We start from the raw sequence: 109,466 nt of genomic DNA on the forward strand, positions 1-109,466 counted from the left end.
TCAAAATCGTACTATTCCTCCAATAGTAAACGTACACGTCACTAAACGAACACCACGTAGGAAAGGATAGTGGATAAGAAATATGTTGTTTTTGTTATATATAGAAAAGTGTTAGAGTCGTCTTCCATTAAGCATTGCCCAGTAGTGTTGGAGAAATTTGTCGCTACTCGTGGCGTAACAACCTACGTGGAGTATTTCATTACATAACGGATATAAATAAATGTCTTCCTAATTGGAGTTATCTAACCGCTACAAAAACATATAAATACACCTCTCCGCCTGAAACAAAAGGTAATTCGTATGTTAAGTTTTTTACATGAATGTAACAGTAGATAGACTTGCATTCTGAACAATTATATCTCACCATAATCGAGCCAAGATTTTAGACTTTTAGTAGAGAGTGACAACCCCATCTTTCAGTTTATACTTACGCTTATAAGCCGGAATTTAATTTTAAAAACATTTTTGTTAGTCAATTTTGTGATTTTTAATCATGCCTTATTTTTATAGCATTTGCCTTTAAATCGCTAAGATACATATATAAAAGTTATACCGATAAATTATTACTCCCTCCGTTTCAAAATGTTTGATGCCGTTGACTTTTTAGTACGTGTTTGACCATTCGTTTTATTCAAAAAATTTAAGTAATTATTTATTCTTTTCATATCATTTGATTCATCGTTAAATAAAATTTCATGTACACATATAGTTTTACATACACAAATTTTTTTGAATAAGACGAACGGTCAAACATATGCTAAAAAATCAACGGTGTCAAACATTTTGAAACGGAGGGAGTATTTGGTTACTAATAAGCGGTATGAATATCATAAGTACAAGCCAAATGATAACTTCGTAAAAGAACTTAATGAAGATGGAAGGGTTAACGTAGAAATGTGCAGCCACACCTTGAACCTGGAGACTCACGCGTCATAGGGAGTGATAGATGCCGCTAAACGAGCACCCAAGTGGGACCCTGTCAGAGTGAACACATACCGGTTTGTCGTAGGCTCATCAAGCCAATTAGGACGTCCTCTAATGCTGTAGAGATGAGACATGATAAGCGATTGGAGATTTGAGGAGAATAGACTTAAAATAGGTAGCAATAAAGAGGGAGACGTAGAATATAGAGGGTTTGATACTTAATTGAATTTGGCAATTGTTTAGTTTTTGTTTCAATCGGGTTTAGCCCCCTTGTATTCATAGTAGGGATGGACTTGCTTTCTAGGATCTTTCCATGTCCGATAAGACTTAGAAATCAATTAGGACTCGAGAAATCTCAGTCTAAAATAAGGAAGCACGAGAAATAATTAAATTGGACTCAAACTCTGTATTGAAGGTCTGACCGCCCGGATGCATATTCATCATGCTATTAATACTCCTAAAATTTCCATCTAAACGAAACATATTTCTGAAATTATCCGGATGACATTATCACATCGCTAGAAGTAGATCTGAAGAACCCGGTCACATACTCAGTTACTCACATTCAGGCACTCAGGGCACAAACGGCTACGGGCCGTGTTGCTGTTATTCCTAATTTTAACGTCACTCTTTTCTCACTAACTTTTTTATTTTGAGTTGCATGAAAGAAGTAAAAATAACTTGTGACATTCAATCTTCAGGCTTTCACCATTCAGGTCGAATTATGTTAGCGAAACATCTGTTCAACTCCACAGAAGCAAGCAACAATGACAACAGAGTTCTGTCTAATTGCTTGAAATCATAAAGCTCCTACAAATCCACACGTACTGAACGTGTGGAGCCCTTTTTTCTTAACTCCCTAATGCAAGTTCGATTCCGAGAACATGACGAAAACCAAGCACAGCTCAGCGCATGGTAAGTTGGTAACTATAGCCGCATGAAGATATTCACTTCTTCCTCTTCTTTGGGGGCTGAAGTGAGTCTTCATCATCATCTTCCTCATCATCCTCATTGTCCTGATCTTCCTCTTCCTCATCTACTCCATCATCATCTTCACCACCATCATCGTCGTCGTCCTCATCCTCATTGTCATCATCATCGTCATCGTCATCGTCACCTCCACCACCCTCCTGGCCTTCAGGCTCTTCCTCATCCTCCTCACCATTTTCCTCAGGCTCACCTCTTTTCTTGTTGTTATCGATGCCTTTTGGATTATCATATCCCTCACCTTCTGAAACGTCCTCTTCGCCTTCCCCAAAGTCACCATCCTCGTCCCCGTCATCATCACCACCATCTTCATCCCCGGCATCAGTGGGAGCAGCATCATCACTCTTCTTCCCACCCATCTTGAAGTCAGGCATATCAAATACAGGACCCTGTACAATGGATCAAGCAAACATAAATTAGTGGTGGTGAACTGGTCACAACATCCAGGACAAAGCCAAAAAGCTGAAAAAGGTATAATCCTAGGATAAAATGGAGCCCTTTTCTTTTCCATGATCAACTGTTGGGTAATCACACACCTTCAAATACCCAAAGTCCCAAATATACCAGATTTCTACATCTACTCAGCAGATATTCTACATACTACATCACACGCTTATTAGTTCAATTCTTACCAGGTTTCTCTAGGATCTGATTCCGAAAACTAGAAAGATCAAATGTGACAGCTCCTGATGTACCTGTCCAGTAATTCAAGGATAAAAGAACTACCCTGCTTCAGACCGTGTTACTCTAGCCTTGTGCTGTTCTTATTACTACACACTCAGAGCTGCCTTGGCGCAGGCAAGGAAAACCATGTACTCCTAGTGATACAGTATCATCCAACATGGCTGGAGAAACACAGACAGCAGATAACCGGCTCTCAGCAACGAAGGCCCCACTTTTCATGTAGCTCAACAGTTGTATTGCTGCCCCTTCCATTGTAGTTCAACAGTGTGTCTACCACCATGCCCTTGGGGGCAGAAGCAAGAAGAGTGAAAGGACCACATGTCATCGATTGGGACACAATTTTTTTCAGGTTAGCAAGTCGGCCTTGACTCAGAGAGTTTTGTCCCAGGTCGTCCCACCCCAACCAACTAGCCGTATTTGCAGTTTAGTCCTCTGTTTATATGGCCTTTATACGTATATACAAGATAGAAGGCCAACTACTTGGACAGTGATATGTAAAGCGACCTAACCAAGATACTAGTACAATAGTACAGGCATATACAGCTAAAACGACACACTTGGAGAAAAAAAAGTACAACCATATACACCGACGCAAGCAGGTGAGACGACACCCTTCGCGCTCAAGTCTTTCCCAAGCTTAAAAAAAAAAGTTATGTGAAAAAAAAAACTAGATGCGTACCATCCATCGCTAGACTAACCAAATCACCTACTAATCATGCTGCTTACTCCATCCGTCCCAATATATTAAAACCTAGTCCAGGATGGGTCCGGAGTGAGTACAAGTTAAGCAACTCAAATCACACTTACTTTTGTTCACCAGATTTTTTTTTACAAAGAAATATCTAAAGAGGGGAATATTCGCTCTATGTCCTTGAGAAGAAGCGAATATTCGGGCTGGAATGGTAAGCAAGAAACAAAGGGGCGCTTTTTTACACTATGCCCCCCCGGGCCCACCTCCACGGAACTCAAATCCCGAGCTGAAAACCGCACCCTAAAACCCACCCCACGAATCCGCACCCGGCAAGTCCTTCAAAACCAAAAGAGACAATATCTCACCCAAAAAAAAATAAAAAAATCTCGCTCAACGGTGCAGAGCAGCGTCGAGCTAGTACTAGTACTTTTTTTTTCTTTTTGCCTATAGTAAACAAACGAGCACACAGAATGACAAAGGAAAAAAAAACTAATCACAAATGAGTAGTAAAACGACAAGGAAGAGATCATCAGTACGGAGCTGTGGGCTTTGAGCTGGACAGATTTACTCACCTCGGTGGCTACGGCGGCGGCGAGCAGATTCGCGGCGGCGACGTCGTCGCCGGCGGCGAGCAGGGCTCCTCCTCCGGGAGCTTCAGCTTCGGGTGTCAGGGACGCCATCTGGACGGCTGCAAAGGTGAACACGTGGACAGGCACGAGAAAGGGAGACCGTCAGTTTGGGTTTATTACCGTTGGAAGCAGCAGCAGCAAGGAAACCTTAAAACCTTCGTCAGAACAGTTTTTTTTTTCTTTTCCTTTTTTTCCTTCCCAAGGTCAAGCAAAAAAAGCGCTCGCCTCCGATATTTCATGAAACTAATTTTAGCAAAGATCCACTCTCGGGACGAACAACTACAACTGTCAGAGATAACAGAAAGGTCGGAACTCAAGGCATACTGACGAGACAAACGAACAACTACCTGTCACTCTGTCAGGTAACAGCAGGATAAAAAAAAAACAGAACGAGAAGAAGAGAGTTATCCCAGTTCTCACAAGAGAAGAAAAGTTTTCAGAGTTTTTCAGGCATATGAACTCTGAACACGACATACGTATGGTAAAGTGTGTTAAGAGAGACAACGGGCATGATTAACTGATTGTGCTTACCGGCAAGAACAAAGAACAAGGAGGTAATCCTCCCAGATGTGCAGGAGTAAGGAGGTTTCAAGAGAGGGAGAGAGGGGGAGGAGAAGGGGGTACCTGTGTTGAGGAAGCTGAGAAAGGCTAGGAACCACAGATCTGAAGGCTTCTTCAAGGAGGAGCAGAGCACACAACTAGGCGAACTCCATGAGAGGAGAGGTGAGGTGCAGAGGAGGAAGGGAGGAGCAGAGAAAGGAGAAGACTTTTCACACTCTAGAGAGAGAGAGAGGAGGATAGAGAGGCGGGCAGCGCGGGCAGGACGGGCAGGGCAGGTGGTGGGCGCAGGATAGACCGGGCCGCGCCGCGGTGTGGTGATCGGTGAGGCTAGTGATGGGTGGAGGTGTGGAGCCGTGGAGGGCAAATGCGTACATTTACTACTAGTGCCTTTGCATGCTTCCCAGGATTAAATGGAGACTGAGACTTCGGAGGTGCTGGTGTACTCGACAGTCTCGCCTACTACAAAATCCCCCCCAAATAATATCTACTCCATCCTCAATATCTGTTTGTAATATTAAAAAAGGAGATCTGGTGAGTGAGGGAAAAAAAATAAAGGACTAATATCAAATAGAAATTTATGAATCCATCAACAGGGTACAGCAAACTGTTTTGGATGAAAATGATCACGGTTACCGTGAAAACTGTACGGTTACCTTAAGGACGTGTTAACCGCTTAGTTTTACAAAACCTGCTACTGAATCAGTTGACTACCCTTCACTGGACACACCCAAAGCAAAGCAAATCTCCTGCGCCTGTCAGCATAATCCCTCTACACGTAAGAGTAGAGACTTCCGTTAATACTAATAGCAGTACTACGTTTGCCCACGACACGTACTACGTTTGCCCACGACACGTACATACTCGAGGGAAAATTCAATGCGAAAAACATTGAATACTAGCAGCCTTTTCTCAGCCTTTTCTCCTGAGATGAAACATACTCTCTACAGTATCTCTACAGTAGCAGCTGAGACACAGGACCGTTAAGCTTTCACCGAGGAAAAGCAGAGTAAAGAGTACTTGCAAAAGAAAAATAATCTGAAAAATCTATGTAACGTCATTGTGGGCACCCACCTGTTTTCTCAGGAGCACCACCAGTTCCAGTATCAACTCTCAAGCTGTGACAAAACTGAAGTCTCATCTTCGCCCGCTCCGCTCGTTCAGACTTCAGAGTTAGACGATTGCAGTTAGCCGAGGAAACCACCAAAATATACGCATCGCTCACCAATGGAACTTGAAAAGAAAACAAATAAGAGAGGAGGGTTGGATATAATTGACAAAGGGGAGGAAACAAGGTTCACTGGTGACATAAGGTGAACAGCAAGAAAGAAAATAAAAGTGCAGATTAGCATCAAGAAGAAAGCTTCAATCAGAGAGTATGAGACTACTTGCATTTCTTCAATCAGAGAGTATGAGGCTACTTGCATGCTGGATGCTTGGACAAAAAGGAGGGCAAATTAGTGGAGCAACTGAGAATAGGATTCTTTGTTCTACCAGGCTAAGAACTTTCAGCAGCAGTTGATAAACGTTCAAGTCCGGAACATTTTATGCTTAAGAGAGTCCCTACCTCTCTAGTTTTGTCTGGTCCTTCAATAGAAGGCGCATCGAGCCCATACCACTGCATGTTTAATATGTTACGGCATATACAGCTCCTTCGCCTGTCATCACCCGAGTTACAGCAGCTTTCAGAGCATTAATATGCTGTGCATGGTAAGTGACAAACAAATTCCCCATGATCACCACAAAAAATAATTCGCATGAACGCTCTAGAAAAGGTGCCTCGTCCAATTGGAGTCTTTTAGTGAAAAGGTGCTTCAATAAGCAGAACAGCAGCTTAAAAACCAAACATATAGTGACAAAATCAGACGGTGTAGAAACTCGTCTGGCCCCAAAAGGTGATTAAGTTCACTAGCCATTTTTGCAGCGCAAACGAATTAATAAAGAATCCAAACCTCCCACATAGCTACTATACCCAAATCCACTAATATTACAAGTGTGAGAATTGTGTGGAAAAAGGTTAAAGAACTGCTAAATTGCATCCAAGAAAAAGTTTCATAATCACGGACCCCTATGAATTAACAGTTTCCAGATTCCACAATGCAGTCTTTATACTGAAATGGTCCCATGGAAAATATGAAAAGTTCGCTTAAGAACTCAAATTAGCAAGACATCACGTTCAAAGATAAGAATGCAAACGCAGTGATATGATAAAGAGAACTGGAGATAGAACATGATGGCAAATAGACACAAGACTGTAATAATCATAGTGACTGCCAGATATAAAGCAATATACCCATTGGATACATGAAGTATGTAATCATCATCAAATAATAACTGGTCGTCTCTGCTGCCAGTATACACAACTAGAAGAAACAAAAAAAAATCCATTTCAAGAAAGATGATACTAAGGAAATCCAACAATATAAACAACAATTCAGCAGTAATGATTATATTGTAAAGATTTTTACCACCACATATGAAAGATTATGTTCATTTGTAACAAGAATGATGCCTATAATTGACTAATCGAGTTCTCACAACAAAAATTTAGTTGTACCAGACAAAACGTGAAAGTCGATCAATTAGATGGAGATTTCTTCCATGACATGGAAAATAACAGGGAAATGATATGTAGCAAACTTACGGAGACCTCAATAGTCTCTGTAACTTCATCATGCGCAAATTCTAGCTAGTGACAATAACTTCAGGACATTTAGCAATGTAAAGCCATTTGGTGTGCTTGATCTACTGTTGTAAGCCTTGAAACTAGATGGTTTTGTGACAAATTTGGAAAGGGGGGCAACTTTGAAAATCAGATCTACATCTGATGGATGGGCATAGTTGTTGCGACTCTATAGACAATAGGATAAGAACTCTAAAGCAAAGGTTTCAACTGCCGTACTTAATGATTGCGCTTATGGTGCATATAAGAAATAGAACACATATGGTTATGGGCTGTATGAATGTTTTGAATGCTATCCTTCCTCAGCACAAAGCAAAGATCACTGTCAGCAGACCATAACCTTCTGCTAAAACAGCTCATATTTAGAGGGACCACATTCTGACAGCAAGCACAAGCTAAAAAGTCCGCATGAGTTTATGACAGGATGAACATTACCTACACCCTAGTATGCACTTTTCAATCAGCACATCGCACTAGAAAGAGTCAAGCCTATGCAGTGTCCACAGGGCGCCAGTACCATTACTATGCTTGAATCCTATAGAAATGTTCTAGATACTTACTTTATCAGAAAAACAAAAGCACATTCCAAAATCTCCAATGGAGATGCAGTGTTTGCTGATGAGGCATTATCCACTAATTTATACTCTTTCAAGAGATTATAAACGCAAAGTGAACTTTCACCTATTTCCCATGGCTAGTTGGCTACAGGAGATCACTATGCAGATTTAGAAATAAAGCTCAATGGCAATCAAGGTCTTAAGGTCATAGCAGCTGAACTCAGCCTCAAACCAGAAATTTCCAAGGTGAACGCAAAAGCTATGAATATCACATTCTTCCAAATCCCACTGCAAGTGCAAAAAAGAAAAAGCCTTCAAGTGCCCAGAAACCATTTGACATAATCAATAAGACCGGATAACATCCCAACAAGTCAAAATACAGATATTTCAGTACATTAAACCCCATTACAGAAACCATAACGTACATGATGAAGTTGCAAGGACAAAGCTACATAGTAGGCAATAAAAACAACATAAATTCTTCAAGAAAGCGCCTTCTGTAAATACTGCCACAAAGTTGCCTGATTCAAAAGCCATCTGATTGTAAAAGCCAACAGCAGGAACCCTTTCGCAATACTTTGGCACCAACATAGATTCAAAATCCATCCGAATGCAAAACCACACGAACGAATCACGACCAGCAGATGCCAAACTAAGATATAGAGAAACAATCAGAAATTTTTAGCCCAAATCACCAAGTTGCGAATAATATTTGGAGGATAAGCTAACTCAAATCATTAGTGGTAAATGAGGACTTGAAGCGATTAAGCAGGATGTGAATTGTTATACCTAGTGATTTCAAAATCCACCCTGAAAACCAGCACCCCCAATTTGCGTTCCGGGCACTTGGCCCTGCCCAGCAGCAGCAGCCTGATAACCAGCAGCACTGGCGGCAGCAGCCGCAGCAGTACCCGCTTGTGAAGCTGCTTGGCCAACCTGAAACCCAGCAGAAGTCTGGAACCCAGGCGGACCCTGAAAACCAGGAGGAGCTTGAACACCCGCTGCATTTGGAAAAGCGGCAGCACCTGCTGCAAAGCCCTGTGTCCCAAAACCCTGAGCTCCAAAACCTGGAATACCAGCAGCGTGCACCTGCTGGCCCCCAGCACCCAATGCAGCAGCAGCAAAAGCAGGGTTCAGCGTTGCGAGCATAGCTGGGTTTTGCATAGCTGCTGCCATCATGGCAAGCATTGCAGCATTGGGTTGTGCAAACGCCTGCTGCTGTGCACCCAATCCCAACATAGCCGCTTGCTGCGCATAACCCAAGTCAGGAACGGCAGTAGCACCATAAGCTGATGCATCATACGGTGTAATTGCAGCAGTAGCAGGAGAAGTCATCTGTGCAGCTGCAGCAGCAGCTGCTGCCGAGGCAGCGGTACCACTAGGGTTAGAATTTGCATTCATCCCAGGTGTGTTCTTGGTCCTGCCATCTATAGCCTTCTGCACATTGAGCATTTTGCCATCGAAGTTCCTTGTTGGCTCCTCCAGCGCACGGCGGGCGCTCTCCACTGACTTGTAGACGAACAGCGCAAACCCCTTAGGCTTGCCAGTGGTCTTGTCAAATCCCAATGGCCCCTCCTCAATCTCACCAAATTGCGAGAAGTACTCATACAGGCGGTCAACATCGACATCAGCATGCACGTTACCAACAAAGATTTTGCGTTGCATGTTGTCAGGTTGTGAAGACGACGCAGAACCAGCGTTATTGGCCGCACCGGAGTTGGCGTTGGTGTTGGAGCTAGGGTTCTGGGACTGGGAGGTCGGAGGGGCAGGACCCGAGGCAGCGAGATGGCAGAAAGCAAGGCGGCCGCCGATTTGGAGCTGGGGGCGGCGGAGGGCGCGGAGCGCGGAGCGGCGGGAGCGGAAGAGGACGAAGCCGTAGCCCTTAGATCTGCCAGATTGCTTGTCGGAGATGACACGGCAGTCCTCGAGCTCGCCGAAGCGGGAGAACGCGGAGCGGAGGTCGTCGGCTCCGGCGCCCCAGCCGAGGCCGTGGACGAAGAGCTTCCTGCTCGCGGGGTCGGCCTCCGCCGCGCGCCGCACGGCCGCCATCGTCGCGGGGGTAGTCTCCGCGGCCGTGCGGAGCAGCGCCACCAGCTGCTCCCGCGACAGGGGCTCGAGCAGCTTCGCGATGTCCTCCTCATCGTCGTCCCCTCCGGCGCCGTCCTCCCCCTCGGCGCCGCCCTCTGCGCTCGGCTCCGGGGGGTCGTCGGTGATGGGGAAGTAGATGGTCCCCCGGGGCTTGAGCTCCGAGGAGGGCGTCTCCTGGTGGTGGTTGGTGCCGGCGCCGGCCTCCGACGCGGCTACCGGGGACTCCGCCGGATCCGCCTTTCGCTTCTTCGGAGCCATGGGTGAGCGAGCTAGGGTTTTAGGTGAGACCAAATGGGGATTTGCGGTTGCGGACACGGGAGAGGGAGAGAGAGAGAGAGAGACTCGAGCCGGAGGCGAGGAGATGTGGCTGAATTAATAGTAGGGCTGGATTAGCGGCGGCGCGTGGTCCATGAGAAACTGGGCCGTTTTGCAACTGAAGGCCCATGGATAAAAAGCAATGCTGGGCTTGTTGATTGGTGACGGCCTGCATATTCTGCTAGCCCAACAGCCCACAATTCCACGATGTTTCTGGCTCTCTTCATATCTGCTTTGCGGGTTGGATTGAGATCAATTTTTACCATACCAGAATGTTGGCAACTTCATTAGTATAAAGTAATGTTTGATTTGGTACTAACTTTTACCCACGCTAGTTTAAATTCTATACTATCAAATCTGGTAGTGCCAAAACTCGTTAAAATTTTGGTACTACCAAAGTTTTGGGACGTAACTACACAGCTAGCTACCACTCTATCTATAAGAGACACCATTCACCTATACTTCAAATACAATTTTCTCTTAAAATACTCATCCGATCTACGATCCGATTACACCGTTGTGTTCGTAACAATTAAATCTTTACAACAAGATCTCACATCATTATATTTTGATAAAAGAAATCACAAATTACTTTTATATTATGTCTAAATTACTTTTAGATTTCACTAAGTTACTTCTTAGATATATAAAATTAAATTCAGTAAAGTCAAAAAGTAATTTACATATATTATAGAAGTAACTTAGAACAAAACAAAAGTAACTTTGGCATGTCATTTGAAGTAAATCCGTTGTAGAGATAAAAACATGACTCTATCTAGAAATTAAATTAATCAGCACAAATTATAGAATTAACTAAAAACAATAATAAAAGTAATCCCCTCAGAGCATTATGAATGTATAGGAAGTATTTTAATCAAATCTAAAAGTAATTTATATATATGATAATTTGTTCAATGAAAAAAGACATTAATTAAAGTTACTTTCTTTTTGTTATAAGTTACTTCTATAATATATGTAAATTACTTTTAGGCTTTACTAAATTTACTTTTATATGTCTAAGAAGTAAATCAGTGAAATCTAAAAGTAATTTAGACATATCATAAAAGTAATTTGTGATTTTTCATCAAAATATAATCATGTGAGATCTTGTCGTAAAGATTTAATTATTACGAACACAACGGTGTAATTGAATTGTAAGTCGGATGAGTAATTTGAGAGAAAATTTTATTTGAAGCATAGATGATAGGAATATTTCTCCTACTTACTTAATGGATTAGTACTATAGTAAAGTAAGATTATTCCAGCTAACACATATCTGGATTCTGGATAGGCGTCGCTAGTTATGACTAAATCGAGAGTGCTCTCGAATTAGATTTTGCGAAAGTTTTGGTAGGGCAAAATATGATACCAAATCAAGCAGACACTAACGTAGTTGAGTTAGTAGTATAAGAATGGAGTCAGGAGATATATGGTCATATAAATTTAGTGTTGAAGACTCAGAATTCAGTTATCAGAAATGCAGACAATATATGGCCTGTCAGAAATTCAGAACATCCCAGTCGGCCAGTCTATAGCGGTCTATATGCCTTTTCTGTTTGTCTTAGTTCTCATAGTTACTTTCACTTTACTGAATTTTTAAAAAAGGTGAAAGGTATCTAACCTGCAAGTGTAAAATAATACAAAGCTAAGCTTATACCAAACTTCAGCTAAGCACCTGGTCAAAGCACCTCTAAGACACAAGAGAATAATGTGCATCCCTGCATAGTCAAAAGCACAGAGAATCTACTCGTGGACTGCGTTGGTCGTCAGCCACAGCTACAGCCAGCCTAAAGGGCTTGAACAATTGAAGGCCAGCCATGGTGACGCACATAGTGTTCCTCTCCACAAGTTGAGGTTCTCTTCTCTGTCCCAGCTTCTGAAAACAGCGCCTACTTCCTCTACCTTGCCTTGTGCTTGTCCAAATAAAGATTAAAGAACAAGTGAGGCTGAGATGACATTGACTGCTCCATTTGTTGCATAGGTTATCCAAATTATTGTCTTGGCACCTCATATTTTTTTAGGGCATTATTGTCTTAGCTGTTGAGTGGAAATGTGGAACAAAAAGCTCTCTCATACTTGGAGGAAGGTTGCCCCCACCAATTCACACTTTGTTGGACATAGAACCTCCCTCTTCTGTCATCCTTTCTTTCTTTCTTTTTTTCTTTTATCCTTCAGAATATATGTTATCTTTCATGATTCCTCGACGTATCGACCACGAAGAACCATGTAAATTTAGAGAGGAAAAATGGGACTGAACAAACCGATAGACAGTCTTTTATTCAGACAAAAGGTTGAACTTGTGAGAAAAAAATGTTTAACACGAAAGTTTGCTAATATAAGAAGACTTGGTACAACTAATTTATCTCAAGCCACTAGCTGGCTAGCTGCTGCTATCCCGATAATTGTTGGCACAGCCCATATTGATATGTCAGTGTCAAGACCATTTTGTATGTATAACCAAAGGTATGGCTATTAACCTGGATTGATCATACTGGACCTTGCATATTGTCAGTGTCATCCATAAATATTTTGTAGGCATACCTAACTGATTTCAACATCCAAGAGGTTCATGCACCATATTGGATTCTCTTAATCTTTTTATTTAAATAACCTGAAAATTTCTTAACTAATTGATAACCTTGTCTATTCAAGAGAGGCTCCAGCACAGTTCAGAACTCCAGATGCACCACTCACATAAGCAACAGCGAAGTCAAAAGATATGCATTCTTATGTCGACACGAAGCGTGTATCGATCAACTCTGTAGCTAGCAAAGATACAGTATACATATATACTCTTTAGTATAAAGAAGATACGTGCAATGGATTATAGCTTTTTCCTTTAACAAATGGGTTAAAGGCAATGAACTTCCGTCTCCTTCTTGAGGTCTGAATTCTTATAGCATCCCTTCTGAGTAGACTTACGTGCTTGACTGAAGTGTATCGACCAGCTATCAGCTTGGCACATAGTGCAAAGGCGTTTCGGTGCTCTGTAAAACACGACTAAATTATCTGAAAGTCTGAAAGAGAGATAGTGGCAAGCACGTTTTTCATACTTCGCCAGGGAATGGTTATCTGAAATCGGTACGGTGTATTATATTGCTGTAAGTTGCCGGGGTGAAGTAAAGTTCTTCAGATCAGATACAAGGCACTGAACATATGATGTTTCTTCCATGTTGATCAAACTGTTTTAAGCATCTGAATTTCACTGGCTAGGAGTTTACATGCAAATTTTGAACAAAATGTACAGGTATGCATTGGGTAAGAGACATATCAACACTATACTGCCCTTTCAACTTTCAGGTTTAGGAATATGAATGGATTGCTCATGCCGGCCGTATGGAATATTTTTTTCCTTGCAAAAAGAGGTACAAAAGCATTTTCTAAAGAAAAAATAGAGGTGAAAAAAAAATAATGAGCAAAAGCACAAGCATTGGGGATCATCTCTGGCTAGCCTGTTTATTGTTCACCTAGTTCAGAAGATGTCATGCATGACTTAATCTAATGTTGAGCAACTTTGAGAGTATCGAGGAATCGTCCCATGGTACAAACCAATAGTCGGGTTCCATTATATTCTATTATCTCCTTAACCCCTGCACTTTCCCTACACAAAGATCATATCAAGTGGAAGTAAAGGCATCACTATCCATCAGCTCAAGCCACTGGATTTTTAACCTTTCAACCATTTCAAACGTATATTTTACAAATAGAACCTATCAAATTTATTGCAGATATAAACCCTAACTCCACGCCAAGGCCTAATGTGTCAGTGCCAAGGAAGTTGGAGCTGACCCCTTGCCACCCGTGGCAGCCCAGCCATGACGGCGCCTGGTGTGGCAGGAGGTACCATGGATATTAGCGTCGATACGTTATATCTTAGTGTCAATTACTTTGGCACCAATCCTTGGTAGGATTAAATGTAAGAAGTTACAAGTCTTCGATTTGATATAGGTACAACATAGTAAAATTATCGAGCTAACAAAAAAACTAAGTATTTATAAGTAAATTCTAATGTTTAGGACTTACATGGACCGTCGAGGTCAACGCTTGGAAACATCGGCCGCCAATGCAGATGCTCCAGGTGCTTGGGTCTCGATGCCATGGTGTCTGGTTCTAACACATTAGATCTCGACACCAATTGGCGCGAGTTAAGGATCCGTATTTGCAATAAGTTTTCGTGATGGTCTATTTGTAAAATATGTTATCTAAAGGGTCCAAAGTATAAAAAAAATCCACGTTTAAGCCACATCTACTCATCTAGAAATACTCAATGACGCAAAAAGCAAATTAGATCAATCCTTATTTTGAGACCCAAATACTATTTTTTAACCACTAACTTTGTAATTGAATATCTTATCACCATGCGCCTGCCCAGCCCCTCATTCCACATGAATCTTCTGATCCTTAGAGAAAAAAATGAATTTGTTCATGCACTGCTCACGTGAGAGTCTTGGTCATACACCACTAATTCCTTCTGCTCACTTGGTAAATTAAAAAGTTGAAACGGAATGCCTCATGCATGGAGACCCAACCTCTCCTTTTCGTCTGCCTTTAGTAGTGGTCTAGCAACTTTAGTTGTTTTTTCCTTGGTTCCGAGCGAGAGCGAGTTAGCTAACGTCACAAGCTAAGCTACTGATCAAGATTATTATTGCACGCTTGCCCCCCTAAGTTCCTAACACTAACTCATGCTAGCTAAAGAAGTAAGATTTGCTGTGATCGGGAGATGCTACCGGACAAGTGATTTGTTTCTTGGTTAGCTTATAATTTTGGCGATTTCTGATACTACATCCGGGATGGATCCACGAAGGGTTAACTAGAGATTCTGAAAAAACTATACAAAACTATAACACCTCTTTTAATGGACGTATGACAAAATTTTAGTGAGGCTCTATGGGGGCTCCTATGGTTGCAACACCAGTAATTGGGGCTCGAGACCTCAGAGCCCTATGGTGGATCCGCCAACATCCATTTGCAGATATTTAGCAATATTTTTTTTTACTGTTTTCACTTTGACCATTAATATTTTTAAACTACAATGTCTCTATTAAGATCTTTATTTTTTTTATCCGACGTTGGTTAGTTCAAACATCAAATAAAAAATAGAGGGAGTATTTAATATGATTTCAAACCGTCATTTCATCCCGTGGACAAATATAACTTTCGGTCATAATACACTAGCAAAAACAATAAAAAGTTGTACTACTAGATTCCAAAACCACTTTGCAAATTAATTCAAGGAACAAGAATTTTTTTTCCCATGAGTAACCAATCCCTGTAACTTTTGTTAGAGCAAGTTTAATAGTATAGCCAACTACTAGTTCCAATTTATCTATAGCCAATCTAGCAACTCATTCATACAATAGTTACATACTACACTATTAATACATGGTTCATCTGTCATATACACACCGTGTCTTGGAGTCCGTACTACAGCTGGCTATAAATCTGTAACCCGCTAATTTTCTCTCACCTTATTTATCTTCTTAAAATATGTTTGCAGCTGACTTATAACCTGCTATTGTACCTGCTCTCAGACGGTTGACCTTTTTCTTGTTTGTGAATCGTGAGGCAGATGGTGGAGAGATCTGCCGTTTACTTTGATCCCAAGGTCAAAACACACACACAAGCTTGGCCCACCACTCCACCACCTGGGTGGTAGCCAGTGTTCGTCTCGGCCCAGAATCGATGCAGCCAGCAAGTGCAATGCAAGCTCCCCCACAATTATTGCTCCGATACTCCAATCGCCATCTGCGAAATGCTGTCGCTGTTCCTGCCTACGAGCGAGAGAGAGAATCTCATCTCGATGCTGAACAAGTAATTTTCCCGGTTCCGAATCCGTTCAATCATCAAGGAAAAATGTCCGGAATTCCAGGTAAGTAATTTTCTCTAATTTCTTATCCTGATCAGATTTATAGTGAGATTCAGGGGAATAGAGATCTGCTGGCTTTTTCATCGGAAAATTTCGCTGAATTGCGTTCGCGAAAAAAAAATTCGCTGAATTTCGTACAGCGGATGATGAGGATTGAAAAGGTTGGGTGCTGCAAAAGCGAGAGGGGGTGGGGAAAGAAGGGCGCAAGACCAATCAAGCCAAAAGGAAGGCAATGCCACGAAGGAATCGGCTAGGGTTAGCCATCCGCAGCCACAGCCGAGGGGTTAGCGGGTTTAGCCCTAGCCCACCATGACTGTTGCGGCGCATTTCCTCTCCTCCTCGCCGAGGGGAAGAAAAAACCGCATCGCGACGGCGACATCGGGGGGGCCTCTTTAATAATGCTTCCATCAGCGAGCATGGCCATGGCCATGGCCACGACCTTGATCTTGAGGTTTGGGGGTTTGCGAATTTGCAACATTAACAATAACGCATCATTGCTGCCCCTGCCTGATTACCACACTAATTAATTTCTCTTATAGTGCTTTATCTTATCTCTTCTTCTAACTTTAGGTTAGCCGGGGTCGAAAGGTTCTTCTTCTTTTGCGCCTTTATGGCAAAGGGGAATTCTTCGTCGTCACGCACCAAGCGTTACGCAATTCGCAAAAGAGGAGGTGCCCCACTGCACTCATACTTCTATTATATATTCCTCGGTGTTTTATTTAATTTGTGTTAGTTCAGAGTATTATATGTGTGGTGTAATTTCTTGCTGCTTTTGGGAAAGATATGGATCATGGACAATGATTGCCAAATAGTGTAACGACTTAGACCTAGTAGTTAGTTGTCAGACACTGTTATGCGAAAATCGATTGTTTCTTTGAGGTGTATACTTTGATATTGACTGAATTTCATGGTACTTCACCTCCATGTTTACTTGTGTAAGTTCTTGCTAGGCGTGTCTACTTACTTGTGTTGAGAAATGAAATAGCTAGATGCTTAGCATGATCTGTTCCTCTTGAGAACAGAAACCCTCAAGATCATATAGCTAATTAAAGAAACATGATATGGGCACACCACCAAAAAAGCAACCAGGAAGGAAGACAAGTAGCATAGGATGAGGGAAAAAAAAGAAAGGTGTAAAGGGGGCATCTTTTTGGGAAGGTTGAGGAGGTTTAGTGATCAAGGAGGGATACCCCAGAAATGGGAAGTTCCACCGAGCAGCCAAGTTGCTGAATCTAGTGATGTCCCCTAATTGCATCATGGAATCTAACATGAGCCCCATTATAGGGTCATCGTATTACCTCGCTCTTAATAAAATTGGTTGGATGATCTTTTCGGCTGCCTAGCTAACAATCTGAATATTAGTTAAATCCTGCTTGCCTTCATGAGGCAACAGGGGCACTCTAGCAATAGGATTAAGTCCTGATAAGTTCAGTTTACTTGTGTGGTATTTGTACTGTGCCTGTAATAACTGGAGTACTAACTAGTAGTGTTTACAACTTTATTATGTCCCCTTGGGTGAAAAACTAAATCTCTTAACTATGCTCAGTTATGGCATATGAGTTAGTGTTGCCTTGTCTGACGAGACTTCCTTTTCTGAAACCAAATCTCCTTGCATGCAGCTTTCTGCCTAATCAGTATTTGACAGTGGATGTGGTGTATCTAACCATCTTTGCTTGGCGGTTTCGTAATAAAAATGTATGTGGAAACTGCTTCCTGGCATGCTTTTGTAGGGCACTGTCAATCACCTGGGTTATCTGAAACTATCGATTTTTGCTAGTGTGTCGATCTATCGAAGTAACCAAGGCTGTGCCTCAGACTTAAAAGCGTGCTACTTTTTTACACCTGAAAGTTACCATCTTTCTTCTCTGTCAGAATCATGTGCAGACTTTTTCTGGCTCTACTAGTTAGGTGGTGAGGGATGTGTGTATGTATTCCTGTGTGCAAGCAACTTCTCACATATCCAACTAGTTTACGAAAAGAATAATTAGTGCATCCTAAGCATGAGGCCCAGGTGATAATATTAGATACTAAAAGCTCTTTATACTTGGCTTCTTCTTTTGAAGGGAGGGCAGCTGTGGCTCTTTATATAACCCTGCATCACTTCTTCTGGCTAACTGGTGTCCTTTGGAGCTGAGCTACATAGCACATCCGTGGAGTCTCTTGTGCTAAGCAATTTACCGTTCCAGTGCTCTACTTTGTAGGCCATCCATATTAGACGGAAGAACTTTATCAGGTACTAAGTTTCTCTGGATATTTGATTCACTGATTCTGTTTTTATTATGTGTGTCATCTTGGTGAAGAACAAGTTAAGTCCTACTCTTTGGCTTTCACTATATGTGCTGTTGTGCTAGAATTAATGATAACTTGCATTTCTATAGGGTTTATTACCTGATTGACAAAGAAAAAACATCAAACCACAGCTTGCCTTTCATATCTTGTTTATCTTTTCATTCCTAGTAGAGAGGAAGTAGGAAAATATGTTTCCTGTTAACCTAACCAGCAGAGTCATCAGGTGGGATTTTCTCCTTTGGTGATGACTCGTTTAGTGAAAGAAGGACATGATTTTTCTTGGGGACTCTGAAAAATTTTAGCTTCTGAATAAGTGGGCTATCTGATAATTCTTTAGTTCTTCCAAGACATCATAGCTAAGGGTTTTTGATTTTGTCTCGTCATGTCTATCGTTGTTTCTTTTCTTATTTGAATGGGACTGCAAAGTGCTGGAGTGGTACTAAAACTGATCATATTCGCTTCTCCAGTAAGTCTGGAATAGCACTCGTAAACCATATGTTCATTATAATCTTTACACTGTTGGAATAAAGTTCCTTGAGCGAAAACTTTTTATTTCCCTGAGAACATATCTTTCTTAGAGTATTTTCTAAGACCATATCTTCTTCCATGTTCATGCGACACTGGACACTCTAGAGCAACTGCATAACTTTCAGTATTGTTTATGAATTATGCAGCTAATATTCCCACTCTGGCACATGAATTTATGCAGTATTATTATTGGAGGAGACCAATTCAAGAATGATATAATGGAGCTTTACCCTGGCTATCTTGAAGACCATTTTAACATCCACAAGCTTAGGTGTGTATTCCTATAACCGAATTCCTTATTATTTCTGAATTTTCTCTATTTAATATTTAGCAAATGGAAAATGACAATTAGAATTGCTGCATTTTTACGTTGAAGTTGAACAAGCTGTCAAACGAAAGAGAGTTAGCACCTATGATGCCATTTACGCATTCTAGTATTGCAATTTGCATTAGATTTTCATTAGTTGTGGCACAACATGATGTAAACCAAATAGATATTTATTACAGCAAGTGGACTAGTGCTGTGGTGCAGCGAAAGTGAGATCATGTCAGCTAGGACAGACAAAGGTGAAGCCTACAATAATAATACGCTGGCTACCAGATTTCAGAATCACCAATTAAGATAGAAGTGCGACATCAACTGATACCTTGTGCTAATTCTCTGAAAGTATAACATAGATGCTCTGCTTTGTTCTCTTGTTTAGACAACCACATCCACCCATTTGGAACAAATCAAAAGGTTTCCTCATAGCCCGTAGGTTACTGCGAATTTACACTGCACATAGCTGTTTCTAAATAGGGCACGGCAATAGCCGTGAACTCTGCGTCTTGCACATAGCTGTTTCTAAATAGGGCACGGCAATAGCCATGAACTATGCGTCAGATCCTTGTTGTAGAGGATCCTGATAGTTGACTCCTCAACGGAAAAATAAAAGACGAGGTCCTAATTTGGCAAAATAGTGCAGGGGCACTAGAGAAAAAAAAGGCATTTTGCATCATCTCCAACCCAGTTTAGGGCAAAGGAGAGGCTACTGCTCGGCCCTCCCCAAGTGATGTTGCGGGTCTGAAGAAAGTGGTGAGCGATGACCAATGCATCACCATTCACCACTAACTAACCAATCAAAGTTTCAGAAGAAAAAGAAAAAAAGATTAGCCAATCTAGCATTCCTTTTTTCTTCCTTGACATCATCTGTCTTTTCATGTTCCCCAGCAGTGCACTGTGCACTACTGTCTACAGCAAACACAGTTTCCTTAAATTCCTCTAAAAAAAATGTTACATAGTTATTTCAGGCTTCAGTCTAACCAGAAACTTGAGCTTATTTCTGTGCCATTAGAGATTAGAGCCAATCCCTCCAAATTGGTTAGAATAAACATATAGGTAGTAAATACATATATGATGCCCATATATGCGGGAGTGAATGCGACAAAATGAGGCGACCATTATACAGCAATGCACACTGCTATTCCTGATAAGTTGGGACATACACATAGTGGGGTTTGAGCTATCCACGGTGGTCGGAGGTGTTGCAGGGTGAGCAGACAAAACGAAGCCCACCGGTTTTGCATTTTCGTGGGCGCTGGATAGGCCAACCTCACTCGCTTTTAGCGCAAAAGCAAAGTGGAGCCGCCAATAATTGAGCGACACATTACCAAGGTCCCTCCAGTGTGCTGGCCCGGCAAATCCCCCGCTACGTGTGGGAGTGAGTGAGCTTCTTCTCCTGCTGCTGCTGCTTTGCCCGTTCGTGCAGCACGTAACATCATCCTCACAAAGACAAAGATGGGTTCCATGGACGATGGATCATGATCGATTGATCATAGATGCTGCGTCATCATGCTTTCTGTGCTTGGGATTAGATCACCAGAATCTTAGTTACAATTACAGACATCCCATGGAGTTCAGTTCAGGTTCACTGGTTCAGGACTTGGTTGACATCGAAGGCACAGGATTGACTATACTTCATCCGTTTCACAATGTAAGTCATTGTAGCATTTACCACATTTATAATGATATTAATGAATCTAGAATGATATATATGTCTAGATTCATTAACATCAATATGAATATGGAAAATGCTATAATGACTTACACTATGAAACAGAAGGAATAGCTTAGTAGTAGTATATGAGGATGATGATTGAGACACTGACAGCCGACCCCACAAAAAAAGAGTGGGACCCACGAAGCAAATCTGAGTCACTGAGCAGAAGCAGCAGCTACCAGGTGGCAACTTGTCCGTGGAGCAGCAAGGGAAGCGAGCGAGTCACTCTCAGCGTCACGCACCGCGCCTTTGCAAAAGCTGAAGCTCGCAGCGGCAGCGCCGCCACCACTCGCACTCTGCTTTGCTTCCTTCGTCACACTGCCGGCACTGCACTGCCTGGGAGGCTGGGATTCCAGATTCCAGGTTCCACTCGAACTCAAGCAAGCATCCAGCCACTCGCGGGCAGGCACACGCAGTCCAGGCTGCTAGCTAGTACTCAGATTCTTCTCGTCTCTACTAGGACTAGGCACAGGTTCCCGCATCATTTCTAACAATCTAGCTGCAACTAGCTTGAAGCTGGCAACTGATTCGTACTCCCTCCGTCTCAAAAAAAAAACTAAACCTAGAAGAGAATGTGACATTTTCTAGTATAACGAATCTGGATAAATGGCTGTCCAGATTTATTGTACTAAGAAATGTTAGATGTCACATCCTTGCCTAGGTTAAGTTTTTTTGGGATAGAGGGAGTATTAATTATCCCTCTGATCACAGCCTCTTTGTAGTGAGAGAGACTGTTACTGTTACTGTTGGGCTGAAGATGACTGTGCTACTGATCGGACCTGGGCTGTTGAGTTAGTGATCATTCTGACAATTAGACTCGTACACATGATAAGAATTTTTTTTTCTTCCCTGATGGAAGTGCGCTCGCAAAGTGAACGTCATCTCAGCCTTCAGATCAAGCTTGATTCATCATCATTTGTTGCGCATGTTGTCAGCCTCTGCATGCCACTTTGGCAAAGTGCTCTAATCCCCAGTGAAAATGGCGCCTTTTGATCCCCCAAGCTTTTGTGGAGATGCATGCGGCCGCACTTGGGGAGAGCATATTTGCCTTTGCATACAGCTAGCTATCTCTAACCTTTGTGCTGTGCTGAGCACATTCCATTTCCCAGTTTAAAAGAATCACCTTTTTTTTCTTCTTCCTTTCCTCCCTAGCTTGTTGCAGCTGCTGCTCCAAGTAGTGTGCGGCGATCCTTAGTTTTTTGCACTTAGGGAGGGTGCACTTTGCTGATCCTCTTTTACTTGGTTCAGTATCAGCAGCGCCTCTCCTCCGGAGTACATGACCTCGGCGTCGACGCAGTTCGCGGCACCGGTCAGAATGGGGGCGTACGACCGGCCTCCGCCAGTTGGCATGTGGAGTCACGAGCAGTTCAAGGTTGACAACGGCCAGGCCACGAGTGCATCCACGATCATGGAGGCAGAGATGAAATTTGAGAATAGGGTGAGGAACACATCCGCTTTGATTTAATTTTGTTTCCTCTAGTATTTTGAGTAGCTATGAGCTGTGGCTTCTACTAATTGCCTGTTGAATGATCGGGTGTTTAATACTCATTTTGATGAGATTTGCAGCTAGAAGAAATTCCCCAAGTAGTTCTGGAGGAAGGGAGAAATGTTGATCAGGAGGCAAGCAAGCCGCCAGACAAGGTGAGCATCACACAGTACAATCCAACCATCTCTGCTCTGCTCCATTATATGAAACCGTGTAATTATTACTCTTTTCCATTTCTTAAAAGATGCAGTAGAGAAATTCCCAAAACTCACAGTCCATTTCATATGTTAAATTCAGTTTGGTCTTGCGAGATAAAATAATTTTCTGCTTATTTATTCAGGTCCTCAGAAGACTTGCACAAAACAGAGAGGCTGCACGGAAAAGCCGCCTGCGGAAAAAGGTAAAATGACAAGTACTTAACTACTAACATGCTGTCACCATGCTAGATTGTAGCTTTCCCATTTTTGAAAAACAAAATCCTCATTATCGGCATGATTATGGTGTTCCATAGGCTTATATCCAACAGCTGGAGACAAGCCGGTTGAAACTAGCGCAGTTAGAGCAAGAGCTTCAACGGGCCAGGCAGCAGGTACACGGATAACAATTTGTTGTGCAGCCACTTCAGCTTACACTTGTATCACTGACTCCATTGCAAATTTGCAACTGCTCTGATGCAGGCTGTGTATGCAAATGGGAGCCTTCGAGAACCAAATCTTGGATTTACAGGACCGATCGATCCAGGTTAGGTTTTTTGTTGTGCCGCTCTTTCTGATCACAATGTTCAGCACAGATTTAACATTTTTGTTCATTCTAATTACCAGCTTATGTGGTTTCATCATATTACGTACATGCAGGTGCCTTAGGTTTTGAGATTAAGTACAGCCATTGGGTGGACGAGCAGAATCGCAACACTGGTGAGCTGAGGAATGCGCTGCTGCAGGGGCAGACGACGGACCAGGACCTGGAGCTCAAGTTGCTCGTCGAGGCTGGGCTCGACAACTACAACCGCCTCTTCGAGATGAAAGAGGAAGCCGCCAACTCCGACGTGTTCTACATCATGTCGGGCATGTGGAAGACCCCCACCGAGCGGTTCTTCCTGTGGATCGGTGGGTTCCGGCCATCGGAGGTTCTCAAGGTAGCTAATCGATCTGCACTGCACACATGTACTCCAGAGCTTCAAAACCACTAGTGCCAGTTGATTTTTTTTACATGACATGATGGCAACTCTCTCTCTCTCTCTCTCTCGTTGTTTCTTCTGCTATCAGAATTTGAGACCGCAGCTGGAGCCTCTGACGGACAAGCAGGTCGTGGAAGTGGGCGGCCTGCAGCAAACGTCGATGCAGGTCGAGGACGCCCTCTCGCAGGGCATGGACAAGCTGAAGCAGACGATCGCGGACTCCCTGACGGCGGCCGACCCGTTCGACTCCCCCGAGGCCTACATGGTGCACATGGCCAACGCCGTGGAGCAGCTCAGATCCCTCGTCCAGTTCGTTACCCAGGTAACCAAACCAAACCAAAACCAACCGCCAAAAACTCCGATCGCCTCATTGTCTCATTCATCATGGCATCTGGGACTTGTGTGTGCAGGCAGATCATCTCCGGCAGCAGACGCTGCAGGAGATGCACAGGATCCTGACGACGCGGCAGGCGGCGAGGGGGCTCCTCGCGCTGGGGGACTACTTCCAGCGCTTCCGAGCGCTGAGCTCGCTATGGGCAGCTCGCCCGCGCGATTCAGGGATAAGCTAAACACCGTAATATGGTCACGGTAGAAGCTACAGATATCAGTAGCAATTCGTCGTGTTAGTTCGCTACTTCAGTGTCAGGTCAATGGCCAGTGAAGGATGAAGAGATCTTTCTACCTGTGCTTCGTCGAAGAAGAACAACTCGTGATCGACTTTCTGCAGCGCCGCTGCAACTGCAATCCAAGGAATGGTGTATGTTAGCCTGCTGAGATGAAGAAATAACCAAAATTAACTTTGGTCTTTCTGATGTGGGCACAAGAGAAGATGTAATATAATATGTAAATATATACATGTTTTGGGTATCATTGCCAGAGGCCTCTACAGCTGGTTTTATAGACATGTGATGTAATTATCTGTAACTAGTGTTGCTCGGTTCCTCCTCCCTAGTACGGCAGACATAGGTGACATACTGCCATTGTATTGTATGGGAGAACAAATTAGTTCACTTGAGAACTAGAAAAACATGCAGTGATGTTTTGCTGAAGTTGAAGTAGTTTCTGCCACCACAAAACTTACCTTGAGATTTGGTCTCTGCTAACATGGCTAACCGTATTACGTAGCATGGCTTACTAGTGCGTGGGTGAACACATGGCGTCCTGCGCAAGTGCTCCAAGAGATTTATATTAATACTGGTAAAGTGAGAAAAAGAGAGAGGATGGTAAAAGTAGCTAAACAATTGAGATGATGATAAACTATGGTACAATTGAGGTGATGATAAACTATGGTACATGTTAGTTCTAATATTATCTTTTTAGATAGTTTGTATATACCCCTCCCGTCTTAAAATATAAGCATTTTAGCTATGATTTCGGACAAACAGTTGTTTAGATTCATTGCTAAAAGTATTTATATTTTGAGACTAAGGGAGTAGTACATAGAAGAAAATATAAAAAATGAAAAGGAGACTTTCATACTTATAGGATAATATAAGGAAATAGAAAAAATAAAAATAAGGGTTTCACACTTATAGGTAATACAAGGAAATATAGAAAATGAAAAGGAAATTTTTGAAAGAGTAAAGTCCATCACCGGTCTCTAAACTTGTACCGCTATGTCATCCCGGTCTCTAAACTCGCAAATCGACTGTTCATGTCCTCAAACTTGTTCGATTGTGTCATCCCAGTCCCTAAACTTGCAGATCACTCGTTTAGGTCCTCCAACTTGTTCAGTTGTGTCACCTCGGTCCTAAACAGGACGGTCTAAAAATTTTATATTAAAAAATAATTCATACTTTTTTCATGTGAACTCTAATGAAGACAAACTTTATATCAAAATTGTAGCCTTTTTTATTTTAAGTCATTTTTTGTCCCAAAATGTAATTTAAAATTTAAAATTTCAAAATCTTTAAGTCATTTTTTGTCCTAAAATGTAATTTTAAATTTTAAATTTCAAAATCTATAAACATGCAACAATATTTTGGGACCCTAAACAGTTTTAATTCAAAAACTTTTCAACTACAAAGTTGTAGGTCACATCGAGGGCTACAATTTTGATATAAAGTTTGTCTTCATTAGAGTTCACATGAAAAATTTATGAATTATTTTTAAATATAAAGTCTTTAGACCGTCCTATTTGACCAAGATGATATTCAAATCCAAGTTTAGGGACCGGGGTGACACAACTGAACAAGTTGGAGGATCTAAACGAGTGATCCACAAGTTTAGAGACCAGGATGACACAGTTGAACAAGTTTGAGGATCTGAACGGTCGATTTAAGAGTTTAGGGACCGGGATGACACAGCGGTTCAAGTTTAGGGACCGGTGATGGACTTTACTCTTTTTGAAACTTCTAGGGTAATGCGATGAAGGAAATGTAGAAAACTTTAGAAACGCAGGGAACATAGAAATATAGAAAATGGAAAGAAATTTTGAAACTTATAGGGTATATGATTTTGAAACTTCTAGGGTAATACGATGAAGGAAATGTAGAAAACTTTAGAAACGCAGGGAACATAGAAATATAGCAAATGGAAAAGAAACTTTGAAACTTATAGGGTATATGATTTTGAAACTTATAGGGTAATACGATGAAGAAAATGTAGAAAACTTTAGAAACGCAGGGAACATAGAAATATAGCAAATGGAAAAGAAACTCTGAAACTTATAGGGTATACGATTTTGAAACTTATAGCGTAATACGATGAAGGAAATGTAGAAAACTTTAGAAACGCAGGGAACATAGAAATATAGAAAATGGAAAAGAAATTTTGAAACTTACACGAGGAAGGAAATATAGAAAATTTTAGAAACGCAGGGAACATATAGAAAAAAAAATAAAAAAGGAGATCCGCTTGGATCGGGATATTGAACCCGACGTGAATCGAACACGCAACCTTCTGATCTGGAGTCAGACGCGCTACCATTGCGCCACGGATCCAATGGTGATATGGTTCAAAACAATTTTCAAAATATGCTTTAGGTCCTCCGATTAACGCAAACCAATACTAGGCAACAACCTTTGCTAATTGATTAGCTCGGGCCTACGTGAGTTCGTTGGTTCGTCACGGTCGATGGAACCAGCTCCCCAACTCACCTAGGAATAGATTAGGAAAAGCGAAACTTCAGTCCACCGAATGGTCCGAAATCCTGGCCCTACAACGTCACACTTGTAGTCACCCCCCACTTCCTCCGCAGAAGCCAGCGCGAGACCAGACGGCAGAAGACTGCCGCAGAATTTGCCGCCCGGCCGCGCGCAGCGGGCAGGCAGCGGCGCACAGGCAGCTGGTCTCGTCTGCGTCTCACGCTGATCTCATGCCGTGACGAGCTGACTAGAGCTGAGCTACACGACAGGCGGAGCTCTCATGCGTCGGCAGTGAGTACTCCAACTCACCAACTGTAGCACTAGCTCGCATCACGTACTCGCACGATGCAGTACGTAGAAAGAATAAATGACCTACTTCATTCATGGCAACAGCATATGCTCCCGCTCCCCCGCACTCCACACCGCCCCACCGCCCGATCCGCTCGATCACGAACCGCCTGTCTGCACGACGCATACGCATGCATGCGCGCGCAGTGTCACCGTTCCGTCGGTCCCGCAGGTGTGCGATTCGAACTCCCGCGCGCTGCGCCCCCCACCGCCATGCGCCGTGCCCGCGGATAAACTAGCGAGGGGTCGCGCACGTCGCGGCGCCGTACGCGCGCGTGTATCTGGTTTGCTGGGCGAGTGGGCGCGCACTGGTCCCGTGCATGCAGAGCGAGCGGGCGCAGGCGAGGCGAACCCGATGGTGTTAATTAGTCTCGAGGCCTCGAGCTGCCGCTAGTCGCCTGCGAACCCGGCAGCGGCAGGGGGCATATGCAGGAGGCGGCCGGGCGCGTCACGCTCACGCAGGGGGCCCGTCATTGAATCCATGTGATCCGTGCCGGGGATCATGTGAAGCACAATCAAAGACGCGCGCTGCCGCCGCTGCGTCGCTCATCAATGGCTGCACACACATATACTCGATCGCGTTCGTTCGTGTGTATATATATGCGTGTGTTCTTGCGTCCTCCTCTGATTCCTTCGAGCCTTCAGCTTGCATGCCCTTTGTGCGTAGCTGTTCTAGCTAGCTCGATCTTCTGCTTGAGAAGCCGAGATGAGGAGGCACGCTACTCTTGCTGACGCCCGAGGTCACCACCGCATCCTTCTCATACTCGCAGTCGTCCTGCTTCTTGCTGCCACCGGCGATGGCATCAGATCGCCCCCCTGTAAGTTGAGATATCTAGTAGTATGCGACTCAGTGACTGTATGTTTATAAGCACAATTGGTTAATTTGCACTTACCGAATGTGCTTACTTGATATCTCCTAAATTAGTTTCCACAGATGATGTAGTAACACCGGTGCATGGTGCACAAGACGAAAAGATCAGCGCTACTGCGACACTTGTGATCTCACCACAGGTATATATGCATGTCGTCGATTGCCCATATCACCCATGTATATAAAAACTAACCAATATATTCATCTTCTCTTTGATCCATGTCTCGTGCATGCGCAGCAGGCCACAGCTGGGAACAACGTCGGCCGCGGCGTCCTGCAGGAGGAGGTGCGCGCGACGGGGTCGAGCCTGCCGGACTGCTCGCACGCGTGCGGCGCCTGCTCGCCGTGCAACCGCGTCATGGTGAGCTTCAAGTGCTCCATCGCGGAGCCGTGCCCGATGGTGTACCGCTGCATGTGCAAGGGCAAGTGCTACCCTGTGCCCTCCAGCTAGCTACCTCGATCAATCTCATGAGAGACACCAACGAGCAGTGTCGTGCCATGCATTTCAGCTGATACCTCGATCGCTTGCATGCAAAGCCGTGACGCTGGTGTTATTTACGAGCTAGCTAGGCTACGTGTTTGTAAATTAAGAGTCGTCGTCGTCGTCGTTAATTAGCTAGCTTAGCTAGTACTTATGTGTACTGCAGAAGTGCAGGGTTCATTAGCTAGAGAATTTTGGGATGTCAGGTCAGATTTTTTTTTTCTTTTTCAGTAGGAATGTATCGGAGACGCGCGCGCTCTAACAAAAGCTGTGTGCTTCTAGATTGATTTAGTAAGAGTTCCTTTTTCTTCTACGCATGTATTGCACGGATAAATCAGCTTTCGAAGGATTGTTCAGGTTAAATTATAAGCCTGCAATTTTATTTTACTTTCAATCAGCATCTCAATTTGTTCAAGGGTCACTTTCTTCGTACGAATTGAATTAGGGATTGAGATGCCACCCTCTTCCTATAAAATTGGAGATCGCCAAGTAAAAATGCATCGTGTTTTTTTTTCTTTTCCGGGTCAGCTGAAGAAGGATCGATCAAATTTCATTTTAGATAAGAAGCTTTGTGAATTTCGATAAGAAACTGTCAAGCTGAAAAGAATATCCTAGGTGGTTCATACCTTGAATCGTGGATAGACTCCATATGTATTTTTGGGACAGATGGTGTACGAACAAAAGCACAAGCTTCCAAAAAAAATTACACTCCTATAATTCCTTGCGCCCTTTGTTGTTGAATAATCTTTCAGCACATGCATGCATGTTGAAGACATGAAGAAACTGATCGACCAATCAGCTAAGCTTGACTCCGACTCCAGCGAAAGACAGTCCACAAAACTAAACTAACGCTCCAACATCTTTCGTTGAGCCCACCAAAAAACCAGTAACGCCCACGCTTGCCGGGATTGAGATACTCTCTGCTTTAAAAGACATCGTGCCTTTGTCACTGACAAGTGGGTCCATGATTCGTCGGACCCACATGTCAGTGACAGAGGCACCTACCTCTGCCTGCCGACGTGTACCACTCACAGACACGCAAAACAACAAGATTGTGAAACGTTTTGGTGGCCGCCACCGTGTGCGCGTAGCGAAAAAGAACGAAAATCCCCTTCCACTTCCGCTTTCCAGCCGCGCCGTTGCTGCCGTAAACCCTTCCTCTATCCCCCTCCCACTCCTCTCCAAACTCTGCGAACCCGAGCTCTCCTCGCTTCGTCTCCCTCCTCTCGCCGCGCCGCGCCGCCCGCCTCCTCCTCGTCGAGTCGAGTGGCCCTGATGCCCGCGTGCGCCGCCGCCGCCGCCTGCTGCTGCTCCGAGCGGTAGCCGCGTCGGAGTCGCCCAAGACGGCGCCCGGTGGCTTCGGGTGTGGGTGCGGTGGGCTAGCGGGAGGGGGAGGGGGAGGAGGGAGGGGAGGGGGGAGGCTGAGGCGGCTGGTGAGCTCCATAGCGATGGCCGCTCCGGCCCCGGCGCCGGCGCCCGCGCAGCTGCGGCGGTGCCCGTGCTCCGCGCCTCTCTGGGCCGCGCCGTCGCCCTTCCGCTGCCGCGGCGGCCGCCGCGGCCGCTCGCCGTTCATCGGAGGCGGAAGGTAGCTGTGTTCCTGTGTTGGTTGGTTGCTGATTTTGTGATTTGTTCGGTGAGTTTCGTGCGTATTGGATGCGTGGTTGAGTGTTGGTAGTGGTACTACTCATTCGATTCGAGGTTCACGCGCGATGGTTTGGATGCCGGTTTAGGTTCAGCCCAATGCTCCTGGTCGTTGTGCTGTTGATACTATTTGTTTTTCAAACCTTGTGCTGTGTTCTGGATTAATAATGAACTAATCCAGGGATGAGTGAGTAAGTATTCCTTGCTGTGAACGTCCTATGCCTTTTAGGAACTTGAACAATTGCACCTAGTAGTGTTTGGCTAAACTTTGCTACTTCCTGTCAAATGATAGTGTGTTCATAAAATGTTCATAGTAGTCAAATGGTTATTAAGCATGTGGCATTCTGGTTCCATCTCTCACATTAGGAATGTTCTTATTGTTAGGCAGGACTACTCGCATAGTAGCTCGGGCCTTGGAGTTACCGACAACAGTGCTTTCAAAATTGGAGTGTATACCAACTTCAATGTGCAAAGTAATGCACAAGAATGGGTTGAGGAGAGCAAGAGGATATCCTCGATCAAAACCAGGAATAACGTGGGAAACACTATTTATAAAGGTTCTACTCATCTACGAGCAGGAATTCTTCATCACGAACCTTTGGAAGATCACAAAAGTTCCAACTATTCTTCATTGTACAATGTAAGAGAAAGAATGACTCCTAATTCTCTTGCAAATAGGCATGCTAACATGGAGTTGGCAAAGCATAACACGAGGAATCAAGCTGCAAGTGCTGTGTCAGCACTGACCAGTGTTGTTAACGATGACATTAAACCACTCAACAGGTCTAGTGGCTCTGAACTGAAGACTCAATGGCAACCAGATTCTAAGATTGATGCTTCCGTTCTGAAGATCTCTAAAGTCGAGACAAGCCTGCAGTTTGATGACAAAGCTAGGGATGGTTATGATGGAGATGAACATGAATGCACAGCCAAGAATACAGTACAAGATTCTCCAGCTAAGGCACCCATGTCCAAGGAGTCTAAAGATGCGAGGAAGGCACTTGCTACTGTGTACGACAAAGTTCTGGTGGTTGACAATGTGAAGTCAGCTAGGAGTGTTGTTCAATTGCTTACTTCAAAGTACAAAAACTTTATTCATGCATGTGACACAGAGGTATGGAATGAAAACCCCTCATTGATTGATTTTTTTATGTCTGTATAAAGTGGCTAATTCGCATCACCTGTCATCGTATGATGTGTACTAACATTTTCAGTTAGGCACTAACTCTAAAAAGTTTACCTGTATCTACCTGTCTACCCGCTTTTCTGTGAGATGATCAACACATGGCTCCACAACCCCACATCCCATCTTTCATAGTTGAAATAGTACTACTTATGCTTCTCTTTGAGAAATCTAGTTCTGTTTAGTGCAAGTTTGTTTTGCTTTTTCTGCAAGTTTGCCAATCTTAGGTCTTAAGCTGTGAAGCATTGTGTTGCATGCCTGTTTGTTTTGCTGCTCTTACTCTTTGTTATGAGTGAATACAATATCAATGACAACTTAAGGGCAAAATAGGTCTCACAAATAATGAAATCGCAATGATGATCTCTTTTACCATCTTGATTCAATAGTTACCTGGCAATCAAATTATGTAAAATGTTCTGTATTTTGTGCCAATTGACTTCTTGTTAGTTTATTATAATTCAGGAGAGCACACTGTTATGCAGGTAGCTAATATTGATGTTAAACAAGAGACACCAGTTAGCCATGGAGAGGTCATTTGCTTTAGCATCTACTCTGGCAACTCTGATGCAGAAGCTGATTTTGGAAATGGAAAAACATGCATTTGGGTGGACGTGCTGGATGGTGGGCGAGATGTCCTCATGGAGTTTGCTCCATTTTTCGAGGATCCCTCAATCAGGAAGGTGTGGCTTTGTGTCCTTGTTTTTCTTATGTGGGAAGTAGCGAATCTACTATCTAGGGTTGTCTGCTTTCCCTTCTTTTGTGTTACTAATACAGACAAACAATATAAATGGAACTGTGAACTAGAATATTGTTTACAATACAGTGAAATGTTTATATTACACATTTAATGCAGACTTGCATGTTAATTTTCTACTACAGCTTAGGTTGATGCTATGTTTTTTTCTGAATCCCTGACTAAAGTTTTGATACTTCTTTGAACTTCTAGGAATTATAGGATTGCATCTCTACTACCGCTAGCATCTTTGCAAGTTTTCTAAACAGATGTCCTGATTTTCTCATGTAGGTTTGGCACAACTATAGTTTTGATAGCCATGTCATAGAGAACTATGGAATCAAAGTTGCTGGGTTTCATGCTGATACGATGCATCTTGCACGACTTTGGGACTCTTCAAGAAGAATGGATGGAGGATATTCACTTGAAGGACTTACAAATGATCACAGGGTCATGGGTGTTGTACCAAAGGAATTACAAAAGATTGGAAAGAGATCAATGAAAACCATCTTTGGTTGGAAAAAGATTAAAAAGGATGGATCTGCAGGGAAAATTATCTCTATGGAGCCTGTCGAAGTATTACAAAGGGATGACAGAGAAATGTGGATCTGTTATTCTTCATTAGATTCAATGAGTACCTTACGACTTTATGAAAGTTTGAAAAGCAAGCTGGAAAAAAAGCACTGGACTTTTGATGGTTGCCCTAGAGGTTCAATGTATGATTTCTACGAGGAGTATTGGCGTCCTTTTGGTGCCCTTCTTGTCAAGATGGAAACAGCTGGAATGCTAGTCGACCGTGGTTACCTTTCAGAAATTGAAAAGGTTGCTGTTGCACAGCGAAAACTAGCTGCGGATAAATTTCGGAAATGGGCATCTAAATATTGTCCTGATGCAAAATACATGAACGTGAACAGTGATACTCAGATTCGCCAACTGTTCTTTGGTGGTATAGAGAATAGGTACAACCCTCAGTCTGCTGCAGTCTCTTACTAAATACATGTTTTTGGTCCTTGTATACATAATTCTATGCATTCTTATCCAGGACATCCACTAGGTTAGATGGTAATTATGATAGCAAACTCTAAATATGTCTATATTGTAGAAGGTGACCTTGCTTAGCAAATCAACTTCATATATTGAGCTTGCATGAATAATTCCTTCTATTTTAAAATAAAACAGTACCCTGTGTTGTGTTTACTGAATGCAGAACAAAAAAAAAAAAAAAAGGGAGCAGATTTCAGTTTACCTACTATTCTAGAAAGTAGAAACTTTTGTAGTTCATATGTTTTGGGTCTTGGATTGTAACTAGGTATAATATGTGTTTCCATGTATCAATGAAACAAAAGAGTTAAATGGAACCTTCTGTCCTTTTCTTTTTTATCTCTTGTAGACATTTCTTGCACAGAAGTTTTGATGCTCTTAATATATGTGCAGATGCAAACCTGGTGAAACTTTGCCAAAGAGTAGAACTATTAAAGTACCAAATGATGGAAGCCTTATTGCAGAGGGCAAGAAAACTCCAAAGTATCGTACTATTGAACTTTTCAGCATTGTGGAAGATCTGAAAACTGATCTATTTACTGCAAGTGGCTGGCCTTCAGTAAGTGGAGATGCATTGAGAAGTTTGGCTGGTAAACTGCCAACTGATCTTGTTTACACAACAGATGATGTAGAGGATGATGACAGTGGTGATTCAGAAATTTCTGAGCATGATCTAAACGACACTGCCTCTTATGGAACTGCATATGAAGCATTTGGAGGAGGAAAGAAAGGAAAGGAAGCATGCCATGCCATTGCGGCTCTCTGTGAGATTTGTTCTATTGACTCGTTGATATCCAACTTTATTCTTCCCTTACAGGTGAGCAGTGAGCTGACCCCATCTGTAGCAGTTAGGCTTGAGTGGCTACCATCAACTACCATAACCTTAAGCTATATGTCCAGTTCTTAATGTTATTTATCTCCTATTACTTTTTGATAGGGGAATCATATATCATGTGACGAGGGGCGGATCCACTGTTCATTAAATATAAATACAGAAACAGGGCGTCTGTCAGCAAGAACACCAAATTTACAGGTGACTTTTCATTTATGTTTTTTTAAATAAATAAATAAATAAGGGTATTATGAAGCTGAGAAACTAATAGTTATCAAAGAATTTTCTTCCTAACTTCAATCATAATTCACTCTTGTATAAACAAATCAATGGGTTCATGTATGGATTTTAAAATCTGCTAATGCCAGGCTGTGGATTATTTTCACAGTCCAATATACGTGAATTGGGTCAACTTAGTGAAAACTAACCGAAATTTTGATCTGTCTAAAATGGTTATTAAAGCACTGGTCTACACATGTGCACCATGCGTGTTTTATTTGTTTGTGTGTCTTAACACGCATACATACTGTAACTGCTGAGAGCGAAGTACTGTGATGGTTTCTTAGACATTGATGCATTCATCAGTTAACATAATTTACTTAATGAATAAAATGAGACAAGCTAAGCTACCAGTGGTCATTGATCCATTTTTGCTACTAAGTCGATGAATGGGTGTACCAAATATTAATTTTGAAACTAAGGACAGATTTTTCAATGAATTTAATGTTAACGATGAATAATCTAATCTTTTTTTCTTGCATTATTTGACATTTTCTAGATGGGAATCGTTTGTTCTAAATGCTGTAAAATATGGACCAGTTTATTTAGGTGGTGTAGTAATCACCATATTGTATCATATTGTGAGTTGTGATATCATCGCCCAAATAATATGTTGAACTCTGGATCTAATTTCTGCATTGTAGAATCAACCTGCACTGGAAAAGGATCGGTATAAAATCCGTCAAGCTTTTGTTGCAGCTCCAGGGAACTCTCTCATCGTTGCTGATTATGGTCAGGTATGTTGTATGTTGGCTGATGCTCAACAAAGTTCCAGAATAATTTTGCACTAGCACAAGTGAATAAAGGGTTTTTTTTTTTCTGTTTAGCTGGAGCTCAGGATCTTGGCACATCTTGCTAGTTGTAAAAGCATGTTAGATGCTTTCAAAGCTGGTGGTGACTTCCATTCCAGGACAGCTATGAACATGTACCAGCATATCCGTGATGCTGTTGAAGAAAAGAAAGTACTTCTTGAATGGCATCCTCAACCTGGCCAAGAGAAACCTCCTGTGCCCTTGTTGAAGGTACCACAGCTCCAATAGTATTTTTAAGAGTCATGTATTTATGCAGAATCAAATAAAGTTATATGTTCTATTTGTGATTTAGGATGCCTTTGGCGCTGAGAGGCGGAAAGCTAAAATGCTTAATTTCTCCATTGCATATGGAAAAACACCTGTTGGGCTTGCTCGAGATTGGAAGGTATGAACTTGTTATGAACATACCTGATTCTTTACTAGCTTAAGTACGCACTTCACTTGTTACCCGCTTTGACTGACCATCTGGGAACCATAAACAGCTTGCACAGACCATTAGTCATACTTGTTATATTTACTGTTGAAGCATTGTACAACTGCTCTCCTATTAATGTAAAAAGATGCAGTCCCCTGTACTTTCCGTCGCTGTTTTCAAAGATCACTGCACATCTATAATTTCTTCCCTTGGCAGGTCTCTGTCAAGGAAGCAAAGGATACCCTGAAACTCTGGTACAGGGATAGAAAAGAGGTTTTAGCTTGGCAAATGAAACAAAAAGAATTAGCGCAGGAGAAGTGTGAAGTTTACACTTTGCTCGGGCGGTCGCGCCGCTTTCCTAACATGGCTCATGCAACTTCTGGTCAAAGGGGTCACATTGAGCGAGCTGCTATCAATGCACCAGTACAGGTCATTACCGTCTATGACAACTCAAAAGTTGTGCTTGGTAGTGTCTCTTCTATGCTGAAATTGTAGTGTTTTGTAACTTCACAGGGCAGCGCAGCAGATGTTGCTATGTGTGCTATGCTCGAGATAGATCGGAATGCTCGTCTTAAGGAACTCGGTTGGAGGCTTCTCTTGCAGGTACAAAACAATTGGGCATGATTAATGGCTAGATGCTGGTAGCCTTTAGTTGTGGATCTTAATTGTTTCTTGATAGGTTCGCAGTATTATCTGGTTTCCCTCTATCCGTTAGGTGTAACACCATGCAGAACTGATAGCTCCGTCTTTCAGGTGCACGATGAAGTGATACTGGAAGGGCCTACGGAATCTGCCGATCTGGCCAAGTCGATTGTGGTTGAATGCATGTCCAAGCCCTTCTACGGCACCAACATCTTGAATGTTGAACTGGCTGTTGATGCCAAGTGTGCGCAGAATTGGTATGCAGCCAAGTAGGTTGCCATATCGTCTCTTCCCCAATTAACTCCAAAGGCTGCATAGTTGCATCTCGGGAGTGCTTCAAACTCAACGATGAAATATGTTCTCAGCTGGTATGAGCTGCCAGAACAGAGGTTTGCCCTGGTGTCCGGGAGGCATGCATAACCATTCGGCTAACCAGGGCAATGAGCAGTCTGCAGCGAAGGCACTGTACAATGTAGGTTGAATAGCTTGACTTCCACATTCTTCCAAGTAGGAATGTCATTTTTGTGTCACGTGTAGTAATCTGGAGACTGGACTCTTGGAGGGAAGTAGGAAAAACTAGGCATGCGTTGTTTATAAGATTTGTTTAGCATGCTGATGTAGTATTAGGTTAGCTGACCAATTCTGCTTATGTCTGACTCTGCTACTACACACCGCAGCTTGTTTGATGAACGTTCCTCAACCTGTTACTCTCTACATTATTTGGACATATTGTGGTTAGCTGAATGAATACCTGAATATAGCCAGGGGGAACTCCATCCTTAAAATGGCCGGATGCCACATGGCCCACAAAGTCCGAAGACCAACCTCAAATCGAAAAGTGTAAAAGCGACGGTAACAATGAACCTATGATGAAAAAGATTAAATTATCTAATATTGATCATGAATTTGAAACAAATGACATGAAACTGGTCAGTCACACACTCACACCTGCTATCTCCCCCAAAAGAAGAAGGGTTAATTATTTTAGAATTAACCCGAAGAAACGGGCAGAAATTTTAGAATCGAATGTTTTACAGACCCAATATGTGAAACACGAAATGGGTAGATATTTCAGAATCGAATGTTTTACACTTCTTCAATAATAATGTACCCTTAACAACAAGCTCAACCTATGGATGTAACACAACACAACCTCGCAGAAATGTCACCGTGTCTGCGAGCTTCCCTTGCAAAGTCGGGGAGGATACAGCTCGAGGAGTTCAGGTACCTCTTCCTTGTACCTGAGTACGTACCGCTCCACGAACTTGTCCTCCGGATATCTCATCACGCTCCCCAGGTTCGCCTTCTTCCCGATGCCCACGCCCCTGGACCGCAACGCCTCCACGACGCGGCACCGCGGCGCCATCCGCTTGCCGAGGCTCAGCGTCAGCAGCACGGGGTTGGTGACGATGTGCGTCGCGTCGCACCCGGCCTCCGCCATCAGGAACTCCACCTTCCGCCGCAGCAGCGCCGCGGGCACGAACACGAGGCACGGCGCGCGGCGGAACATGGCGTCGAACTCCTCCTCCGTGCAGCCCGCGGCTCCCACCACGGCCGCCTTCTTGGCACGGAAGCTGCCCTCGCTGACGTTGTGCAGCGCGAAGAAGGCCCACATGTACATCCCGGAGCTTGGCGGGACGCCGCACGCCTCGACGCGGCCGACCAGCTTCTGGAACCTGGCCGGCGTCTGCGTGATCAGCGTCGGCTGCATCCGCACCGTGGTGGTGATGCGGCTCTGCTGGACGCCGAGGGATCGGAGCGTGGAGAGGTTGCGGAGGAGGGCGTCGACGCTGTACCGGAGCAGCCACGTCTTGGCGAGCCATTTCATCAGTAACTTGGCGGACCCCAGGAAGTCGATCCAGAAGAGGACGCGCGGGAGGAGGTTGGTGTGGATGCCGTAGGTGAGCGCCGGCGGGTAGAGGGCGAAGAGGCGCGCGATGTCGGCGCGGCCGAGGCCGAGCGCGCGGACGGCGCGGAACTTGGGGTCGAGGGTGGCGTCGACGTCGCTGAGCAGCAGCTCCGGCTTCCACGACACGACCTCGCGGACCTGCGCGCGGGTGAGGCCCTGAGACCGGAGGAAGGCGAGCGCGGCGTCGGGCCTGGACGCCGAGTCGAGGTGGGCGAACCGCGGGGCGGCCTTGGCGGCGGCCGCCGGCGAGAGGCCGCACTTGGAGACGAGGTACTGGACCATGAAGTGCGGTGGGGTGGAAGAGGGGGTGGAGAAGCGGCGGACGAGGTGGCCGCGGGATTCGGAGGAGAGGAACGCGAGCGGCGGGCGCGGAGGTGGAAGGGATTCCACACGGTGGAGGAGGACGCGGCCGGCGACGGCGAAACGCCGCAGCGCCATGGATTCCAGGACGGACGTCCGTGGTGAGGAATCGATTTAAGGGATCTCAGATGAACTTATTCCTATCCACAAAAGTAAAGATCCACTTCAAGCTGTTTGGTTGGGCTAACTTTGGCCCGCATCCAACACCCAGAGTAAATGAATAGTGTTGGGCTAACTTTGTTTTAAGTGGGCCTTTATTAAAAGTAGTTCACGCGGCCTTCCAATCGGCGTTCCTCGCATTTCCCCAGCCTGCGAAGTGCGAACCGTGACAGTAGTTTGCCCTTATATTCACCGGGAAAAACAGGTTTACTGATTACTATTCTTTACATTTTTTAATATATGACACCGTTGATTTTTTTATACGTTTGACCATTTATGTTATTAAAAAAATTTATGTAATTTCCCAAAAAAAAATTATGTAATTATCATTTTTTTTACTTGATTTATCGTCAAATGTTATTTAATCATGACTTAATTTTTATATTTGTAAAAAAATTGAATAAAACGAATGGCCAAATGTTTATAAAAAATCGACGGCATTATAGATTAAAAAACAGACGTAGTATTATATACTAAGACATTGGCAAACATGAGATTATCTCATTATTATACTACGTCCATGAAAGGATAACAAACAGGGTGAGCCAGCCAGCCAGCCAGCCAAATATTGTCTTGAGTCCATGCAGTAGAGGAAAATAAGATATGCATAATATGAGTCTAGTACTAGATGCCTAAATGGCATGAACTATCGGTCATCTTATCCCAGTAGCTCGAGGAAACGCGACTTGAAAGCGTCCATCTGTTTCGGTTGCAGCAACGACACCGACACCTGCACCCCGCGGCCGTCGCCGGCGCGGGCCAGCGCCATCTGGCCGTCGTGGTTCATCCTCGCCGGCACCGTCCATCTCGGCTTCCCCCACCCAAAGTCAGCGACGTCGTACGGGCAGAACCCCGGCGATCCGGACATGGTCGCCACCTTCTCATAGGCCGCCCTGCTGTTCAGGCTAAAGAAATCCCACAAGGCCAGCGGGTCATCCGCCATCCTCCGGATCTCCTCCTGGATCGCCGACGCGGCGGCCGCCAGTGCGCCGTCGCCAGTGGCGAAGCCACCGTAGGGGCCAGGGAGGGCCAACACCCCCCTAACCCCTATGTGACCTCTCCTCCCCTCTCTTCTCCCAAGGATGATTAGCACTTATAATCTAGCTATTAATTATATCATTAGTTACAGATGAGACTAACTATATAGGATATAGGATAACTGACTTATGAAATGACTTAGCTAACTGATTTATCATTTTAGAAGTGATTGCAAGACTCCAATTAATGGAACAAACTGTTCAATCATCCATATATTAAAAATATTACTGAATTTTAAATTGGCGAATCATGATATATGGGTTCTTGTTCTCTCTTGTAGCTAATCGCTGTAACATGTATGATATCGAGTTACCGATCATGCATCAACACTACAAAATCACTGTTCACTGAACCTTAAGTGAATTACCACGTCTCGTAGATGGCACCCCCCATCTCTAAATCCTGGCTTCGCCACTGGCCGTCGCCGTGGAGGAGGTCGCGCGCTGGGAGCGCCACGAAGCACCCGGTGAGGCACGTGCCGAAGTACCTGGCGTCGACGGGAGGGTCGAGCCGCTCGGCGGAAGTCGGCGAAGAAGAAGAGGAACGCCTCGGCGTCGTCCGCGGCGGATGTCTTGGACTTGGACCGGACGAGGAGCGTCCAGACCGTCGCGACGAGGGCGACGAAGCTGGACGGTGGCCGACGCGGTGGTGCGCCGTGGGCTTCGCCGTCTCGGACGATGCGTTCACTGGTGGAAAAATGCTTTTTACTCCCGGTTTAGAACCTCGCTACGAATCCGGGACTAAAGATCGCTATCTTTAGTCCCGGTTCAAATAACCGGGACTAAATATCGATCTTTAGTCCCGGTTGGTAACACCAACCAGGTGTTACCAACCGGGACTAAAGAGGGGAAGCGATAGTTCCTCGAGATACTTTTTTTTATTTTATTGTTGATTTGCTAATGGCTAGTGTTAATCCCTATATTTTCTCCCGAATCAAATGGGATGCACATCCCCAAATCAACATCTCAAATATTAAGTTACTTATATACACAGATCAAATACATCACAAATTCTACACACAGATCAAATACATCACAAATCCTAAAAAACTACATACAAATTAAATACATCACAGATTATACAAATTATACATCTATGCAATGAATCACAAAATCTAAAAAAATATACATCTAGTGAAACACAAATTACAAAAAAAAAAAGAAGCAAACGAGCCGCCGCCGCCCGCCGCCCGCCAGCCGCCTGCACGCGCCCACCTCCACGCACGCGGCCGCGCCGCCGCCTGCCTCCACGCGCGCGGCCGCGCTGCCGCCCGCCTCCACGCCCGCGGCCGCGCTGCGCCGCCGCCCGCCTCCCCGGGCGCGGCCGCGTCGTCGCCACCCGCCGCCCGCCTCCCCGCCGCCGGCCGGCTGATGGAAGAGGGAGTTGAGAGGAGGAGGAAGGGCCGGCTGATGGGAGGGAGGAGAGGGGAGGAGGAGAAGAGGAAGGGGAGGAGGAGAAGAGAGGGGAGGGGAGGAGGAAGAGGATTGGATCTGAGAAGAGGAAGAGAGGGGATCCGGATGTTCCAATCTTATCTAAATATTTGTCTGGGACTTAACCGATCAGATGTGGGAGAGAAATATTTACTCCCGGTTGATAACTCCAACCGGGACTAAAGATCGATCTTGAGTCCTGGTTGGTAATACCAACCGGGAGTAAAGATCTTTACTCCTAGTTGGTATTACCAACCGGGATTAAAGTGGTAATCTTTAGTCTCGGTTGGTAGTATAAACCTGGACTAAAGATCCTCGACCCCCTGACATATATCTGACAGGGGATGAACCGGGACTAAAAATCATTTTTAGTCCCGGTTAGTAACACCAACCGAGACTAAAGATCAAAATTTTTTTAACCGGAACTAAAAATCGTTTTTAGTCCCGGATTTTAGCGGAACCGGGACTATTGTGGGATTTGGTCGACCGACCAAAGATGGTTTCTCCACCAGTGGTTTCTTGAGGCGTTCGAGCTGCTCCGCGCCCACGGTGAACGTCCGGCGGGAGTACCACTTGCTTTCTTCTCCACTCGATGGCGGCGCCGCCGACGGCGATACCTGCGTTGTCATGTCGACGTATTCTTATCAAGGCAACATCCAAAAACGATATTTTTTTTCATTTTTAAACCTTTTTTATTTTAAAAATAAATTCATCAAAAATTTATTTTAAAGTTAAACATTTTGTCCATGTCAACCTACCTGGCATGGCAAGACAACACTGACATATCATCTACAACGAGCGTGATAGTTTTATCCTAACATGTCAATGTAAGACAATGCCTTCACGCTATTTAGATCAGCGTGTCAGTATTATTTTGCTACGTTAGTCCGGCTGGCATGGTCAATAAGTTCCAAATCTTGTAAATAAGTTTTGAATGGGTTTATTTTTGAAATTAGAAAATAAAAAGGATTAAAAAAATCTCTAGAAAACGGTAGCACCCCATTCGCATATCTTATTGGGATGCAATAATTTGTATTAGTAGACTTTAATAACTTTATTGGTTCGCTTATACTTTGTTATGCTTATCCTTATAACTTACTAGCAAATAGCAACCAAAGAATAATAAAACAATTTATTAGTAAAACTATTTTAAGTATCTTGAGTGATTGAAAAACAAATCTAAAATTAAATTTTAGCTAATAAGTATAAGCAGCGAAACAATAGATTGTTAACAACTGATATTGCCATTTAAACATTCCAAAATCTTCGGACTAATGTGCAATGATCGTTCAGATTAGGCTCCTTTGAAGGCAAAGAATTTTTTTAACGAATTTGAAATAATTGAAATCCCATATTTTTTTTCTTTGGAGCCTTTTGATGGTAAGAAATGGATTCCAAAATTCCTACTTCCTTTATTTATTTTTTTTTGGAAAACTGAAAACATTTGATAAAAGATCATGTTTTCCAATTCCCTTAAGCCCAAGGCAAATGCCTATTTACAATCCCCTTAAGCCCAAGGCAAATGCCTATTTATCTATTATAGCCAAACGTTTTCTTCACAATTAATTCTTGTGATTTTCTTATGGAGTAGCCAAACACCTATACCTCTTTTAAATTTATGTGTTTTTATTTCCTGTAGAATTGGAATAGCCATGCCACTCTTTCTATATTTTTCATTTTCCTGTATATTTCCAATCGATCTTCTATTACCCACAACAATTCCTTTAAACGCATGTAAACCCTGTCTTCCTCCTCCCCTCTGAAACTGCTAAGTGGTGATCAGCCACACAGGGAAGGGCATGGGCGATCAGTTTCCGGACACACGAAATATTTTTTCTTTAAAGTTTATATATATACGTATAAAATTTATATATATATATATATATATATATATATATATATATATATATATATATATATATATATATGTATATGTATGTATGTATACATACATGCACGTATATAGGAGGACGTGGGGGAAGGGTGTGTGGAGGGGACGACTCCACGGGTACACCCACGCACGGTTAGATGTTCATCATCATCCCCCTCCTCTCTCCTCATCTTATCACAACCTAACCCGTTATTTGTATATCGTCTAAAGAGTTGGGATGTCGCCGGTACCAAAAAAAACAAAAAAAAGCTCACCAAGATTAGAAATAAAGAAGTCCATTTACAAATCTTGGCATGAGTCCGACGATCTAAAATCTACGAGATTTCATCCTCAAATTTCTCGCATGTTATTTAGCAAATCCATAAAATGATTTCCCGACATACCACAGGTAAGTTCGGCGTGTACTTCCTTAAGATGCTCCTGGTCAACGCCTCTCCATCCGGCAACTTGATAACCGAGCGGTCGAAGCACGGCGTCGCGGCCGGCGTCTCGCCGCGGCACGACGCCGCCCACGCCTCCACGAACATCCAGAAGGACTTCCCCTCGGCGACGCCGTGGTGCACCGTCACGCCGACCGCCACCCCTCCCACCAGACGCGTGGACTGCACGGCCATCACCGACGTCGGCAGCTCGCCCATGTCGAGCTCCGGGGCGAGCTGCTCCAGCAACCGCAGGTCGTCGTCGGGCGCGTCGCCGCCGCCGCCCGCGACGCTGCGGACGTCGGCGTCGCACTCCGCCTCCACGAACCTCACCGCGTCCGAGGCCGAGCAGACGATGGCGACGTCGCCGGTGTCCTCGAGGTGGACGAGCCTGCCGGCGAGCGGGGCGAAGGTCGCCAGCGTCGCGCCGAGGGAGGACCGGAGCGAGTCGACGATGCCGTCGAACGGCGGCCAGCTGCTGCCGGCGCTCTCGTAGAATAGGACGTGTTGCAGGAGCGGGATGCGTAGCCACAGCGCCTCCGTCGCGGTGAGCTTCATCGGCTCCGTCGGCAGCGCAGCCTTCGCCGGTACAGCGACATGGCTGACTCCCACGATACGCACAGTCACAGCAGCCGACATCCGTCCTCTCCCCTGCTGTACTAGCACAATGGACAATAATGGTGGTGAGTGAGCAGGGCTGTATCAGCTGCCGCGAGAGCGATTAATCAAAATATAAGAGATATTAGGAACATATAGTACTGCTAATCTCTGCGTAGAAAATCTGTTTAGATTTATACTATTAAGATTTTTATGTTTAGATTTATAATGCTGGAACGTGTCTTTTTCAACCAAAAGAAATTTATATTTATTGTTCAACCAGGTTTTTTATATATATTTTAAGAAGTAGTAACACTCAGCAGGTACGTTCACGATGCTGAAGCATATCAGAAAATCAATGGGCGAGACGACAGCGAGAGTAGGGGCGACGTGTTTGTGATTAGGCCCCTGCAACTGAACTACTTCGTTCTCAAAAGAATTCAATCCTACCAACAAATCTCGACAAATTATTTTGGGGCGACGTGTTTGTGATTAGGTCCCTGCAACTCAACTAGGGATGGCAACGGGTCGGGTCGGGCATGGGTAGAGCAAAACCATGTCCGAACCCATGCCCGTCGTTGCCCGCCCAAACCCTACCCACTAAGGTTAGCGGGCAAAACTCTGTACCCGTACCCATGCCCGACGGGCACGGATATACCCGGCGGGTACCCAATAGATCTCACATGAATAATAACTCGAAAGATATATAATTTAACAAAGAGAAATAAAATCAACAATTTACCAAATTATTAGTTATCAACAATAATTTGAATTACATCACAACTTATTATTAGTTAGTATCACAAATGAACCAAGAGAAATGGGTATAAGAATTAAGAGATAAGTCGAAATTAGCTAATACATATGTATCGGGTCGGGCATGGGTTACCCACAAGCAAAAAATGAAACCTGGCTGTTGCCCACGATGTCTACGGGTTTCGGGCGGGCATGCCCATGGGTAAAAAATCACACCTACGCCCAGGGGCAGAGCCAGGATTATGTCAAGAGTAGGGCTTAATCACTATAGTATGAACTTCTTGAACGAATTTTAATAGGAAAATTAGCAAATTCCTTGGTATTTTTTCTACCAGGTGTGGGGCCCAGGCCCAAGCTGCCCCACACCTGGCTCCGCCCCTGCCCATGCCCGTGCTCATTGGGTCGGTATCCGCCGATACTCGGACCCGCGGATACCGACCCAATGGGCAATTGCCATCCCTAAACTCAACAACTCGTAAACTACTTCGTCCTAAAGAGAATTCAATACTATTAAGTCTCAGAATTTTGTACTATAATGCGAAAGAATGTTTGTGATTGGCGCGCGTGATCGAACGGAATAAAACGTGACGCGCACAAACAAACATGCTTTCGGCCGTAAGTTCAGCGGAAATGGATTCTAATCACTTATTTACTTTTTTCAATTAAACTTAACACAAATGGTTGTGAAACTCTTTTTCTTTATAATGTAGTCTATATATAGCGACATCTATCGCTTAAAAAAAGTTAAACCACCTCGAAAAAAAAAAGTTAAACCAAACTCATTCCAAAGAAACATAAAAGATAATCCAGATGTAAATACTATCTGTACTGTTTCATACTCTGATTTCTGGATGTGTGGGTCAAGTCTAAACTTTAAATTTTATAAAGTGATATACGTACTGTGTCGTATGAATATTGTCAATTTATTGAGTTTTTTCAAACTATTTAGATGGTATTTAAACAAATGGGCTAGGGGACATTCCATCAAAAGATTAAGATAGTTTCCTATCATTGAGAACATCTCTGCAAAAGCTTAGCGCAGTTTTCCACCGTTTAATTGCGAGGTTGGGCTTGAGCTTATTGGAGCATTGAAAACATGACGGGTCATTAACACAGTAGTAATCAACTAGATGATTCCCCGCACTTTGCTGCGGAAATTAGTAAGTAATTTTCAATATATATTTTCTCGTTACAATCAAGCTAGAAGTAAAAAGAAAACACATGAAATAACAGAGCTTATTAATATTTATCTTGAAACAAACAAATAAAACCCGCTTTAATATGGAACATATTGATAAGTTAATTTAATTTAAATATTATAAAAATGATAGATAGATTTATAAAAATGTTGTGGAAATGATGTAAGGGAGTGATAATTAGATATGTTTGCATGTTGATTCGTATAATTAAATAAATTGTACCTGATGTTGCATGCTTGCATGAGATTGAATATATAATTATTGCTAGTGGGTGATGATATGGTATGTTTGTATGTTAAGCTTTAGAGTTAGTGGGTTACTATACAGTATATATTAACTATCAACTATTGTAAACTTGAAAAAATAGATTTTTTTTTAAAAAAACTTTTTTACTTCCTCCATTTCAGGTTATAAGACATATTGACTTTGGTCAAAGTCAAATTGCTTTAACTTTGACTAAATTTGTAGAGAAAAGTAGTAACATTTTTAATCTAAAATAAATTTATTATGAAAATATATTCAATTATCGATTTGATGATACTAGTTTAATATTATAAATTTGAAATAGTTTGACTTTGACCAAAGTCAAAACGTATTATAAATTTGAAACTAGTACTATATTTGTCTATAAACTTAGTTAAATTTAAAACAGTTTAACTTTGACCAAAGTCAAAACGTATTATAACCTAAAACGGATGGAGTGCTTCTTACATTTTTACGAAACGCATCATTTAGCACAGTTCATTAAACATGCTCTCTCTCTGTCTCGTCCATATGGCAGCGAAAATTACTACTCTCTCCATCCTATTTAAGTGCAACCATGATTTTCCGTGCTAAACTTTGATCGCACGTCTTATTTGAAAAAAATAAAAAAATAAGTCACGTATAAAGTACTATTTATGTTTTATCATCTCATAACAATAAAAATACTAATTATAAAAAAATTTCGAATAAGACGGACCGTCAAAGTTGGGTACGGAAACTTATGGTTGCACTTAAAACGAGGAGTAGGAAGTATAATTAATCGAATGTATCTGTCATCCCAATAACTCAAGTAATTGTGACTTGAAACCTTGCATGTGTGCAGATCGGAGCAAGGAGACCGAGACCTGCACCGCGCGGCCGTCCTTGGCGCGCACCAGCGCCACCTGTCCGTCGTGGTTCATCCTGATCGGCTCCGTCCGCCTCGGCTTCCCCCAACCAAAGTCGCCGACGTCGTACGGCCGGAACGCCGGCGAGCCAGACACGTTCATCGCCCTCTCCATGACGGGGACCAGCGTCTCCATCAGCCTCAAGAAATCCCACCCGGCGAGCGGGTCTTCGGCCACCTTGGCGATCTCCTCCTGGATCGCCGACGCCGCGGCCGCCAGCGCGCCGTCGCCGTGGATGTCGCGCACCGGGAGCCTCGCGACGCGCACGGTCAGGCAACTGCCGAAGTATCCCGCGCCGACGGGAGGGTCGAGGCGCTCGCGGACGTCGGCGATGAACAGAAGGAACACTTCTCCGTCGTCGGCGGCGGTGGTCTTGCATCGGGCGAAGCACGTCCATGCCGTCGCGACGACGGCGACGAAGGTGGACGGAGGCCGACGCAGTGGCGCGCCGCGGGCTTCACCGTCGCGGGCGATGCGCTGCTTGAGGCGCTCGATTTGCTGCGCGTCCACGGTGAACGTCCGGCGGGTGAACCGATTCCGTTGTTCGACGAAAATTTCCAGCTCGGCTACCTGAGACGACGCAAATGGTGGTCGACGTGTTCTTAAATCTTAAGCTACCTTGTGCGCTGCTAATTGACCGGGGAAAATATGGCGCGAAGATAGCATACCTGAGGCAATTTCGGCGCGTACTTCCGCAAGACGGTCCGGGCAATCTCCTCGCCAAGGTGCAGCTTGATAGCGGAGCGGTCGAAGCACGGTGTCGCGACCGGCGTCGCCTCGCCGCGGCACGCCGCCGCCCACGCCTCCAGGAACATCCAGAGAGACTTCCCATCGGCGACGCCGTGATGCACCGTGACGCCGACCGCCAGCCCTCCCTCCAGGCGCGTGGCCTGCACGGCCAGCACCGACGTCGGCAGCTTGCCCATGTCGAGCTCCGGCACAAGCTTCTGAAACGTCGCCAGGTCGTGCAGCTCGTCTCCGGCGAGGCGGCGGACGTCGGCGTCGGATTCCGCAGCGACGAACTTGACCGCGTCCGACGCGGAGCAGGCGATGGCGACGTCGCCAGTGCCCTCGAGGTAGACGAGCTTGCCGGCGAGCGGCGCGAAGCTCGCCAGCGTGGCGCCGAGGGAGGACCGGAGGGACCGGACGACGCTGTCGAACGGCGGCGAGCCGGCGACCTCGTAGAACAGGACGTGTTGAAGCACGGGGAAAGGGAGCCACAGTGCTTCCATCGCCGTGAGCTTGATCGGCTCCGGCGGTAGCGCGGCAGTCGCCGGCACAGCGACATAGCTGACGTCGACGATGCTCACTGCAGACATGAGGCTTTGGACTCTGCACTACGCAGGCGCTGGTTTATCGCACAGTACTAGAAAAAGGCATTTTCCTCGACGTGGGGTTTTATTTTCCCAGTCAAACATGACTCTTTGAGCCAAATGATCACCTACAAAAATATAAATCGGGGTGAATTACGAATCACTTAAGTGGCGCCTGCGAAAATCGCAGACGGACCACTTAAGCGACGCACCTTATGTGGTCTGCCTACCTACCAAAAAAATCTAATCATCCTTATCCTCTCCTCTCCACCACTCATTTCCCTCCCCCTCCTCTCTCTCACACACACTTAGAATAACTCGTCGGCTCCCTCCTCTCTCACATCCGCGTGCCGCCGGCTCCCTCCTCGACGCCGACGACGACCACGACGCCGCCGGCTCCCTCCTGTCCCACATCCGCGCACCGCCGGCTCCCTCCGCTGCCGGCCACGATGACGACGACGACCGCGACGCCGCCGGCTCGCTCCTCGCCGCCGACGGCTCCCTCCTCTCCCACGTCCGTGCGCCGCCGGCCACGACGAGCGACGATGACGGCACTCCAGATCCGCGCGCCGCCGGCTTCCTCCTTGCCGCCTGCGCCGACCGCTTCCCCTCCTCGCCCCCTCCGCCGCCGGCCACGACGAGCGATGACGACGGCTCTCCAGATCCGCGCGCCGCCGTCTTCCCTCCTCGCCCCCTCCGCCGCTGGCCACGACGAACGACGACGACGGCTCGCCTCCTCCGCCGTCGGCTTTCCTCCTCGCTACCTCCGCCACTGGCCACGACGGGCGACGACGACGGCTCGCATCCGGCTACCGGCTCTCCTCATCGACGCGACGACGACGACGATGACGGCGCCAACGGCAACGGATGGAGGGGAGCCCTAGCTGGCAGCGCTCGTGGTGAGGCTGGCGGCGGTGCCCCGTGGTTTTTTTTAATTTTTCTGAGATGATTTTCGCAGGCGGGCCATGGAGGCGACTGCGAAAATAGTCTATTTTCACATGCGAGATGGTAGCGGCGATCCTCTCTCCCGCCTGCGAAAATGGTTTTAGGCCGCTAGGAAAAATCTTTTTTTCTAGTAGTGATACTTCCGCTGTTTTTTGCGTGTAAACACAGCAGCAACTGGAGCCACGGAGGAGCAACTAGCAGCCGCCGTCCGCCGCCGGCCACGACGAGCGATGACGACGGCTCTCCAGATCCGCGCGCCGCCGTCTTCCCTCGTCGCCCCCTCCGCCGCTGGCCATGACGAACGACGACGACGGCTCGCCTCCTCCGCCGTCGACTTTCCTCCTCGCTACCTCCGCCACTGGCCACGACGGGCGACGACGACGGCTCGCATCCGGCTACCGGCTCTCCTCATCGACGCGACGACGACGACGATGACGGCGCCAACGGCAACGGATGGAGGGGAGCCCTAGCCGGCAGCGCTCGTGGTGAGGCTGGCGGCGGTGCCCCGTGGTTTTTTTTAATTTTTCTGAGATGATTTTCGCAGGCGGGCCACGGAGGCGACTGCGAAAATAGTCTATTTTCACATGCGAGATGGTAGCGGCGATCCTCTCTCCCGCCTGTGAAAATGGTTTTAGGCCGCTGGGAAAAATCTTTTTTTCTAGTAGTGGCACTTCCACTGTTTTTTGCGTGTAAACACAGCAGCAACTGGAGCCACGGAGGAGCAACTAGCAGCCGGCAATAATTAGCCATGCGTGAATCGTTGGCTAATTGCGGAATTAAATATTAATGCGAGCGTTACTAGCTCCGTGCAAGGGGTGTCCTTGTCGAAGGCGAAATGTAGGAAAATGCCATCTGTCGGCACCAAATCACGTGTCTACACGTTGAACATGTTATGTGCAATCTCACGGTAGTACCCTGAGATATGCTACCGTAAGAAGTTGTAAGATAATATCGAAGCAACAAACGGAAAAGACCCTATTAGAGGGAACGCGATGCTGGTTTGTCCTAGACTCGACAAATCAGCTAGGACGTCATTTAACGACGTAGAGACCAGAGATGATAAAGCAATTTAGGGTTGAAGGAGAATAGATGTTGTCATAGATAGGAAGGAGAAGGAAGGTGTAGAATATAGAGGCTAGGGTAATAAATCGATTTTGACGATTGATTGGTTGTTTTTTAGTCGGTCGTGATCCCCTTATATTTATAAAAATGCGGACTTGTTTCCTAGGATTTTTCCCATGTCCAATTGGGTGTAAAAAACTAATTATAGTCTAAAATCTCGTCTAAGTAAGGAAATCCAAGAAATCTCTAAATTGGTTTCTGACTATTTGTTGATGGTCAGGCCGTCCGGATGCTTGTGGTTTGACAGCAGTTCATCGTTCAGTCTGACCGATCAATCAGACCAGTCTTTGGAGGGAAAGTCTCGGTATTACATGTTTGAAAGAAAACACTGGTGACTGTATATTAGAGTTATAAAAGATATAGTAGTAGAGTACTCTCTACTCAGCTTAGCTACTGCTACCGGCGGTCGAGCGGCTATACCATGAAGCATGAACGCAGATTGTCGGAGACTGGAGACATGCGCAGTTCTCCAAGCACGGGTGGCACTCTGGCTCGTCTCGTCCCATTTTGGGCCCTAGAGCAAACTTGGGCGCGTGTTCTTCGGCCTGGAAAAGTAGGCCCACGAAAGCGAGTAGTCCCAGCAAGCCGACGGAGGTCCTGCTCGGGGAAGTTATGATAAGCAGCCGCTGACAATCTGGAGGTGCTGGAGAACACATCATTTGATTTCTAATTTATTTTCTGGGTTCTACGACTAAAACTCTTTAAAATCTAAGTGAAAATCTAGAATGTTTGATAGATCTTCTATCAGTCAGGGATTCTAAGAGAAGCTGCAGCTGACAGAAACTTCTCCAAATAGACAAAAAAAAAAAATTAGGTTGCCGTCGGCTCTAATGCAATCTGGGCTAAACATATGTGTTGAACCTTATCCGGTTAGAAAAACGAAGGGATTAAAATAAAAAAAACACCACCAGACAAGTTCGTGTACCATAATAATTACTCTACAAATTTGTATACTGAATCACACCCACCTTATAAGTTTGTTTACCACCAATACAATTTACTTTATATTTAAAGACCAAAAACGAAGGTAATCCGTTCGTTCTAATTCTGCGTGTTTTTTAAATTGTATCTAGATATCTTTTTGAGAAAACGTGAACACTCACTCCTATGAATATACATATACATACATACATATATATATATATATATATATTTAAAAATCATATATCTAGATATATTATTTGAAAAACGGGAAATTTAACTATTTGCCACTCTTGTGACATGGCAATTAACGAGTTGCCACACCGTGTCTATGACATGTGGGCCTAGTGGTAAATCGTTAAGCACCACTCGTAAGAGTGGCAAATAGTTAAAAGCCCCTTGAAAAACTGTACTACTTATATTTTGGATGGAATAGGATAGTACTTGATTTCTACAGCTTAAAATTTTCAGATATTTAACTACTTAATTTTTTTTAGATATTTAACTATCTCCCACTTTTAGATGTGGTGTTTAATACTTTTTTTCCAGTAAAATGCCCTATTTTTTCATCGCTGTAGTTTGTCGCATGTACCATCTGTCTGTCTGATCACTTTAACTCGAGCAGGCGCATTTGTGACTTGAAAGCCTCCATGTGTGCCGATTGGAGCAAGGAGACCGAGACCTGCACCCCATGGCCGTCGGCGGCGCGCACGAGCGCCACCTGCCCGTCGTGGTTCATCCTGATCGGTTCCGTCCGCCTCGGCTTCCCCCACCCGAAGTCGCCGACGTCGTACGGGCGGAATCCCGGCGAGCCGGACACGTTCATCACCCTGTCCGAGGGGATCTTGCCCGCCAGGCTCATGAAATTCCACCCGGCGAGCGGGTCCTCCGCCAACTCGAGGATCTCTTCCTGTATCGCCGACGCGGCGGCCGCCAATGCCCCGTCGCCGTGGACGTCGCGCGCCGGGAGTCTCGCGAGACACCCTGTCAAACAAGCGCCGAAGTAGTATCCCGCGTCGACGGGTGGGTCGTCGAGGCGCTCGCGGACGTCGGCGAAGAAGAAAAGGAACACGTCGCCGCCGGCGTCCTCGTCCGCGGCGGTGGTCTTGCATCGGGCGAAGAATGTCCAGGCCATCGCGACGACGGCGACGAAGCTGGATGGAGGCCGATGCAGGGTTTTGCCGTGGACTTCGCCGTCGCTTTAGGCGTTCGAGTTGCTGCGCGTCCACGGTGAATGTCCGGCGGGTGAAACGCTTGCGTTCCTCTACAAGCAAGTCCAGCTCGGACACCTGCGACGCCATTGCACGTGTTCTTAATTTTAAGCTAACCAATGCATTATGACTTTCCCATCGAAAAGAAAAAAAAAGTGACCAACCTCCACCACGAAGGGTTACTTGCATGTCACTCAAATGGTTATAAAAAAATAAAAATATATATTAATATGTAATATATCACTCTATAAATATACAAGCTCAAATTCAACTTCTACAACTTACAAAAAAAACAAATTTAACCAAATAATCACAGTTTAACTTGTTTTTTCGTTGCAAGATATAGAAGTTGAATTTAACCTTGTATTTTTGTGAAGTGATATATCTCATATTAATACATCTTCTTAATTATTTTTGTGAAGTGATATATCACATATTAATACATCTTCTTAATTTTTTTTATAACTACTTAAGTGCCATGCAAACAACAAGATATCAACTTCTACATCTCAAAAAAAAAAAACAAATTTGACTATAAATATATGTCAATTAGTTATAGTTTAATTGCTTTTTTTTGCGAGATGTAAAAGTTAAATTTGATCTTGTATATTTGTGGAGTGATATATCATATGTTTATATATATCTTTTTAAAAATTTTCAAGTATTTAAGTGACATACAAACAAGAGAACGTTACCTCGAGATCAAAATAATTTCCGGCATTAGCATGTGGGAGTTAGGATTAGCAGTTGTCATCTATCTCTCTTTAGGAAACGAGAGAGCATGCCCCCACCCCCGTCACCGCCGGCGGTGACGCCCCAGACAGCGCCGCCTGCCCGCATCCTTCTCCGCCGGCCTACCACCGTCTCCGCTGTTGCGTGACCGTCCCCGCTGGCGCATCGCCCTAGCCACGCCCCCCACGCTGGTAAGTCTCTGTCGTCGTCGCTCTCATGGCCACCGGTGTCCCCCCTTCCGCGGCCACCGCCGCTGCTCAGAGATGGCTGTTCCAGCGCAAGTTCAGTCTCGGTGGTCCTGGAGACGCCAGATCCGCCGCCGCGTCACTCGTTCACGGAGATCGTCAAAGGGGCGGCAACCTCAAATTCAAATTTGCCCCAGCCAGTGCGGCCGTGCTGCCCCCCTCGCCCCGACTTCAACAGCGCATTTACCTCCCCCGTCCGGATCAACCACCGCGCCTCTCGCCAGGTTGCTTCGCCGCGGGAAGCTGCTCCCTACGATGCTAGCCTGCCTCCGCGTCGCGTCGCCGAGTAGGAGAAGGAAGCCTTTAACTCCAGAGATTCGGGCTGGATCCGGGTTCAACGAAGGCACTGGTGGAGGCGTGGAGAGCATTCAAGTGGAACGCATTCAAGCGGAGCTCACCGGCCAACTTCAGGGCGAAACAACATCGACCGGCCTAGGCGGAGCTACCTCTCCCCCTCCCACCGAGACTTCTTGGCGCAAACCAGCGGAAAGTGCTTCATTTGCCTCTGCCGTGGACACCGTGCAGCTCAGTGCAGGGACCCGATCTGCTGCTTCCTTTGCTGCCGCTCCGGCCACCGGGCGCGCGAATGTCGCTGCCGTGGTCCAATGGACCGTGCACACCAGTCGCCCCGGCTTCGTGGCACGGCACGCGTTGAACGTGTTCGACCACAGCGCTCCCCGTCTCTGCCTCGCCGCCGCACTGCTTCGCGCTTTCCAGCTCCTCTCCACCACCGCGCCGACACACGCCACCGTCACGACTTCCACCTCACCGCCCCTCGACGCGGCCGCTCGCCGACGTCCCTGCCACGTTCTCGCGTCGCAAACCGGGACTCTGCCCGCCTTCCGCCGCCACCTCCGCGGCCGCCGACGTTCAAGATGTCGCAGCTCGGCGACCCGGCCACGCGTCCAGAGGGGGACACGTGCTTCATCCCCACCTCCTACGCCATTGATGAAGAGTTGCGCGAGTGGAGTGAGACTGCGGCGGTCTCCTGGGCGGCCCGCGCGCCGCCGACTACTGGACCGCGCTACGTCGAGCAAGCATTCCTGGATGAGTTCAAGCTCCGTCGCGGCGAGGTGGCTGTGTCCCTCCACCACCCTCAAGCTTTCCTCATCAAGTTCCAACACCGCCGTCACTGCGAGGAGGCGCTGGAGAAGGGGTACGTCAAGCGGCGCGGCATCGAGATCCACTTCATAAAGTGGCGCAGCCTCCAGAGCGCGCTCGGCGTCGCGCTGATGTTCCGTGTCCGCCTATGCCTCGACGGTGTTCCCATGCATGCCTGGGCTGCTGACATTGCCGAGCGGATGATCGGGCGCACCTGCGCACTGGAGCAAATCGAGACAGACGTCGTCCACCCAGTCGAGTCGGGCAACACACGCTCCATTGATCTCTGGGCGTGGACGGCAAATCCCAGCACCATCCTGAAGAGGATGTGGCTCAGCTTCACCAACCGGGCTAAAGACCCGAACCTGGCACCCCTGCTCGTGGTGGAGAGCCCGCCGGAGCACTGGCAGAAGAGGGTGCGCCACCCGGTGCTCTTCCACCTGGAGGAGATCCACGACTACACGGCGGCTTCCATCGACTTGGAAGCACAAGGTTTCCAGCCGGCCAAGCGCCGCCTGCCGCCATGGAGCTTGGGTGTGATCGACGGTGAACAGGTTCCAGGGCGAGTCTTTGAAGACTTCCCACACCACCCGCCGCCACCCCGTTCGGTCCATGAGCGTCTTGGCGGCTTGCAGCGGGAACACGAGCGCCAGGAGGACCGTCGGTCTGACCGTGATGCCAGTGATGGCCAGCCCCGCCGCGGGCGCGCGGTGCGGGGCGAACGTCTTCGCGTTGAAGGCGGTCATAGTGATGATGATGGCCGGGACGACGACCATGATGGCCACGATGATCGGGACCGCGAGGATGACCAAGATGCCCGTGCCGACCGCGATCGCCGCGGGCGTGGCAGGCGTGAGCGTCGGAGAGGGTCTAGCAATGACCACCCAAGGACTTGGCGTCGTCCTGACAGAGATGATGACCGCGACGACCGAGGACGTGACCTCGGCCGCGGTCGCGATGAAAGGCGGGCAAGCGACAACGACTACCGCCACGAGCGCACGCGCTCCCCACGTCGCCGAGACAAGGCAGGCTACAGTCGCAACGGCGGCGGCTGGCGGACCCCGTCTACGACTCGAGCAAGCTGTTGAACACCTCCATCCTGCACAACGTGATCCGGCCAGTGGTAGGCGAGTTCCGGTTGCTTAACGCGCTGCACAACTCCAGTCTCCTGTCTCAGGTGCCCCAGACGAACACCTTGTCGCCGGTGGATCAAGTGCGACGGCTCTCCATCATTGCGGACAAGGCGCTGGCAGGGGCGCCGCCCCCTCCCCCCAGATCCCGTCCGCCCGACAAAGCAGAGGAATGAAGCCTGGTTCAACAGTGCGGCTTGGGAGCCGATCCCCATCGAGCACACCTTTGCGCGAATCAAGTCGGCGCTGCCGCCGCCGGCTTTGACGACCACTTGCCAACAAGTGGAGGAGGCGCTTCTGCGGCTCGAGCTGGCGGCTGCGGTGTCCGACTGCCAAGTGGATGAACCACCTCTGCAAGTTGTCTCGCCGCCCCCGCGGGTCCTCTCACCGGGGGCCAACAGCCTGGAGGGGATAAACTCTCCAGTCATCGCGGGAGGAAATGATGATCCTTCGGCGCTGCTTCCCGCCCAACTCACTCAAGCGACGGCCCCGGCGTCGCCGAACATGACAGGCATCCTCGACGCCCTGTTTGCCTCGCCACCGCCAGCGATCATCGCTTCACCGCCAAGGTCGCCGCCAAGATCGCCGTGCACGCGACCGTTCCAGCTGCCGCGCGACTCAAGTTCCGTCCAAGCAAGCAGAGCCAGCCTACAAGACGCAGTGAGCGCATCGCCAAGCAAGCTGCGCGGCCGACGATGGAACGCTGTCAGCGTGTTCTCTTCAAAAGGCTGGGCATCCTCAACGACGAAGAAGGCACCTCCATCGAGCAGGTTATTGCGCAGTACGTTGCCATGTTCAACGGGCCGCTGCCGGCGCATGTCATCGCCGCCCTCACCACCATCTTCGTCATCGGCGATGATGACCAGGAGGACATGGATGCGGCGCTGATCTCATTGGTGGGCGAAGGGATCGCCGACGCGGCCGATGAAGCAGAGCAGAGCGTCGCTGCCTAATGCGTCTTCGCTACCGCGAAATTTGTCTCGGGAGTCATCTTTGCTCCATGTATCGTTGTTCTTCGCTTTGTGAATGGAGTGCCGGCGGCCTGCGAGCAGCCTCCTCCAGTTGGATCGCCGGCGGCCTGCGTGCAGCCTGCCCAACAACGTTGAAAGACTACTTGTGCTTTTGTAGCCGATGTCGGCAAGAACCTGGTATTCCCTCTCTTCACTGCGTGGATTGCTGTGTTTGCCTCTGCTATGCATGGTCGCCACCACCCTCGTCGCCGCCACCCTCGTCGCCGCCACCCTCGTTCCGGACAGACTCGTCCACCAAGCCGCGTCGTGGACCGCGGCTGAACACCTTACAGGCGCCCGGGAATGGCTCGGCCTCTCCTTGGGGTTGCGGAACGCGCCCCGGCCCACACGTCAGCGTTAGAGCCCCCATGACAGCAGCTGTCAGCAGCCCTAGCCCACGCGCCAGTGGCCGAGCGCCAACAGCTCTCACGCACACGGGCCCACGCGTCAGGGCGCACACGCATCCAATCCTGGGCCACGCTAAGCGCGCACAGCTGCGCGTTGGGCTACCCAAAGGCCGTCGCTTCCCTAGCCGTCGTCCCCCCTTTTGTTGGGCTGTCATCCCTTATCGGGCTGTCTAGCCAAGCTGGGCAGAGCCGCCCATTTGTTGGGCCGCCGTTTCACCTCGGGCCACCAAACCATTTTGTGCCGGCACCTTCACTACCAAATCGAATGAAGGCAGGTACATGCCCCCAGAGAACTTTTGTTGATAAATGGCACAAAGTCTAGATCTCATTTCTTGGAATGTACGAGGATTAAATTCACCTGCGCGCTGCAACACGGTCCACGAGCTTATGCTGGACACAAAGTGCACCACAAAGTGCACCTTAGCCTGCTTCCAAGAGACAAAGCTCCAGAACATAGACGACGGACTCGCTCGTTTCCTAGGAGGCTACAAGCTCGATAAATTCGCTTTTAAACCGGCAAGAGGCACGAGAGGAGGAATCCTCCTCCTTTGGAACAGTGGAGTTTTGGATGTCCAAGAGGTTCGAATCGGCCGCTTCTCAGTCTCCGCACAAGTGACGGCCATAGTCACAGGAACCACGTTCCTACTCACTGCCGTCTACGGGCCCACTAGGCACCATCTCAAGGACGCTTTCCTCCGGCATATCAGAAGACTAAGGCCCAGCTCCGGGGAAGGGTGGCTAATCCTTCGAGACTTCAACATGATCTATCGAGCACAAGACAAAAATAATAGCAATATCAACCTAGCACGCATGAGACGTTTCCGATCAGTCATTGACAGATGTGAGCTCCATGAGATTCCCCTGCAGAATAGGAAGTTTACCTGGAGCAACGAGCGTCGAAGGGCCACCCTCGTCAAACTTGATCGATGCTTTTGCAATGAGGAATGGGACCTTGCTTTCCCCCACCATGTCCTTCATGCCTTACCTACTGGACCTTCTGACCATTGCCCGCTGGTCCTCTCCAACCCGCATTGCCCACGCAGTCCGAGGAGATTCAAGTTTGAAAATTTCTGGACAAGGATACCGGGGTTCAAGGACAAAGTCAAGGCTCTCTGGAGCCAGTCATCATCGCACACCGAGCCTATGCACCGGCTCAACCAAAATCTCCAGCGCACTGTGGTCGGTCTTAGAGATTGGGCAAAAGGCATCTGCACGGAGGCCAAGCTGTAGTTCCACATGGCGCTCGACGTCATCCAAAGGCTCAATGTTGCTCAAGAGCACAGAGACCTATCACCTCAGGAAATGTGGCTGAGAGCCGCCCTCAAGCGAAAAATCCTCGGACTCGCTTCCATCGAACAAGCAAGGAAAAAACAGGCCTCCAGGGTAACCCACATCCGGGAAGGCGATGCGAACACGAAATTCTTCCACCTCAAAATCAATGCGCGTAAAAGAAAAAACACTATCCAGAGACTGCAAAAGGATAATGGCTGGGCGGTAACGCATGGGGAAAAGGAATCAACAATCCATGACCATTTTGCGAGCTTCATGGGCCGGCCGGGGCCGAGGCCAAATGAACTGAATTGGGAAGCACTGGACATCATGCCGGTCGATCTAGCCGCTCTGGGGGAACCGTTCTCCGAGGAGGAAGTGCATAGAGAAATTAAGGAAATGCCAGCCGATAAAGCACCAGGACCAGATGGCTTCATTGGGGCTTTCTTTAAAGCTTGTTGGGAAATCATCAAGGAGGACATTCTACTGGTGTTCAACTCCATCTTCAATCTTAGGTGTGCACACCTCAACCTAATCAACTCAGCGAACATTGTCCTAATCCCAAAAAAGGATAGGGCCGAGAGTGTTTTGGACTACAGGCCAATTAGCCTGATCCATAGCATTGCCAAGATCTTCTCAAAGTTGCTTGCGTTGCATCTCAGGCCCCACATGCATGCCTTGATCTCGGTCAACCAAAGTGCTTTCATAAAAGGGAGAAGTATCTATGACAACTTCCTTTTCATGCGGAACATGGCCAGAAGATATCACCGCCTGAGACGGGCAATGTTGCTTTTCAAGCTCGACATAACGAAGGCTTTCGACTCGGTGCGTTGGGACTACCTCCTGGCCTTGCTGCAGCAAAGGGGCTTCCCGACAAGGTGGGTGGATTGGCTAGGGGCTCTGCTATCCACTTCCACCTCCCAAGTCCTCCTCAATGGCTCGCCGGGGCAACGAATCAAGCATGGAAGAGGACTCCGGCAAGGGGACCCCCTCTCGCCGCTTCTCTTCATCTTGGCGATAGACCCTCTACAGCGTATTCTCTCCAAGGCAACAGAGCTAGGCGTAATCTCAAAACTTCGGGGAAGAACGACTCGACTGCGGATCTCGATGTACGCGGATGATGCTGTCATCTTCATTAATCCCACCCGAGGCGATGTCACAGCTTTCGCGGACATCCTACATCGTTTCGGCACAGCCACTGGACTCGTCACCAACCTCCAAAAATCACAGGTAGCAGCCATCAGATGTGACAACATAGACCTGACTGAGGTCCTCCAGGGCATCCCAGCAATGAGGGCAAATTTTCACCTAAAATACTTGGGCCTCCCCCTAGTTCTGGGAAGGATGCGGAAAACAGATTTACAACCAATCTTCGACAAGATATCAGGGAGGGTTGCAAGCTGGAGGGGTAAGAACATGGGAGCTGTCGGGAGGACCACGCTCGTCAAATATGTGCTCTCAGCGCAGCCAATTTACCTCCTGACTGCCTTGAAGGTGACAAAGGAGTCTTTGGAGCAACTGGACAAGCAGCGACGACGATTCCTCTGGGCAGGCACGGGTGATATCACCGGGGGAAAATGTAAAGTCAATTGGACAAAGACGTGTTTGCCGACCAGCCAGGGAGCCTTGAGATTGCGGTGGCTTTGGCATGAATGGAAGGATCCTACCAAGCCGTGGGCGGGACTGGAGACGCCTTGTGACGGTTTAGACAAGGACCTTTTCGCCGCCGCGACAAAGGTAGCCGTCGGAGATGGGAATACGGCACGCTTCTGGGACGCCGCATGGATTGATGGGCAAAGACCAAAAGACCTCATGCCACTTGTCTATGCTATCTCCAAAAATAGAGGAAAGTCCCTGCGCCAAGGAAAAGAGGGTGACGCCTGGGTGAATGATCTGACCTTCGATGCGGCCACGCCTATCACAATCAGCCTTGTCGAGCAACTGGTCCGCCTGTGGGAAACGGTTCGGAATGTGCATCTAAACAGTGAAGAGCCGGACCAGATTGCCTGGAAATTCACAGCTAATGGGCATTACACAGTCTCCTCGGCCTATCATACGCAGTGCTTAGGGGCGCCAAACTCAAATCTAAACTCCCTGATTTGGAAAGTCTGGGCGCCGGGAAAATGCAAATTCCATGCTTGGCTCATCATCCAAAATAGAGTTTGGACATCTGACCGCCTTGCGACAAGAGGCTGGCAAAATAATGGGCATTGCGCTCTCTGCCGTTCTGAACCTGAGACAGGAATACACCTAGTCGGCAAGTGCAGATACACGAAGAGAATCTGGAGCCTAGTTGCTTCTTGGACGGGTTATCAGCAATTGGAGCCTAATGAGTGGGAGGAAGCACAGTCAGTCCAAGATTGGTGGGAGAGCTTAGCAAATACACCCGTGTCCCAAAAAAGGGCCTTCGATCCCTCATTATGCTAGTCGTCTGGGAAAATTGGAAGGAGAGGAACAGACGGATATTCGACCACAAAGAGATGGCAACAGGCTTCCTCCTATCAAGAATCAAGGACGAGGCTAGGCTTTGGGCTCTAGCGGGAGCTAAAAGATTGCGCGATCTAGTCCCGCACTTTGTATAGTGTATAGCCCATAGTTCTCTTTCTTTACCCTTAGGGGTTGTATTTTCTCCTGCTCTATTCAATGAAAAGGCATATCTGTGCTATTTTTTCCGTTCAAAATAATAATAATAATAATAATTTCCGGCATGAAGTAACATACCTCAGGCAAGTTTGGCGCGTACTTACGCAACACGCTCCTGGCGATCTCCTCACCACCTGGCCACTTGATAACCGAGCGGTCGAAGCACGGTGTCGCGGCCGGCGCCTCGCCCCGGCACCGGCATGCCGACGCCCACGCCTCCACGAACGTCCAGAACGACTTCTCATCGGCGACGCCGTGGTGCAACGTCACGCCGACCGCGAGGCCTCCCTGGAGACACGTGGCCTGCACGGCCAGCACCGACGTCGGCAGCTTGCTCATGTCGAGCTCCGGCACAAGCTGCTCGAACGTCCGCAGGTCGTGCGCCTCGTCGCCCGCGACGCGGCGGACGTCGGCGTCGCACTCCGCCTCCACGAACCTCACTGCGTCCGAGGCCGAGCAGGCAATGGCGACGTCGCCGGTGTCCTCGAGGTGGACGAGCTTGCCGGCGAGAGGGGCGAAGGTCGCCAGCGTCGCGCCGAGGGATGACCGGAGCGAATCGACGACGCTGTCGAACGGCGTCAAGCCGGCAGCCTCGTAGAACAGGACGTGCTGCAGCACCGGGAAAGGGAGCCACAGCGCTTCCATCGCCGTGAGCTTGATTGGCTCCGGCGGCAGCGCGGCCGTCGCCGGCACAGCGACGTAGCTGACGTCGACAATATTCACTGCTGACATCAGTGACATGAGGCCTTTGGCTGAGCAAACGGTGAGCTTTGATGCGTTGGCTTGTGAATCCTGGAAACACAGTGGCTACTGGACAGTGCGACGAATCCTAGGTTCGTCTCCGAATTAATCGTGGAGCACAGGTTTATCTGTGGCGAGAATGCGGTTGCGTGTGTGATATTTCTTCGAATCCTGATTAGTGCACGTGTGCTTAAACTGCCCATCGGTGGCGGGATGATAGATACTCCCTCACACTCAAAATGTAAGCATTTTAGCTATGAATCTGAACAATTTTGTTTAGAATCATAGTCAAAAGTTATTGTATTTTGAGACAGAGATAGTAATGCTTTAGACTTTCGAACCTTTTGGGTACAGATGAAATTATCTGGATGGGGACTTGTAAACAGTGGAAACAATTGGAATCGCTAACATCTTTTCGAAAACGATGGTCGACCGATCAATAACTGTGCATATTTATCAATTCAACTATTTAGTATTGGCATCATAAAAAAAACAGAAATAATAGTACAAAACGATATATCGTTCCAACGAGATAACTGACATACGGGTATCATTAGAGAACGAGGTTGTAGCCCGGTGGTAGGGAGCTACCGGATTAAGATCCGGTGCAGTTGATATTACTACCGCAACTTTAGCTGTCATTGTACGTTTTGATCGTTGGATTGATGAAGTGAAAGGCTCAGATCTGCTTGCAACCCTGTTGCACCTCTGACACTACAGCAATCGCTACAGTAAAGATTCCCCTACAATAATTTGTGAATAGTATTTTGCAGCTATCTGAGCCGTTGGTTTTTGATCCATCCACCGAACCGCAACTGCTAAAGTTGCAGTTGTTACTGCGACCGCACCGGATCTCGATCCGGAGCTACCAGGTGCTCTCGTTGGCCCACGTTCTAGTCCCCTCGATGCTGGGTTTTCTCATTATTTCTTCTCTCTTAATAATTGATGCTAAGTTTCTTCTTAGCATCTTTTTTTCCTTTTAAAAATGGGTATCATTAATGTCAAATCATAATATCAGTATAGGTACTAGATTTGGTCTGGTACCTACGGTGTATCATGTTTAGTACCAGAAATATCAGATTCGGTACCCATGATATCATGCTAGTATTATAACTATTTCGTTGGAAGTTCTGCAGTATCTCTCGAAATGAAATTAGAAAATCCGAGTAAAACCGCGACGAGTGGCAGGCGGGTGCTTGACTAGCATAGAGGTGAACCGCGTTGCGAATCGTCCAAATCCGGGCCGTACCGAAACATCCAAGGTGGCCCATATTGGCGGCCCGTTTAGCTCACGAGCTGGGCTGATTCGTTGTTCTCCTCGTGTGCTGTCGAGGAAGGGATCACTCCCGGCGATGCAGTCCATGTCAATATGTCATGAACTTGAGATCCCCTTCTCTCTCTTCGCTGAATTCCTCTCCATCACTCCAGTCCTCCTAGGCACAGCACTGTGCAGTTTGGAGATTTATAACCTTGTACGTTCGTCAGGATTGTAATCACTATGTTGAAGTATTAATCCGCGCTCTCTGTCGTAAAAGAAATACTTCTACTAGAAAGTGTGTGCATCGATTATCGAACACACCACAAAATCGCTGTACCGTACGTGTGCGCCATCGAAACGTACGAGGTTTTGACATCTCAGTTGTCAGCGACACAACACGGTTGACTTCGGACGGCGTGCAAGGTCGTCCACTCCACTTCGTGTCCGCCGCGCTATTTATCCAGACGATCGATTGGTATCTTTCTCAGCGGCCGCGAAATGAGTGACTTCTCACTGGATGGCTACAGCGACGGCGGCGACGCCTATGTCGCTGAGCCAGCCTCGCCCATCCGTTCCAGTGCAAATCGGCCTCGTCGTCCGAGCGCCAGCCGCGACGAGGTTCCCCGCTACGTCCTTCGCGTCATCCGCACCGCAGCCGCCGCCTCCGCCTCGCTGCCTCCCGTCCCAGGCTACAGCCCCAGGATGTCCATCGACATGGCGTGCACGCACAGCTGGGCGCCCTACACGGCCGTAATCCCGGCCCTCCGCTCCCTCTCCTTCCTGTCTCTCCGGGACGAACACTCTCCCGGCGTGGCGAAGAAGACGATCGCCGAGCTCTACGGCCACGCCACGCCGTTCGACGCCGCCGGCCGCCGGTTCCCCGCCGGCGAGGTGTACGTCTGCCTGGATCGCGCCCCGCTCGCCAGCTACATCCAGAGCATCCAGAGGAACGTGACGGTGTCGGATGTGTCGTACGGGGACAAGACCAAAGCGTGCGACAGCTACCTGAGCGCCGTCAGCTCCGCCATCGACGAGCTCACGCGCGACGACCACTACACTCCAGTGTCCAGTGCTGTATGACCGCGAGGTGTTTGAGTCGGTGTTCCAGCTCACCTGGATCGAGCCATGATGTCGGTGTTCGAGTCGGTGTTCCTGCACCTTTTCGATTTCATCTGTTTCGTGTCAGCGAAGTTTGCATGTACCATGTTGTAGGTTGTGGTGATGGGGGATTTGTTCCCTAGTAGCACCGCAACATTTGTTTGTTGTTACTGTTTTATAAACTTCTCAATCTCATTATAAAGCTGGTCGGCGGTCTTCGCTGGTCCGGCGAATTGGCCAAGCATTCGACTCCATAGATTCCGAGTCGTATAGTTGTTGGAATATTTTGATTCTGGTTTCTGTGATCCTGTCCTTGGTAGCACACTGGCTCGACTGTCTGGTTTTTGACAGTAAACAAAACAGTACCCTGCAGGTTTTCAACTGCTCTGTGAGACTCTGAGTCTGGTGACTTATGGCTCTTATCTGTGACGGTAGCACACCAAGTCGATCGTTTGGTTTCTGACTGTAAACAAAGTCGAAGCCCGTAGGTTCTCAGGCTCTCAGCTGTGTGGCTGCCCAATCCAGTATTCCAGTGGCGCGGAACAAAAATTTTCCGCAGCGTCATCCCGCGTCGCAGCGGCCCAGGCACCCGGCCGGGCGGCGACAGATGCCACACGCTGGTGAGGCCGGAGACTTGGTGGCACGCTCCTCGCGATCGCGTCCCGGCTCCCGGGCCTTACATCTCTCGACGTGAAGGCTGGAAATTTCGGCCTATCATGGTTGTTAGGCCAGGTCCAAAATCGTATCCGCGAAAAAAAAAAGAGCAATTTTATGGTCCTTAAAAAGGTACCATGAGGTACCAAATTTTAATACCTAGTACTATAAGGTAACATGAGGTACCAAATTTACAATAGAAAAAATGGGACCTCATGGTACCTCCTCAATGACCGTAAAATTGCTTTAAAAAAAAGGGCTTCCGATCCCCTGCAGCATAATCTCTCCGACTGGGGCCACTTCTTGATTGATACGGAGTATAGCCCATAATAATCTCATTGCATATTTGCATGCGGGAGACGAACGCCTCCCCGTCGTGGCGGCGGCGGGCGGCCTGCATGCCGATCTGGGAAGCATTCGCAGGCTAGGCAGCCGCAGGAGCCATGACTTCCCGTACGGCAAACGGTCGCGGAGTCGCGGTGGTGGCCAGGTGAGTTTAAATTCTCTGTGCAAGTGCAACGGGAAGTATGGATCGAACGGATCGTCCTCCAGTTTTGAATAGTTCAGGGCTGCGCCTTCGTATGCCGGTCAACCTGAGTGCACGGCGAAGAGAATTGGTGTTGTTTGTCCTATCCAATCTCGATCTGTGCCAAAAAGATATACTCCCTCCCTCCGTATCAAAATGTTTAACATCATTGACTTTTTACTACGTGTGTTTAATCATTCGTCTTATTCAAAAAATTTAAGTAATTATTTGTTCTTTTCATATCATTTGATTCATTGTTAAATATACTTTCATGTACATATATAGTTTTACATATTTCACAAATTTTTTTAATAAGACGAACGGTCAAACACGTGCTAAAAAGTCAGCAATGTCCAACATTTTGGAACGAAGGGAGTAGTATAAGTTAACCTCGGTTTGGTTGCTGCATTTCGTTGCTATCTTGGAAAATGAGTTTCGAAAAAATACGGAGTACTCTATCATATAGAAAGTGGATCGTTATTGACTGGGATTTTCTTTAGCAATTCCACAAACTAATTAAACCCATCGCGCGGTGTTATTGCTAGATGCTAGAGCGGCGTGAGTATGCAAGCTGCAGCACTGCATTTCGATCTATCCATGATACCATGACACAAATTCAGACATCATCACTTTTAGCTTCTTTCTTCCTGGCGTATCTGCACCGCGACCAATTCAATTCCGTGAACAACTTAGCATCACCCATTAGCAATATACTTGAGAGTTGAAAGTTGAGAGTTGAGACACAGACTGAACACTAGTTAACTGGCAAGATGAACACATAAGATATACAGAAAAGACTTAATTAAACACTCGAACAAGTTTTCACTGAAAGTTCAGATCCTCAAAAGTCCACGTAAACTAGTAGAACTTGTTCGGCCACATTTTTATACAAGCACGCCGCTTAGAACAAGTAGACACAGCTCAACTGAAGACTGAAGACGACGATCGAAGCAGGCTGCCTAGTGATGGTGTCCTCCATTGCCGCCGCTCCCTTCTCTCGGATTGCCCGGCGGCTTCGGCCTTAGCCGCGCTGCCCGCACCCGAGTGGTCGCCTCCTGCATGTAGAAATACTGCACCAATTTCATCTCATATGTTAGAATTAACTGAACTATTACGAAATGCTTTGCAGAAACTGCAGAGCAATCTACTTACACTGCTCTTCATGTCCTCTTCTCCTTCTTGAGACGGGTCGGCAGCTGCAGGTTCAGGTTCAGGGACAAGAACAGAGCTTGCCTTTGGGTCGCAGAAAGAATCGCTGAGGCCGAGGCAGCAGGCGCAGACCCGGGCTATGTACTGCAGCAGCGAGCAAGGGTGCGCGAAGAATGACGGCGCCGCCGCCGCCGCCGCTGCCGCTGGCGTGGCCTCCTCACAGCCCTCCTTTTCTTCTTCTTCCTCCTCCTTGCGCTGGTCCACCGACGATGATTCTTCAGAGTTGTCCTGCTCCTTATCTTCGTTGTCTTCGCACCGATCCGATGCTGGTTCTTGGAATCGGTTCCCCTCCTTTTCCTCGACCTGATCCATTGCCGCTCTAGATGCTCGTAGCTTCTGGAGACAGCGGCGTCGTCTCGGCGAGAGAGCTACTGTTTCGCTTTCGTTTCAACTTTTTTTTTTCTCTGAACTCTTTCTTTCGTGAGTATTTATTTACTCCTCTCTGTGACTCTGCGGCCGATTCATTCGGAAATGAGCCGTATTTATTGCCGTGGAGCTGGAACAGATCGAGGATGAAAATGTTGCCAAGAATGCCCCCAATTTGACGCGATTGATCCTGCTGGGAAAATTACTATTTAGACACAGTATTTTCGTTGATGAAGAATGTGATAAAAGAATAAAACGGCGTATCTGCAGGATAGTAATATGAGATAGGAGCGTCATTTTCGTAGAATCAGTGTTAGGTTGCTGAATGCTACACTGCTGAATATCGGGGGCGTTTTCATCTATTATATCAAAAGAAACAAATATAAAAACCAAACTTACTAGAGAAATTGAGAAAGGCTGAATGATAAAAACACAAAAACCATTATATTAATAAAAGAAATCTTTGACCTAATGAAGTTAGGACCATACAATGTAGATGCCGGTCCGTCCGATCTGGTGCCCTCGGTCCGTCCGATGTTTATCGCCGGATTGTATGCTTGTGCCGCCGCCGCACCGCCGAAAAAAAAACATAATGTGTATCGAATGCAATCCTCTCTCTCAACCCACAAACTAGAATCGAAATTTCAAAAGCAAACCCTATCTTTTCTCTCTAAGAGTCGTGTTCTACTTAATTGCTCTGAGTCTCAATCTCACACCTATTTATACATAAAACCCTCCCATATAAAGTAGTAGTAGAACTTCTAATTCCAGTTAACTCTATCCCTCAATTTCCAAAATCCATTACATTTTCCAAAATTAAATTCTTTCTGCAAAGCTGGAAACCAACACAACCGTTTCGGACTCGCTCTGCTGCGCTCGCTCCTGACCAGCTTCCTGGCCGAGCCGAGCTTGCCTGTTGCCTCGCTTGCGAACGGCCAGCAGCCGCTCCCGTTGCATAGGCCCAGCTAGCCAAGCCACCGAACCAAGGGCCTGCTTAGATTGGTGCTAGACCATATCAATATTTGGTAAATTCATAAATATATAGTTGTATTTTATTTATATTACTAAATATTGGTAACGTATAGAAAATTATGATAGAGCATATTTATTCCGTCCAATCAAAATTTGGCAATTATGCTAACTTGCCAAAAAGTTAACATTACCAAATTTCGATGAGGTTGGTTTTGGCAGTAATCTAAACATACCCCCAAATCAACTAGTTGTACCGCACGCCCATGCATGCACACCAAGCTACTGTAGCAGTGCAGCACCGCACATCTCTTAGCTTTCTCCTATTTTTCTCAACCAATTTCTCCACGACTTCTCCGGCGCTTGCACATCTACGTGTGAAGCCCATCATAAACAACTTTTTCACGCGATCATTCACCATGTATCATCAAATAGATCTCAACTTTTCTCTAAATCTAGTTTCGATTCTACTATTAATCGAAGTTGACCTTTAATTATCTTAAATCTAGTCTAATTTTATCACATGGTATCCTGGCCATGTCAAACCTCAGCTTCTCTCTGAGCTTTAGTCTCGATCCTCATCACTATTGACCAAGATTGATCTCAAGTCACCTAAACATAATCAAACAAAATTAATTTTTTTTAGAGAAACCGATATCATTATATTACCGAACCAGCTTAAATTTTCTAGATACATATATCACAACTTGACCCATATTAGTCACATGCACTCACACCAACATCCAATATATTTTCAAATCAATTTCATTAAATATATCATTTACAAAGCATATCTGCATATCTGCAAGCAGATTACTCATCAGTTGTTGTGGTTTTTGAAGAAGGTACAAGAGCCAGTAATATCTGCCACTTAGCTATATATGCTATTATCAGTAAAAGCTAGGGTTAGTCTTGTAACTAACCAGCAATTGAGCAATGAAACCTTTGCCGGTGCAGCTGGAAGGCACACCTGCTACTGCAACGCGAAAACTGAACAGGAATGTTGATGCGGACGAATACAGGAGCAGTTAATAACATGCACAGCGTCTCTGTGCCTGACTGCCTGGTCACACCAAAGCAGCTGCGAGGCATTCAAGGATATCTAAGAATCTATCTCCCCAGCTCACCTACCAGCCGGATTCCATTTCAGCTGGCCGGCAATAACCCACGTCACGGACGATCTCGTTCTCTTCTTTTTGAACGAAGACGATCCCGTCTTCTTCAGACATCTACCAACCGGTAATTAATTTCCTCTTGTTTTTACAGAGTTGGGTGAGGTGATCAAATCATGAATGAAAATTTTGTAATGGTTGTTTATATAACCTTACTAGAATTCTAGTCTAGTCTGGCCTATATACTGCTTTTCAGAACATTTCAGACATCGACATAATCTTTAAAATCATCTCCCAAATTCTATATTTTTAAAATGATACAGTATTATGAAAAAAATTTTTGTCAATCTACCCCTACAATTTTCATACATCCTTTTTTTTTTTTGAAGATTGACGTTTTTTTATATTAAAAAGCATATCTAAAACGTTATGTTTTCATGACCGGCCGGAGCACTTAATTTTTCTTCTCGATTGGAACATTCCTACAGGAAAACTGCAGCGCACATGCATGCTCATCAAGAAAATCTAATAGTTTCATTGAGAAAAAGAATTAAACGAAAGCTATAATGGCCCGTGTACAGCTCGTTGTCATCGCTATCGCCACCGACGATCGATGATCTCTTCCATGGATTCATTTGGAAAAACGTCGAAGGTGATAGCGGTATGTACCATGTAGACTAACGTGAACTGGAGGTATGATGAACGACTTTGCCTCTTTGCCCGGAGGGAACTGGCGAGTGATGACCTACTTAATTATGCGGTCTCAGGCTCTCCTCTGGTTGTTACCCAGATCGGTCAGCATCTCCTCTTAATTATTGTTTAACGAACACTGCTGGGATTCTGTAATCTAATGTAATGTTCTTATCCTTCCGAGCAGATAGTTTGTCCGGGTTTACTTGTCGAGTTCCCTGGCTGAGGAATCTGGAGTACAGGTCTACAAGATCGATGTAAGCATGCTAGCTACCTGAAATCGATTTTCTGATCGAGAATGTTGTCAGCAAATTATCTAGTTGTTGCCCTGATAATTGATAGGTGAGAGAAATGCATCGTTACATTTAGAAGCAGCTAAAGAAGGTTACAATAATGTCTAACAAGCGCGAACGAAGACATGGATGATCAGCGGGAACAAAACCATGGCCATTTGCGAAATTAGTAGTTCATGCAAAACGAAGACATGATCAAGTTTTTTTCAACAACTCGAAACGGTACTTACTTGTTATCCATTATTAGCATGTAGTAGTATGTTTTATTTTAAAAAAAACTTATATAAAAGTATTTTTTGGGAAATCTTTAGATTTATAATAGTTCATACTATACAAGTAATTACTTCTTTTCTAATATATTAGAATCTATGTTTGGATAGGATATTTTAGTAGTACGAATCTAAACAGACGTCTGTCCAAATTCGTAGTATTAGAAAATGTTCTATCCGTTTTTTATATCTTACGACGGAGAGAGGAGTATATGCTAATGATTTTTCCTTTTTCAATCCGAGAACAGCTCCAGCCGAAAGCCCGAAACTACACATTAGAAACTGGGACTAATATTAGGCCATGTTTAATTCACACATAAAAATTTTACACCCTGTCATATTGAATGTTTGAACACTTGCATAAAGTATTAAATATAGACTTAAAAATAATTAATTGCACATATTGCGACTAATTTGCGAGACGAATCTTTTAAGCCTAATTACTCCATGATTTGATAATGTGGCGCTACAGTAAACATTGCTAATTACGGATTAATTAGGCTTGATAAATTCTTCTCGCTGTTTACTGACGGATTCTGTGATTGGTTTTTTTATTAATGTCCGAACACCTCATACAACGTGACGCGTCAAAACTATACACCCTTAGATCTAAACACCCCCTTAACTCGGAAGACCCTACCACGAATACGACCTCTCAAATCTTTTTCCCTATTAATTCAAGCTCATCACTGATTTGATAAGACATTAAGATAGCACTGCAGCTGCACCAGAGACAGTACTAACCTCGTCCTGTCCTGCCAAAGTCACGAATTAATAATGATCACGTTGCCCTCTGCAAACTGCAATTTGAAGCAAATTAAAGATTGTGAAAGTTAGGCCGCCAAATCGCTTATTTCCCTCCGGATTGGGCTGATACAGCGATATCGTTTGGGCTGATACACACACGCACGCACGCACACGTACACACACAAACCATGATGGGCTCTAACTCTAAAGCCCATCAGACGCAAGCAGAATGCAGATCTGAACCGCAAAAACAGCAACTCCACCGCACGCGCGCGCAACTGCCCCGCCGAACCGGTCTCCGTGCCGGCTGTTTTGGCGCCAGTTGCTGCCCGCCAACCACGCCAACCAAACTCGCCAAACTGCCCAAACCAGCCTCGCCTCGCCGCGAGCTCCAGCTTCGCCCGCATCAAAAGCGCCTCTCCCCTCGCCTTCTCCCGATGGGCACGCAGCGCATCACGAAGCCCCCGCGACGATCCATCCATCGATCGCGACGCCGAGGGAGCGAGCAGCGCCGGCGGCAACTCCGGTAGCTCGCTCGCTTCCCCGGCCCGGCCGGAAGATATGGCCGATCACGCCGTGGTGGTGGACGATGGCGGTTCACGAAGGATGAGGCCGGCGTCCCTGTCGTCGTCGTCGGACGCCGAAGACGACGACGCCGGCAGCAAGAAGCAGTTCCTGCGGGCGGCGGGACGAGCGCTGGAGGCGGCGCCGCCCGTGCGGCGGAGGCCGGGGAGGCCGTCGCGGCCGGTGAGGATGTTCCACACCATGTGCCGGTCGCTCCCGGTGCTGACGCCGGGGTGCGGGCGGCTGCAGCCGGCCGGGGCGGCGTGCCGGATGGCGGCGCCGTCGCGGCTGTCCCCTTCCGCCTCCCTGATGTCGAAGCTCGTGGCGTCGGCCTCCACCGGCGCCGCCGGGGCGTCGCGCCGGCGCATGACGGGGACGCTGTTCGGCTACCGCGACGCCCGCATCGCGCTGTCCCTGCAGGACAACCCGCGGTGCCAGCCGACGCTGGTGGTGGAGCTGGCGCTCCCGACGCACGCGCTGCTCCGCGACCTCGGCACCACCGCCGGCGCGCGCATCGTGCTGGAGAGCGAGAAGCGCGCGGCGGACGGCGGCGACGGCGCCGGCGCCGGCGCCAGCTCGAGGCGCGAGCGCGAGCAGCAGGACGGGTGGGTGCTCGAGGAGTCCATGTGGACCATGTCCTGCAACGGCAAGAAGGTGGGGTACGCGGTGCGGCGAGACCCGACCGACGACGACATCGCCGTGCTGGAGACTCTGTGGGCGGTGTCCATGGGCGGCGGCGTGCTCCCCGGGATCTCGGACATGGACGGGAAAGACGGCGAGATGGCGTACATGCGTGGGAGCTTCGAGCACATCATCGGCTCCAGGAACTCGGAGTCGCTCTACATGATCAGCCCGCACGGCGGCGACTGCCCGGAGCTCGCCGTGTTCTTCGTGAGGCTATGAAATTAATACACCACGCGCATGCATGGCCATCTCTGTTTATTTTTTAAAAATCTCTTGCTACCTCCGGCCACAAATACACATTTGAAATTTTTAAACTGTTAATTAACATCTCACAATGCTAGTATGTAAAAAACGTAAAATGGAATTTACAGGTATGTCATGAAAATCACACGATCACTAGCTAAAATTGAAACATCTTTAACAACTCGAGACACCCGGAAAGATCAGATCAGCCAACAGTCAACACACCAGTACACATGAGGGGATATTACAATAGTCTCCATTTGATAGAAAATCGAAGCCCCTATATTACAGATTCTAGACCATCCGATATACTCCGAGACTCGTACACTCTTCTCTAAAACATATATTTCGGGCCTCATCAGATAGGATGTTTGGGCTGAGACTTTTCAGCTAAAGCCCATTGAATCGCTTATTGGGCTGATGACCACCAGCCACAGAAAATCCTCATCAAGCCAATTAAGCCAATCAATGGTTTTTCTTTAGCTTAAGGGAAAAGTCCAACTTTATCTGATTAGCCAAAACTCTTGGCTTACTGATGAGGGCCTTCTTCTCCCACCCTGACAAACTCGTTGATCTCCAACGATGGCAGCAACAAATCTGAGTTAGGTATCAGGATGTGGTCAAGATGGAAGGGGTAGCAAACCCGAGTTAGGTATCAGGATGAGGTCAAGGTGGAAGGGGGTAGTTCCCCTAACTTATGGGGATGATCGTACGTGTGATGCACTAGCAAAACTAACGGCGGGGAACTATTGAAAATGAGGAAGACGGCGAGGTAGGAACGCCACCTCGTCATCGTCAGCTTGAGGTGGAGAGAGGCACGGAGGCCTATAGAGGTGTCACGCCCCGAACTAGCCCCGAGCGGAACTAGCCCGTGACGCTCCAAATTAACCTGTTAATCGATACCAGTCCCAGGAAACAGTGCTGGTATCACAGGAAGACAGAATATCACAGCAACAGAGGTCTCTTTATTATAGAGTAGGAGTACAGTCATGTTGGGCTGCGGACAGATCCCGAGCTCACAACTGCATTACAAAAGGGAAGCGGAAGCCAAGACTTGGACCAAACATCACAGGCGCGACTTGGGAACTAGGCCGAAACCCTAAAACTCATCGTAGCCGACTTGCTCCTAGAAGAACTCCTCGTCAGCGGGATCCGCTTCATCTTCTTCAGCAACTGGGGGGGATTATTTATATAGAGCAAGGGTGAGTACAGGAGTACTCAGCAAGCCATGGGAAATAAGTATTTAATGCAGGCTTCAACGGGAAGGCTGTTGTTTTTGCAATAGATTTTATTTAAACTCTTTTCTGAAACAACTAAGTGAGTGCTTCTCAAACGACACGGATGAGACAGTGCGTCTCGTCTGGTCGGAGTATGTGCAAGGTATCAGTCTTTTGAATTGATCAAGGTTGGCATCCGGCCAACAGCTTTCAAACGGCCACCCGGGCCTAGCTGATCCCATCAGCCGCAGATTTTCCAAACATCGAACCCAAACCACATTAGCAAATTTCACAAAGCAGTAGTCAAACAAAACTACGCTAGGAATCACCTCACATCCGCCCATGACTGTGGGCACGGCTGTTCGAACAGTTTAATAACCTCTGCATAGGGGGGTACACTTTACCCACACGACATTATTAACCCGGATCATCCAGCCCATGCAGAACGGCCACGACTAGAGACCTTAAGGCTTTCATGACAAGGCATTTCGAAAGCCGACACAGGTTCACCATATGCCAACGAGAGGGGTCCCAGACCAACACCAGATTAGGTCCCAGACCATACTGTGCCAGGAAACCCGGGGGTTCTCCCCAACACCACCCCGTTGAATCCACATGTCTCTTGGCATCATGACTCCCCTGATTAGCTAGTTACTCAGCCAGGGGTGTCCCATTCCACCCATGTGGTCGCACTTGTCTTATGTTCGGATGAAATTCCAAGGAAACGGTCCTTAAGTGCAAGAGCGGGAAACCGTACACCCGGTACGTTCCCCGGTCCGCGATTTTGGAAATTCATTTAGTTTGCAAGCACCGACCCAGGTGTCGGGTTTTCCAAGTCTTTTGTAAACCCAAGTTTTACCCAAGAAGTTACTCAAATTTTAAGTTTGAAGGCGACCGTCGATACTCGCACAGAGTGCATGAATATCGAGGCGCAACTAAATGGTTACAAGGGAACATGATATAACAATTACAATGGAAGGATCAAATGCAACAAGTTAGGTAGGTCCGCCAATCTGCCTCGCAGACGGGACAAGCAGATTAAGTGCAATCCTATCAATGCATAATATTTTTCAGGCAACATAATTAAGTTCAAATATAGGCTCAAGGTGTTCAAAGGTGGCTTGCCTTGCTCGAGATCTTGAGCTTGATCCTCGAAATCCTCGCACTGCGGGTCTTCGGGCTCCGAAACTACACGCGAAACGGGACAACTCAGCAAACGGCGAAAATAAGGCCCTATTATTGACCTCTAAGCATGCCATTAGGTAGATCTCAAGATTTGAGGAATTTTGGAAGTTGAACGGAGTCAAACGGGCTTACGGTTGGGAAGATATTGAATTACTAAGATTATTGGATTTTTGATCTAAAGGAAAAATGATTCATTTAAATCCTTTTTGAAAAAGAAAAGAAAAGAAAAGAAAAGAAGGAGGGAGGGAAATTAGACTTTCGTTGGGCGGTTAGGGCACGGCTCGAGAGAAAGGGGCGGCTTGGCCGAATTTAACGGGCCGGCCGGCCCAAGAAGGCGGCCCAAAGCACGCGCGAGGGCGGGGAGGAGAGAGGAAGCCGGTGGGTCGGGTCCATCCCACGTGGTCCCGGGTGGGACCCGCTTGTCAGAGGCTCGGCTCACCGTGATCGAGGTGCACGCGGGGCGTGCTAGGGTTTGGGGAGGGGAGGCGTGGCGCATGCGTGCGGTTCGCGGAGGACGCGGTGCGGCGGGCCCACGCGCAGCCTCGCGGCTCACCGTGGACCACGCGCACGGGGAGGGCAGAGGGGAGCGGCGGACCAAGGTCGGCTCGACCCGGTCGCGGCTGAGGTGGCACCGACGTGGCACCTTCATGGCAGCCACGTGGGCCGGTGGGAGGTAGACGACGACGTCGGCCGGAACGGACGACGGACGGTGGCGGCGAGCGGCGGAGCGAACCACGGCGATACAGGCGAAAAGCGAGCACACCGGGAGGTTGCACGGGACGAGGGGAGACGAGCCAACGGCTCGGATTCACCAGGGAATGCTCGACGGCGGCGGATTGCGGCAGCGGCAACCGGCGGCGAGAGAAGGGGGAAACGGCGACGGCGCGACAGGAGACAGATTTGGGCGAGCTAAAGCATCTACGCGACTCCGGGAATCCGTTGCTAGCGTCGGATTAGGCGGAGCTACGCCGAGCGAGGCCGGTGACGAGCGGGCGCTACGGAGCACGGGCGGCGACGGCGGCGAGCACACAGCGAGCGGCGGCAACGGTCGGGGCGGCGCCAGCTAGCTACGGGGAGGCTACTCGTGCTACTACACGAGTCTAAGGGGAGGAGATGGAACGAGGAGGGAGAACGGAGGGAGGCACTACCGTGCGGGGTGATGGGGCGCAGTGACGAGAAGCCGACGGCACGGGAGTGATCTCTCCGGCCTCGGGCCGGGGAAGCGGAGGAAGATGAGCGCCCGGAGTCCCCTTCCGCGTCCTAGCGCGCACCGGCTCCTCCGGCACACGCGACGGCGGCGGTCGGCGAGAGAAACAGAGGGACGGCAATGGCGCGGGCGAAAAACGGGGAAGATTGGGAGGGAAAAAGGAAGGGAGGGCGCCTGGGTTTATAGGGCGGCAATGTCGGTTTGGAAACCGACCTTGGGCGGTCAAGGCGCGAGCTGGCGCTCGGCGCTCGCGGCCAAAACGGCGACAGAGGCGGATGACGCCGGCGGGGAAGAGAAAAGGAAAAAGGAAGGGAGAAAGGGGGCTTGCCCCTTGCCTCTTTGGGAAAGGAAGGAGGGAGAGAGGGCGATGAGGAGGAGCCATGCCTCCTTTCCTTGGAAGCACGCGCGGGGAGAGGCGGGGCCGAGTCGATGACGACGGCGATGACGGCGGGGGCGGTTTGGAACGGAGCGGCGACACGGGCGGCAGGCGCGGGCTCAGGCGCGGCAGGCGCTGACGGCGGCGGCGACCAGGCGGTCGGCCACCACGGCGTGCGCGCGCGGGAAGCAACGGGCGGCGCGGCGATTTGGGCGGCGTCGGCGGGAAGCGGCAGCGAGGGCAGAGGGCGCTGGGCTCGGCGCGGCTTACGCGCACGCGCGCGCAGCGCACGGGCAGAGGGGGGGAGAGAGAGAGAGAAAGAGAGAGAGAGAGAGAGATGGGCCGAGAGGAATTCGGCCCATTGAACCCGAGGGAGGCAAAATAGACTTTTGCGGAGGGATTTGATTTGGGAAGGATAATTGAGATTAGGGTTTGGATTTAGATTCGGGACTTGAACTTGACGATAGATCGGGGATTTGAGATCCGGAATGGCACGGAGACTGACTGCAAGCGAAGAAACAATTTTCGCAATTAGGGTTTTTAGAAATTACATTTTCCCGCTAGGTGCCACGACGGAACGGGCGCTACAAGAGGGAGGTCTAACGGGCCTCGCTAGCCCCATTAGTGCCTTCCGGTGCTGGTGAGGCCAGCCAATAGCGCGATTAAGCGATGGTAGTTGGAGAAGGGGGTCTAGCAGAGGGGGCGGTGGAGAAGTGATGATGTTGAGACAGAGGAGGAAAGAGAGAAAGGGTTTGGGTTGGTGGGTAATACACGAATTTTAAAGCTATCCAATATTCTTTTGGTATTCTCTTACATGTCAAGTATGCATGCAGATATTTCAACTGTTCAAAATTTTATCCTTTTGCATGCAACAGAGCCACAGACACAAAGGGTAGATCTACAATGTTTAGGTGTCGCCGCGACACCGATCATTTTTGGACAAAAACTTATGATTAACCTGTTTATTTATATACTCCCTCCGTCATCTAATATAAGGGATTTTAACATTTTGCTTGCACTGTTTGACCATTCGTCTTATTCAAAAAATTTTGAAATTATTATTTTTATTATTTTACTTACTTTATTATCCAAAATACTTTAAGCATAACTTTTTATTTTTTATATTTGCATAAATTAATTAAATAAGACGAGTGGTCAAATAATACAAGCAAAATATCAAAATCCCTTATATTATGGGACGAAGGGACTAGGATAACACTATATCTAGCTAAGCATAATTAGTATATTATGACGCCGATATTTATATTATGTTATCATCGAACCAATTTTCTGAATCCACACAATGTTATATCATATTGTAGTATAAATCCATTTCTCTTAAATTTGTAATAATTGATTATACCCTAATAATTTTATTGTTTTCCATGAGTTAACTTCATTTTCATCTTAGTACAGAAACTAACAACACCTAGGCGTCAACTCATATGAGCCCCGCGCATGGCTCCCCACATCGTTCGCCGTTGACACGTAACCTGCAGGCTCTAGCTACATCTGCAGATGCAGAGGCCAAAAGACAGCAGCTATAGCTGCCCCTGCTCATCTGCTGCAAATGACGCATGGGCTAGCTACCTAGGAGTAGGTCGCATGCATGCATGCATGCATGGCGTATACTGAATACTGATACGGTCACTGGCGCACACATAATACTGGCTGGTGTACAGTGCCGCGCGCTTTTGGTCAGTGCTTTACTTACATTTTACTCGGGGAAACTATTCTAAAACTCTAAAGGAGATGTTCACTCGTTATTTATATGACACTTATAAAAAAGTATATTAACATGTGATTAAATTTGTTTTTCTTTTTACAACATGTAAAAGTTGAATTCTAACTTATTTGTTCGTGAGATGATATGTTACGTGTTAATACATACACTTTCTATTTTTGTATTTATTTTAGCGACATGTAAACAAGAAAGGAACATTCTCTTCTGAGTTTAAAATCCACTCTCTTTAATTTACTTCTACAACATCACGCAGTTCCATAAACTAGAATATCCCCAGCAATAACACAACCAGACGGGACACATGAGCACATACAGCTTGGGTTGAAAATAACGAGAGAAACAGCGCTTCGTCTCGACGACTGCGCAGTTAGCGGCGAAGGCTTTTGGGTACTGCGATTTGTTAGTGTTTCTGTGCTTGACTGGATTGGATTATGCAAAGCTTAATTAGATTCAGAAATTAAAGCCTACTAAACGCGACGTGCGATGCACTAGCTACGGCAAAGTTAAGTTGCCGGCCGCTGCCCCTGTCTCCCTGCCTGTCTGCTGGGCCGGCCGTACCCTGCAAAGTGCAAGCAGCTAGCATCCCATCCATCCATCCATCCATGCAGGACTCACACGGGTGCATGATCGATGCAGCTAAAATGAAATGTCAAAAGCTTCTCCAGATTTTCCTTCGTGATATGATGCTGACGGTAAAGTAGTGTACTTGGAAGACATCGATCTCACTTCTCTCGTGGAGTACGTGCATATATACTACGTGCATCATGCAGACAAATTACCTGCACATGAAGGCATCTTAATTTGCAAAAGAGTAAAGTGTACGGACGGTTCTTAAACTTGTAAGGATGTCATTTAGGTCCCTAAACTCTCAAAATATATATTTAAATCCTAGAACTTGTCATAGTGTGTCATCTAGATCCCAAATCGCCACAACCACTTCAGAATTCTACGTGGCGCTGATGTGGCATGCCACACGAACATAACGTGACATTATTTGAGCTGACAAATGGGACATTTAATTTTTTCCTTTTTCTTTTTTTCTTCTCTTTTGTCCCCTTTCTTCTCCTTTTCTCTGTGATCCGTACAAAAGAAAGGAAAAAAAAAAGAAAAATGAGAAGAAAACGGAGAAGAAAAAGAAAAGAAGAAAGAAAAAGAAAAGGACATGTTACGTCCATGTGGCGTTGCCACATCAGCGCCACGTAGGATCCTGGAGTAGACAATACACTTTGACAACTTTTGGGACCTGGATATGTATTTTGAGAGTTTAGGGACCTATACGACACAACCCTATAAGTTTAAGTACCGCCAGCGCACTTTTGTAGCATCACATACGCACATGTATCAGCTGCCGCGGTTTTGCTGTGTAGCTAATCACATACATTGGGCGAGGAGAGATTAATTATTAATATGTGGAGTATATGATGTGCCGCATCTTGCACTGAAGTTGAGGTTTTTGCATGGAATTGAACAAGCGCTGGAGAGATTCTTGGGTCTTTTCTGGGCGTCAAAAGGACAAGCCCTATGCTGCTATGCATCCATGATATCTCCCTACGAGTCAGAGCTCAGGGCATGGCAATATGGCATGGCAGCGCCCATGCTCCTGCAGGGGGCTAGCTAGAGAGAAAACGACGAGATAGCTAGCTAGCCATGCATGCATCTTCACCTGATTAAACTAACCCCATCACTCTTCTGCCTGCGTGTGTGCTGTGCAAAGCCGGCTATAAAATCACTTGCAACTCCAGTGCGAGAGCCCTTGGGCGACCAGAGAGGGAGAGGTTCCGGCCTGCTACCTCCTGGTCTCCTCTCTTCTATCCAAGTTTGAGAAGGCCAGAGATATATGCATGCTTGCTTGTATCATGTGAGTTCATGCGCAAGCATGGATATCTAGCTCTATTACTGCATGCATTGGTGTTAATTAGTAGGTGCATGCATGGCATCCTCGTCAATCCTGATTGATGTTTTGAACAACTGGTAATAATCTCGATCTCACACAGTTCTTGATTAATTATTCAGTTCCTGCGATTGTTGTTCTAGTCTAGCAAACATGCATGTACTTCTGAATTTACTTCGGCTTATGGTTTTCAGGTTATGTCTTTCACTTCATGCACGCGTGCGTAAATGATGTATATAGGTTTCAGGAGATGAAGTGCTCACTACTGCTCGGGCAGGTAGCTAGCAGTGTCGGCTGGAGCCATGCACATTGCTGATAGAGGCCGGCGAGCGGCATTGTTGCCGGCTGGAGAGAGGCTGGCCTTCACGCGGTGAACCAAGCTAGGATAGAAGAACAAAAAATGGGTCATGTGGCAAGCAGCTTCTGTTTATTTATCTTTCGTTTGTTCATGCTGTTTGATTGTTCTCTACTTAATTTGTACGGTTGTACCCAGCTCCTTACGTAGTTGCAGGCATTAACTACGTACTCTGCGGTGTTGAAATCTATGGAACTTCGTTTACGAGCCGAGCTTCATAACTGATCTGTGTCTGATGTCATTCAGAAAGTTTCTTATCTCAGTTGGATATTTATTGTGTGTATTGTTTCTTTCTTGATCAGATTACTCGATCTATGAGAGCATGCATACGCTTATGTCTCTAGATCTTTTAGTACACACCGAATAATAACACAACGCATATGAATGCATGGTTCCCCCAAATGTATTACTAGTAGTTGCAAGCTGTAAAGCTAACGAAATTGGTAGAGCCAGTTCTTAATTATAAATGTGTGTATGCATCACATTCTAGATCGAGAAGATATTGCATCTCCATCCACATAAATGGTTTTTTTTTCTTGAAAAGCCGAATGCACGGCAATGAATCTCATAGTGCAATGTCACTTGATGTAACGCCGCTTCATGTACAACAACTGCCTTACGGTCAGAGCAACTGATTTGATTTTTCTTTCGTGGAGTAGAAAAACCATGTACAGTACGTGTACTACGTGGTACGTACATGATCGATTCAGATACCCAATCTGTATACGTACTGACATGAAATGAGCTGTGTACCATGCGTTTTTTTTTTTCAGAAAAAGTATAGTAGCCTATCAGATTTTTTTTATTCGGCCCATCAGATGGCCTATCCACATTGACGGTCCAGATCTTAGCCGATCAAGCCTACGCTACATGGGCTATTGGGCCGTAGCCCATAGATGTCTCAGCCGTGGGCCTGGAGGATTGCTGCCCATTAACTTCGCCGTCGCCCCCTATGCGGTGATCGGGGTTCTTTGTTTATTTCCTCTCTTTTTTGGCAGAGTGACTAGTACATTTTTTTAGATAATGGAATGAACATTCCGGCCTTTGCTCATCAAAGCTACAGCCAATTATTATAATGTATCACTCAAACAAAGAATGTAGTTCATAATGAAATTAAACACACCCAACAAAATAAAAGACCAAACAGAGATAAGGAGTACACATTTATTCAAGTCTATTTGTAAATCTCCATCCATAGTTTGCAAAAAGTTACATAACTGTCGTCTCAAGCCTGCGACATGCAACCTTCATAAGCTCTCCATCATCTTCATACTTTTGCAGCTGTGCCCAACACCGGAGCCAATATGTTGCCCTGAAAATTACCTGCAAATATGAGATAGATGGTGACTTGTCAAATACCATATCATTCCTACTCAACCACAGAGTCCAACATATGGCAAATGCTCCTACAAGTATGAGTTTACTCTTCTTCTTGTCAACCCTCAAAAACCAACCATCAAACATATTAGATATGGTTCCAGGAAGGTATAAACCAAATGAGAACTGAACTGCTCTCCAAACAAATTTTACATAATGACAATCTATAAAAAGATATTGAATGGTCTCGTTTTTCATACAGAAACAACATCTTAAACAATTAATCATCATCTCATACAATTATTCCAGTCGTTTTAACTTTTAATAGCCTGGATCGATCTGTGCTGGTACAAAAGAGAGCTAGCAGCCGCACTTTTCATAATTGTGCAAGAAAAACATAATTACAATGCTTTCTTTTTCAAATTATTATTGTACTTTTATTGGATCCCAAAAAAAAAAAAAAGCACTCCGGCCGGGTCGGTCGAGGGTGACCTGACCTTATAACCCATCCACCTTTGTTTAGGAAAGGAACACGCATCATTAGCCAAAAAAAAAAGTCCATTTCCGATCTAGAAGCTCACAGTTTCTTTTCTAAAATTTCCCCAATTCTTGAATAAAAAACTGTGTTCTAACTCAGATTGAGAGTTCGGGAGGAAAAGGAACAGTACGTGGGCCCCGGCCCAATCCTCCCCGAACTTTTCGGACAAGTCCATGGGCTGTGTTTTTTTACAGCGGGCGAAAATGCGAAACGCATGTACGCATGTGTCACACGTGAGGAATCGCGAAGATTCCTAGCTGTTTCGAGGCAGCTGTGAACAACGGCAATACGACGTTGCTCATGTGACCCCAAAGATCCGGGGAGACATGAGTACTACTGCTGCAACAAATTAACAATGCGATTTCGCCAACTAATTGTGATCCCATGCAATCGATTTTTGATTTTTGCATGATGAGACCATAGAATTAGCAGACCGCATGCATAGATCGGAATGATGTGGATCAGAACAATGCAGACCAAGCGCAGCAACGTAATCTGAATATGCGATTCTTCCTGTGAAAGCTGACGCGTTTGGTGACCGGGACACACACGACCGTTCTCTGTATAAATAGGACGCTCGGCAATCGATCCAGGCATCCAGCAAGCAGGCAAAGCAAGCAGCGAGCCAGCTACTGATCAGCAGCAGCTCAACGCAGTAGCAGCTAGCTAGCTCAGCAAACACTGAATTTTGCGAGCTCCAGATCGAAGCAAGCAAGCAAGCTAACTCCCATGGCCAAGTTCGCTGCTCAGCTCAAGGACATGTTTCTCGGCCTCGTCGAGCGCGTCGCCGGCTGCGGCCGCGGCGCCGGAGACAAGGGCGTCAAGGAACCCACCAAGCTGTCAACTGTGCAGGTAGGATGCCCCTGTTAATTTCTCAGACTGCCTGATTAATTTTACAGTCGTAGTGCAAATCCACTGGCACCATTGTGCTCATCTCACAGGATTAATTCCGTTACTTTTGCAGCGCGTCGAGATTAGATCAAGAGATCCTAATGTGTCTGGAGGAGAAAAGCCACCGAACAACTAATCAACGCTGCACTGAAATGATATGATGCCGTTGCTTTGCCTTGGTGATTTTCTAATACGAAGTAGTAGTAATTAAATTTGATGTGTGCGAGTACTTTATTCCTCTTCGCGTTGTAATTAAATTTGATGATTTTTTTTGTCACTGGGTTCCTTTTGTAACTCCAGGAGTGCATATGAGTGTGTGCTGTTTTTCTGTAACGTCCGTGATTACATCAAAATTTGAGTAAAGTTGTTTTTCCCTACCGAGACGTGGAAGTATAAAATTTCTGTGACCACGAGCATCACAAAATGTATGAGCCATTTCAGATCAGACAAAGACTCACTGGAAAAATGAAATCAAACTGGGCGACATATATATGATACTACAAGTAGTACTCTAGCACTAAGCTGCTATCTGATCATTATACTCCCTCTGTATCGTTGTGCACGGATGGTTAAAAGTTGTGCACGGAAAATCATGATTGCATTTAAAATAGAATAGAGGGAATAAGTTTTAAAATTTAAATTTTAGCTACGACATGTAAATTGAAGACCAGACAATTGAGCAAGCCTTTAACAATATTCACTTAAACTGTTAATGAATTTAAAATTTAAAACTTGTAAGTGTTCTGCAGATCTATCTTGAAATGGGTTTCCACAATCTCATGAAATTATCAGATTTTTATCCTTTAATTCTAATAAAAACTTGTTATTAAAGTTGCATCTCAAACACCGTCAAAAAAATAATATCAAATATCATATATCCAGATCATTTTGCTTGGTAACACCGTAAAATTGACGGACTTAAAAAAACCATCATATGTTGATATGTGGGCTCGGATCCCACAGTTATTCTCATGTACAATAATATCCCATTTTCATGCAACCCCTGCTGTATATATGTACATATATACACCTTTCTTTAGAAAAGAATAAGTATGTACGAGTGTACGCTTTGTAGCACAAACGAGCAACAACGCATCAGCGGATAGGAGGACACATATACTTTTTTTTTAAAAAAAAACGAACCGCACAAGACAGTGAAGTGCGAGTTTCATGTATTATAAAGCGTATATCGATCGAGTGTTCCAGTCGTAACGACGAACATGCAGATACCATCATCTATCATAATCCGTGCATGCATGGACCATGCATACATCATGCACCACCCACATGCTGCTCTGCTCGCTCCTGGCCTGGGCCTCCACCACTGATCGATATGCATGCGTCGCGCATGTGGAATTACGAGCTTTCCTTGGCTGTTCCGGGCCTCCTCATCCCTGCGTCCAAAAGCAAGCCGATCGAGGAAATCGTGAGACGATCAGATTAACAACCAAAAATTATCAAGGTGAGCAATACTACTAATTAATTAATCACGCTTGATTATAGTATTAGCCTGCATGCCACAGACATCGTATCATAGAGGGGATATATGGTTAACATTTAGTTACTCTCCACCTCTTCCTCCTTTTCCATTTCCTCCTATTCTTTTCTCTCTTTCTTTAATAGTGTCAGTCTTGCAATGTCTCTTTGAACGAATAAGATAATGCAACAGAGAATGTCATTAGATCTGCGTGCTCGCGTCGCCCAACCATATGATACACATGCGGGGTGACCGAGAAATTCTTATTCCGTCGCGCGGATCTGAATTCAGACGAAAACATAAAAAGTTAACTGAACTTGTTCTGAATATCCTTGCACGCGCGTGGGCCTCGCCTTGGCTGGCTAAAGCTTGCGAGTTCGGTGGCTCCAGCCGCGTATAAATGGGGCGCCCGGTGACGGCGAGAGGACTCACTCACTTCACTCACTCGAAGCAGCGCAACGAAGGCGACGAGCTCACTTGGTTGCAGTTGCAGTAGTAGCTCTTGCTGTGCAGTGCCGTGCAGTGAGCGTTTGAGGAGAGGTAGCAGTAGTAGCTGTAGTTCAGCTTGTGGCAGCTCCCATGGCCAGCTACGCGGCGCAGCTCAAGGACATGTTCTTCGGCCTCGTCGAGCGCGTCACCGGCTACGGACGCGGCGAGGACAAGGACGTCGCTGCAGGTAAGCAAAGCTTGCCGCTCTGAAAAACTGAACTGAAAACCCCATGCTGATAAAGGGAGTAGAGCGACTGAAGGCAATAAATCTCTGAAGAAACTCAAGAACCTGATATTTTCAGATAAAAGGATTGAGGCTGCATATGTGAATCGACCTGTGAAGATTTACTGATGCTGCATGAATGCTAATGACGTGAAGGTTTTGTTTGCTGTTTCTGCAGGTGTAGATGAGCCCAGCAAGTTGGCATCTGAAGAGGTTGCAGTAAGCAGCGAAGAGGTTGTGATTGTACAGCGCAATGAGATCAGATCAAGAGGCGCAGATCCCTCCGTGTCAGGCGGGAAACAGCCAGGGATCAATGCGGCCGGTATCTAGAGGGGATGATTTGATGAACTGAACAACTGTGTCCCCCTTGAGTTCTCAAGTACTACTAGTAGTTTATATGATTGTGAGCGTGCTGTGTTACTACTATTGTTTGCTTGTGTATCTCAACCTCACTGAGTTCCTCTCTGTTCCAGTGTGTTTCTCTGATGTACTTGTCATCATGCATGGTTCATGATTACCAGTAGTAATTTGATGAACCTCTTCTTCATGCTATATCTTTTTCTTTGGATGGCAAGCTACTTTATGCTTCTCCAAGCTCATGTAAATAATGTTTTTCTAAAATATTACACGAGATACCTACGCACTATCATCACACACGATGTGCCCCAATAATACCATAACACACAATTAAAGAAACCAAAGTGAAGGCAATGCTCTTTGGTCGTACAATGAAGGAGAGAGATTTCTTCAAAGAGACTAAGGTGGTGTTTGAATCTTCTGAAGATGAACATAAATATTAAATGTTTCACGCAAAACGATATGATAATAACATGTGATTAATTGAGTTTAATTATTAAAAACTTGAAAAATAGATTAATATGATATTTTAGAACAACTTTTATATAGAAAGATTTCGCATGAAACGTAATGTTTAGCAGTTTGAAAAGCGTGTCACGAGTATCTAAAAGTTTATCCAATTTTTGTTGAAGAAAAGAACTTAATCTTAGAGAGGACCTTAGAGAGTGTGTCATTGCTATCACTCGATCAGATTATTATCTGGATGGCTACTGAACTGTACTATTGATAATGACTTATGAGCTAAAGGATCATTTGGGCCCAGTTCTTTACATCTGGACCTGGTGCTCTGCTTGTTCACATGCATCAGAAATAATGTGCCCTGCCTTTTGCAGCAGTGGTAAGCCTTTTAACCTGGCTGTGTAGCGCAGCAGGGGGCAACTTGGCCATGGTGACCGCCAGTAGATGATTTCTGGAGAAGAACAGTCCTATCCATTGCCAATAACTGTTGCAACTCCTGGCCTCAACTTTTTTATGTGATCATCACCACTGCAACACCAACCAAAATAACAGACTGATAGCAGCAGCAGCAGCAGCAGTGATTAGTGATCAATATAAGATTTAGAAACTAGATTAACACTATAACTATGCATACCGAGATTATTACTGATCAAAAGTTAGAGCAAAGAAGAGGATAATTCCAGATCTGGAAGTCAGCATCCATTCATCCAAACCAGACTTACTACCTGAGTCCCCTGACAAAGTGACACGTATACCAGTTCTACCCAGTAACTCGGGAGAAAAATGGGTCAAAGGCGTACGAAACCCACGATTAAACGAGAGCCGTCGGATGTAAAACGGACGGTGGAGAAGGCGCCCTTATCCTGCCGCGCGAAAGCGCCATCTGCGTCCGAGAAGCCCGCCACGTTTGGTGCGGCCCACACACAGCCCATGCCGCCCTGCGTCTCGGCGAAGCAATGGTCACGTCGTCTCGCCGGCGTCACCGGGGAACGCGACAACCGCCGGCGAAGTTGACGGGAGGAGAATCCGGGATCCCCTCACCACCCGACGAAACATTTACCCGCGTCGAGCTCTTAGACGAGAGCGGATTGGCAGTTACCGTGTCTCGCGGGGCAGTTTCACCGGGCGGTGAACGGCCACCGTACCGCGTCTCGCGGTGTCTCCGGCCACTCGCTGTCCCCGCCGAACTTTCAAAAAGGAGGAGGAGGAGGAGAGGTGGCGGCTTCTGAGAGGAGGAGAAGTCAGTGATTGCTCGCTCGTTTTTCCAAGAAACCGGCCGGACTCGAGCGCTCGTCAAGTCCGTGTTCCAGATCGAGTTTGTAGAGCCATGGCGGCGGCGGCGCGCGCGATCATATGCGAGATGGCGCCGCAGAGGGGGGCGGCGGCGGCGCCGGCGGCGCCGGCGCAGCAGCAGGCGACGACGAGACGGGACGGTGGGAAGATCATGCTCCAGCCACGCCTCTGCACGCTCCGGTCGTACGGCGCCGGCAGCGGCGTGGTGGCGCGGAGGCGGGTGGTGGAGGAGGAGGAGAGCGGCGGCGGCGGCGCGGGGTCCTCCCCGTTCTTCGCGTCGCTCGCCGACTACATCGAGAGCACCCGCAAGAGCCAGGACTTCGAGACCATCTCCGGCCGCCTCGCCATGGTAAGCAAGCGCGCTCGCCACCACCTTAGCCCGTCCATGACTAACCGTTTCTTCTCTCTGTCAACCTCGCATGCAGGTGGCGTTCGCGACGGCGGTGGCGGTGGAGTTGACGACGGGGAACTCGCTGTTCAAGAAGCTGGACATGCAGGAGATCGAGGAGGCGGCCGGGGTGTGCCTCGCCGTGGTCGCCGGCGCCGCCGCGTTCGCGTGGGTGTCCAGCGCGCGCACCAGGATCGGCCAGATGTTCACGCTGGGTTGCAGCGCCTTCGTCGACTCGCTCATCGACAACATCGTCGAGGCTCTCTTCTCCGAGGGCGAGCTGCAGGACTGGTCCGACGACGTATGAATCGACGTCATCAGCAATTCAGTATAGATCGAAATGATATACATGTATAGATATGCGTATAGTTATATAGATGGTATACTATAACAGCATGATTAGCAGAGGAAAGTATAGATCGATATGATATGATATGATAGATCAGCTGCATGTGTGAAGCAAACTTTTGCAAGTTTCATGATTTCATCATCGTCGATTCACAGAGGCATGGCGCATGCAGAGATATGATTCAGATCATCAGATGGGATCCGGCCCACAGGATAGGATGCAGATCTAGATGGTTCAGACTTAGAATCATCGTACACAGATCCTGTAGATGGTTTTGGAAGGGTTCGGCCTATCATTACAACTTCGCAATCTGCATGGGAGTTCATTAGTCTGAATTCTGAGAGCAGATCTAAGGTTTGTTTTTTGGTCTAGCAAGGGAGTCCTGAATATGGCTGTGAAATGTGTATGTCTCTCTTCAGTGTATATATATACTGGGGGTTGATTGATCAGCCCCTAAAGTTAACTGTAACTAGAACATGTATCTTCTGAGGAAATAATAAATTCTAGAGTCTTGAGACTATGGTAAATTATGCTGCAGTGCTTATGCTTCGAATAGTTTTTTTTTTTCTTTTAAGAACATTAGCTTCAAGGGAATTTCTATTGCACCCGCACCCAGCACACAAAATATGAATTCTTATTTATGAAAAAAAAACATGGAATACACAATATGGTACTTTGTCTGTTTTTCAATGTATGACACCGTTGACTTTTGTACATCCATTTGACCATTCGTCTTATTAAAAAATTTGCATAAATATGCAAACAATAATTCCCTCCGTTTTTTAATATATGATGGCATTGACTTCTTAACAAACATTTCATTATTCGTCTTATTCAAAGAAAATTATGTAATCATCATTTATTTTATCGTGACTTGATTTATTTTCATATGTTCTCTAAGCATGAGTTAACATTTTTATATATTTTCATAAAAAAAATTGAATAAGTCGAATGGTAAAACGTTTATAAATAGTCAACGATATCATTTATTTAAAAATAAATGTAGTAAATCATTCGGTGGTTTATTGTTTACAGTTCTAATCCCTCCGTCCAATAAAAACCAACCTAGTACTAGATGTGACACATCCTAATACTACGAATCTGAACATAGCTCTGTCCAGATTCGTTCTACTAGATGTGCCATATCCAGTCCTAGATTCATTTTTTGTGGGACGATGAGAGTATACTGCTTCAATATCATTGCCGAGCAACGTGGGTTGCATTTCAGGATTCAAGTGTCATACACTAGAAAACACATATCCTTTTTCTTCATATCTTGACTTTTATATTTTTCTCATTTTCATCAATTTCAACCGTGTTAGGACATTCAACGTTCCATTACAATCAAGAGGCATTCTCTATGGCTTCGATGCAGCCCAAGACACTGGCCTTCTGCGACATGGCAGACATGAGAGCTTCATGAGCTGCTTTATTGTTCTTCAGAAGTGATGCCGAAAATAGGACCTACAAAACCAGAAGATTCAAAAAAAAAACTCTGCATTAATCGATATGTAGCACGATTTGTGTCTTCTAGTTCAAAAATTAATAAACAGACAACTCACTGCCCATCTTGTAAGGTTTTGTTGCTGATCCTTGGTTAATGGCGGCTTAGTCCGGTTTATGAATCTCTAAAAGCACAGAAATATGCATGTGTTCATGCATTTATCATGAAATATCCCGAGAATACCTTGGAAATATAAAACTAAAAAAAGGAGATGATGAATTCGTGAATCACCTGAAGGGTGAAAAGATCTGCCGATTGACCAACAACTTTGTCATATTCTAGACCTTCAGCAGCGAGCCCTGCCATTGACACTACAGCTAACCTGATACAATATCCGTTATTTATTTTAGTGGTGTTTTTGGATGTTTCGTCAGTGTAATGAGCAGATGTAATTTGTATATTTGTGTTGAATCAGAAACTATGAAGCTGATACAAAATAAACATGATTCTAAGAAAAAATAAATACAATACAGACTACAAGCATAGCGAGTTTGACAGAGTTACCTGTCTATTTCCTTTTGATCAAGCTGGCCACTGTATATTAGCTTTTGCAATTGATCATCTATCAAGTTAACATGCTCCTTTCCAATGTCCAAGGAATATCCCAGAATTGGTAGTCCAATCAAATAGGCAACTAATTTTCCAGGAAAACTATAGTCAGTAAAAACCTATTTTCAGACATACTCCTATTGCAGGACTGGAGACATACCCAAAAAATGAGCAGCTTCATGCCTAGCAATTCTCTCCTGATAGTCAGGAAAAACAGTTGAAAATGCACCAATTGCTGCTTGCAGAAGACTGTGATGATGGAATGGAAAATTACAATCTATTCATGATAAAGTTGCAACATATTTTCATTGAGTATTCATAAAACAGATAGTGTTATTTGTCATGCCATAGGTAGTCTATGTCGAGTGATATGTAACATTAAATTAATTAATCTGACAAGTTTCGCTGCTTGAATATCCATTTAAAGAATCTTAGAAGATGTCAAACATCTGGATTGTTTGATGCCGGTTCTTCCAAACTTTCACAGGCTTATTAGCAGAGACAACAAACACATACCCGGGAGAAATACTTCCGATAGCCAATACTATCAATGAGATGCTTCCAATCAAGTAAGGAACGAAAAAGCCCCAATCCTGAGATAGAGATATATCATAGGATGTTTATTAATATCACTAGAAAATTATTTTGCAGGAACCTGTGACCGAAGCCTAATGCACTTATATCTTGTAAGGAAAAAAAAAAGGATTGTTTTTATCAATCCAGAGTAGCACAAAGAGGAGGTAGCAAGGAAATACCCCAGGAAGCTGGCCTGCAAGAACGCCTAAGAATCCCGTTGAACCAACAACAGTGAACAAAAATGCTGCCTGCATGATCACAACAAGGAAAATGCAGGATTATGTTTCTGAACAAATTATGGCACTACTACTATTCTTCTGCATATGCAATTTTGCTATGCTTGATTCCAGAATTCCAACAAAATCACGTTGCACCATTGCAATTTGCAAATAACTAAACAAAGTTACAGATACATTTTTAAGCTGTATAGCAAGCCTTACATCATTTCTGACACTCGGAATCGCCAGGTTCTCAGCGTTCTTTATCCCAAGCGTGGTGAGCTCTCGCAGAGATGTCTGTCACAATTCATAAAAAAAAAAAAAGAACACCAATCAGTTCAAGCTCCCATGCAACCGCATTGACCCAAAACTCTACCTGACGCTGACAACAGAAGTAGGGAAGAATGCTCTCTGCAACTGCAAATTCGAAGCGCTTGGTGCTCGGGAAGATATCGCACTGACCGTGCGGCGCGACACGTACGGCTGCGAGCTCCACCGCTTGGCCCACCCGAGCTCCTTCAGCTGGTCCATCGCCTGCTTCACTTCCTCGCTGTCCTTCTGCTCAATCCCCAAGTCCCAATGGTCTTAGCGCACACGCTTTGCAAGCACTTGTCTACATGTTCAGATCTCAGAAATGGGAGGAGGCATATGCACCTTGTCGATGGCGGCCTGGAGCGCCTTGAGGTCAACCCCGGGCGCCGCCGAGGAGGAGGCGGCGGCGGCGACGCGCCGCCATTGCCGGTGCGGCGCCGCGGCGATGAGCCGGAGTGGGTTGCGGGGGTTCGCGGTGGGCGCGACGAGGGCGGCCACGATCGCCATGGCTGTCTCCCCTGTCTGTGCAGCTGAGCGCCAAGCGGAGGGGATAACTCAAAGACTGGTCGGACACGCGTCGCGTCTCGGGTTTTCGGTTTGGTTTTTTTGATCTTGTGTGGTTTGGATTCTGTGCGCCGTTGGGCTCGTGTCAACGTGTCACCCGTTGCGCCTCCGGTGATCTCGTGCGATTGTGCTACTCTCCAGAAGATCTGAGCCGCACGTTGAGGACTGAGGAGCTCTCTGCAGCAGCGATCATGGATGAGTGAGTGAGTGATGTGTGCAAGTTCTAATATGGAAGCTGTAAAGATCAGGAAGAAAATGTACGTACTCTGCTATACAAATTTTATTTAGGTCCTGTTCAGTTGGCGGAATGAAAATTTTTGGATATCATTTCGGACGTTTGACCGGATATCGAAAAGGGTTTTCAGACGCGAATAAATAAATTAATTTCATAACTCGTCTGAAAACCGCGACAAGAATCTTTTGAGCCTAATTAATCCGTCATTAGCACATACGGGTTACTGTAGCATTTATGGCTAATCATGACTTAATTAGGCTTAAAAGATCCGTCTCACGATTTACATGCAAATTGTGTAATTAGTTTTTCTTTTTATCTATATTTAATGTTTCATATATGTGTCTTAAGATTCGATGTGATGTTTTTGAAAAAAGTTTTTTTTGGAACTAAACAGGTGTAACGTCCCGCTTCTCTTAGGCCAGGCCCACTTACATCTGGCAGCTTTCATAGGTCATAGACTGCCCTTACAGACCAACACAAGTTTTTTCTGCATACTTTGTCCTCACTCATGTGCACTCGGGGAGAATTTCCCGATCGGTCACTCATCCCCCTTACAGACCAACACAAGTTTTTTCTGCATACCTGTCCTCACTCATGTGCACTCGGGGAGAATTTCCCGATCGGTCACTCATCCCAAATTTCTCCATGCACACTTTGTCCTCACTCATGTGCACTCGGGGAGAATTTCCCGATCGGTCACTCATCCCAAATTGCTCCAGGCCAAGCACGCTGTGACCACTCCCGATCCACACCAGCCATACGCACCATGCCTGCGCAACTGCGACACACGCGTCCGTGAAACCGCGAGAGTCGGCTCTGATACCATTTTGTAACGTTCTGCCTCTCTACCTCTCTCAGGCCAGGCCCACTTACATCTGGCAGCTTTCATAAGTCATAGACTGACCTCACAGACCAACACAAGTTTTTTCTGCACACTTTGTCCTCACTCATGTGCATTCGTGGAGAATTTCCCGATCGGTCACCCATTTCAAATTGCTCCAGGTCAAGCACGCTTAACCCTGGAGTTCTTTGGAGATGGGCTTCTGAAAAATAAGTTGCAACTTATTGTTATGAGTATTCTATTAATTTTATTAAGCCCTGGGCCGGTGTCGGAGATATGGGCCCGGGGGTATGTGGAGTAGAGGGGAATTACTTTCCCTCCAGCTACGTGACTCCGCAGGTTGGCCCCACTCGCGCGCCACGCGAGTCGTAGAAACGCGGGGGGGGGGGGGGGGGGGAGGGGGGGGGCTTGGGGTATGACGTCACCCCCTCGGGCTCTCCCGCGGCTTCGCCCCGAGGCCCTCACCCGGCCGCCGCGCGGCAGAGAGAGAGAGAGCAAGAGGGGAGCGTAGGCTGAACAGCCATAAATATGCGACGCCCCAACTGTCCCTCACCGCATTTAATGCGGTCAGGGCAGACGTGCGGCGCGCCTAGCTAATCCCTGTCCATCGGATGTGACCGGTCTGTGACCGGCCCATCTCCATCACATCTGATGGATAAGGCAATCATGTCCACACGTCGCCCATATCCCCGGCGGAGTGGGGGTGGGTATGACCCGTCATATCCTGGCACCACTCGAGGAAGGGCTGTTGCATGTCATCGTTCATTTATGAAGGAATGACAAAGCAATCCCCCGTGTCAGGCGGGGGACAGCGCCGGGTTCCGCTCAAGAATCGGTTATTGCTTAGCTTCCGGGAGAAGGCACAGTTTGAAGCAAAAAAAAGGCGGAGTGGGGTTTCCCCTTCCCCATGGAGGGTAGGTAGAGGCGGCACATGTGGTATCCCCTTAAGCTATAAAAGGAGGACCCTGCCCACTGAGAAAGGGGACGAGGCCCAGAAAGCCTGAACCCAGAAGAGAGGAAGCAAGTGCGCCCTCTGGAGTAAAGAAACCCTTGTAAAACTCATCCATAATCCCAAACATAGGAGTAGGGTGTTACGCTCTATAGCGGCCCGAACCTGTATAATCCGACCGCGTGCATCCACTCCTGGTAGTCCTAGGGACGAGCAAGCGACAATTGAGAGACGAGCCTCCGCCCCCGGCCGAACTCACGAAAGGGGGGTCTCACGATTCCCCGCTATTGAGGGACTTCCCTCGACAGCTGGCGCGCCAGGTAGGGGACAGTTGCGCGTTCCGAGAGGAAATCACTTTCTTCCGTCCCAACTTTTTCCAGGCCTTCGCCGACCATGGTCGAGGTCCTGGAAGTGGAGGAGGAGGCGGTGGCGTTTACCCCCATCCCACCTGGGAGTGAGGATTCCGGCGAGAGCCGAGGACCTCGTCACCTTCGCCATGGGTCTCCAACTCCTCCCCGCCGCGAACCTTTGCGGAGGGAGAATTCCGCTTGTTTGGGTGGTTCGGCTCTCTCTCCACCCCCTGGCGGAGGGAGGTCGCGACGCGTCGAGGCACGCCGCCGTCTCGATTATGGAGACGGTGGTTCGCCCCAAGGTGCGCTTCAGGCAGCAGGCGCCCTTCTACGGCATCCCCCGGTAAACCCGGAGCCGGAGACTCCTGTTCAGCGCTGGCTGGACGACGTGGCCAACTTGGTCACTACTGCCCAATGGCAGTTGGCCACGGGTGGCCGATCCACAGCCACCGGTACATCACGTACCTCGGTCACCCTCTCCTCGTCGGCGAGAAGAGCTCGTCGATCGGCCACGATCTCGAGGCGGTCCACGGTCCCAACATCGTCGGGGGCCACAGGAAGCCGAAGGCGTCATGACGGCCTCTACGGTACGCAGGACGCTCAAATCAACATCGAGCGACGCCGGGATGAGCGCCGAGCTGCCCGTATGGGGGAAGGTGCCTCCTCATCTGGAGCGTCACGCTCCTCTTCGCGAGGCGGCCCTTCTCCCACACTCACCCCTAGGGGAACAGGTTGTAGGGCTTTCGTGGCGAGTCTCCGGAACGTCCGGTGGCCCCCGAAGTTTCGCCCCAACCTTACGGAGAAGTATGATGGTAGCATCAATCCCTCCGAGTTCCTCCAGATCTATACCACGGTTATCGAGGCGGCAGGGGGTGACGACCGGGTCATGGCGAATTACTTTCCCATGGCCCTCAAGGGTCAGGCGTGTGGCTGGTTGATGACCTAGCCCCCAAACTCCATTCACTCTTGGGAGGACCTGTGCCAGCAGTTCATCACGAACTTCCAGGGCACATATCCTCGCTCGGGGGAAGAGGCGGACTTACACGCTGTACAGTGGAAGGATGATGAATCCCTCCGTTCGTACATACATCGCTTCTGTCAGGTCCGCAACACTATTCCGTGCATTCCAGCCCACGTGGTTGTATATGCATTTCGGAATGGCGTGCGACATAATCGCATGCTGGAGAAGATCGCCTCCAAGGAGCCCAAGACCATTACCGAGCTTTTCGAGCTGGCGGACAAGGTGGTCCGGAAGGAGGAGGCGTGGGCTTGGAACTCTTCAGGCACCGGTGCGGCAGCCGTGGCTACCCCCGAGTCTGCCCCCCGCTCTAAGCGGCGAGATAGGAGAGGCAAAAGGAAATCAGTCCGCTCCGATGACGAGGGTCATGTCCTTGCGGCAGACGGGCCCACGCAGGCCCCACGCAAAGGAAAGGCCACCGGCGATAAGCCGAGCCCCACTGTTCCCTCCGGTGAGGGCCGGTCGGCGGACAAGTGGTGCTCGATACACAACACCTACCGCCACAGTCTCGCCGACTGCCGCTCGGTCAAGATTTGGTAGTAAAGACGCGCCACCAGGACACGTTGCTACAGGACTTGGCTGAAACTTTTGATAATCTTAGGTCCACGAGCGTAAAGCTGAACCCCGATAAGTGCGTGTTCGGTGTGCCGGCAGGCAAACTTCTCGGTTTTCTAGTCTCTTCCCGAGGCATAGAAGCAAATCCTGAGAAGATACATGCGATAGAGAGGATGCGCCCCCCAGCAAGCTTAGGGATGTGCAGTGCGTCACTGGATGCATGGCTGCCCTGAGTCGGTTTATATCGAGACTGGGTGAGAGGGCGCTGCCCCTGTTCAAACTCCTCAAGCGCTCCGGGTCGTTTGTATGGACGGAGGAAGCTAAGCAAGCTCTCAATCAGCTGAAAGCTTACCTCACTTCCCCCCCATCTTGGTAGCCTCGGGACCGGAGGAACCATTGCTACTCTACTTGGCCGCGACCCCCCATGTGGTGAGTGCCGCCCTAGTAGTTGAGCGTGAGGAAGGTGAATGGGAGGGCCCTCCGGCTTGCGATGGCCCCTCGTCCCCCGAAGGTCTAGCGCCCAAAGCTTCCTGCCCCCGGGAGGGCCGGACCCCGAGGCCCCCAAGAGAGGAGTGGAGGCTTTGGTAGGTGGCCCTGGGTTTGATGATTCTGGGGCAGTCCAGGATCCCCCCGGGACCTCCGAACAGGTGCGCCCTGAGTCACCAGCCCCTGATAGCACGAATTGGCCCCGCCGAAAGGTGCAGCGGCCCGTCTACTTCGTCAGCGAGGCGCTTCGAGATGCGAAAACCCGGTATCCGCAGGCCCAGAAAATGCTTTTATGCCGTCTTGATGGCCTCGAGGAAGTTGCGTCATTACTTCCAAGCACATCGGGTTTCTGTAGTGATGTCATACCCTCTTGGCCAGATTTTGCACAACCGAGAGGGTACTGGACGGGTGGTGAGGGCTATCGAGCTGGCTGAGTTTGATCTGCGCTTCGAGCCGCGGCATGCGATCAAGAGTCAAATCCTGGCTGACTTCATCGCGGAATGGACCCCGGTGGACGAACCGATTCCATCCAATGTCCCCTTCTCCCCCGGAGAAGAAGAGGATCCAAACGCCGACATTCGTGGCGGGCACTGGGTTATGCATTTCGACGGCTCCCTCAACCTTCAAGGTGCAGGTGTCGGAGTCACGCTGACCTCGCCAAACGAGGATGTCCTCAAATACGTCGTGCGTCTCGACTTCCGAGCCACGAACAACATGGCAGAATATGAAGGGCTCCCTGCAGGATTGAGGGCGGTGGCCGAAATGGGCATCCGCCGTCTCCTGGTCTTAGGTGACTTCCAGCTGGTCGTAAATCAAGTATCCAAAGAATAACAGTGCACCGACCCGCAGATGGAAGCATACGTCCGAGAGGTACGGCGCATGGAACGACACTTCGACGGACTTGAGCTCTGGCACGTGCCCTGACGCGACAACACAGTTGCTGACGAGTTGTTGCGTGTTGCGTCGGCACGAGCCCCACTCCCCCCGGGGACTTTCGAAGAAAGGCTCGCGCAACCATCGGCACGACCGAGCCCTTTGAGGGACCCCAACGATGCGCCCTACGACCCAACCTCTGGCGACCCGCGCCCCTCGGGGCCCGAGGGGGTCAACCCCGACCACCCTCGTCAGGTCGTGTGGATGACCGGCATCCGGGCGTATCTCGACGGCAATACTCTTCCCGAGGACCGCGCGGAGGCTGAAAAGCTCGCGCGCATCTCCAAGCGGTACGTCCTCGTAGAGGGGGCCCTCTACCGGCGTGCCGCCAACGGGATACTCTTGAAGTGCATTCCTCGAGAGCAGGGCATCGAGCTCATAACCGACGCCCATCAGGGTGAATGCGGAGCCCATTCGGCCTCACGAACTTTGGTCGGAAAAGCCTTCTGGCAAGGTTTTTATTGGCCGACTGCATTACAAGACGCCCAGGAATGGGTCCAGCGGTGCGAGGCATGCCAGTTCCATGCCTAGCAGACCCACCAGCCGGCCCAAGCCTTACAGGTCATTCCACTATCTTGGCCTTTCGCAGTCTGGGGGCTAGACATTCTTGGACCGTTCAAAGCGGCTCGAGGCGGGTATCAGCATTTGTACGTCGCCATCGACAAATTCACTAAGTGGCCCGAAGCCTACCCAGTCGTCAAAATCGACAAGCATTCTGCTCTTAAGTTCATCAGGGGCATCACGTCTCGATTCGGAGTGCCCAACCGTATCATTACAGACAACGGCAACCAGTTCACCAGTGAGCTGTTTGGCGGTTACTATGACGACATGGGTATCAAACGGTGCTTTGCCTCACCCGCCCACCCCAAGAGCAACGGCCAAGTCAAGCGAGCCAATGCCAAAATCCTCAAAGGAGTCAAGACCAAGACGTACAACGTCCTGAAGAAGCACGGGGATTCATAGCTTGAGGAGTTGCCCGCCGTGTTGTGGGCAAATCGGACCACTCCATGCCGTGCCACAGGGGAAACACCATTTTTCTTGGTGTACGGCGCCGAAGCGGTCCTACCCTCCGAGCTTTCCCTGGGTTCGCCTCGTGTCGCTTTGTACAACGAGGCCAACCAGGATGACCTCCACCGCGACGATCTCGATTATCTTGAAGAACGGAGAAGGCGAGCGGCCTTGCGCACCGCACGCTACCAACAAAGCCTGCGACGCTACCATCAGCGCCACGTCCGGGCCCGACTACTACAAGTTGGCGATCTCGTCCTACGCCGCGTTCAGTCGCGCCTAGGGCTGAGCAAGCTCTTGCCAATGTGGGAGGACCATACAAAGTGGTCGGAGTGCCCCGGCCAGGCTCCATTCGGTTAACCACGGAGGACGGCACAGAGCTGCCCAACCCCTGGAATATCGAGCACCTCTGTCGTTTCTATCCATAAAATCGAGATTTTTTGCTTTCCTGGAGCTCAGGCAAGCACCCGCACAACCCTCGGTTTGTGCGGGACTGGCCGGGGGCTACCACTATGTATCCTTTTTCCTTTCACAAGCAATGAGTTTTTTCTACTTCTTCGCGGAGGCCGTTTTTTCTCCCCTTCCTCTAGCTTGTCCCGACTCAAGGAATAATCCGCGTTTATTCTAAAAACCCTAAGTGCTGTAAAGCGGCCTGAAAACCGCCGAAAGGGAGCACGAACGCGGGCCGCGCCCCGGGTTGTGCCGGACCCCGGGGGATCGGAAGGGCCTACACACGGTCGTCCCCGACCCCCGGTCGTCGCAGCCTCGGTCTGGCCAGTCCCGCTGGGCGGCTCCCTCGGGGCGATGGTCTTGCCCATCACCACTTAGGTTCCGTGGACCGAACGCGGGTTTACGTTCTCGCTAGAACAAGCCCGAGGGGGGGAATGGGGCCAAAACGGTATATCAATCGCAGGCTGTCTAATTATCCATTTCTGCCTTGGTTTTTTCTTCTCTCTATGTCACAGGCATCCGATAGAAAAAGCGAAAGAGTTAAAGAGTTTTCAGTTGCAGAACAAGACAGGATGGCACGATGGCCTAAATACAAAAAGTGCCTGCTACGGGCACACAGCAAAAGGGGATAAAAAGCGCGAGCGGTCACGGAGTGCCCGCCCCCCCGAGACCGATGCCACTAACGATGTCGTCCCAATCGTTGTCGCCGTCGTCGCCCCCGCTTCCGCTCTCCTCGTCTGAGATAAGCCTGGAGGTGAACCGGGGGGCCGACCCCTCGAAGCTCGAGACGATCGCGTCAGCCGCCTCCCGGACTTACTCCCGGGCCCTTGCTTCGGTCCCTGGGGGAAAGTCTTCAAGCGCACGCCACAGCTTGAAGTCGGGGTCGCGCGCTTGGTGGCTCGCAAGGACCAGCTCCACCGCAGCCCGTGCCAAAGAAGCCGACGAAGACTTTATGGTTTCGCCGACCTCCTCCTCCAGCCTCTCCAGGCTCGCCGCCAGCCCGTCCAGCCGAAGCGCGAGTGCCGGCTGTGTGGGCGGAAGCTTGCTATCCCGGCGCGCAGAGATGCCGACTCGACGCCCCGCGCGCTCCAGCCGGTTGACTGCATCGGAGAGCTGCCCGGGCCGGAGCTCGTTGGTGAGGCGGAGGGCCGCAATCTCCCCAGCCTGATCCTGCACCAGGCGCTCCAGGTCGGCAAGGGTACTCCGAGCCGTGGCAAGCTGGCTCGCCAACTCCGCGCCGCCGGACGGCCCGCTCGCTGTCAAGTCCTTCTCCCGGGCCTCCAGCTCAGAGGCCTTCGCCGCTATCGCCACGCGCTCAGTGCGGGCGCTCTCCAGATGGCGAGCCTCGCACCCGGCGACGGCCTCCTCGCGTCTCGCGAGTTGCTCGCTCAGCCGGCACGAGGCTACATCGCGGCGGCTCACCTCGGCTTCGCGCTCGGCAAGTGCAGCGTCCTGTTCCCGGCATGCCTCTTCCCGCAGCCGTAGCTCTTCCGTGCGGCGATCCGCGGAAGCTTTCGCGGCAAGGGTGATCCGGTCACGCTCGGCCGTGGCCTCTTCACGGAGGCGAAGGGAAGCCTCCACCTCCGCCGCCGTTCTCTCATGAGCGGCCAAGGTGGACTCCCGCTGATCTAGCAGGCGCGCTCGCTCCTCCAGCTACTGGGCCCGCCGCGTCTGTTCTTCGCTGCACGTTTTTTGCTCGCGCTGGTTTCGATCGAGGACTTCGATCCGCCGACGGATCGTGGCTTCAAGCTCCTGTGCGGAGCGAACACGGTCATCCAAGGCCTTGCGCTCAGCCTCTAGCGCCGTCGTTCGAGCCCGCAGAGAGGCCTCAGCCTCCGATGCCCGCCGCTCGTGGGCAGCGCCTGCGTCAAGGACGCCACGCGCGTCCCTAATCCTCTTCGCCAAGTCCTCGGCATGAGCCTCATATTGGAGGCGGATGTCGCCCAGCGCCTCGTCCAGGACGCTCGAGGCGATCAGCGCCGCCTGCCGCTCCTCCTCCGTCTCCCGCATGATGGAGTCCAGTACCTCCTCGCGCGCCTGGATCTTGGCTAGTTGGGCTTGGCGCATTTTGCGCCCCAGCTTCACCATGTCGTCCACAGTGCGACGCCCCTCCTCGACCCACGCGCGGTCCACGGCGAGCTGGGCCCACTTAGCATCCAGGGCCGTCCGCTCTTCCGCCAGGGCTTGAACTTGGGTAATCAGCCCCTCTCGTACAGTGGAGTCGGTGGCGGCGAGCACCTGCAGAAGTGGCTCCATGCTCGCCGGAGTCAGGGAGGAAAAGGCCGCGGTCCACCCCCGGGACGACGGGGTACTGCTGGATCCTCCGCGAGACTGGGGGCTGCTCTCGGCCCCCCTTCTGCGAGACCAGCCTCGAGGGCGCCCCAAGCGCCAGGGGGAATGGCTGTCCCTCTCACCCCCCGCTTCGGGTCCTCGGGTAAATTCAGCCTCAGCCTCGACCTCGGGCTCGGGACCGGTCTCGGCCTCGACCTCGAGCTCGGGACCGACTTCGGCCTCGGCCTCGGCCTCGGGCTCGGGCTCGGGACCGCCCTCGGCCTCGGCCCCAACCTCGGGCTCGGGGCCACCTCCGGCTCCGGCTCTCGGGCCGCGTCTTCCTTCACCCCCTGATCCTAGGTAGTGCTCCGTGTGGGCCCTGGTCCCGGAGCCGCCCTCGGGAGGAGCGTCGCCGCTCCTGACGCCCGCGGCAGGTCGGGTTCCGCCTGAGGGTCGCTCGAGATTGGACCCAGTGTGTGACTTCTGGGCCCTACCGCGAGGCTGTCTTAGACTGGCGGGACCCAGATTGCCCATGCGAGGAGTCAGACCTTGAGATTCCCTGAGAAGGAATCTCGATACAAGAGAACCCAGATCATGTTAACAAAAGAAAATGAAGGGACAAGAGAACGGGTAGAGTAAGAGCACCGAAGTGAGTGCCAACAATCGTACCTACGGGGAGGGCGGTTGAAGGTCCACTTCGGGGGCTCGATGAAGCTTCCCCGGCATGGCTCCGTTTGCCCTATCTTCCGGAGCCGCTTCTTTTTCCGCCCAGCCTCGAGCTCGGCTGGTCGCTTGTGGCCCGTTGGCGAACGATCTGTTGCGCACTCGGGCCACCGCCGCCTGAACCGCCGGCACGGCTCTCGCCCGCGGTCGCGCCACTGCTTCCCCCGCTGACGGCGCTACCACCGGCGCCACCTCGGCTGGACCGGCTCCTGCCGGCGCTGATGGCTGACATCACGGCCAGGATGCTCTCCCGGTCGCGGTCGCAGCAGAGGGGAAGAATCCCATTGGGAATTAGTGTTGGCTCGGCGGAGTCTAGGCCCAGCACCCGCCGAATCACCCTCTTCGCGTCCTCCTCACCCTAGTCCCAGCGCTTGCCCACATGCGTCCGCATAGGGTCGTTGGGACCAGTGTATTCCCAAGCTCCACGGGATCGTTCCTGGAGAGGCGCGATGCGGCGGCGAAAGTAATCGCCAAAGACCATCGCCCTCGTGAGGCCCAAACTCCACAGGCCGCTGAGGCGATCCCACACCGCGTCATACTCCTCGCCCAACTCCGACGTCGCCAGCCATGCAGCAGACCTTTCGGGAGGGCCAGCGGGAACTTGAAGTCCCGGATGGTCCGGCAACACGGTGTAGAACCAGTCCTTCTTCCAGTCCTCCCATTTCTTGCGGAGGTGGCTCTCAATGTACTGGCCTGCTGTGCTCGGGCGGGGCTGGAAGTAGCATCCCCCCACCACTGCGCCTTGCAGCAGCTGCGGGATGAAGAAGGCCTGGAACAACCGCATCGTCGGTCGCACCCCAATGAACATCTCGCACAAATGCGCGAAGATGGCCAGCGTCATCACGGCATTAGGTGCGAGATGCAAGGCATGAATCTCGTAGAAATCCAGAACTTCATGGAAGAATCTGGAGATCGGCGGGATCAAGCTCGCCATGGCGAAGAACAAGAGGTGCACAGACCGCCCCAGGTATCGCGGCCGCGGCCGCGACTCTCCCGCCCAAATGATGGCACCGTCCGGCATGATCTTGCGAGGGAGACTAAGGTGCCTGTCTGCCGTGATGCGGGAGGAAGGGAGCACTGCGTCGCCGGCGTCTTGGGCCATGGCAACCGGCGGAGAGATGGTGGAGAGCGAGGAGCACAAGACAGTATGAGTTGGCGAGAATATTAGGATTCGAGAAGCGAAAGGACGAGTGGGCGGTTGGCAAAAGGAAGAAGGCAGAGACCCCTCCTCCGCCCCCTTTTATCCTCGCCTCACCCGCGCTCGCCTCCTCTTTTCGTGCCCCCATAACTGCCCTCACGATCTTCGCGCCCGCATTTGTCTCTTTGCATCTCGCACCCAATCGTCACGTCGCCCGTTGTATCCGCTTCCGCCTTTAGTGTGCCTGTCAGAGGCACACTCGAGGTGGAGTGCGGAACGGCCATAAGCGCAAGTTGGGCAAACCGTCACCACTACCGCCGCAGGAGTAGCAGGCGAGAGAATCGAGGCGTGGTCTAAGTGACCCCCCGATTATCGCGCCTCAAGCATCTTCTTCATGAGCGCAGTCAGAGGTGGTCAAATCACTGTCATGATTAGTGCGCCAACCTGGCCACGCGATGGTATCCTTTTGGATTCCCAGCCAAGCCCACAACCCTCGCTTGAGTCGTGAGGCGCCATGTCAGAACGATCCCAGGAAATCGATATCTGATATAGCGCCGGGGGCTACTGTTGGAGATATGGGCCCGGGGGTATGTGGAGTAGAGGGGAATTACTTTCCCTCCGGCTACGTGACTCCGCAGGTTGGCCCCACTCGCGCGCCACGCGAGTCGTAGAAGCGCCGGGGGGGGGGGGGGGGCTCGGGGTATGACGTCACCCCCTCGGGCTCTCCCATGGCTTCGCCCCGAGGCCCTCACCCGGCCGCCGCGCGGCAGAGGGAGAGAGCAAGAGGGGAGCGCAGGCTGAACAGCCATAAATGTGGGATGCCCCAACTGTCCCTCACCGCATTTAATGCGGTCAGGGCAGACGTGCGGCACGCCTAGCTAACCCCTGTCCATCGGATGTGACCGGTCTGTGACCGGCCCGTCTCCGTCACATCCGATGGATAAGGCAATCATGTCCTCACGTCGCCCATGTCCTCGGCGGAGTGGGGGTGGGTATGACCCGTCACATCCGGGCGCCACTCGAGGAAGGGCTGTTGCATGTCATCGTTCATTTATGAGGGAATGACAGGGCAGTCCCCCGTGTCAGGCGGGGGACAGCGCCGGGTTCCGCGCAAGAATCGGTTATTGCTTAGCTTCCGGGAGAAGGCACAGTTTGAAGCAAAAAAAAAAGGTGGAGTGGGGTTTCCCCCTCCCCATGGAGGGTAGGTAGAGGCAGCACATGTGGTATCCCCTTAAGCTATAAAAGGAGGACCCTGCCCACTGAGAAAGGGGACGAGGCCCAGAAAGCCTGAACCCCAGAAAAGAGGAAGCAAGTGCGCCCTCTGGAGTAAAGAAATCCTTGTAAAACTCATCCATAATCCCAAACACAGGAGTAGGGTGTTACGCTCTATAGCGGCCCGAACCTGTATAATCCGACCACGTGCATCCACTCCTGGTAGTCCTAGGGACGAGCAAGCGACAATCGAGAGACGAGCCTCTGCCCCCGGCCGAATTCACGAAAGGGGGGTCTCACGATTCCCCGCTATTGAGGGACTTCCCTCGACAGCTAGGATGTTACATCCTTAGCACTACAGAGAGATGAAAAAAGAAAAGAGGAAGCTGTTGGCTGTCCTGTCAGTACGAGTGAGCGATGGGCTGTCAATATGCTCAGCTCATGTGTGAATTACTCCCTCCATCCCAAAATATAAAGGATTATGGAGGAATATGATACATTATACATTTAGATTTATAGTATTAGAATGTGTCACATCTTTTCAAAAACCTTTTTATTATTAAATGGATGGAATAATCTCTTGCCTCCCGATAGGACTGTCAATAATATATGGGCTTTCCTTCATAATCCTGTTATACATGCTGTTTTTCTCTTGGACATCACCAATGTTTACTAAACTAGGTGATATCTCGCGTGTTGCTGCGGGACATATAGATAACTTTGAAGAATTATGGCTCCAGCAAAGATTTCAGTATGTTGAAATTCAAGATATAAGCTTTCTTAACGAAGCATGGCTACAGGCCTCAGCAAGCATGCAGACGAAGTTAATTACTTTGACAAAAACCAACTGCACCAGAAAAGTCTGAACAGAAACTTGCAAATGTAAGCTACCAGGGGCCAGGCAAAGTACCGATTGTAGCTAACATATTGCATTTAACTCAAAAGAATTAGTACAGTTTGTTGACAAAAGGAAGTGAAATTCTATAAGAGCACTTGAATTATCGTGTTCTCATTAATTTCCTGGCATATAAATCATCACATTTACTCATAATCATTAGCTAAAAGGATGTTAAATATTCCCGGTAAAGAAAATAAACTTATGAGATCGTGAAAGTTTGATGTAACAGGAGAAAAAAAAGAATACAGTATAGACATCAGCTTTACCAAAAGCTGATAATTTTGGATCCAGCCAATGAACTCAACGTAGGAGAATAAGGGGAAAGAAAATGTACCTCATCCAAATACTAATGGGAGTAGGAAAGGTAAACACTAGGAAGACACCAATCGCCCGATGTCAGGAGCTCCAAATGAAATCATGTTGACGAAGGACAAATTAGCTGTGAACCCTGCATATATGCCCTATATAGATCCCATTCCCAGCCAAGATCGACCAATATTTTCTGAATCGAAAGATCAAATCAATGCCCTGATAATCCATATGAGCCACCAGATGAATTGGACGGGAACTTGATGAAAGCCCTAATAATCCACATGAGTACTGATAACATATTGTGGTGAGCGCTGCGCCGGGATTGAAAGCCTGCATGCTCGCAGAGCATCGGGAGGGGCTCGTGCTGAAAGAGAAAGCATCGATATTTAGCATTAAGAGAGGAATGGAATGAGTGCAAGAATGATGATACGTCTGGAGAATAAATGAAATTAACTATACCTAATTGCTCTAGCCGATGGCTCGGTGGCAGTCGATTAGTCAATTTGAGGCTTGCCGTTAAGTGAGTGAGGGTTGGTGGAGAATTTGATGGAGCTCTGCCTCAAGTCCCTGGATGATGGAGCCTGGAGGACCGCGCGCTGCGCAAGAGATCCGCTCGCCGTCCATCAGCCGCCCATCATGCAAATCAGCCGCCGTCGCCATGCAGTCCCGAACGATGCCAATCACACAAAACCCTAGGCCTTAGGTTACTTTCAACCATTTGGGCCAGGAAGCAAGCAGACGTGGGCCTCATCGGGTGGGCCTTGTATTGCACGTGATGCATTTTCCTTTTTTCCGACTAATCTTGTCCATCCAACGGCTGCAAAGTGACCTAATACATCGATCCAGCGGCTGACAACTGATGATGACGTGGCTTCACCAGAAGGCAGGAAAATGACATTAACTACAATAAGTGGGGATCAACTATATAGATATATAGGATAAGGGTGGACCCTGCGTCAGTAGATATTAGTTATTGTTGTTGTAGCCACAATGGTGAAAGAAAAAAATAGATAGTAAGCTGGACCCCACAGTCACTAGCCATGAGAGAAAGATGAGAGAAATCATTTGTTTATTCCTTATGATGAGATAGTAAGCCTATTACCTTGTATTAGTTACTCTTACTACTCTCACAATGTATATAACCTCGTGGTAGTAGTATTTTATTCCTTACTATCCACTTTAGATGCACATTGTGGATGCCCACTTTTATGTCATCAACGCTTCAAAACTGTCTGCAAATTCTGCAAGAGCTTCTTAGTACTCCCCCGTCCAATTTTAAGTGTAACCATGAGTTTCTATGTGCAACTTTGATTACCCGTCTTATTTGAATTTTTCTTATAATTAGTATTTTTATTGTTATAAGATGATAAAACATAAATAATACTTTATACGTGACTTATGTTCTCAAATTTTTTTAAATAAGACAGATGGTTAAAATTGGGCACGGAAAATTATGGCTGCATTTATAATAGGACGGAGGACTACAACTGAAGAATCACCCCGATGTTCCAACCTGGCATCAGGACAGAATAATGAATGTTTCGTAGGAAAGGCTTATCTGTGTAAATCCTGCTGATTGGCCTTAAAACACAATTTGTTAAAATTATGTAGTTTAGGTGGCACCCCGTTGGCACCGTTGTAGTTTAGTAATGATGGATGAGAAGTACCTTGGTGACATCCACAGAACCCACGAGGACGAAGTTGGTTCCCCCAAATTAAAGGAATAAGCTCATTTGACTCTCTTACCTAGTGAGTGAATCGGATTTGTATCCTTAAACCGTAATACCAGATATCTCCCCCCTCCCCTCGAAACTAATAAAACAGGTGTAAATTGACTCCCTAGGTGGTTTTGTAGGATGGTTTCGCTGACGTGACGCTTAGGAGGCTTTAAAGTTAAAAAAAATTGTGGGGCCCATGTGTCATCCTCTATCTCTTTCTTCTTCCTCCCCCCTCTCTCTCCCTTCTCGCTTTCTTGATCTTCCTCTCCCCTTCGGCCTTCTGCAAACTACATCAGCGTTGGAGCAGTGGCAGCGGCGATGGGTGGCGAGTGGAGTGGTGGCGGCGCTTCAGGCGGCGGCGGCAAAGAAGACAGCATGCACTCAAGGGCCGGAGTGGCGGCGACCGACGGGAGGGTTGGCGCTCGAGCGGCAGTGATGGGACGGGGGCCAGAACTGGAGCGGCGGCGGAGAGGCGTAGCACCGCCGGATTTGCTCCCTCGGACGTCACGTACAAATCCTGTGGGCATGGCATCTTAGACGGCAAGGTCAACGGGTGCATCCATCGACATCACCGCCACGCCGCATCCGTGTCTCTTCCCCTTCAGCTCTTCCCGCCGTCCGCGGTACCCTCCCCCTCCTCTCCGAGCGAGTAGGCGCCGGCGCCCCGCGCAGGAAAGGCCCATGCCACCTACGTCGCCGCATCCATCGCCATTGGTTGCGGGGTGCCTAACTAAGAGTCGCCCCGAGCCCATCACCCCCCCACTCATTCGCAGCCTCGACCAACTCGCTTGCTCTGTTGCCGTCGCCAGAGACAGGGTGCCTGGCCAAGAGCTGCCCCCGAGCTCGGCCCGGAGCAGCCTTTAAAATGAGGAGGGCAATGAAGCCGCGTCAAAGATGGCGGCGAAGCGGTGCCCTAGACAGCCATCGCCATCGCCGCCACTTGCTCTGCTGTTTTTCTTGGGAAAAGATAGAAAGGAAGATGAGGGCTGACAAATGGGCCCCATGTTTTTTATATTTTCTCATGATCACTTGATGTGTGCCTTCTCTGTATTTTGGTGACTGGGCTGATATGTCAGCATAATGGACAAAGTCAACATGCACGTCAGCAAAATCGCCCCCTAAAACCATCAACGGAGTCAAATTACACCGGTTTAAATAGTTGGAGGTTGAGATATCTGGTATTACGATTTAAGGATACGAATCAGATTTGGTCACTAGTTAAGATAGTCAAAGTAAACTTATACCCCAAATCAAACCACACTACAACCAGGAACAAGAGTACAAGGCCCTAGTGTTCATCAAAAGGTATAAGTTCACCTGAGGTCCCTTAACTTGTCGACGAATCCGATTTTCGTCCTTCAACCCGAAAACCAAATACAACGCGTCCCTCAACTGTCAAAACCAATGCACATGAGGCCTCTCGGCGGTTTGGACGGTGGTTTTGGCTGACATGGCGCTTACGTGGCTAATTTGACTCGGTCTCCATCTGACGTGGTATTGATGTGGCGCTTACGTGGCAATTTGATCTAAGAAAAATAATAAACCACGTGGGACCCACATGTCAGTTTCACACATAAATTAATAAAAATAATGGGACCCATGTGGAGCCCACATGTCATTCTCACCCATCCTCTTCTTCATCATCGAGATTCGATACAACTGAATAATAAGCTAATTCGATTTAGATTTGCATCCATGGTTTGCCATTTCATCAATCTGAACGCTGACGGCCTTAGCCGCTGTCAGGGTGCGCGCACCAGAGCCCGACGACCAGCGCGCGCTCCTTCTCTGCGCCATCGAACTCGCCGTTCAGCCGCGTCGAGGATGCTGCCGCCGTGCGTGTCCCAGATCCACTGCACGAGGTGGACCGCATTCTCGCGGCCGTTCATGACCACCGCTGGACACCGGCCGCAGGAGACCTCGAGGAGGACGACGCTGAAGCTGTCATGATGCTCATGCCCGCCGCCTAACACTTCTACCGCCCGCGACCAATCCCCCAGCGGCGGCGTGCTGCTGGAAGAAGGGAGGAGGGAGGATGAGGTAGGAGAGAGAGAGAGGAATAGAGAGAAGGATGAGTGAGGATGACATGTCGGGCCACATGGACCCCACTATTTTTTAATTATTTTGTGTCTAGATGATATGTGGGTCTCATAGTTTTTATTATTTTTCCATGATCGAATTAACACGTAAGCGTTACGTCAATGCCACGTGAGACGAAGACCTAGTCAAGGATCCACGTGCCACGTCAACCAAAACCGGACACAATAATACCGAGGGATCCTCTTTGTACTGTTTTTGTAAGTTGAGAGATGTGTTGTGCCTAGTTTTGTGCTCAAGGGATGAATTTCGGACTCGGTGATAAATTAAGAGACCTAAAGTGAACTTTTTCCTCATCATAAAGATCCTCCAGTTCATGGTTCCCCTTTTGGCATATTGGGCCTAGTTGTTGCTATCAGGATGTATACCAACATACCAAGTCGGGGTTCGCTTTTATTATTATTATTATTATTATTTTGTGTTATAAAAGTTGAAGGTATGAAATAAGTTAACGGAAGTTACGTGATACATAGCTGTAACTTGTCAAGAATTTGTCGAACGTTTGGTCTGCCGTGGATTCAGTGACCCTGGGATGTACGCTTGATAA

At 47.9% G+C, this 109,466-nt stretch overlaps 12 protein-coding genes, 1 non-coding gene and 3 pseudogenes across 25 annotated transcripts; 7 read left to right on the forward strand and 9 right to left on the reverse strand.

Moving 5' to 3' along the window:
• Positions 1–1,605: 1,605 nt before the first annotated feature.
• LOC127771834 (UBP1-associated protein 2B-like) lies at positions 1,606–10,145 on the reverse strand. 4 transcript variants are annotated; one of them, XM_052297779.1, is made up of 5 exons: positions 8,503–8,867; positions 6,041–6,131; positions 5,548–5,638; positions 3,859–3,974; positions 1,606–2,300 (listed from the first exon to the last, which is right to left on the reverse strand). In XM_052297779.1, exons 1-5 carry the CDS (start codon positions 8,718–8,720, stop codon positions 1,872–1,874), a joined length of 945 nt encoding a protein of 314 aa, XP_052153739.1. In that variant the 5' UTR covers positions 8,721–8,867; the 3' UTR covers positions 1,606–1,871. The 4 variants fall into 4 exon arrangements, 3 of the variants coding, with proteins under 3 accessions (XP_052153739.1, XP_052153738.1, XP_052153737.1); XR_008017215.1 differs by lacking the exons at positions 1,606–2,300; positions 3,859–3,974; positions 6,041–6,131 and adding an exon at positions 5,048–5,245 and having other exon boundaries at positions 5,548–5,706; positions 8,503–10,145; XM_052297778.1 differs by lacking the exons at positions 1,606–2,300; positions 3,859–3,974; positions 5,548–5,638 and having other exon boundaries at positions 5,725–6,131; positions 8,503–10,145.
• Positions 10,146–15,783: 5,638 nt separating this feature from the next.
• On the forward strand, positions 15,784–24,550 carry LOC127771114 (transcription factor TGAL6). Of its 5 annotated transcripts, XM_052296941.1 has the most exons (13): positions 15,784–15,985; positions 16,123–16,433; positions 16,553–16,653; positions 18,046–18,215; positions 18,981–19,070; positions 22,087–22,276; positions 22,405–22,479; positions 22,665–22,724; positions 22,836–22,913; positions 23,002–23,065; positions 23,179–23,459; positions 23,590–23,823; positions 23,912–24,550. In XM_052296941.1, exons 5-13 carry the CDS (start codon positions 19,018–19,020, stop codon positions 24,068–24,070), a joined length of 1,194 nt encoding a protein of 397 aa, XP_052152901.1. In that variant the 5' UTR covers positions 15,784–15,985; positions 16,123–16,433; positions 16,553–16,653; positions 18,046–18,215; positions 18,981–19,017; the 3' UTR covers positions 24,071–24,550. The 5 variants fall into 5 exon arrangements, with proteins under 5 accessions (XP_052152901.1, XP_052152902.1, XP_052152903.1 ...); XM_052296942.1 differs by having other exon boundaries at positions 16,123–16,653; XM_052296943.1 differs by lacking the exon at positions 16,123–16,433.
• Positions 24,551–26,371: 1,821 nt separating this feature from the next.
• On the reverse strand, positions 26,372–26,443 carry TRNAW-CCA (transfer RNA tryptophan (anticodon CCA)). Its single transcript has one exon. It is a non-coding gene; the product is annotated as a tRNA-Trp (tRNA).
• Positions 26,444–27,578: 1,135 nt separating this feature from the next.
• LOC127771947 (protein EPIDERMAL PATTERNING FACTOR 2-like) lies at positions 27,579–28,635 on the forward strand. Of its 4 annotated transcripts, none has more exons than XM_052297902.1 (3): positions 27,579–27,753; positions 27,861–27,946; positions 28,045–28,635. In XM_052297902.1, the coding sequence occupies exons 1-3, from the start codon at positions 27,642–27,644 to the stop codon at positions 28,255–28,257; spliced, it is 411 nt and encodes a 136-aa protein (XP_052153862.1). In that variant the 5' UTR covers positions 27,579–27,641; the 3' UTR covers positions 28,258–28,635. The 4 variants fall into 4 exon arrangements, with proteins under 4 accessions (XP_052153862.1, XP_052153863.1, XP_052153864.1 ...); XM_052297903.1 differs by having other exon boundaries at positions 28,048–28,635; XM_052297904.1 differs by having other exon boundaries at positions 27,870–27,946.
• A 1,085-nt stretch (positions 28,636–29,720) lies between these two features.
• On the forward strand, positions 29,721–36,592 carry LOC127770462 (DNA polymerase I A, chloroplastic-like). The gene is made up of 12 exons (XM_052296188.1): positions 29,721–29,872; positions 30,313–31,042; positions 31,594–31,791; positions 32,136–32,803; positions 33,279–33,702; positions 33,823–33,918; positions 34,641–34,733; positions 34,824–35,018; positions 35,101–35,193; positions 35,440–35,652; positions 35,737–35,826; positions 35,977–36,592. Exons 1-12 carry the CDS (start codon positions 29,736–29,738, stop codon positions 36,136–36,138), a joined length of 3,099 nt encoding a protein of 1,032 aa, XP_052152148.1. The 5' UTR covers positions 29,721–29,735; the 3' UTR covers positions 36,139–36,592.
• A 39-nt stretch (positions 36,593–36,631) lies between these two features.
• On the reverse strand, positions 36,632–38,247 carry LOC127770463 (uncharacterized). Its single transcript, XM_052296189.1, has one exon. It carries the CDS (start codon positions 38,210–38,212, stop codon positions 37,031–37,033), a length of 1,182 nt encoding a protein of 393 aa, XP_052152149.1. The 5' UTR covers positions 38,213–38,247; the 3' UTR covers positions 36,632–37,030.
• A 704-nt stretch (positions 38,248–38,951) lies between these two features.
• Positions 38,952–43,710, reverse strand: LOC127771855 (uncharacterized; annotated as a pseudogene).
• A 2,640-nt stretch (positions 43,711–46,350) lies between these two features.
• LOC127769931 (malonyl-CoA:anthocyanidin 5-O-glucoside-6''-O-malonyltransferase-like) lies at positions 46,351–48,122 on the reverse strand. The gene is made up of 2 exons (XM_052295591.1): positions 47,443–48,122; positions 46,351–47,344 (listed from the first exon to the last, which is right to left on the reverse strand). Exons 1-2 carry the CDS (start codon positions 48,091–48,093, stop codon positions 46,661–46,663), a joined length of 1,335 nt encoding a protein of 444 aa, XP_052151551.1. The 5' UTR covers positions 48,094–48,122; the 3' UTR covers positions 46,351–46,660.
• Positions 48,123–51,682: 3,560 nt separating this feature from the next.
• On the reverse strand, positions 51,683–61,555 carry LOC127770947 (malonyl-CoA:anthocyanidin 5-O-glucoside-6''-O-malonyltransferase-like; annotated as a pseudogene).
• Positions 61,556–63,320: 1,765 nt separating this feature from the next.
• Positions 63,321–63,951, forward strand: LOC127770948 (uncharacterized; annotated as a pseudogene).
• A 1,826-nt stretch (positions 63,952–65,777) lies between these two features.
• On the reverse strand, positions 65,778–66,780 carry LOC127769949 (uncharacterized). Of its 2 annotated transcripts, none has more exons than XM_052295607.1 (2): positions 66,253–66,780; positions 65,778–66,155 (listed from the first exon to the last, which is right to left on the reverse strand). In XM_052295607.1, the coding sequence occupies exons 1-2, from the start codon at positions 66,619–66,621 to the stop codon at positions 66,060–66,062; spliced, it is 465 nt and encodes a 154-aa protein (XP_052151567.1). In that variant the 5' UTR covers positions 66,622–66,780; the 3' UTR covers positions 65,778–66,059. The 2 variants fall into 2 exon arrangements, with proteins under 2 accessions (XP_052151567.1, XP_052151566.1); XM_052295606.1 differs by having other exon boundaries at positions 65,778–66,170; positions 66,253–66,776.
• Positions 66,781–71,151: 4,371 nt separating this feature from the next.
• On the forward strand, positions 71,152–72,506 carry LOC127770640 (protein MIZU-KUSSEI 1). The gene has a single exon (XM_052296434.1). It carries the CDS (start codon positions 71,317–71,319, stop codon positions 72,220–72,222), a length of 906 nt encoding a protein of 301 aa, XP_052152394.1. The 5' UTR covers positions 71,152–71,316; the 3' UTR covers positions 72,223–72,506.
• Positions 72,507–84,857: 12,351 nt separating this feature from the next.
• LOC127770645 (uncharacterized) lies at positions 84,858–85,708 on the forward strand. The gene is made up of 2 exons (XM_052296438.1): positions 84,858–85,120; positions 85,335–85,708. Exons 1-2 carry the CDS (start codon positions 85,024–85,026, stop codon positions 85,484–85,486), a joined length of 249 nt encoding a protein of 82 aa, XP_052152398.1. The 5' UTR covers positions 84,858–85,023; the 3' UTR covers positions 85,487–85,708.
• A 1,367-nt stretch (positions 85,709–87,075) lies between these two features.
• LOC127770643 (stress enhanced protein 2, chloroplastic) lies at positions 87,076–88,471 on the forward strand. Its single transcript, XM_052296436.1, has 2 exons — positions 87,076–87,614; positions 87,691–88,471. Exons 1-2 carry the CDS (start codon positions 87,300–87,302, stop codon positions 87,958–87,960), a joined length of 585 nt encoding a protein of 194 aa, XP_052152396.1. The 5' UTR covers positions 87,076–87,299; the 3' UTR covers positions 87,961–88,471.
• A 501-nt stretch (positions 88,472–88,972) lies between these two features.
• Positions 88,973–91,733, reverse strand: LOC127770639 (uncharacterized). 2 transcript variants are annotated; one of them, XM_052296432.1, is made up of 10 exons: positions 91,504–91,732; positions 91,312–91,407; positions 91,072–91,146; positions 90,811–90,879; positions 90,572–90,648; positions 90,216–90,304; positions 90,011–90,140; positions 89,738–89,828; positions 89,565–89,630; positions 88,973–89,466 (listed from the first exon to the last, which is right to left on the reverse strand). In XM_052296432.1, exons 1-10 carry the CDS (start codon positions 91,666–91,668, stop codon positions 89,347–89,349), a joined length of 978 nt encoding a protein of 325 aa, XP_052152392.1. In that variant the 5' UTR covers positions 91,669–91,732; the 3' UTR covers positions 88,973–89,346. The 2 variants fall into 2 exon arrangements, with proteins under 2 accessions (XP_052152392.1, XP_052152393.1); XM_052296433.1 differs by lacking the exon at positions 90,216–90,304 and having other exon boundaries at positions 90,011–90,157; positions 91,504–91,733.
• A 7,630-nt stretch (positions 91,734–99,363) lies between these two features.
• LOC127770949 (uncharacterized) lies at positions 99,364–100,806 on the reverse strand. The gene is made up of 2 exons (XM_052296713.1): positions 100,270–100,806; positions 99,364–100,173 (listed from the first exon to the last, which is right to left on the reverse strand). The coding sequence occupies exons 1-2, from the start codon at positions 100,804–100,806 to the stop codon at positions 99,364–99,366; spliced, it is 1,347 nt and encodes a 448-aa protein (XP_052152673.1).
• Positions 100,807–109,466: the final 8,660 nt, after the last annotated feature.

The sequence above is a fragment of the Oryza glaberrima genome, chromosome 4 (assembly GCF_000147395.1).
Source record: "Oryza glaberrima chromosome 4, OglaRS2, whole genome shotgun sequence".
NCBI classification, from domain to species: Eukaryota; Viridiplantae; Streptophyta; class Magnoliopsida; order Poales; family Poaceae; genus Oryza; species Oryza glaberrima.

Bases quoted from the DNA above. Each gene is read 5' to 3' on its own strand.
- LOC127771834 (XM_052297778.1), bottom strand. From the start codon at position 10,059: ATGGCTCCGAAGAAGCGAAAGGCGGATCCGGCGGAGTCCCCGGTAGCC.
- LOC127771114 (XM_052296940.1), top strand. From the start codon at position 18,967: ATGAATTTATGCAGTATTATTATTGGAGGAGACCAATTCAAGAATGAT. The intron at 19,071-22,086 runs GTGTGTATTCCT...TACTTGGTTCAG, and splicing joins TTTAACATCCACAAGCTTAG to TATCAGCAGCGCCTCTCCTC. The intron at 23,066-23,178 runs GTTAGGTTTTTT...ACGTACATGCAG, and splicing joins TACAGGACCGATCGATCCAG to GTGCCTTAGGTTTTGAGATT.
- LOC127771947 (XM_052297902.1), top strand. From the start codon at position 27,642: ATGAGGAGGCACGCTACTCTTGCTGACGCCCGAGGTCACCACCGCATC. The intron at 27,754-27,860 runs GTAAGTTGAGAT...CTCCTAAATTAG, and splicing joins TGGCATCAGATCGCCCCCCT to TTTCCACAGATGATGTAGTA. The intron at 27,947-28,044 runs GTATATATGCAT...GTGCATGCGCAG, and splicing joins CACTTGTGATCTCACCACAG to CAGGCCACAGCTGGGAACAA.
- LOC127770462 (XM_052296188.1), top strand. From the start codon at position 29,736: ATGGCCGCTCCGGCCCCGGCGCCGGCGCCCGCGCAGCTGCGGCGGTGC. The intron at 31,043-31,593 runs GTATGGAATGAA...ACTGTTATGCAG, and splicing joins TTCATGCATGTGACACAGAG to GTAGCTAATATTGATGTTAA. The intron at 32,804-33,278 runs GTACAACCCTCA...ATATATGTGCAG, and splicing joins TTTGGTGGTATAGAGAATAG to ATGCAAACCTGGTGAAACTT.
- LOC127770463 (XM_052296189.1), bottom strand. From the start codon at position 38,212: ATGGCGCTGCGGCGTTTCGCCGTCGCCGGCCGCGTCCTCCTCCACCGT.
- LOC127769931 (XM_052295591.1), bottom strand. From the start codon at position 48,093: ATGTCTGCAGTGAGCATCGTCGACGTCAGCTATGTCGCTGTGCCGGCG. The intron at 47,345-47,442 runs GTATGCTATCTT...GCGTCGTCTCAG, and splicing joins ACGCGCCGAAATTGCCTCAG to GTAGCCGAGCTGGAAATTTT.
- LOC127769949 (XM_052295606.1), bottom strand. From the start codon at position 66,621: ATGGATCAGGTCGAGGAAAAGGAGGGGAACCGATTCCAAGAACCAGCA. The intron at 66,171-66,252 runs GTAAGTAGATTG...AAATTGGTGCAG, and splicing joins AAGAGGACATGAAGAGCAGT to TATTTCTACATGCAGGAGGC.
- LOC127770640 (XM_052296434.1), top strand. From the start codon at position 71,317: ATGGCCGATCACGCCGTGGTGGTGGACGATGGCGGTTCACGAAGGATG.
- LOC127770645 (XM_052296438.1), top strand. From the start codon at position 85,024: ATGGCCAGCTACGCGGCGCAGCTCAAGGACATGTTCTTCGGCCTCGTC. The intron at 85,121-85,334 runs GTAAGCAAAGCT...CTGTTTCTGCAG, and splicing joins GGACAAGGACGTCGCTGCAG to GTGTAGATGAGCCCAGCAAG.
- LOC127770643 (XM_052296436.1), top strand. From the start codon at position 87,300: ATGGCGGCGGCGGCGCGCGCGATCATATGCGAGATGGCGCCGCAGAGG. The intron at 87,615-87,690 runs GTAAGCAAGCGC...CCTCGCATGCAG, and splicing joins TCTCCGGCCGCCTCGCCATG to GTGGCGTTCGCGACGGCGGT.
- LOC127770639 (XM_052296432.1), bottom strand. From the start codon at position 91,668: ATGGCGATCGTGGCCGCCCTCGTCGCGCCCACCGCGAACCCCCGCAAC. The intron at 91,408-91,503 runs GTGCATATGCCT...GGGATTGAGCAG, and splicing joins TCCAGGCCGCCATCGACAAG to AAGGACAGCGAGGAAGTGAA. The intron at 89,631-89,737 runs GTGATTCACGAA...CTGTGCTTTTAG, and splicing joins CAGATCTTTTCACCCTTCAG to AGATTCATAAACCGGACTAA.
- LOC127770949 (XM_052296713.1), bottom strand. From the start codon at position 100,806: ATGGAGCCACTTCTGCAGGTGCTCGCCGCCACCGACTCCACTGTACGA. The intron at 100,174-100,269 runs GTCCTCGATCGA...CTGCTAGATCAG, and splicing joins CGATCCGTCGGCGGATCGAA to CGGGAGTCCACCTTGGCCGC.